This window comes from Hippocampus guttulatus, chromosome 2, assembly GCF_054856545.1.
Source record: "Hippocampus guttulatus isolate MCC_2025c chromosome 2, RoL_Hgut_1.0, whole genome shotgun sequence".
Lineage (NCBI taxonomy): Eukaryota > Metazoa > Chordata > Actinopteri > Syngnathiformes > Syngnathidae > Hippocampus > Hippocampus guttulatus.
The window spans coordinates 2,392,935-2,537,113 of record NC_141262.1 but is presented as its reverse complement, the minus strand read 5'-3'; the positions used below and the strand labels follow the sequence as shown (position 1 = coordinate 2,537,113).

Below are 144,179 nucleotides of genomic sequence, written 5' to 3'. Positions count from 1 at the left end.
ATAGGCTCCAGCACCCCCCGTGACCCTCGTGAGGATAAGCGGATCGGAAAATGAAGGGATGAATGATTTTTATGAGTAGGTTACGGTTTCAAAAGTCAAATTCCAAACCAGAACTCAAATTTCAAACATTGACGTGAAACCCTAACACTGTCTTGAAAGGTTAATGTTGGTTTTAAAGTCTAACTTGAAAACATGACCTTGTTTTAAACCCCTAATTTGAAACCCTTACTGTAATTGTGAACCTTTCATTAAAAGCCCTAAACTCGGTTTAAACTTTTTTAAAAAAGTATCTTAATCCAGATGATTCTATAGTGTGCAACCACTTGACAAAAGAAAATTGAGTACATTCAATACACGTCAGTGTACTTTGTGTTAAAAACTTGATTTGGCCATTGAATCCAGTTTCCATGTAGATCTGGATGAGGCCATCGTGTTGTTTTCTGTCTTGAACATGAGTGTCAGTCTTCATCATGGAAAGGGAGGTCATGCACAGTGCAAGAAAAACACACACGGATACATATTTAGGACTATGAAGAGTGTGTGATGTAGAAATGTGACAAAACAGTGCCGTCAATCATCAGCAGTGGGAGGTGAGCCATCAGAGCGGCGCCAATTGGTCGTGGCTACTGTAATCTGTGGGCCCTGGGGTCCCAATGGGGTGCCATGACCTGCTGAGACGCTTCTATAGGACGAGTCTGGCTCTTAAAGTCCGAGGCCTGTGAATGGCTCCTATAGCATCAAAAACGTGAAGGGTAACAAAAACCATGGAGCCATCACTTGGGAGGGGGGTGCGCCAAACAGGAATGTGTCCGAAATGTGAAATTTAGAAGTATATGAATGTACTATAGCCCAAATTGTGCACACGTGTGTTTTCCCCTTGAACGCACCGATCTGCTTTTGTCCTGATGGCGCATTGTGGTTTGACAGAGTGTCCCACAAACGGCCTTGATGATTTCATAAAACAGGGATACAGCTGAACCACCCCCCACCCCAAGATGGTGAGGGGGTAGTTCAGCTGCCGAACGCGATACGTCGCGGCATCGTCTAAACTACCTGTCGACATCCATCAGTCACGCGCTGGGCCTTTCTCCCAGTTATTAGCGTTAGAGGCAGCTTGATAGAGAAGCCTGTCGTCCACCTCTGACACCTCAGGTAAGCCCCAAACCGCCCCAATCTCCCCTCGCCAAAACCTCCCCACCCCCAACAGTCGCCCTCTCCATCTACCTCCTGGCAACTCCAAGATTATCAGCTTCTGCTATCAGTCCCATTTCAAGTCAGCAGGCCCAGTGATGAATTGTCACTCAACAGAGTCGGCTACATGATCCTCCGCTGCCAAGCTATGTAGTGTGCGGCAACATCAAAGTGATGTGCAGCAGTTTTCATGCTTTACCTCAGTGTTTCCCAACCCTTGTTGAGCTTCGGCACGTATTTAACTTAATGAAATAAGGCTCACCACCAAAATAAAAAGTTAGAGCAAGCCACTCCACGAGTAATAGATGCCACCAAGCACCTATAACTGCCTATAGATATCCACAAGATGGCGTCAAAGCACAAATTTTGTCTAAATGAAGTTCCTCAACTCACTATAAGCACATCTTTAATTTTCATGACAATTGCTTCCAGAAAGTCTGACTGCAACGGAGTCTGATGAAAACTAAATCAATATTTCCCTCAGGAAATAATGTAAATCCAATTAATCTGTAATTAATCCAGACACCTCAAAATATTTACAAAAAATGCATTTTTTATAGAATAATTTAGTTTTACATCCAGAAAAAAAGTGTGAAATACATATGAATGATTACTGAAGTGGATAAATTAATGTAAGGAAGACAGCAAGGAGGGTAACAAAATGTCAGCCCTTCAAAATAAAAGCGCAGCAGACTAATGACTATGATTTTCTATGGCCCTTTTATTTTGAAGAGCTGACATTTGACATGCTATGCTGATGTTGTCCCAGTGAAAGTTTACATTTAGGATTCGATTTGCCGTCGGTTACAGCCCACTCAACGAGAAATAAAGGAACACTTAGTCACACCTACGTCATGTGACTCAAAAATGTTTCCAGTATGAAAACCGAGCTAATACTATATATTGAAAATGGGGTAAAAATGTTTGTGGGGGGGGGGGGGTGAATCATACAAAAACCGCAGCATAAAATTGAGTTTCGATCATAGTTGTTCGGCACCAAGATGCCATTCGATGGCAGCAAAGCACTACTTTTGTCAAAAAGAGGCGGCCAACTCACTTCAACATAGCTTTTTGGTATCAAAATGCCACAAGATGGTGCCAGTGCAGTCCTTTTATTGTCTGGCACAAACACAAAAACGATTTGGCGAGACATTCAGCAAAGAACAAAAATCTGTCTTTCCAACAATTTTTTTTTCAACCTTTCCAACAAGGCGACAGGGGTTTTGGCGCAATGATGCTCCTTCATTTCCATTCCAAATAACAATATTTTTTTTTTACTTTCCGTGGCATTCCTCAAGGCAGTTATTGAGGTCCTATCATTTTCTGTAACTGATCGTCCACATATCCCCAAATTTTGGTCTGTCTAGAGTCCCGAAATACCATGTTGCCATACGGCATATAGGCGGACATTGCGACTGCCGACTTGAGTGCTCATCACACGACGAGGCAGGAGGCCGACCGCTGTTTCCACGGCGACCACCTTCTTATCCTTTCGAGTGCGGTTAAGCAGAACACGAGACAAGTCGCATAAATTGTTTCCTAAACTGGTTATTCCTCATTTCCATGGATATTGGATTACAAGCACTCTGCCAAGACAGGAGTGGGTGGGGGAATTTTCAAAATCTGACATTTTTTCTCAGTGTAGTGTAGAGTACAGGAATGCGGCGATGGTCCATTATCATCCCCTGTTGATTTACTGTGTGCACTTTAATGAAAGCGGCTTATATTGGCGACACATTAATTGTATGGACTAACTCGTTTATGACATCTTCCTTTTCAGTCAGCACTTTTCATACAGGACAATGATTATTATTTTTCTCCTTGAAATTACATTTGCATGCCACTAATGGGTCATTTTTAAACAGCTCACAAGCGGCAGCAGCGCTGCTTAAGTAAAAGAAAAAGAAAGAAAATGTCATTTTTACTGAGCTGCATTATCCCTCTACTTAATGAATATTTACTGAATGCCTTTGTTGCCCTGCGGCATTCACGCCCACGGCAGTAAGAGCACTGTTATTATTATTTCACATGTTCTATGGCATAAGCTCCCCTTACAGTCAAGGTTAAAATGGAATTACTGCACTGGTTAATATTGAATGATTCGAAGCATGTACAACAGTTCAAATTGTTTGTTCAGCAGAATAAACTAAAGAAAATGAACTCCGTGGAATTTCTTCTTGCATATCCAGTGTTGAGCTTCTTTACAAAGGCCAAGCAGCACTGCAAATAAATGCATTGTAAATTGTATTTATTCGAGGCACACAAAGGCAGACAAACCATTTTATACAATCTCATACCACACAACACAAGACATTTGCTAAAGCTCAAACCTTGGTGATTTGAGTCATTTGAGTTTTGTGTTTAATGATGAGTCATCAAACTTCGCCACCATGCTGAGCCAGCACACAATGATGGACAAAATGGGCCTAAATGGCTGCCTCAAACCAAAAAAAGGCAGACTACCTGTTGTGTTTTCTAGCATTTTAGTGGCTCTACCCATGACAAACGTGCGCACCAAATTTCATGTTTTTAAGTGAAACCGGTTTCACGGGCTAAATTTTCAAAACGCCACCTTATGCAGTCATTAAAGTTTCTCTGAAGGAATCCTGGAAATACCCCCATTTTCCATAGAATGGCCAATTCAAAGTTAAATATTTGTGTGGGTTCCTGAGACTTTTTGGTGGATCTAAACATGATAGTCATGCCAACCAAATTTCATGTAATGAGTCGAACCGACTTTGAGGGCTGAATTTTTTAAATCTTTTGTGTTTTGTGGTGAGTCATCAAACCACGCGGACATGCTTCATCCATATGCAAAGTCCACGACTTCTATTAACATCAACCATTTGTCTAGTATATAGTTTTTGATTCAAATATGGTGACACTCCAGCAAGCAGGCTCTGTCAAACATGTTTTCCTTTAAAGCAGGGGGTGTCAAACTCATTCTTGCCGCCGGTTACTTTGGAGTTATGTGTTCCCTTGGAGGGCCGTTATGACAGTGAAACCATAAAAAAAAATGTTTTGACTTGTCATCGTATTATTTACTTGTGCACAACAAATTAAGGGATGGATAGTTTTGAAATCAGTCAAGTCGATTATCACTGTTTGTCAATTATTATTCAAGTGAGTGTGAACAGGGTAACAAAATTAGTGCAAAATCTCAACGTCAATTATTACACATGACAATTTCACATTTTGGGACAGATTTTAGAAAGGATCATGTAATTTGACACATATGATTTGCTTTCGGGTGGGGCCACATAAAATGACGTGACGGTCCGGATTCGGCCCCCGCGCCTTGAGTTTGACCCATTGCTTTTAAGGAATGCCTGAAAAAGGCCAAAAATTACCTCCAAATTGCCACAAGAAACCGAAATGGCAGACCTCCGGTGTGTTTTTGGGTGGAGGGCGTGGAGACCTGTAGGTCTAGCCATGATAGGCGTGCCCACAAATGTTAATGCTGCAAAGTGAAACTGGTTCCTGATGCAGAATTTTAAAAAAATTTTCAGAGGCAATAATCAGTCAAATTTTGATACATTTTTACCAAGATTAATAAAGCTGTAAAATGCGGTGACTTTAAGTGTATTGAGACCCCCTTAAAAGCCAATTAATGTGACTACCGGTAGTTGAATGAATGTGGCAGAGGAATAATAAGAATGAAACAATTCAAAAGGGTATCAAGAGCAAAACTAAACTCCACTGCGACCATGGACTTATTTGAACCGATTTCTCACTGTCATTGTAGCTGGCGCCAGAATAGAGTCGATTGGTAGCCATGAAATAATTTATTTAAGGTTGCTGTTTGTGAAGGTGTGTTTGTTTTCATGTGAAACTTCATATTTATGTTTTTCTTTAAATCTTTTCAAGATGTTAGTTGGAATGTTTTATCGAGGATCGCTTCCGGTTCTGAGTCACGTGTCACGGATGGCGAGGAAATTAGACAGGGAGATCGAAAAAGAGGGATTGCGAGAGGGACGAGGGTGATACCGTCATTTCATATTATCTACTTTCGGTTGAACAAGGTGCAGGCGGTATGTTTTGGGGTTTTTTTGCTTATTAATGTCAATGTCTATAAGAGATTATAGTCATGTTGACTGTTGTTTGAAATGTGTTTTAGTTTTCACGGAGTTCCACGGATAAAACATTTTTGGACATCAGTTCGAGGCGTCGTTCTTGACCGGGGTAGATACAGTCATGTAAATCACAGAGAGGGAGGTTGGGGATGAGCTATGCATTCCTTCCATTTCCACTCTCTTTGACTGTTTTGTACTGCTGTCGATGACACGTATTTTTCTTCGAGGCCTTTCTGAGCTGAAACGCAAGACAGCTGCTTCAATACTGCATGTGTCGCCTGATTGGATTTCAAAAGGAAGAGACAAACGTGATGGGATGACTATGGGAGGCACTTGAAATACTGTATGCATCTTCTAAACACTGCCCAAAAATATGAGGTCCCAAAAGAACATGTTGCCTTTGAAGGATTCCTGCAAATGTTCAAAATCAGCCCTGAATGACCGCTTCAAACTAAAATCGGCTTTTTTTGTGGATCGCCTCATGACAGACATGCTAAATGTCAAATGTCATGTTGCTGAGTGAAACTGGTGTCGAGGGCTAAATTTTTACATTTCCACCATATTACTTTATTAGAGTTTCAGGTTTTATAGCGAGTCATCAAATTATGCCGTCGGCCCAAGTGAAAACGCTTATAGGTCACAATTTGGCCTCACCCAACTGTCAAGTATACTTCACTTTAAATTTTGGTAGCAACCACATAAACTCTCAAGGGGACTGGAAGTTTATCTTTGACTGAAAATTGCTTTAAATCGTGGTTTCAAATGACAGTGGAAGACGAGAAACATTCTTTAAAGTCATCTGTTCAAACCACAGTGGAAAACTTGTTTTTTGTCCATCCATCCATCCATCATCTACCGCTTATCCGGGGCCGGGTCGCGGGGGCAACAGCTTTAGCAGGGAAGCCCAGACTTCCCTCTCCCTAGCTACTTCTTCCAGCTCTCCCCGGGGGATCCCGAGACGTTCCCAGGCCAGCTGGGTGACATAGTCTCTCCAGCGTGTCCTGGGTCTTCCTCGGGGTCTCCTCCCGGTGGGACATGCCCGGAACACCTCACCAGGGAGGCGCTCAGGGGGCATCCGAATCAGATGCCCAAGCCACCTCATCTGGCTCCTCTCGATGTGGAGGAGAAGCGGCTCGACTCTGAGCCCCTCCCGGATGACCGAGCTTCTCACCTTATCTCTAAGGGAGAGCCCGGACACCCTGCGGAGAAAACTCATTTCGGCCGCTTGTAGCCGGGATCTCGTTCTTTCGGTCACGACCCATAGCTCGTGACCATAGGTGAGGGTTGGAACGTAGATCGACCGGTAAATTGAGAGCTTCGCCCTTTGGCTCAGCTCCTTCTTCACCACGACAGACCGATACAACGTCCGCATCACAGCAGACGCTGCACTGATCCGCCTGTCGATCTCCCGCTCCCTCCTGCCCCCACTCGTGAACAAGACCCCAAGATACTTGAACTCCTCCACTTGGGGCAAGATCTCCTCCCCGACCCGGAGGGGACACTCCACCCTTTTCCGACTGAGGACCATGGTTTCAGATTTGGAGGTGCTGATCTTCATCCCAACCGCTTCACACTCGGCTGCGAAACGCTCCAGTGAGAGTTGGAGAGCCCCGTTTGAAGGAGCCAACAGCACCACATCATCTGCAAAAAGCAGGGATGCAATACTGAGGCCCCCAAAACGGATCCCCTCAACGCTTCGGCTGCGCCTAGAAATTCTGTCCATAAAGGTTATGAACAGAATCGGCGACAAAGGGCAGCCTTGGCGGAGTCCTACCCCCACTGGAAACGATTCCGACTTACTGCCGGCAATGCGAACCAAACTCTGACATCGGTGGTATAGTGACCGAACAGCCCGTATCAGGGGGTTCGGTACCCCATACCCACGAAGCACCCCCCACAGAACTCCCCGAGGGACACGGTCAAACGCCTTCTCCAAGTCCACAAAACACATGTAGACTGGTTGGGCGAATTCCCACATACCCTCGAGGACCCTGCTAAGGGTGTAGAGCTGGTCCACTGTTCCACGGCCGGGACGAAAACCACACTGCTCCTCCTCAATCTGAGGCTCGACTTCCTGACGGACCCTCCTCTCCAGCACCCCTGAATAGACCTTACCAGGGAGGCTGAGGAGTGTGATCCCTCTGTAGTTGGAACACACCCTCCGGTCCCCCTTTTTAAAAAGAGGGACTACCACCCCGGTCTGCCAATCCAGAGGCACTCTCCCTGTTGACCACGCGATGTTGCAGAGGCGTGTCAACCAGGACAGCCCCACAGCATCCAGAGCCTTGAGGAACTCCGGGCGGATCTCATCCACCCCCGGGGCCTTGCCACCGAGGAGCTTTTTAACCACATCGGTGACTTCAACCACAGAGATAGGAGAGCCCATCTCAGAGTCCCCAGGCTCTGCTTCCTCCAAGGAAGGCGTGTTGGTGGAGTTGAGGAGGTCTTCGAAGTACTCTGCCCACCGATTCACAACGTCCCAAGTCGAAGTCAGCAGCGCCCCATCCCCACTGTACACAGTGTTAGTGGTGCACTGCTTCCCCCTCCTGAGACGTCGGATGGTGGACCAGAATTTCCTCGAAGCCGTCCGGAAGTCGGCTTCCATGGCCTCACCGAACTCTTCCCACGCTCCGGTTTTTGCCTCGGCGACCACCGAAGCCGCGTTCCGCTTGGCCAGTCGATACCCGTCAGCTGCCTCTGGGGTCCCACAGGCCATAAAGGCTCGATAGGACTCCTTCTTCAGCTTGACGGCATCCCTTACTGCTGGTGTCCACCAGCGAGTACGGGGGTTGCCGCCACGACAGGCACCAACCACCTTACGGCCACAACTCAGATTGGCCGCCTCAACAATAGAGGCACGGAACATGGTCCACTCGGGCTCAATGTCCCCCGCCTCCCCCGGAACATGGGAAAAGCTCTGTCGGAGGTGGGAGTTGAAACTCCTTCTGACAGGGGATTCCGCCAGACGCTCCCAACAAACCCTCACAATACGTTTGGGTCTGCCAGGACGGACCGGCATCTTCCCCCACCAGCGGAGCCTACTCACCACCAGGTGGTGATCAGTTGACAGCTCCGCCCCTCTCTTCACCCGAGTGTCCAGAACATGCGGCCGCAAATCCGATGATACAACTACAAAGTCGATCATCGAACTGCGGCCTAGGGTGTCCTGGTGCCAAGTGCACATATGGACACCCTTATGTTTGAACAAGGTGTTCGTTATGGACAATCCGTGGCGAGCACAGAAGTCCAATAACAAAACACCACTCGAGTTCTGATCGGGGGGGCCGTTCCTCCCAATCACGCCCCTCCAGGTCTCACTGTCATTGCCCACGTGAGCATTGAAGTCCCCCAGCAGAACAAGGGAGTCCCCAGCAGGAGTACTCTCCAGCACACCCTCCAAGGACTCCAAAAAGGGTGGGTATGCTGAGCTGCTGTTTGGTGCATATGCACAAACAACAGTCAGGACCCGTCCACCCACCCGAAGGCGGAGGGAGGCAACCCTCTCGTCTACCGGTGTGAACCCCAATGTACAGGCACTGAGCCGGGGGGCAATGAGTATGCCCACACCTGCTCTGCGCCTCTCACCTTGAGCAACTCCAGAGTGGAAGAGAGTCCAACCCCTCTCAAGAGAACTGGTACCAGAACCCAGGCTGTGTGTGGAGGCAAGTCCGACTATATCCAGTCGGAAATTCTCTGCCTCACACACCAGCTCGGGCTCCTTCCCTGCCAGAGAGGTGACATTCCATGTCCCAAGAGCTAGCTTCTGCAGCCGAGGATCGGACCGCCAGGGTCCCCGCCTTTGGCTGCCGCCCAGCTCACATCGCACCCGACCCCTTTGGCCCCTCTCATGGGTGGTGAGCCCATGGGAAGGGGGACCCACGTTGCCTCTTCGGGCTGTGCCCGGCCGGGCCCCATGGGTGTAGGCCCGGCCACCAGGCGCTTGCCAACGAGCCCCACCTCCAGGCCTGGCTCCAGAGGGGGGCCCCGGTGACCCGCGTCCGGGCAAGGGAAACCTTGGTCCATATATTTTTCTCTTCATAAGGGGTCTTTGAGCCGTGCTTTGTCACTTGTTTTTTGTATCGTGCAAATTGAGACGTTTTTTTGCGGATCAACTTTTGACAGACACGTCCACCAAAATGAATATTGCTCAGTGAAACCTGAGTTTGATTTTTTTTAAAACTCCACCCTGTAGTGTTATTAGGGCTTGCGGTTTTGCAGCATGTCACCATAGTCACTATGTATAAAATATAAAAAGTTAATCTATGAGGTTTTAGCATAATTGTGGACCGCCAACGCCATAAAACACCTGTGTCAAGGTTATCAGCAGTGGCCTTTTGTCAGGGCCAGCAAGGCCTTCTCTGCTGGCCTAAACATTCTCAGAAAAGTAAATTTCATAAATTTACTTTTCTGAGAATAACATAAATTTAATTTATGTTGTTTTATTTTCATAAATATGTTAACAAAATTATTCTCTGTATTCTTTACGTCATATTATTTCCACTTAGTCAAGTGGATTTCAATGTTATTTTAAATAACATTGAAAGCCACTCGATAAATAACTTATTTATTATGGTAGAGTTTTTAACCAATCATATTTCAGATAGCTTGTGTTGCCAGGTAAACTAAACTTGCTCGGGGCCTTCAGATTAAACAGAGCAGGCCCCTGTGCGCTGTAAATGAACGGGCACAGTCAGCTTGCAATAGCCAATCAGATCACGAGTCTGCGTATCAGGGCCAGCTAGAAGGGTTTACGTCGACACTGGACGTGCGCGTTCGGTGATTGGATTAGCGCCTGCTAGAGGGAGCTGTTGCTGCATTTTGACCCAAAATGGCCGAAGGAGAAGACGTTGATCAGGTGCAGGACTACTTTCTACACAATTTTCAAGACGGACCTTCCACTGGATTTACCAATTGAAGTTGTTTTACCGAGGCAGCAAGGAAACATCAGAGCACGGCTGGGCACTTACAAGCTACGGTGCGTTTAAAAACATTTGGGGACACTCGCGTAGATCTGCAGCTCAGTGAACAGGCACTACATTGGTGAGTAAATGAATTTTATTTTACATTTCTTCTTGTTATTTTCTTTTGTCAGTATTAATGGTCACGACAAAAATGTATCAAATAAATCAGCTCACCTGCAATTTATAATGGCGCATTGTAGTCAGCTTCGTGCACTAAAATTCATTTTCAGTTATTTGCTGTTGTATAGCCTATTCTCAAAATGCAAATGATCTGTTAATTGTATTTTCAAAGAATAGTTTGTTTTGTTATTGTGTGGTTGGTGTCTTATATGAAACTGCGACATTGCGCAATTTATTGGACAGACGATCACACAGCGTAATTTGGGTGCCATTTTATTTCATATTTTTAAATCACCTTTTTATTTTTGACAATATCTGTAAATTTAGTTTCCTGCTCTTAATTGTGAATGCATACTTGATGGTTTTAAATGCTCCTGAAATTAAGTGCTGCCTGACGAGCCTATATTGTGTTCATGTATGTGACGTCACTGAAGGCCTAAGGTTGAAATGCACGGCCCGCCACTGGTTATCAGCCATATTGTTTGTCAGACTGGAGGCTTGGCTTGACTTTGCGATCGAAAGTTCACTCTCCAAGATAAAACATGGAGGAGGTGGGTGGATTTGGTCCCCCGTATCCAAATATGGTCACATCCTGTGCAGTCCAGATGGCTCAAATCAATGTGCAGCAAGTCCCAGAATCATTGATCATGCTTAGAGGGGATTCTCCAGCCGGAAAGGATGCATTTATTGTTCACGGAGATCATCAATATGAGGCATAAGACAAGCCATAATATTCACCAGGCTGTGTATTTTTTCCGTCAGTTAGACTTATCAGGCCTAGCATGTCTCAAATGATGGAACAGCATGCAGTGGAATGTCCGACTGAGTCCTCACGTTAACTGGAAACCGGCTAGCTGTTGCTAGCAATGAAGTGGCGGTGATGCCATGTGACTCAAACATACTGACATACAGTATTTAATGTTCAAAACAACCCGAATGTTCCATATTTGATGCTCTATACAACTCTCGTGTGCCCTATACTGAATCATGTTTACACCATATTAAAGCTTCAATACAAATGTGATGCTCAAACAACTCCAAAGTACCCTATTTATATCATATTTACAAACAACATGTCATGTAGCATTGGTGACATGTATATAGTACATTATACCATTTTAACTCTATATTTACATATTTAACCATTTTTACAACTCTAATATACTGCAACTTATTAAAAGTCAATAATCAATAGTCTCTAATGTGCCATGTTAATTTTCAAAACGATTGGTTCTCAAGTCTTGTCACACGGGGACCCGCATTTTCCTTTTATAAAAAAAAGTCTTGACCAAATATAATACACGTAAAGAACGTACAGTTCCAAAATATTTTCAAACATATGTGTGTCATATCTTACGACGCATGCTCGGCTACCTTTCAGAGCATCTCGTTACAAAACCGATAATGATGACAATTGCAAGTACAAAATGTATTCTTAACATTGACCTCTGTATGAAATGTTGGATGTCTGTAACGTTGTAAAGTTAACAAACAAAATTGAACCTTTCATACAATTTGAACAGATAATGACACCATATTGAATGTTCTATACAACTCAAGGGCATCGCACTGCTTTATGACCTGCATGTTTATCATGTAGCCAAAATAGTCTACAGCAAAATCAATCGTTGCTGGCATGCTGAAAGGCCATTAGGAGCATGCCAAGAAAATTCCCTCAACAAACGACTACAAATCCTGTTTTTTAACGGCTGACTTGACGTTGGAAAGCTCATCAAGAAAATTCCCTCAACAAACGACTACAAATCCTGTTTTTTAACGGCTGACTTGACGTTGGAAAGCTCATCAACGTCGCCGATTTACTTTGGCAATCCTTCAAGATTAACTACCTGCGTGATGCCTCATGTTATCACCTTCATGACAACACTCTTTTTATTGTTTCTCTCTTTATTTATTTATTTTCTCATGACCAACGTTATCATCTAATAGAATCTATTCAATCCCAACGTATCATATTATAATCAGATTGTATGTTTTATTTGACTCAAAAACATATTTAATGTTCCCTACAACTCTAATAAACCATATTTACAACATAATGTTCTGTACAACTCCAGTGTACCATATTTAATGTTCAATGTAACACTCGTGTACGTTATGTTGCGAGCATTTCATCCTCTACGCAACTCTAACAAACCATATTTGCACCATATGTTATATACATCTGTAATGTACCATATTTACACCACATTATGTGTAATGTTCTATACAGCTCTCACGTGCCCTATTTGCATCACGATTCCAGACTCTTTCTTTCTTCCTGCTGCTGTGTACCACATGTAATGTTCTACACAACTCTAATGTATCATATTTCATGTTCTATACATCTCCAATTTGCCACGCATTTAATGTTTTATATTCGTGCCATATTTGATGTTCTAGCTTTAGTGAGACATATTGACACAGTCGTGAATGTTCACTGCAACGCTAATGAATCTTTTTTTTTAATTTAATCTTCTATGCAGCCCATAACATAATATAGACACACCATAATTGGTGTTCTATACAAATACAGTGTGTTATATTGAATGCCCTATTCAACATTAATATACCATGTTCAGATTTAGAAAAAAAACCCCAATATATATATAAAAAAATTCCTTGTCTCACCCCCCCTCGGGTGGTGTCCGTCCCTCATTCAGCTCGGGTCCTCTACCAGAGGCCAGGAAGCTTGAGGGTTCTGCGCAGTATCCTTGCTGTTCCCAGTACTGCACATTTCTGGACTGAGATGTCCGATGTTGTTCCCGGGATCTGTTGCAACCACTCATCTAGTTTGGGGGTCACTGCCCCAAGTGCTCCGACCACCACAGGCACGACTGTCACCTTTACCTTCCAGGCTCTCTCCAGCTCCTCTCTGAGCCCTTGGTATTTCTCGAGTTTCTCGTGTTCCTTCTTTCTGATGTTTCAGAATGGATCTGGAAGTCCCACAGGATCTTCGCTCTGTCATTCTCCACCACCTTCGGAGGTGTTTCCCATTTTGACCTTGGGGTTTCCAGTTCATACTCCGCACAGATGTTTCGGTAGACTATGCCAGCCACCTGGTTATGGCGTTCCATGTAGGCTTTCCCTGCCAGCATCTTACACCCTGCAGTTATGTGTTGGATCGTCTCAGGTGCCTCTTTGCACAACCTACACCTTGGGTCTTGTCTGGTGTGGTATATAAGATAATAAGATAAGATAAGATATCCTTTATTAGTCCCACACTGGGGAGATTTACAGCCTCCAGCAGCAAGAATGTAGGCAGAAAGAAGAAGAAAAAACAAACAAACACCGTCCAATTAAGTGCAATATAAATACAAAATGGATAAATCGCAGTGCTATTTACAGTTGTTTTCCCCATCATTCAATTATTAAATATTATTGTTACTATTTTTTATTCAGCAGCCTGACAGCAGTTGGTAGGAACGTCTGTATCTCTCCTTCTTGCAGCGCGGGTGTAACAGTCTCTGGCTGAAGGAGCTACCTAGTGCTGTCAGGGCGGGCTGGAGAGGGTGGGAGGGACTGTCCATCATAGCTTTTAGCTTAGTTAGCATCCTTCTGTTGCCCACCTCCTCCAGAGTGTCAAGGGAGCAACCCAGGACAGAACTGGCCTTCCTGACCAGTCGCTCCAGTCTCTTTCTGTCCCGGGCTGAGATGCTGCCTGACCAGCAGACAATGCTATAATGGATGGCCGAGGCCACCACCGAGTTATAGAAAGTCTTAAGGAGCGACCCCTGAACCCCAAAATACCTCAGTTTCCTGAGTAGGAAGAGTCGGCTCTGTCCTTTCCTAATCAGGTTGTCCGTGTTTGTAGACCAGTCCAGTTTGTTGTTCAGAAGAACACCTAGGTACTTGTAGGAGGTCACCCTCTCTATGTCCATACCCTGGATGTTCATCGGTGCCGGTGAGGACTGTTTCCTGCAGAAATCCACAACCAACTCCTTAGTTTTCCTAGGGTTGATCTGGAGGAGATTCTGCTGGCACCAGTCCACAAAGTCCTTCGTCATTCCCCTGTACTCCCGATCGTCCCCCTCTGTAATGAGGCCAACAATCGCAGAGTCATCAGAGAACTTCTGAAGGTGGCAGGTTGGAGTGGCGTGTCTGAAGTCCGAGGTGTAGAGGATGAACAGGAATGGAGCCAGAACAGTCCCCTGCGGCGCTCCAGTGCTGCAGAGAAGCCTGTCCGACTCACAGCTCTGCAACCTCACGTACTGCGGCCGATTTGTGAGGTAGTCAGTGATCCATGCTGTGAGATGGTGGTCCACTCCGGCGTCCTGCAGTTTGCCTCCCAGCAAGTTGGGCTGGATGGTGTTGAAGGCACTGGAGAAATCAAAGAACATGATTCTCACAGTGCTCCCAGCCTTCTCCAAGTGTGACAGCACTGAGCGGAGGAGGTAGATAATGGCGTCTTCCACGCCGATGCCAGGCTGATAGGCAAACTGCAGCGGGTCCAGTGCCGGGCTCACCAGCGGTCGAAGGTGGGTGAGGACGAGTCTCTCCAGCGTCTTCATCAGGTGAGATGTCAGCGCCACCGGTCTGTAGCTGTTCAGCTCCTTAGGGTGGGGGGTCTTGGGCACTGGGACCAGGCACGAAGTTTTCCACAGCTGTGGAGTTCTGCCCAGCTTCAGGCTCAGGTTGAACATGTGCTGGACAATGTCACACAGCTGGTCAGAGCAGGTCCTGAGGAGCCGGGAACTGATCTTGTCTGGACCTGCTGCCTTCCTCACATTCATCTTCCTCAGTTGGTTCCTCACCTGCTCCGTTGTGACGGACAGGCAGGAACCAGGTGACAGACTGGGTTAATGAGAGCTGGTCGAAAGAGGAGGGGGAGGAGAAGAAGTCCTCAGTGAGAGTGGTTGCAGTTGGTGGTTGGGGGAAGGGACAGACGACTGGTCGAAACGGTTGAAAAAAACGATTCAGTCCATCTGCCCAGTTCTTGTCCTTCTCAGTCAATGTCTTTGGGCTGTCATGGCCTGAGATGGTTTTCAGGCCCCTCCAGACACCAGCGACATTGTTGGCCTGCAACTGGTCCTCCAATTTCATCCTGTATATCTTCTTCCCCTCCCTGATCTTTCTTCTCAGCCGAATCTGCACGGCCTTCAGCTCCTCTCTGTCTCTCGACATAAAAGCTCTCTTCTTCTCCTTCAGGAGGGCCTTTATGTCGGGATTAATCCATGGTTTGCTGTTGGAAAAACACCGCACATTCTGGTGGGTACGGTGTTCTCCTCACAGAAGTTTATGTAGTCTGTGATGTAGTCTATGATATCTGGGCCTCAATGGCTCTGGTGCTCAGGGCCTGCTCTTGAGCAGACAGGATGAGTGCCTCTGTGCTGTCCTTCAGGCCAGCCCTCTCTAGCCACTGATAGGACTTCTTGAGATCGGCCACTTCAGTTATGGTCCGGTGGTACATCCCGTGTAGGGGCTTGTCCTCCCATGATGGTCCCTCTTCCAGCGCCTCATCTTCTGTTCCCCATTGTCTGAGGCATTCTCTGAGTACGTCATCCGTTGGAGCCTTCTCCTTGATGTATTCATGGAGCTTGGATGTTTCATCCTGGACAGTGGCTCTCACACTCACTAGTCCCCGGCCTCCTTCCTTTCGGCTTGCGTACAGTCTCAGGGTGCTGGATTTGGGATGGAACCCTCCGTGCATGGTTAGGAGCTTTCGGGTCTTACTGTCCGTAGTCTGAATCTCTTCCTTTGGCCACCTTATTATTCCTGCAGGGTATCTGATCACTGGCAGGGCATAGCTGTTTATTGCCCGGGTCTTATTCTTGCCATTGAGCTGGCTTCTTAGGACTTGCCTCACTCGCTGGAGGTATTGGCTATAGCCGCTTTCCTTATTGCCAGTTCGAGGTTGCCATTGGCTTGTGGTATACCGAGGTACTTGTAGCTGTGCTCAATGTCTGCTATTGTTCCTTCAGGGAGTGAGACCCCTTCAGTGCGGACTACCTTTCCTCTCTTAGTCACCATCCGACTACATTTCTCAAGCCCGAATGACATCCCGATGTCGCTGCTGTAGATCCTGGTTGTGTGGATCAGGGAGTCTATGTCCCTTTCGCTCTTAGCATACAGCTTTATGTCATCCATGTAGAGGAGGTGACGATTGTAGCTCCATTTCTGAGGCGGTATCCATAGCCTGTCTTGGTGATTACTTGGCTTAGGGGGTTCAGTCCTATGCAGAACAGCAGTGAGTGCATCACCTTGGTATATGCCACATTTGATGGACACTTGGGTAAGTGGCTTGCCATTGGCTTCAAGTGTGGTTTTCCACATCCTCATCGAGTTCGCAACGAAGGCTCTTAGGGTCCTGTTCACCTTATACAACTCCAAGCATTCAGTGATCCATGTATGTGGCATCGAGTCATAGGCTTTCTTGTAATCAATCCAGGCTGTGCACAGGTTGGTACGTCGGGACCTGCAGTCTTGTGCGACTGTTCTGTCAACCAGGAGCTGATGTTTGGCTCCTCTGGTATCTCTACCAATGCCCTTCTGTGCTTCGCTCATGTATTGATTCATGTGTCCACTTATCTTAGCCGCAATGATGCCTGACATGAGCTTCCATGTTGTGGAGAGACAGGTTATTGGCCGATAGTTGGATGGGACTGCACCCTTTGAGGGATCCTTCATGATCAGGATCGTTCGCCCTTCGGTTAGCCATCCTGGGTGAGTCCCATCCCTCAGCAGCTGGTTCATTTGTGCTGCTAGGCGCTCATGGAGTGCTGTGAGTTTCTTTAGCCAGTAGGTGTGGACCATGTCCGGGCCTGGTGCTGTCCAGTTCTTCATATCTGAGACTCTTTCCTGTATGTCTGCCACTGTTATGGTAACTGTGTTCTGTTCAGGGAGGCTGCTGTGCTCCTCTCTCAGGGTCACCAGCCATTGTGCACTGCTGTTATGTGCAACCTCCTTCTCCCATATGCCTTTCCAGTACCTTTCAGTTTCCAGTCTTGGTGGGTCAGCTCTGTTGTTAGGACCCTGCCACTGAGCGTACACCTTCGCAGGTTGTGTTGCGAACAGCCTGTTTATTCGTCTGGCCTCATTCTCTTTCGTGTATCGCTTTAGGCGGCTGGACAAGGCTTGGAGCCTTTGTTTGGCAGTTTCGAGTGCTTCAGGTATGGTCATCTGGATGTACCTCTCGGGTATCGGCCTTTTCATCACACCTCTCTGGGCCTCCGTCAATTGACTCACATCTTTCCGAGCCACCTTGATCTTAGCCTCCAAGCGTCTTTTCCATGGTGGGTAACGTATCTCATGGCTTCCATGGTTGCTCTTATAGCCAAGCATCTCAAGGATCACTGATGCTGAAGCGTATATCAGCTCATTGGTGATCGTTACGGTAGGGATCGCCCTCAGTGCTGCATTCACACTTTCCATGAGACTTTCAGGTGGTACTTCACATAGCCGTTGTAATCGGTTTCTAGGTTGCCCAGCTTTCATTCTCGCCATGATCTTAGCTTTCAGGTCAGTAGCTGCCTCGCTCAGCATTTCATTCATTGGGGCTGGCCTCCCAATCTCATCATCTGCATTCATTGGGGCTTGCCTCCCAATCTCTGGTATGACCTCCTCCTCTGATCTGGCAGCCTGGGGCCCTTCACCATGGCACCTGCGTTGTACCTCATCAATCTCAAGTTGTGACAGCAGTTGCCGTTTGTGGATGTTGGAACACTGAGCTACTAGTTGTTTCGTGGTCAACCGTGACTGTGGGTTTCGAAGTAACCATTTAGCCCACATTCTCTGCATGTAACCCCTCTGACTAGGGTTGCTTGAGTAGTAGCATTCCAACAGAGCCATGTTATCGCATCTCACCCATCTCCGCTTTGTTCCAGTAGCCCATTTTTCATCAAGGTGCTCTGGTTCCCCAGCACCTGATGCAGACCTTGTTTGGCCGGGCGACGTCTGAGCCGGCATGTCATTCTTTTTATTGTCTCTCATCATTGTATGAGCGTGAAGGATCTTGCCCAAGGACCCACACTGGATGGTGTTATGTGCTCATTTTTTGCCCCAAGCGGAATTCGAACCACCGTCTCCCGTATGCCAAACCGATGCCTTACCAACTGAGCTATCCAGCCGCTATATATATGTGTATATATATATATATATATATATATATACCAACTGATATATATATATATATATATATATGATCATAGATAAAGGGCAGAGGAAAGCCGTTGTAGTGGATGTAGCGGTCCCAAGTGATGGAAACATCAGAAAGAAGGAACACGAGAAACTCGAGAAATACCAAGGGCTCAGAGAGGAGCTGGAGAGAGCCTGGAAGGTAAAGGTGACAGTCGTGCCTGTGGTGGTCGGAGCACTTGGGGCAGTGACCCCCAAACTAGATGAGTGGTTGCAACAGATCCCGGGAACAACATCGGACATCTCAGTCCAGAAATGTGCAGTGCTGGGAACAGCAAGGATACTGCGCAGAACCCTCAAGCTTCCTGGCCTCTGGTAGAGGACCCGAGCTGAATGAGGGACGGACACCACCCGAGGGGGTGTGAGACGAGGAATTTATATATATATATATATATATATATACACTGTCATTGTTCTATATAACTAAAAATGTTCAATCAGATTTATTGTTCATGTTAATTAACCATATTTGCATATGTAATGTTCTATCTAACTCTGATATATGGGGGTCGTTTGGGCGGGGGCGCAGGGGAACTTGCTGCCTCATTTGCATGAGCAGGCCCAACCTAAAATGTCAAACTACGGCGGTTAGCTCATTAATAAGAAAAAGGGAACATCTCCAACCCTAAGTGTGTGCGTGCATGTGTGCGTGTGTGTGTAGGTGTGTGTGTGTGTGCATGCATGTGCATGTGCATGTGTGCGTGCATGTGTGCGTGCGTGCGTGTGTCCTTTTTGGCAATTAAATGAGTGAATGTGATAATTCCAAGTGCTCCCCTCAGGCTCCAACATGCATAAGATAAATATTTAAATGAAAGTGTGGACAAAATTCACATACAGTCAGGAGCTGATTTAGACAAACAGCCACTCAGAAAAGTAGTTTCATAATATATCCAATTTTATTGATGGAGGTTTTTTTTTTTTAAAAGCCAAGGTCACCTTGTATTTGTTAGTTCATTGTGTGCAGTCTAATGGCGAAAGGATATTAATGGGTGTGGCTGTGGGGCATTTGCATAATGTTTGTATTTTGCATTTTTCTTTCTAATGCCTGCCAACAGAATGACAATATTATTGTATCGGTTACCTCCGCTGTAGCATGTCAAGCGTTTTTTCAATGTCAGAGATAGTGATCTTTTTTTTTTTTATCAAAAAATGTTGATTTTTTTTTTTTGACAGTGACATTATTTTTGTGCTTTCCGCCCCTATGGGATTTGCTTTGTTTCTTTGTTATACCACCATTCTCCAGGCAATTTGTTTTACCCACCATGAAAACTTGCACATAACAATAGGGAAAATGTGTTTTCCTTTAAAAAAAAAAAATCATTTGATTTAATTCAACTTAATTTTCATTTTCATTTATCAGACTCATTATAATCTCCCAAAGGAATGTTTTATTCATAAATGTAATTAAAATTATATGATCAGAAATTTCCCTTCTTAACAAGCATTTATTTTTTCCTTACTCCAAAATTCTGCCCTGCAACAATCAATACGCCAGCGTAGGGCCAAAATCTCCGATGAGCAAATTTGGAAAATGTTACATTATTCACAAATCTGCTTTATTGGTCAGTCCATAGGAGTGTGTTTGGTACAAATTATTGTCTCAAGTGTTAAAAATAGCTTTCTCTCTTTTACGGGGCACTTTTAATGGTTTAACAAACATGCCTTTCCTGAAGGCATGTCCTGAAGGCTTTTCCTGAATATATTTCACCTGTAAATTATATTTACAGGTGAAATATAAACCAAACCTGCAGCTCTCAGTGTGGCGCCAAACGGATTTATTTCCAGTCACAACTCGGCCCCGCGGGAAGCGCATCACAGCAGCGGTCAACAAAACCAGCAAAATCTCGTCCTCCCGCCTAGTGCCGAGGAACTCGTTATCCCAAAGCGCATGATCACATTTTTTTTCCAGCGATAAGCAGTGTGGGATGTCTCTGCTGGCTGAAACACTATCAGAAGCACTGACCTACATTTACACAAGCTAAATTAATATTTGTTCTGTGAGATCATCTTTATTTATTCCCAACAGTCTATTCCCTTCATTGGACCGTGTATCTTTTGGTTGTACCGCTTTCAGTCGGTGTATGTGGATAGTTTTGTCCATTCTAAGTGTCGCCATGTAGGATTCCAGAACAATCATTTTTGGTTTGGTCAACGTGAGTGTAACAAAAGTTAAGTCAAAGTTGATTACTCAATTATGTTGTTGCTTTTTTGGTGGGGTTTACAACGGTCTCAAACTGTTTTTGCGGCTTCACGTGAATTTTGACAGACTGGCATCGAAACAAGTGCAAACAAATGGTTTTTGGTTTTTTTTGTGTAATGTTCTATCCAGAAATACTGTACACAAAATCCTTAAAGAAATCCTATTACGATAAAACACTAAAACGTACTGATAAAAACTAAACTAAAAGGAACCATTTTCGAAAAAGATACAACTAATCAAAAACCTCTACTTTCTGAGCCGCTTACACGCCCCATGACAAGGGTCATGGGGCGTGCCAGACCCAGCTGACTTCGGCCAGTAGGCGGGAGACACCCTGAACTGGTTGCCAGCCAATCACAGTTTTCAAAAATTATCCAACTTTCAAAAACAAAACTCAAAATGCAACAAAAACCTACTGTAATGAAAATGACCAAGCTATTATGACACTGTCATTGACCCATGCAGTTGAATGAAAATGTCGAGACCAGAAATTTCGCCTCTGATACACAATGTCATAATCAGATGGATTATTTTCTCCGTTTTCCTCTTCATCTTTGTCTTCTTTGTCTTCATCAAAAGTCCTGCGTAATTTGGCCGACTGGAAGATGAGATGCCAAAATCACATGAATAGCAATGAGTCGACTTCACGCTCTCAACGCCAGGTAGTAAAGTCGACTCGTTAACTAAATTATTCAACCCCAAAACTGGACATTTAATCCCTGTGGGAAGTGTATTATGAATGAATGAAATTTTTAAAATTAGATATCTTTTTTTTTTTCAATCAACGGGCCACTCTGAGTGCAGTCATGGGCCGCGTGTGGCTCGGGGGCTACCAGTTGCCCATCCTGGCCTAGAGAAGCAAAGGACATTTTCTTTTGTAAATGACGCTCCTCAACTCACGCCCAAGATGCCACCAGACGATGGCCTGAGAACAAAACCATCCAAAAGGTCAACAGGTTCCAAAGCAATATCCACAAATAGGCAAATTCATCAATTCTGAAGTGCACATTTTGTTCGGTTTTACTGTATTTATGGCTTCTATCATTGTGCCATGATTAAGTGGCGGTGACAGATTTTTTTGGTTTTGCTTTGAAAAGATGGACCAGGAAGTCACCTGCAATACAATTGCATATGCGTTTCAAGAAGCTTGAGAGTGTTTCTCTTGCCCTTCGCTGTGAGACGCCTCTCGCCACTAGAAGATAGAAGCCCGTATCCTCAACGGGCCCCTCGCCTTGTCTCATTCCCGTCTGTCCTCTTTTCAGAGGGTGGGACGGGGGAGCGAGAAGCTGCCCGTCGTCGGCGCCGCCATGACCTTTTCGAATTTCACAGAGGAGAGGCGCTCCCCTCATGAGAGCAGCCTGGGGCTCAAATCTTGACATTCGGCTCAAGTCCAAAAGGAGGTCTTCAGCGTCTCCTTTGGACAAAGAGGTGCTTTTTCTCTTTCAGAGGGGTGTTTGACCTCTCACGGAGAGTCAACATGCGGCCCACTTCATTGAAATCAATCAACTGAAAACGTGTTATATTATTTGTTTATTTAGGTTTTTAAGCTTTGAGAAAATTGTGTGTTGTTTTCTTTTGTATACTGTATGTTTTCCTGTTCTGTCTCTCAGGTTCTTTTGTGGATTTGGTTTTGTTTACATTGTAGTTGTCATGTTTTGCTTGTGGTTGACTGGCGAGCACGTTGGCCTCACAGTGCAGGGGAGCAGGGTTCGATTCCAGGCCTTGGCCTTCCTGTGAGAAGTTTGCATGTTTCAACCCGGACCTGGTGAAGTCTTCTTGCAGTTATTGCAAATAAGAGCTATGCCACCAAATATTGAATGTTATTCAATTTAAGGTCACATAATGTCCGCTCCAATACTTTTAATCATTTGATCAGTGGTTGGCTTCAAACAAAAGGTGCTCTGTCCTTAGTTGGTTGACCCATCTAGATGTAAATTCAACAAAATAAAAGCTGGAATTCCCAATTTTTGTCTCATATTCATCACCCAAATATCTTCAGAATCACAAAACAAAAAAACAAAGGAATTGACTTTGGCGTGCTAATACTTTTGAAGGACACTGAATTTAGTCAACACCCATTCATTCATTCATTCATTTTCCCATCCGCTTTATCCTCACAAGGGTGACGGGGGTTGCTGGAGCCTATCGCAGCTGTCTTCGGGGGACACCCTGAACTGGTTGCCAGCCAATCGCAGGGCACACACAGACGAACAACCATCAGTGCTCACCCTCACACATAGGGACGATTTAGAGTGTCCAATCAGCCTGCCATGCATGTTTTTGGAATGTCGGAGCAAACCGGAGTACCCGGAGAAAACCCACGCAGGACCGTGGAGAACATGCAAACTCCACACAGGAGCTGGGATTGAATCTCTGCACTGTGAGGTTGATGTGTTAACCACTGGCCCACCGGGCCGCCTAGTCAACACCCAAAGTGGTTAATTTCAAATTAATTCATGGTGAAAAACACAAATTTTTAGGTAAAATAAACAGCCTACATTTACCTTCTGCCATATAGTGGGCGACAATTTCTGCTGGTCACTATGTCGCTGGCATAAATAAATGTAAAAAGATACATTCTTTTTTGGCAAATACAAAATCAATTTGCCGATCAGTTCAGTGATTTTGGATAAGTGGGAATCACTGCACTCGAGGTCGATGTGTACATTTGATGTTCCAACAACATCGGAATTGGTAGAAGGGGCAAAAAAAAGAAGAAAAAAAAAGAGGCTGGTGGTCAACATTAGCGTCACCCGGCACACTCCGTGTCACAATGATTCAAACGCAATTTCGAGCTACATAAAATGCAAATGTGTGGTTCATACATGAAAGCGCAGCAATTAACACCAAAATAAATACATAAAAGGAGATTTGCTGTTATGGAATAAAAGATAAGCAGAGTGGCTGCTGATTCAATTAGATGTGGGTGGAGCTCATATCAAGGTCTTTTAATCGGTTTCAGATATGGCTTTTAAAACTATATAGGAGAGAATACATGCAGTATGTCGGATAGGTATGTTTCATGTCATACATACCAATGATTTGAAGTGGCATTGTGTCCTAATTGAGCCTTAAAATAGGAGCTTTACATCACAGCGAGACTGCGTCGGCTTCAAACAAGGAGCACAGCATCTCTCTGGTTGTCAGGGCAACGAGAGGTCATTGCTTGAGAGGTGGTGCCGGCCATCTTTGATTGGGTCAAACAAGAGTCAGTGCTGACCTGAACGTTCTTTTATTTGTACTCAGGTTTGATAATTGGTTGTATTTTTTATCATGATGATCAAATGTGCTCTTTAAGCCAAGCTTAGTTGTACATTTTAGGCGGTTTTTACTTTGTTAGACTTCATGATACTTTGTTTCATTCATTTCGTTCATATCGTATTTTTACCCTCAGATTAAATTTAATGTTCTTAACTTTCATTAATTTGCTTTAGTTTTTTTGGTCTTTTTTTTTGCAATTTATTGTTATTCACTCTATATATTTTAGATTACACTTCATTTTTATTTTTAATTATATTAACTAAAATTTTAAAAAAAGCCCCCATTTGTAAGGGCATAGTAATTTTTACTTTATCTTTCCATACTTTATCTTGAACTTTTATTAGACTTGGACTTTAATCCACAAACAAATAAGAAACAAAACCATTTTTATTGTAATATAATACATTTTTATTTAGCTTTTTTATATATATATATATACTTATACAGTCAAACCTCAGTTTTCGTCCATAATCCGTTCCAGGCTGTTCGAAAACCGAAATTGTTCGAAAACCGAAACCAAGCGTCACTTCCTCGTCGTCACTTCAAATGGTGCATTCAAGTGCGCTCGGTTTGTTCGAAAACCGAAATTTGTTTGTCATCCGAGGCATAAAAAACTCGAAATTTTTGGTCAAAAACCGAATTGGTCGAGAACTGAGACGTTCGAAGGTTTGACTGTACTTATATATATACTTATTAACTGAGTCACTGACAGTGTAGTGGTACGCATGCCGGACTTGTGTGCGGGCAGTGTGGGATCGGTTCCCACTCAGTGACGGTGTGAATGCGGGTGTCAATGGTCATTTGTCTCAGTATGTGTCCTGTGACTGACTGGTGACCAGTTCAGGGTGTCGTCCATTTTCCGCCCGAGGTCAGCTGGGATCGGCTGCAGCGACTCCCCGCGGCCCTGTTCAGGATAGTCGGTATTGAAAATGGATGGATGGATACTTATTAAATATACTCATGAAAAGACCGCAGGTTTTACTAGACTGTCTGTTTTGATATGTGTTTCAGCTCCAGCTGGAGTGAACGGCGTTTCCCTTCAGCAGGCGCACCTGTTCCACGTTTACCAATCGAGACTGCCATGTATTTAAGGACTGCCCACCTGCCTCGTCTCTTGTCGGATTATTGACCTTGCTTGCTTTTGTGCTTCAAGCGTTGTATTCGAGATCTCGCGATAATTTTCATAGTCGCGGTCACGGAACATTGGAAGTATTTTCATTATTCCATTTAATCGATCTTGATCTTTGATTTTGCGTTATTGAACTTGTGATATTTTGTTTGTGTATTCTCTGTGTTCTCTTGTACCTTGCCTTTACAAGCGCTTTTTGTTTTATGCGTTGTTTTTTCCTGGCTCCTTGTGACCAGCGATTTCTGTTTTTCGGTGCGCTTTTCTCGAATAAATATTTTTGCTAACGCACTTTTTCTGAGCCTGCATTTCCGGGGTCCAAAACATTATTCGGTTTGGTTCAGAACCTGGCATTATTTCATTCTACTCTATTGCAATATTTCTTTCATTTCATATTTTATTTTTGATTTGTGGTTATATATTTCTACACATACAATAACCAAGCAAAGAAATGTTTTGTTTTGGGTTTTATGCCAGTTTGTCGCTTCAGTCCAAATTATTCCAGCCCATTCGTCCAGGTGGCAGTAATGCGCATAACAAGCTGATAGGCAACCAAAGCATGGAAAAGTATGTTGCATAACTTTGCACATACGCATGCAAAAATATTTAGAATTTTCCCATCGTGTCACCTTCAAGGAAATCTTTTGCCTGCATGCTATTTTTTTTAAATCTACTGCAACTTTAATCAGCCACACGACTTAATTCAAAAATAACGACAAAGCCCCCCAATGCTGCCAACGCTTTCCAGCTTCCTAATACATTGCACATCTAATTCATTTCATGATTGCGATTGGGGTACTTTTTTTCCCCCCACTGGGCTGTCAGAGGAGACAAAAGGGCTGCCAAACATGGATGCCTTTTGCTTTTCATTGGATTTGTGTGCAGCCCTCCCACAGGGATGCTATAGCGAGGGGAGCTGAAAAAGAAAAATACCTGGGGGAGGGGGTGCGTGCCGGTGGTCATTGTGTCACCTGCTTCAATGATGGAGGTGGCATTCACAAAGAGGCAGGAGGGCATTCGGGTTGTTCACTGAATGTAAATGTGTGTGTGGGAGGGGGGGGGGGGGGGGGAACATTATTTACCACAACTTTTAATTTATTGCCATGCCATGCAGGGTGATAAGCTTCCTTCTAATTATTTTTGCAATCAAAGTCGGAAAGCTGTCATGCTCACTGGTGCCGGGGGCTTTTTTTTTTCTTTTAAGGTAAATTCAAATTGATGATCAAACTTTGGTGCCATGCTCCGCTTACATTCACTGGCAGACAAATAAAAAACAAAAACAAAAGTCTTGACAATTCAGCAGGATCTATAATGCTTCTTCCAATAGGGATTCATTTTAAAATAAACAAATTCAAAGTACACAGAGCGGGGGAAAGGACTTCATTTTCAGATGAACATGATAACAATGTGCCAAACTAACACAAATCTTTTTTTTTTCAAGGAAAATGGAGTTTGCCACATTTTAAGACTTGTACTGTCCTAAGGGGTGGGGGGCAATAAATAAATGAAAAATTATGTGTATGGATAAGTCTGATGCCACCGAACATTTTGAGTGGTTAAAGTCAAAAAGTATTCATAAATGACTCAGTTATCACACTTCAAGTTCACGTCCAAATAGTGTACACTTGACATGAATTGTGTGAGGTTTTTGGGGAAACTGCTATTGTCCAAAAAATTGGCATGGATTGAAAAAAATTTTGTCACCTCTTTTTGACTAATTCGAAGCTCTAATTAGGCCATATGAAATATTCACCTAGAAATTGTATGTGTGTGTGTGTATATATATATATATATATACACAGTATATATATTAATACATATGCACAGTTCAGTTAGTTTTCTTTATAGTCACTTTTAGTCATGTGCAACCGAAAATTTTATTTTGTTTTGAAACATATATTTCTTGGCCTCCGTGACACTGTTTTTAAAGGCTTTTTAAAGTCAAGTCAAGTCAACAGTATTTATAGAGCACTTTCAAACAGCCATCGCTGCATACAAAGTGCTGTACATGGAGCAATTTAACATGCACAATAAACAGTAAGACAAATCGGTAATAAAGGCGGTAGAAAGCACCAAACAGTAAAACCAAGAACAAATCTAAGTCATGCTGAGTCGAATGCCAAAGAATACAAGTGAGTTTTGAGGAGGGTTTTGAAGATGGGCAGCGAGGAGGCTTGCCGAATGTTCAGTGGGAGGTCATTCCAGAGAGAGGGACCAGCAACAGAAAAGGCTCCATCCCCTCTGAGCCTCAGTTTAGTTCTTGCTACTTCTAATAATGTGCCGGGCAGGTGTGTAGGGGCGGATGAGCTCAGAGAGGTAAGGTGGCACGGATTATTCAGAGATTTGAAAACAAATAAGAGGATCTTTAAAACAACTCTAAAATGAATGGGGAGCCAGTGAAGGGATGCCAGAGTAGGAGTTATGTGCTCCCTCTTACGAGTACCAGTCAAGAGGCGAGCAGCGGAATTCTGGACCAGCTGAAGGCGCTTAATGGAGGACTGGCTGACTCCAAAGTAAAGGGCATTGCAGTAATCGAGCCGGGATGTGACAAAGGCAACAATTACTGTCTCAAAGTGTTCATGTGAGAGGAGAGGTTTTATTTTGGTCAGCTGTCTAAGGTGAAAGAAGCTGGATTTAACAACGGCACCAATTTGCCGTTCGAGTTTGAAATCACTGTCCAGTTTAAGGCCCAAGTTTGAGACTGTTGACTTAAAGCATGAAACCCAAGCGACTTTGCGTAGTCTGTCAACTATTTCTGTGTCCTGTTTAAACATTTAAATTCCAACGAACCTTTGCTCCCAGTATTTGTGTTTTGTTTGGGTGTGATAAGAAAAGGAAATTTCCTCGGCAGAAATGAGAAGTCGAAGGGGCCCCGTGAGTCCTGTTATGATGGATGTCCCACCAAATTTGATGCTTATCAGTTAAACCGTTGCCATGGGCTAATTTTATTTTTGTTTTGTTTTTTACTTGCCGATCCTTGAAAAGATCGGCAAACTTTGAGATCACTTGAAACGATTCTTTACTCTGAGTTTAGCAAAGTACAATTTGTCGGAAATGGCTGCTTACATCCATAATGGCTGACTTGCTGTCAAATTTTGGCCATGGGTCCTTGATACTTTTTTGTGCGTCCTGTTGTGATAGACATTATATGTCCACTCAATTTTGGATGGATTGTTGAAACTCTTCAGCGGCTGAAATGTTCAAATGTTCAGTTAATCCTCAGAATTATAATCAACCTTTGGTGGCATGCTTGGCCCATGTTAAATAACTTAGGCAAAAAAGCTTGGTAATGTCATGTCGCCCATCTGTCAAAGATACCTACTTTTGATTGGGTCTAATTTGGCCAAATTCAGTTGTAGGAGCACATTAAATTCAAGCCCCGGAGTTTTAAAACTTTTTCGTGATCAGTGACAATTTCGGGTAGACCGTTCAAGCTGGTGTTTGATTTCTGCCAAGAATTCTAAAAAATGATCATACCAAATTTACCAGGCAAAACCTCGGCTCAGCAAGCATGAAAAGCTCAACTCTGCACTTGGTGACACTGTGCACTTTCCTCGTCCCTGAGCAGCAGCTGCAAACGACCTGACGATGACCCCCATGTCGGGTGTTGGCCTCTTCTGTGTTATTCTATAAATATCAGATCAGGTTCCCATGTGCGAGCGTGTGCTTAATTCAGACAGAGCCCCCGCTGACCCCATGTAGGGCCAAGCCCTCTTCGCCAGCACCTGTCAATCAAGCAAATTAATTGGTTGAGCGGAGCAGTCCCCAATGTCCAACTTGTACAAAAAAAGGGGAAAAAATGACATGACTCAACCGTTTCAGCTGTTCTTTTCAACAAGATGCTGCTTTTTGGGATGTGTAATATGCCTCAATAAATAACACTGCACTAAATAACAATACATTTCAGACAGTATATTGTTATATTATGAAAACCTGATGTGCTAGAGAAATAACCAGAACAGATTTGGAACCAGCGCTTTTGATCAGTTTTTGTGACAATCCAAAGAGGGGAGGATCCCACAAACGTAGACAGGGCCGAAGGTCTTTCCAAAAAGCTTTTATACAGAAAGCACAAGACCGACAAAGTGCAAATTAGGCCGCAGGTACTCAGAGCGTGGATAAAACATAAGGAACGAAAGGCACTTGCAAACGGCAAGGAGAAATAAGGAGCACCCGGAGAAAACCCACGCAGGCCCGGGGAGAACATGCAAACTCCACACAGGGAGGCCGGAGCTGGAATCGAACCCGGTGCCTCTGCACTGTGAAGCCGACGTGCTAACCACTGGACTACCGGGCCGCCCGAAATCTAATTATGAGAAACACAAAAGACCACTATGAATCAAGTAACTTAAACATGACTTACACAATGAACAAAATATGGCATAAACAAGAGAGGAATGAACAACGTCATGAGCATCGAGAGATTTATCACTTGGTACAAGAGTATTGAGTAAGGCTAACAACCCGACAGCAAAAAGTCGCCTCGGAAGTCCTTCAGGCGGCCCGGTAGTCCAGTGGTTAGCACGTCGGCTTCACAGTGCAGAGGTACCGGGTTCGATTCCAGCTCCGGCGTCCCTGTGTGGAGTTTGCATGGCAGGTTGATTGGGCGCTCTAAATTGTCCCTAGGTGTGAGTGTGGGCATGGATGGTTGTTCGTCTCTGTGTGCCCTGCGATTGGCGGGCAACTGTTCAGGGTGTCCCCCGCCTACTGCCCGAAGATGGCTGGGATAGGCTCCAGCACCCCCCGCGACCCTAGTGAGGATCAAGCGGTTCGGAAAATGGATGGATGGATGGAAGTCCTTCAATAGTCCAATGTTTACGATACAAGACGGGTACACCACTGGAGGGAACGCCCTCCACTTCAGCAGGAACTCAAACCAAAACAGTCATAAGATCAAAACCATGACAGTTTTAAACATCCACCCATCCATCCATTTTCTGATCCGCTTTATCCTCACAAGGGTCGCGGGGCATGTTGGAGCCTATCCCAGCCGTCTGGCGGCGGGGGACACCCTGAACCGGTTGCCAGCCAATCGCAGAGCACACAGGGACGAACAACCATCTGCGCTCACACTCACACCTAGGCACAATTTAGAGTGTTCAATCAGCCTGCTATGGATGTTTTTGGAATGTGGGAGGAGTACACGGAGAAAACCCACGTGGGCAATTTGCAACTCACATGCAAACTCCACACAGGGAGGCCGGCGCTGGAATTGAAACCGGTACCTCTGCGCTGTGAGGTCAAGGCGCTAACCACTGGACTACCAGGCCGCCCGTCTTTCCTCATCTTCACCAAATTTATGTTAAAACCAATAAAAAAATATATATAATATATGAAAATCCCACTTCTAATGCCAGAAAAGATGTTCTTAGTGAGGTATTTTCTTCCGTTGTTTTTCTCAGACAACCACCCGTGTTGTTCACCACTCGTGATCAAAGTACAATGGCAACATTTTTCCCACTTCTGATGTCCAAAAAGATATTTGTGGCTAATCTCCAATCTTTAGACAGTTGTTTTTCCTCATAATTCCATCTGTGTTGTAAACCAGTGGTCAAAGTACAACAGAATGATTAAAAGAAAGAAATAAAATGCCTAATTATCATCATGGCGTCTCACTTCTGATAACCAAAAAAGACATTAGGGGAAACTTTCGGATTTCTTCTGAGCTGTTTTTCTCAGAAGACTATCAATGTTTTTAACAAATGGTCAACATACAATGGAGTGATTAAAATGTCTAAGGGCAGTGAGCTAGCTTGTCCAATTTTCACCATAGCATCCCACTTGGACCCTAAAAAAGATGTTAGTAGCTGATCTTAGATCTCTTGAGGGTTGTTTTTCTCAGAATAATATCCATGTTGTTAACCAAAGGTCAAAGTACTCTAGCAGGATGAAAACGTCCAAGGACAGCACGGGTGCTCTTCCAATTTTCACTGCGGTATGACACATGGACGGCATCCTGCTTCTGACGCCGAAAAAAGAAAAGAATATGTTGAAGCGTAGGAGGTCTCATCAACCCCGAGAGAACACTAGGAGAGGTTTCAACCCTCTTAGAATGCTGCGTGGTGGGAGGTCTATTTTCTCTCCATCTTGCCTCTCTCCGCAGGGAGTGCGCGTTTGTGTGAGTGTGTGTGCGTGCGTGTCCATGTGTGTGTGTGCGTGTGTGCGTGTGTGCGTGCGCACAGGTTTAAGCCGGGGATCAGAGTTGGGTGGTAGGGCGGCTTGACGTTGTAAGATCTTTCCGCGAGATTTAAAAAAGAGAACCCAGCGAACGTTTCAGTCAGGAGGTCACAAGGAGAGCTGAGATTTGAGGGTCACTCAGTTCATCCCTCCCCCCATCCCCTACCCCTCACTTGTATGCATACAGGTACATATTTCTATTAATTTATGTATGGAATGTTTTTGAATACCTCCGTCCTCAGGTGTGTGAATAGAATGCATATAAAAAGGAGGTGCAGTTAATCTTCCTGCCTGCATCTAATACTGCATAAGATACAGTCAGCAGTAGAAATATATATACATGTAAATAGCTTGATATACTTCCACTGTAAAGTCACAATGTGACGAGTAATATCCTTGTCCTGTAGGTGGCGATGATGCGTATAGACAAACACATAAAAATGTCAAATAGATTCCATACATTTATTATGTTTTGTATTTGATGTGTATGTAATGTGTATGTCAGTACGTGTGCCCATGTGTGTACATGCGTGTTTGTTATGTGTATGTCTATAGCTACAGTTTGTGTCGACGCATCTCTACGTTTGTACAGTATGTATGCATGTATATTTATGAAATGTGCATGCAAAGTGTATGTGTATGAGTGTACATACATTTGTGAATGCATCGATATATAATGTACAGTATGTATGCATGTAATTTGCGTTTATGTAATGTATATATCAATGTTTGAGCAAATGTCTATTCATGTAACATGTGTATTTCATTCACGTGTAGGTTATGCGTGCGTGTGTGTAGGTGTGTGTGTGTGGGGGGGAGGGGTCTGATGCCAGTGGCATGAAATGACAACATTTATAATTAGAAGACGATATATCACCAATGTGTTTTAGCCATTTGTAAAATAAATAAATACATACAGTACATCAATATAATGTAGAATATTTTTCAATTAGGGCCTGCCACTGAATCAAACGGCACACGTTGTTGTTCTGACAAGGCAAAGGGCGACATCAAGTGGAAATTTGACATTAGTGTACTATATTTCTTTGTGTGGCATTCCACGCCGTGTGGACGTCCGAGACCATCCCGGATGACTGGAGCGAAGCAGTGTTAATACCCCTAGGAACCTCAAGAACCTCAAGAAGGGAGACAAGAAGATGTGCGCCAACTACAGAGGCATTAGCCTTCTCGATGTGGCTGCAAAAGCATTCGTCGTCCTTCTGCTGAAACGCTTCCAGATGGCCCGTGACCACCGGACTCGCCCAACTCAGGGTGGCTTTCGCCCCGGAAGGGGATGTGTAGACCAGATCTTTAGCCTGCGTCGCACCCTGGAGCAACGATGGGCCTACCAACAACCGACAGTCGTGTACTTTATCGACTTTGCCGCGGCATTTGATTCAGTTGACCGGGGTGTTTTGTGGATGATCATGAAGGCTGACGGGATCCCTGTGAAACTGCTTCGGCTCATCCAGGGATACTCCCGGTCAACCCGAGTCCGAGTGCGGGCCTACGGCAGCGAATCAGAAACCTTCGAGGTGCGGTCGGGTGTCCGACAAGGCTGCGCGCTCTCACCAACCTTGTTCAACTATGCCATCGATCACATTCTCAACACTGCTCTCCATGGCTTTGAGGGTCGGCCGAGATGTCGCAGTGTCGGACCTGGCGTACGCAGATGATATCGCTCTACTGGGAAACACGTTCGAGGAAGTTGAAAACGCACTGATGAAAATCCATCGAACGGCCCTGACCGTTGGAATGCGCTTCAATGCCTCTAAGACCAAGATCATGTCCTCCCTCACCAACCCAGCTGACCAACGGTCGCTGTCACTGGAGGGCGTGACCCTGGAAAACGTTGATTCCTTCACGTATCTCTGCTGCTCTGTGGTTCCAAAGAGAAGCAGAAGTCGTTCATCGCATTGGGGCCGCCAGATCCGCCTTCGTGCGCCTACAACGCCATCTGTGGGGTCGGCGCGAGATCTCGGCTGTGACAAAGGGGCGTGTCTACCAGGCGATCGTGCGGACCATCCTGCTTTATGGCTGTGAGACCTGGCCTATGAGAGTGGCTGACCAGCGCAAGCTAGAAGTCTTCGATAACGATTGCCTCCGCCGTATTCTCCGCCGCCGCCGATCGGACCGGGTCCCCACTGCTGACCTTCGTCGCTGTCTGCACCTTTGTCCCTTACCAGCGTTTCTTCTGCAACGCAGACACTGTTGGTTCGGGCATGCGGCATGCCACCAGGATGGCGAGTTGATCAGGGATGTTCTCCTTCCTGCTCCTTTGCCAGCCTGGCGCAAGCGGCGTGGTGGACAAGTCAAGACCTGGGCCACCACGATGAAAGAAGACCTCGCGTACCTTTCCGGCCCCCAGGTAGTGGGTCTGAGACGGTGGAACCAAGACTTGCTGAAGCTGTCGGTTGACCTGGCCGCCGCGCTTGGGCCGCCATGATCAGGGATGTCGTGCGCGCCAAGGTAGAAGCCGGTTTAACCCGCCCAGGGTGAAGGCCGTTGCAAACAAACAAAAAAAAAAAACACACTGTTGCCGGCCTGTCTCACGGAAACCAGGCTGGGGAGTCAAGTGAGTTTCTTTTTGTTGTGCTCTTTGCTGGTTGGTTAGGGATGATTTTAGTGGGGTTTACAATATATGAGGGGACATGATGCTTAAAAATAACTTGCTTTTAGGAGGTCTTGGGGCAGCCTTTGTTCTCTTTGAATTGGACAGGACTCAGAGTAGTCCTGGGCATCTCATTCTAGAGCAGGGGTGTCAAACATACGGCCCGCAGGATAATTTAAAAGTGAAATAACATTAAAAAACACAGAATGAATATTTTTAATAAGCTGCAATTCATGGATCATCCGCTAGGGGAAAAGTGTTTTGACTCGAGCAGAAGACAACAGCAGTCTCAGTCTGTCACTGAGACAGACCTAACACAGCAGTAAAAGCCAGCTACCTAATTCTTAGCGAAATAGCATTAGCATCAAAGCCGTATCCCGATGGTGTCTTTGTTAAACGATGCACGATGAAGGCGGCTGAACTTGTATGTCCCGAGAAGCGACAAGCTTTTGCCAACAAAGGAAATGCATATTTTGTTTTTTTTATAGCTGAGTATGGTATAATTTTAATGGTCCGGCCCACTTGCCATCTACTGAGGCCGTATGTGGCCCACAATGGGAAACGAGTTTGACACCCCTGTTCTAGAGCTATGGGTGTGCAAATGTTTGGTCAGCCTATGAATGTGTCTGTATTTGAGCAGGCAACAATACAAAGTTGCTTGGGCACTTTGTGCTGGTGCTTCAATATTCAAATGCTAGAACATGACATAAAGAAATAACCAGTTTGGAAGGGCCTTTATCAGGATCCATCCATTTTCTGATGTGCTTATTCTCACAAGGGACGTGGGACAGGCTGGAGCCTATCCCAACTCCCTTTGCAGTAGGTGGGGGACACTCTGAACTGGTTACCAGCCCTTTTATCAGGATATTTGCCCCCCCCATCATTTTTTTTATTTTTAAAATAAGCCCCTTTGGTCGGGTATCAATCTGACTAGTCCAGGGCAGTTTGCTCTGGACCTTCACCTTTTTTTGGGGGGGGGGGGGGGGGGGTAATTTTGTGTGCTTTGCAATAACAGTAGACTGGACTATAGTGTTTCCTCAAGCACCTCTGGTTGTGCTTCTCAATAAATGGGGGCTATTGCTGCCCCCAAATGCTACATGATGCCATACACAATCAGAGGATACCTGTTGGTAACACTTACACCTCCAGTATCTCTCTTACAGAAGTGCACCGCGGCCCCATGAGATCCTCAACCTGGTCCAGCTGCCGAAGACATGGGACTGGAGGAATGGGCATTGTCAGCAGTACTAAATCTTTAGGAGTTGTCATTACTTCATTAATGCCTTTGTTTGGCTTCATTTAATTGTATGTATTGTGTGACAAAAATCTACAATTCTTAAAATGTACAGGCATGCACTTAAAATTAGCCCAGACCGACAAACATGAAAAACAAAGGATGTTTTTGCTGTGATAACAACATTCTCAACATTTTATTCAATTTCAGTTTTAAAATAAGATAAGAAAACCTTTATTAGTCTCGCAATGGAGAAATTGCCAATTCACAGCAGCAAAGTTATGAAAGGAAGAAGTAGAACAACAAAAAATAAGAGCTGCTGGAAAGGCAGTCACTCACGTGGCGCCATTTTGAAGTCAAAATAACACAACACAACACAACACATAGGACACAGACAGTCGTGCAATCTTCACCACTTTTCTGCATACACTTTGTTGTCTGAAGCAGTTATAGATGAAAGAGGAGAGGATCAAAGTGTCCTTTCACCAGTGGATCAGAGACGTCATGCTGAAAATGTGCACACGTCTGCTACAAGCTAAGTTTTTAAAGCAAACACGAAGCTGTAGCGTCCATTGACGAAAAGAGATTAGTTCACTTCTCCTGTCCCACGTGATCCGCTTCAAACTCCAAGCCGCGACTCCCAGTTCCAAATCCGCATCGGCGCTCCGCGCTAACGCTCCTTTCTTCTCATCGTCGGCTCCTCAATCCTTACATCCATCCAGCCGCAGACCGTTCAACAGCACCGATCTCTCCGCTGAACAAAGCGGGGCTGTGAAAAATGCTGCCCATTACAGGCGCAAGACACAAGCGCCCCGGGACGGTCCAGCAACGACAGTGAAATGGCGCCGACATTCCTCCCAGTCAAAAACAGTGCTGGTGTACCCATGCCGAGAAGGCGCAACCACTGAGCACAGAGTCTCCTACTTGATGAATGTCGTGGCCAAAAAATGCTGAAAAAAGTCCACCTCGGGTCGACACGACGTAACAACAAACACAAAGTGACAAAACAAACACAAAAACAACAAAAAAGCAAGGCTCATAAGAGCACTCGCCGACGGCTGCCTACTCGGGCGCCATCTTGACTTCAAATATGGCCTTGCAATAGTAGTGGCAAATGTACATTTTGTGTAAAAGTATTGAGTCAACTGAGTAAAGAAGACTCTGTACTAAAGTACAAACTGTGCCTCCACAAGTAGCTTAAGTGCAATATTTTCTTCACAGATCGCATAAACATCAAGTGTAGAGCAGCGTGGCCTTCAGCCTACTTGTCGGTCCAGCACGTGCTTGACTGTGCCGACTCGGGGACTTGTCACGGGGGGCGACCACGGTGGCGTGTGGGAGTATGCTCACAAAAATGTCATCCCAGATGAGACCTGCAACAACTATCAGGTAATTGATCAGAGTGAGCATCACAGCTAATGTGTAGAATGTGAATGGTGGGCCACAAAGGGTTGGTTTTTTTTGCTCAGATTTACTTTTTGGGGGGGGGGGGGGGGGGGGGCGGTCAAATTTATATAATGACCCCAGTTGTTTCCTGGCTGCAGAATGTCATCCTTTCAATGCATGTAGGACATGCGTAACCTTTGGGCACTGCGACAATGTGCAGAACTATACTCTGTGGAGAGTCTGTGACAATGGAGCCATCAGAGGACGGGAAAACATGATGGCGGAAATCTACACAAGAGGCCCAATCAGGTATTCTAAATTTTCTTTTGAAAAGCTTCAGCGGCTGTGTTGAGTAAGAGTGGAATTGGATGAACTCTCAAAACATTCTTGTTGCTATTGTCACTTTTGTCATGAGTACACTTGTAAAAAAATAAAATGCTAAAAGCGATCTAGTCTACAATTAGGTTCAGAGTGGACATTTTGTCCATATCAAGGGTGTTTCAAAGTTTTACTTAACGTTTGCCCAATTACGAACAAACTTGAAAAACATCCACGAAACAAGTGTTGAACTTCTCTCTTTAACAAGCTCAGAAAATTGAGCCCCCGAAGCCGGTTTCACTGGGCACCATTCTCTTTGGTAGACATGCCTGAAAATAGGAAGTCTGCCTTTTTGGTTTGAACCAGCCTTTTTTCCAGAGACCTTCAAATATTTCATGAAATACAAAAATGTGTTCCCGTAATGCATTGGAGTAACCATTTCCTCTATCCATCATACAGCTGTGCCATCATGGCTACAGAGAAACTGGACCTCTACACCGGCGGGTTGTACATGGAATACGTTAAGTATCCCGAGATGAACCACATTGTGTCTGTGGCCGGCTGGGGGGTGGAAAATGGAACGGAATACTGGATTGTACGCAATTCCTGGGGTGAACCTTGGGTAAGTTGTCACGAGTATCCCGTTGACGGCTGCCGACGTCTGGTCCAAACTCAAATCTTCATAAAGGGTGAGAGGCTTCGGCTTGTAACCAATGCCTACAAAGGAGAAAGCGGACCTCTCTACAACCTGGCTGTGGAGGAAGACTGCGTGTATGGGGATATCATTGTGCCAACAACTTATTAGACGGTTTTCTTAGTCTTGTCTTTGCCAATCAATGGAAATAAAATTGTCATAGGGAAGCTTGTGGCCTTTTATGATACAATCATGGGAGCATATTAAGAAAAACATGCCGCTACTAAATACTAGTGTGATAACATCCCTGCATGTTGGCGATTCACATCTTATGGAACGATCCCCAGCTGTTCAAATTTGGCTATTGAGTTTGTTTCTGTCATATCTAAGACGCGGCAAGAATTAAACATCGCTTAAATGACTACCGTAATTGGTGTTAAGGATGTGAAGTGGGCCTCCACTATTGATAGTGTCGACGAGGTGTCTAACTCAGGTCCTGGATAGTCGGTATCCTGCATGATTTCCATCTCTTCCTGTTGCAGCACACCTGGTTCAAATGAATGGGTTCCATTAGGCTTCTGAAGAGTTCATTTATTTCAATCAAGAGATGGAAAATATGCAGGATGGTGGCTCTATTTGGTAGAGGGACCGCGCTTGCCCCCAACAATTTCCATGAGCCATCTCACTGTCCCCAGACTAATTTTGAAGGATAAATTGGGCACAGCGATCCTTTTAAACAGCTTGGTCTTCGATTGTTGAGGGCTACAGTCCTGCCTGCTTTTCATCTCTCCCTGTTGCAACTTGCCTGGTTCTAATGAACATTTATCAGGCTTCTGCAGAGCTTGATCATTTAAAGTGCGCGTGTTACAGCTAGGACAGCATCGGAGACCTCTGGTTTGCACATTGTCACTGCGGCAGTTTTCCAGAGTAAACTATGTGCTGTGGAGATGGATTCCATTGATTTTTGTCACGTTTAGTCCTAGTAAGACGAGTCACGTGTCTTCTACTTGCTGTGGCAGTTTTGTTGGTTGAACACCTACAAACTTCACTACATAACTGCAATTTTTTTCCGTAAACAATTTATTTTTATGGTCATGTAAGAAGTTTGAAGCAAACTACTCTGGGATCAGAGTTTGATATCTTAACAGTTCCAATGGGAATCATTGTCATTGGGAGCTGCTTTTCTGGAAGAAGAGCTCCACCATCCCGCCAACCTGCGACTTAATGCTGTAACAATCTGGTCTTGCTCGGATCAGTTCCTTGAGTTCCTCCAGACATTTGTCTCTCCGGTTCCTGATGATCAAAACGACAGAGCAGCCGGAGGGGCACAGCAGTCCCTGGTTCTCCAGAGCCAGCAGGTCCACAAGGTACTGCTGGGGGTCGTGGTCCATGAGGACCAGGTTGAAGGTGCCGCTGGTCCCTGGAGCCGGTTCCAGAAATGTGCGAAGTGTCGGGATGGTCTCGCCTGAGCTGCCTGTCAACACCTGGAACTACATAATTGGCTTTTTTTTTTTTTTTTTTTTAGTGCAGAGTGCGTTTTTATTTGCTTGATGCAGAACTTCATTCATTAGACTCTAGTCTGTATCTGAACCCGGAGATATTATTGGATTACTGTATTTTTACAAACAGTTGTAATTTAACCAGCAGCATTTTTAATGGATATAATAAGCTAGTGTGAACGTGTACAAACGTTGGGCGAATAATGGTAGTCTTATTTTAATAGGCACGACTTTTGGGGGAATATTATGAAGTCTTTTTTGACCTGTACAACTTTTGGATGACTTATGGTAGTCCTATACAAAATGAGGAATATCAAGTTGTCCCATTCTGACCTGTAAAACTTTTCTGCTCGATTTATTTTAACTTCAGGGATTTACAGGAGATTCTTTTTCATCAGTGCAACTTCTCCAGGAGTTACAATAATCTTGTTTTAACCGAAGCAAAGAAGAGATTTGCCGAAGCCTTGTTTTACCCGCACACCTCGAGAGACTTGTTTTGTCACCTGCGATCTTTCGTGGAGTCGTCACAGTCATTTAACTGTGCAACGATGGCTGGATTTTCAGGAGTCTTTTTTTTTTTATCCTGTGTCATTTTTTTTATTACAGCAATCCTAAAGTAGTCTCATTTTGATCCGCACAGTTAAAATAGGGGTGTTCACACGGCACACGTTTGCTCCGGTGCTGCACCGGTGTATTTTGTTGCGATATATCTTACACCGGAGCAAATTTTGTGAAGCGTTCACACGTACAAAGCCGCCGAGCGTGTTAGCACCGGCGCAGCCCCACTTGGGTTCACACGGCAGTTTCTGCAGCAGAGCAAAACGATAGAAAACAAAGAGCTGTCGTGTTGGTTCTTTTTAAAACATATACAACTCAAGCAACTACGGTACAGGCACGTCTTTCTCCTTCTCGGTCTCCGTGCCTTCTGCTCGAGAGGCGTTCAATGACCGCCCCGAAAACGTAAATCAATGATGAATTCAATGACACTCAGAAAAGCAAACATATATAATGCGCCAAACAGAAAATAAGGAGAGGAAATCACAAAATAAATTCTATGGGGGGGGTTGTGAACACAAAACAGAAGAACAAACAACTCCGAGACAGCCCAGTCTCCTACAAAAGGAAAGATGATGTTTGGGGACTATCCCCCCCCCCCCCCCCCCCTCATGTTCTAGTTGAGATGGTATAACCCAAGAGGCAAGATGCCGCTTGCTACTGTTATTGCCAGCCATCATGTCTTGTGTCGTTATTGGACAAAGAGATGACGGAAGTCCAACAGAGCACGAAAGCACATAATCAACTCTTCTCATGCGTCGCGAGGCTACTCCCCCTGCCGCAAACGAGCATTTGCTCCGGAGCAAATTTTTAACCGTGTAGCGTTCACACGTATCATTTTACATCGGTGCTGCCCCGCAAACGAGCATTTGCTCATTTTTAAACCACCTAGGGAGGTGGTTTAAAAATTTGCTCCGGCGTAAGCCGTTTTCAGGGGCTACACCGGTGTAACTTTGCACGTGTGAACGCTCTACTGGGGCAGCACCGGCGTTGCACCGGAGCAAATGTTGCCGTGTGAACCCCCCAAATGACTTCCCTACCTGAGTGTGTTTGAAGCCGGCCACCAGGATAATCTCCTCCCCTAGGCCGGCCACGGCGGGGTCCTGCTCCACCGTCAGCAGCGTTCCATCAGAGGGCAGCAGACGCAAGAGCAGCACTGAGCTATAGCCGCAGTGCATGCCCAGTTCCAGCACCCTCGAGGGACGGACTCGCCGGACCACCTCGTCCAAGGCCTGGCCTGAGTACACGAATCAACACAAGTGATTCAATTCGGTTGGTTTCCTTATTTCCAGTAGTTTCACTTTATTTAGTCTTATCGCATACAGCCATGCACCATTCTGAACTATTAAAGATTCTCGACAAGATCAATAATAAGTTTGTCAATAAAAAAACAAACAAACATTGACCTCAATTAAAATAGGGGTAGGACAAAATGTTGGTTCAACAAAGGATCTGTGGATGTTGGATCAAGATTATGTCGATTTGATTGTCTTTGTCGAGATGTATCACTGCAATGTATACTTTCTATACAGCAATCACTACTACTTTATTAGTCAGTGTTTGGGAAAGCATCTTAGGCCTTTTGGGGCTTTACACAGCGAGTACAAAAACAGCGATTAAGTGAACTTTAAGGGAAAGCCTGAAGATAAGTGTTGTGAGTCAAACCTTCGACTTCTTTGTCACTTTCAAACTTTGTGCCTCTCGTGAACGCTTGTAAGGGACCAAACAGGTGAGAATCTGAAGGGGCAAGGTCTGGGCTGTAAGGGGGGTGAGGGAGCAGTTCCCAGTCCAGCTCGTTGATGGTCTGCACCATTTAGACTAATGTGTGAGGCCTTGCGTTGTCATGATGCAGGATGACACCTTCCGACTGATGACCCCTGCGTTTGGTCTTTTTGTCTTTCTTGTCCTGCCTCAGCAGTTCACAGTAGGAGGCACAAAGTTTGAAAGTGACGAAGTCAAAAGTGTTGTGAGCGACTGACTGAGACATCAGTCCAAAGATTTTTACATGGATTGAATATGGAAGCTTGTGCACAGATGAGAAAGGTGTGTGAGAGTGCTGGGAGACGACGTTGACAATTGAAAAAAAATTTCCATCTGTATTAGTCCTTATACCGATAAATTCACCATGTATATATATATATATATATATATATATATATGTATATATACACACACATATACAGGGAGTTTTTCAGTAAATAACAGAAAATAGGTTACTAAACAGAAAAAAGAAATCTGCACATAGCTGAGTTAGCGAGAATCACAACTGTGAGGGGTGACACTGTTTACAATTAAACAGGCGAACACTGACCAATCTGCGGGCCAACCGCAGAGGAGCCATGTGTCTCTGCGTAAATGTCAAAGGTCTCCAAGACGCTGCCGGCATTGCCGTGGGTGCACCGGGAGAAGACAAAAGCATGCGTGCTTTTGGCACATGCGCGTCCCCGCACCAGCCGCAGCGTCCAGGCCAGCGCGCTGCGACACAACCGAGCCACTCGGGCGCGACGACGACCCAATGCCAGCATGACAGCTGGAAGCAGCGGTATGGATGCCACCATCAACAAAGAGGCCATTTTGACGGTACTGAGTGATGTTTTTGAGTCACCAAAACCTGCAGAGGAATTGGAAACATTTTCAAAGGACTGTTAAAAGCCGGCAAAAGCAAACGTCCTTTGTAGTTCTTGACAAAACACCAGGCAAAAACCACTTAAGAACATGAGCAAAAAATGATGGGGGATGCAGTTAAAAGTTAAATGAGCATCATTTTTATTCTTTATTCATTTACATTACGCACAACTCTCATTTATTGTGAAATAATCTAATTATAACATGTATTTGTTACATATTTTGATGCATTTTTATGCTTGACAAAACATTTATGTCAGAATTTTGGGGGGCGCTTGGAACGGATTAGGGCCACGTGGAAAACGCGTCTCTACTCACAAAATGTTCTAGTTCAGAAATTTCTTCCGGAACCAATTAAGTAATGGTACCACTGTAGTTGAAAGCCTTTGTCTGTATGACAGCATCATATTGCCACCTGGTGGCTAAGTTGCGCACACCAGAAGGAGCCACAATGATTTAAATCATAATGCACAAACTTTTCAATTCTGTTATTTGTACATTTTATGTAATTATATATATTTCTATTATAGTGATAAAATCTGCAGTTCCTAGTGATCGTTTTTCATGGGATTTCCCATTAACACAGAAAATCCTGACAATGAAAAATTCCAAGTTTAAAAAAAAGTAAACATATATACAGTAAAAAACACTTTAAAATAACATTTAAAATTTCAACTAATTTAAAGTATTAAAGCAGATTCAGTTTTGCGGTCTGGGAGCGGGGGGCAGCTTCTAATTTCATTTATTTAAAACATTACATATTTTTATAGCGCTTTCACAACAGTTTCAGCTGTAACAAAGCGCTTTACAGAACAGTTAACATAATACAATAACAAAATAATACAACACAACACATAAGACCCAGACAGTCGTGCAATCTTAACCACTTTTCCTGCATACGCTTTGTTGTTTGAAGCAGTTTGAGATGAAACAGGAGAGAATCAAAGTGTACTTTCACCAGTGACATCATGCTGAAAATGTGCACACGTCTGCTACACGCTAAGTTTGAAAACAAACAAGAAACTGTAGCATCCATTGATGGAAAAAAAGAGATCGGCTCACATCTTCTGTCCCACGTAAATGGGACTGAAGATCCATATGCAGTGTGGAACCTCCAGTGCATAAATTGACCATATGTGGGGAAAATCCAGTCCTCGAGGGCCACTATCGTGCATGTTTTCAATGTTTCCCTCCTCCAACACTCCTGGTTTGAATGATCAGGTTTGGTATCAGACTTCTGCAGAGCTGGAGGATGATCTGATCATTAGAATCAGGTGTGCTGGAGGAGGGACACATCGAAAACATGCCAGACAGGGGCCCTCTCGGACCGGAGTTGCCCAACTTTGACCAAGTAAATGAACAATAGGGGTTTTGTTTGTTTGTGTTGTTTCTTAAGCAACATTTGATGATTTGGATATGTCTTAAATGGAGCAATGTTCATGAAAATGCAATCAACAAATAACTTAATTTTGGACATTTCATATTGTTCGCAAATGAAAAATGAAACAACGCCACTTGAAAACGGAGTTACAGTCATGCACAGGCTATAGACTTACCGGTAACTCAAGTTCATCTTTGGCTCTCTCTATCCACGACAAATGGTAGTACACTTCATAAATTAACCAAACAGCGAGAAATCTTTACGCAATGTTTTTAAATTACCGGTACTATATTGTAAACAAACTACTGCTGTCGATGTTTATATCAATAACATACAAACATCAATAACAAGGATTAAGTGCAATTTGTCAGTTTGCTGTTTCACACATTTGCACGCGTTATGACCCACGCATGCAAACCATTATAAAACATGTTGAAAAAGATCCAAAGTGAATGAATTTAAAGCTTCAATAGGAGTGATGCATTACACTTACCAAGCTAGCCAAGTGTGTGTGTACGCGCGCGCGTCTCCCGTCAGGCACAGATGCAACAGCTGACTGTCAAATAAACCACGAACACATACACACGCAAACACAAAAACACACTTAAGTCACCCACTCCTGTTCCTGGTATCCAGGATACCATATGGAGCACCTCAGAGACACCGCATTAGGTATCCCAAATAAAATCAAACAATCAACAATTATGCATTTGCACACATTGTAACGTCGACTTTTGTAAAACTGGATTATCATTATTGTTGATTGTTGCGGTTGTCGTTTGAACACTGCGGCGTCCCATCAGTCCGCTTGCATCAAGTTACCGGAAAGAGGCCATCGTAGCCCGGCAAATCCGGTTCTGTTGCAAAATAAGGGCATTGCTTGGGATTTATTTTAAGAGACGCCAAATCATCATGACAGCCCCTATAACATATGATTGCAACACTCCCATGCCGCAAAATCTGGATTGTGAGGCTAACTATGTCCTACTTTCTGCTACACGGGAAAGTTGAAACAAACCTGTGCCTGTGCAGCCATTGCATGTCGACAAGGGACCTACCATAAAATGTTCGATTTCGTCATCGTCTTGACTTTGCAGATAAGTTTATTTGACAACCGTGTTCAATGAACCTACAAAATAATACCATAAATTGTACGGTTACGTCTCGTCTTTGTAGATACAAATGTATCTGACATCATTTAATACACCCACATACAGGTAAAACAAGCTTTCAACGTACTTTCAACTTCCCATTTACCTTGCGGCTGGTACGCTAATGAGAGCTTGTCCTTTTGACATCGGCGATAACGTCAAATCAATAATCTCCAGCGTAGACATTTAAAAATAAAAGCTACTACAACGCTTGCCGCGTACACCTGGCTGCTGGCACACTGGTGAGAGCGTCCCGTTCCGATCACGTTCACGAGCACAGAAACGTGACATGAACGCAAACAGCATTTTTATATTTAAACTCGACACACTGTGCTATTGTGTTCAATATTACAGGAGAACGCTGAAGATACTTACGTCCTTTTGAAGTAAATACAAATAAAAGCAAGTGCTGCTGTTAAAGCAGCCCCGCCTACCTTGCGGTTTACGCACCAAAGAGAGCGTGCCGTTTTAATCACGTGGATTGAGCGGCCATAACACGTTATAATTTTAAACGTGATACTATAATAAAATTTGGTTCAACATGATCATAAAATTGTTTAAACTAACCGGTTTTGCTGAAAAAAAAGGAAAGAAAAAACGCCTGGACCCAGAGTAACCATCGTGACCCAATCAATTTGGGATGAACTGTGTGTGTGTGGGGGGGGGAAGAGTTAGCATGAGAAAGCGAATGATAAAAAAATTCCTTTGCGCTCGACAGTCTTCTCATGTCCTCCCTCTTTATAAGTTTTATTGCAAGAGAACACGATACATGTACACATTACACGTTTTAAAGACGTTAACCTGTCCATGAACACCTATCGCGAATTAATGTCTTTAAAACGTCACCCCACCAAAAGGTAGAGTCATAAATTAGCCACGTGCGTGTTTGCTTTATTTTGTGTTTTAGTTTGTGCGTGTCCCTACCGGAACCAGTGCAGATGACTGTAGCGAGCTTTGTACTAGCCCCCACCCGCTCTCCTCCTTCTCCTCCTTCTCCTCCTTCTCCTCCGCAGCCCGCCCGGCCCGCTGCCACACACTATCCGTGGAGCTCAACCGGAGGGGAGCCACCGTGGCTCGACTGTCTCGCCGGTGCTGCTACTGCGACATAACTGCTGGAGGCCGACCAACTTGGAGTAACGGCGCTAGCGACTAAATTCAAATAATTTTTGGGGTTGTATATATTTTTTGGACTGAACTATCACAACCACGCTTGGGTATGGCAAGTCCGGTGGCACACACCGGACAGTCGCATCAGCATCAGGCGGTGACTGCGTCCGCTTTCCGGGAGGCGCAGAAATGGATCGAGGTGAGCTGCTCGTTTGCCACAGGCAATGTGTCGCATTGTGCATAATGTGTGATCTTTTGTTTGCAATTTGCATGCTCTCGCCTTGCAACATCAGCGCTTCGTCACCTGTTGAAAGGCGACGAACGATGACAGTCGTGTAAAAGAAAAAGTCGTGTATTCGGACCTTTATTGAGGGAAGACCAATTTTTACATGATAAAAAAATAATAATAATAACAATAAAACGTATATAATACACAAGTAATGATGACCTTGTTTACATTTACGAACACATGAATTTAAGTGTTAAACCTGGCCCTGTTTAGGTGAACATCAAGCTGTTCTTTTGCATGAATGACAATAGGTGCATACACAGGTTAACTTCACCTTTGGCGGCAATTCACAGGCCCCGTAAGTGGACTTTTTTACTCCTGGCTGTTTTGTGTAGTTTTTTTCAACGTTGCAGATGCAATGCTGCATTTGGACTGTATGGTTCTAGTGAGACAATTCCAATTGTTTTGCTCGTGTGAGGCACGTTTCAGGTGTGGGTTAGAAAAAGACATACATAAAATAAAAAATTAAAAAAAAACATAAAATCAGATAGCTTAGTATCAGAATTAGTCCTTTTCTAAATGTGGATGAAGACTGATTAATGTCACGAAAAGAGATTCGATTGAAACAATGACACACTTGTCTCAAAGTTGAACACCGAGTGATTTTGTTGTAGGAATGGCAACAGGTGGATAAACAGATTAATTGTACCTTCTGCCATCTAGTGGAAGAGCATGTAGTTGTTCTGTCTGCCAATACACATCAGGAGCATACATAGATAAACAAAGCTGATCACGATATAGACAACATCAACAGCGCCCAAACTCACATGTCGGCCAAAATCGACATGTGTTGTTGGTGTATTAGGAAGGGATCACAATAAGTTACCCTGCAATATTTTAACATCCCTCTCTTGGTTTGTTAAAATACAGTGGCAATTGTGCCTGTTCCAATCTCTGCAGTGTTGCGACTTCTTTTGCTGTTCCCCCAAAGAGAATCAATGGACAGTTTTGATATTGAATGTTTGTGTGAGTGATCAATACATTGTATGGCAATCTTTAGCCAACAGTCATGGAAATAACACGATACAGCAATTATATGGTTATCGAAAGATTGGGGGAGGGGGGGGGGGAACTGCACAGTATGTTGTGATATCTAAAATTAATTAAATGACCTCACTATCCTTGACATCCACAGAGAAATGAATGATAAAGACCACACTGGTTAAATTTGACTCAAAAAGCCTCCGTGACCAAATAAAAATAGACCACAAATTGGGCCAGGAGCCTAAGTTTGTGCACCATTGCTTTTGAATGATTCCAGAGTGGAGCATAAATGAGGGACACAGCTTCAAGATAATGAGAGATGATCCATATTTGAAGTAAGCCAGCAGAAACAATGAGCGCATCATGTGGAATGGATTTTTGCCTCATTGCCAGCCCAATAATCAGCACACAAGCGCCGTTTTGTTTCCTGCCGGGAGAATCTCAGTGACAACAACTCATTGACATGTTGGACCACTCAGTCAGTCCACTGCATGAAAACTCTGAATGGCTTGCTATCTGTTGTTTTTTTGGTTTTGTTTTGTTTTTTTGGGCGGAATGCAGCCGCAACTTTGCGAGGTGACACAAAGGCTGGCAGATCTGATAAATGCATCATTTCAGTGATTATTCAAAGCAGCAGATAAAGCCAAAAAATTGGATGAATTCCACAACTCCTTGATAAAGCAGTTTTTGGAAAAAATACAACAATATTGAACAAAAAAGCTCTTAAAAATCTCATGGTCCACTGGTCTGCTGCTTTTTAAAACATTTTAAGTTAGGTTTAATTGCAAGACCGTTAAGTCAATTGTCTGTTTAGTGAGCAGGTTTATGATGATCACAGCCTGTTCCATTTACATCAATGAGAATAATTTGTTTGACTTTTGGTCACAAAAAATAAAGGAAGAAATAATCTTCCTCCAAAGTTTATAACTGTCACTTCATGAAACTCCTGGGAGCCTTGTTGGCATCTTTCAAAGAGCTTCTGTTGACCTGGAATCAGAATGGGATCAGTGCACGCAGCTGAATAGGTAACTGATAGCGCAATCACGTTGTTGTTCTTCCCCGGCTCTTCCCCCCTTAGGGAAGGAGTGGCTGGTATCGTTGGCCACCTGCTAACACTCACTGGCTCACCCGAGGGAATCAGAGGCAGGTGACTGTAAATGAATGGATGGATGAATATAACGAGGTCTCCTCATTCGGGAGCCGAGCACTCCGCCCGAGACATTTTATTTCCTCTTTGCTGTGTCATGGATCGCTTTGGGTCACCACATGTTGACAGTTTGCCAACTGCTTCACAGTTACGAGCCTCTTTTACACTAATCCAGCCAAAAAATGCCCCGTCAGTGTCATCAATAGAAGAAGTGGCATTTGTCTGCCTCTGTTTCATCCCCAATGCAGCTACAGTATAGGGACCCATCCATCCATCCATTTTCCGAACCGCTTGATCCTCACTAGGGTCGCGGGGGGTGCTGGAGCCTATCCCAGCTGTCTCCGGGCAGTAGGCGGGGGACACCCTGAATCAGTTGCCAGCCAATCGCAGGGCACACAGAGACGAACAACCATCCACGCTCACACTCACACCTTGGGACAATTTAGAGCGTCCAATCAGCCTGCCATGCATGTTTTTGGAATGTGGGAGGAAACCGGAGCACCCGGAGAAAACCCACGCAGGCCCGGGGAGAACATGCAAACTCCACACAGGGAGGCCGGAGCTGGAATCGAACCTCTGCACTGTGAACTGTGAACCTCCGAGTTTGCATGTTCTCCCCGGGCCTGCGTGGGTTTTCTCCGGGTGCTCCGGTTTCCTCCCACATTCCAAAAACATGTATGGCAGGCTGATTGGGCGCTCTAAATTGTCCCTCGGTGTGAGTGTGGGCGTGGATGGTTGTTCGTCTCTGTGTGCCCTGCGATTGGCTGGCAACTGATTCAGGGTGTCTCCTACTGCCTACTGCCCGAAGACGGCTGGGATAGGCTTCAGCACCCCCCGTGACCCTAGTGGGGATCAAGCGGTTCGGAAAATGGATGGATGGAAGTTCATTGTCCTTGTACATGCTAGTCATACAGAAGAGAGATGGATGTGGAAGAATCTGTATCTTTAATTCATTTATTTATTTTCAACCCTTTCATGCACCCATAATGATAACCTGGAACCTGATAACACGATAAGCTGTGCACTGTAGTAACCGCTGTCCCTGAAAGGGTTCACTTTAGGTTATGCTTCAACCACCTGAATGAAAGGATGTCAAACAAATGAATAGAAGGATCTTTTTCCAGCACACCTACTCATCATCAAGCAGCTCTGTCTTCGTCCTGTCAGTAACTGTGTCTGCACTCCTCTGAGTTGCGCACCAGGCGAGGTAGTCGACCTTCAGTTTACATTGCTTGACAAATTGATTGGCCTCTTCGTGGGGGCTTGAATGATGAACACGATTGGATTTGACGTTCCCGCTAGTTATCCTCTTCAGCAGGACTTAGTTTTTGTTGTGTTTTTACTTTTTTTGTTTGGTCAGTGAAATGCTTCATTTCAGTTTGTTATGTTCAGTTTGTATAGTTGTTGTTTTTTTAACATATGGCTGATGTGTTAAGTGCAAGATAAAAAAAAAAGTCACTCAATACTGCCCTTCTTTGCACAAACGATGAGGAAGGACCATTGGATTATTGTTAGCATGGTTTTGAGCATCACCATTCTGGATCCATGTCTAGTTGGTGGACAGTTTAAAACCTGCCTGACTGACAACGTGTGGCATTAGGTGGAGTAACTTAAGTTCTAATGTGAAGACTTCAATCATTGGCTTCGACTTCGCATCGTAGCTGATTTTTGTTTGCAGTGTAAGTTAGAATTGAAACGTGCTTCTGAAATGCTTTCCCAGTTTAAGGCAGACATGATGATTAGTTCACTTTTTCCCAGCGAAAACCTCGCTGTCGTTTCTGCATTCAGAGATGGCCCCAAAATGCTCAGTGTGGCAGGACCCAAAGCATATTTTTCATTAGCCAGTCAGAATGCCTGTGAGGGTCACCTGTAAACTGAATGTCATGACTACAAAATCCCTCGAAAGGCGATTCCAGTCTTCTTCCTCCGGGCTACCTCGGAAGTTGTGTGTACACACAAGTCTTGCTGTCGCTCCAGAATTCTTCCATGACGTCATTCCCACTTCATTGTCATTCTTTCCATGAGATGATGGATGGATGTGTTGAGTGACTAGCACCCCCCCCCCCCTGACCCCCCAGCCCTAAACATGCACATTGATTGCAAGCAAACAAGGAGGGTCATTTTAGAAGCTTTTAGGCCAGATTGAGGATGTCTCCTTCATCAGTTCCAAACGCTCTGTTGACCTCAAAATCCATGCTATACCATAGAATGTCAGGATTGTACAGGCTAACTGTGTTTCTCCAAGATGGGAATTAACAGAATGCAAATCAGCCAAATCGGATGCCTTTGCAAGGTTAAATTAAGGATATCCATTTACGGTACGTTAAGCAATTTAATGCAGTTTAAGCGAAAGAAAAGATTTCGGAGGCCGACACGTTCCCCTTTCATGCCATAAACCTCAAAATAGCCCCTTTCAATCTGCCTGTTAAAGCAACACATTTTTTGCTGATTTCCTTTTTTTTTAAATTCTGTGTAAAAAGCCCCGCCACAGCTTCGTTGACACTGTCAAAGGTGGGATAGTGACTGTGTGAAAGGGAATAGCGAACCATTGATGCTCTTTTTAAAGTTGGTTAATGCCCTGAAACTGAGTCACTGTCTTTCACGAAGAGCAGCAACGTGTGAAGCAACTTTCGTTGACAGGTGGTGAGAAAGTGATGACCGGTACCCCCTTTTCCAATGGTCTTTTTGCTTCCTAATCAATAGTCTCTTGAACACTGGCCAGTGAAGACGATCTTTCCCAACATTTTTACCAGATCACTGTCCTCTGTCTAAGGCAGTTGTCCCCAACCCCCGGGCCGCGGACCGGTACCATTCTGTGGGTCATTTGGTACCGGGCCGCACAAAAAGAAGAAATAACTTACATTACTTCCGTTTTATTCATTTCGTAATCTGAAAGATGTTTTATTTTGAAAAATTACCGGATTCTCTGTTACATCCGTGTGCAGTGTTGACTCAGGTAAAGGCACACTTCTCGGTCACGTGATATGTTCCAGAGAAAATGAAACCCAGGAGCTAACAAAATGAGTAAGAAAAACCAAACATCTTCGGGAAGGGGAAATGGCTGGGCCTTTTCCCCTTCCCAAAGAGATAGAAACGGAGCCTATTACTTTCAAGAAAAAGGCTACATTTAAAATATAAAATAATACACCTATAATATGGATTTATCTCCACGAGAGATTCCCACGCACCAAGCCCACCCTGCATAATATGCGGCAATAGTGAGCCATATTTTTCAAGCACTTTTGTGTTTGTATCATATTTTGAAGGCACGTTTAAACGTTACCATTGCGACCGGAGAGTGTTGCGACCAGATAGGACGTTCCTCGGGTCATGATTCATGTTTATTATTGTGTTTCGAAAATACCACACTTTTCATGCAGGTCATATCAGATTATATTGTTGTATCTATCCGGCCTTAAAGGCCGGTCCTTAAAAATTTTGTTGGACATTAAACTGGTCCATGGGGCAAAAAAGGTTTGGGTCCGCTGGTGTAAGTAACTGATGTGAGAAGTGCTCCTTTCCGGATGGAGGTGTAGCATGAAGGCAGAACTCGATTCAAGACTCGCTATCCCACAGCTGTCACCCCCCCCCCCCCTCTGTTTATCCCAGATGCCGAGAATTTTGCAAGTTGATTTCAACCCCAGATTCAGAGTCGCTCCTGTTCACACAGAACAGCAACCCGCAGAACAGTTGGCTTTGATGGACTGGTACCGTCAGAGAGCCCAGAGACGTACAGTTTAACGCTTTCAATTTGTTGGATGACCTTTTTATCTGTTTCTCACTTCCACTAATCACGCCCCATCCTTTACCATGCCATCTGCCCCCACTTTGTTGATCGCCTTCATTCTCAGGCAAAGTGGGTCACTTTGCGCGATTCCTGAATCAAGCTCCCGATTTTTATTGATGTGGCTTAGCGGGGCTGAACAGGTCACAGGCTTGGATTTGTAAACCCCCGTAGGTTACGCCTCCACAGATGAGCAATGATGAATATGAAACGGACTCAGATATCCGAACTACTACTGCTTTGGTTTGAATCGTAAACTCCTTGACGATGAAATCATGCTTGAGTGACGCGCTTTGAGTGATGCCAGGAGGCAATGCCTGATTGATGAGGCAAAGTTTGTTCTTGCAATTCTTCATGTTTGATAGCTAGGAGAGTGTTCCCCCGAGGGCCAGGGGATGTTTCTAATTGGGTCACACAGGCTGAGTTGGTTTCCTACTTTTGGAGCTGCTACACGGGGGAGCTGGACTCTTTTAGCTGCCAAGGGAGCTCGTGCAACCCCACCGGAGGCGGCACTATCAGTCGTACAGCCACAGTGTGAGATATTGTGCTTTTAGCTCTTTCTCTTCCACCATTTTGGTGTTTTACGATGACATCAGCTTGATGTTGCCATAAGAGAGATCTGTGTGCTTTCTACCGTTGGAAGATACTTGATTTGTATCAGATTTTTACTCAGACTTGATTCCGATCAAAGGATATCCGACAGCAGACTTGCAGCTCGCAGTGGCGAAGATAACGCCACACATCGTGCCATATCATTTTTTCTTGTAGTCATTTTAGAATAGAACCATTTGTGACACGACTGTCAGTGTCTCATGTGTTGTGTTGTGTTATTTTGTTATTTTGACTTCAAGATGGCGCCGCGAGAGTGGCTGCCTTTCGAGCAGCTCCTATATTTTGTTCTTCTACTTCTTCCTTGCGGACCTTGTATCGGTCTGTCGTGGTAAAGAAGGAGCTGAGCAAACGGGCGAAGCTCTCTATTTACCAGTCGATCTACGTTCCAACCCTCATCTATGGTCACGAGCTATGGGTCGTGACCGAAAGAACGAGATCCCGGATACAAGCGGCCGAAATGAGTTTTCTCCGCAGGGTGTCCGGGCTCTCCCTTAGAGATAAGGTGAGAAGCTCGCTCATCCGGGAGGGGCTCAGAGTCGAGCCGCTTCTCCTCCACATCGAGAGGAGCCAGATGAGGTGGCTCGGGCATCTGATTCGGATGCCTCCTGAACGCCTCCCTGGTGAGGTGTTCCGGGCATGTCCCACCGGGAGGAGACCCCGAGGAAGACCCAGGACACGCTGGAGAGACTATGTCACCCAGCTGGCCTGGGAACGCCTCGGGATCCCCCGGGGAGAGCTGGAAGAAGTAGCTAGGGTGAGGGAAGTCTGGGCTTCCCTGCTAAAGCTACGGCCCCCGCGACCCGGCCCCGGATAAGCGGTAGAAGATGGATGATACTTCTTCCTTTCATAACTGTGCTGCTGTGACTTGGGAATTTCTCCATTGCGAGACTAATAAAGGATTTCTTATCTTATTTATGGCCTACCCTCAAACCTAGTTTCTACCAAAGAGTACAGTTCAGTTGGGCTTAGTGCTGGTGGGATCACGAAACACTGAACAGGCTCAGGGGAAGAATAGGATGTGATGGTGAGGTCTAGTAGGTAAATGGTGTTGTCATTGTAAGACAGGTGGTGTTTAATTTATCAGTCGTGGTCTTTGCTCACAGCTTGAGCACTCTTGACACCAGAAGTCCGATTCATTTGATTTGAGTGTTTCAATCATGGCCAAAATACGCTACACTTCATTCATCCCAGCATGCTTGGTTGGGCAAAACTAGAGGTGTTATCTTTAGATTGGTGTGATCACTCCTCCCGTCCAGTTATTAAACCTCACCACCACCTTCTTCACCACCATCTGCTTCAATCCACTTCAACAAGAAGACTCAATGATCCGCAAAGTCAGGAAAGTTGCATTACAACAGTCTGGTTTTTATGAGGTGATGGCAACTGCTAATTCTCTGTTGACCAATCAGCAGACAGGGAGAAAGTCTGATCACTTCACTGACGCGAGGAAAAGCGAAAAAACACTAAAACAAAACAAATCAAGCGAGGAAATTACAAAATGAATTCTATGGGGGCATTTGTGAACACACAACAAAGGAATGAATAACAAACAATTCTGAGACAGTCCAGTCTCCTACATACATACAGCATGTGTTTCCTTCATTGTAAATTTTATAGAAGGCTTTTATTTTTTTGTGGCTCCAGACATATTTGATTTTTGTTTTTTTTTGTCCTATATGGCTCTTTCAACATTTTGGGTTGCCGACCCCTGGCCCACACCAATGATGACATTTAAATAGTTTTTTCTCTCTCTCTCTCTCTCTTTGTATGCTAGTCTGAGCACAATCATGACTAATGAATGACTTTCACTGTCCACGCACCACTTCTCCACTGTTGAGAGTGTCAAATAATTCCTGGAGTGGAATAGCTTACATTAAAGCGTGGGCCTCTTGAGCGCTGTTATCGCCATCCTCTTGCTACTAGCAAGGGGATAAAGTCTAATCCTGACTAATCTAGCCAGCTGCACCTCCCTCTTTTGGGGAGGCAGGGGGTGTGTGTGTGTGGGATTGTGCATTGACAGCTCCCATAAGGTGGCCCGTGTCCCACTTGGACGCCATCGAGCTGCATGAATTGAGCAACAGAGCTATGAGTGAAATTCTAGCCCGATGTGATATTTTACGTTTAAGAGAATTTGACAATTCTCTGTTACCACTCTCTTTGTAGGACAAGTCGATGTAAAAGCCTGTTCAGCCTTTATATTTCCTCAGCTTGACATGACCTGAGTTTGATATTGTTCCAAAAATGTGCCTGTACAAATGAAGGCCTCCCCTCCATCTGAATTTGAGTAAATAAACCCTCCCTCGTTCATTATTTGCTTAAATACAGTGCCATGAAGCTTTGAATGCTCTCAGCCTAAGACTGACATGTCAGACATGAGAACTGTTCAGAAACTATTGAGGGTGATGATTACATACAAACTTCCAGGCCTATAAAAGAACCAATGCTGCTTTTCCCTTTTAGCATGCTTTTCGGAAGTAATTTTTGGGGCCAATACATCTTGAAGTTTGGGTTTTGGTAACGGGAAAGATAGTTTTACCTAACTGTTTGTAACAATCCATTTGATGGGTTTGCAAAAAGTGTGAGCAAGAAGCGCTGACCCTGACTGAACCTTCTAAAGAATGCACTGCTGCTCATCTATCCTCCATGCACTCCTTGGATTTATTTCCCCCAAATATCTTCATCTCCCCTAGGGTGAGCCACAATGGAAGGATTTCTGTACATTTGGGGGATAAAGCCGCGCTTCCTACTCTTAATTAGACCTCACCACTAAAGTGGACTGACAGATGCCCACATTCCCAGGAATGACACATGGACTTAGTGTCAAGGGAAAGTGTAAACAAACTACTGTATTTCCCCATGCAGTATGTGGCGGGCCTTAATTTTTTTTCAACTGCAGATAGGGCAGGTATTTATTTTTCCAAACACATTTAAAAAAAAAAAAAGAGGGTTTTGGAACTATTTTGTAAAATCCCAATTTTAATCCTTGGATTCCCCCAACATTAACTCGATAATAGATAAATAAATAAAATGCAAAAGCAATTTTCCCAACTTGGTTTTGACGCTTCAATTTTAGAGGTCATTTTGCTCATTTCTTTGTGAAAGCGCTATATAAATCAGCATGTATTGTATTTCTGCAACACACTTTGTTCAACAGATATTGTCCACATTTAAACCACTCCCTTGTATGTTCCAAGGATCGGCAATGGCGTTTTGCTGTGGCTGGTCAGCAAGTCCACCGCCCTCGTGAGCAGCCCCAAGGGGGCATACCCGCTAAATACATACATGGGGTGATTCCATCCATCCATCCATTTTCTGAACCGCTTTATCCTCACAAAGGTCAGGGGGGGGGGGGGTGCTGGAGCCTATCCCAGCCGTCTTCGGGCAGTAGGCGGGGGGACACCCTGAACCGGTTGCCAGCCAATCGCAGGGCACACAGAGACGAACAACCATTCGCGCCCACACTCACACCTAGGGACAATTTTTTAGAGTGTTCAATCAACCTGCCATGCATGTTTTTGGAATGTGGGAGGAAACCGGAGTACCCGGAGAAAACCCACGCAGGCCCGGGGAGAACATGCAAACTCCACACAGGAAGGCCGGAGCCATGATCGAACCCACGACCTCTGCACTGTGAGGTTGACACGCTCCTATTGATGCGCTTACCACTGGGTCTCGGGTGATTCCCTACCTTGAATTTAGATCTGAAGAAAATCTTGTTGATTAAAGGCGAAACGGTTACAACAAGCTATGTCCCGTTTTTCATGAATGAGAAGTAGCAACTAATGGGGGGCATGACATCTGTCTGTTTGAGGTCCAGACGTTATTTGAGAAAGTCACAAATTCTGCAGGTCTGCCTTATACTTCTGTGTTCATATGCGTGTGTTTATTTTTAATTGAATGCTTCATGCTGAAGCGCGTAACTGTATTGACATTCATTATTTGTCCAAGGCCTAATGGAAGCCGAACCGTGATGGAATCTGTGTTTCAACACAATCGTGCCACTATAAACAGGCCCCTGAGCCCCCATTCCGCCACAGTGTTGACACAGTACGTCAGTGAAGCTCCTGATTAGTTCAGCCCTGACGAATGCAGCGCATCTTGGCAGTGACGAGAGAGGAGAGCAAGTCTGAACGTGAGGACCAAAGAACAATCCTATCTCTTGGCGCGTTGGTAGAGGTCTTTGTTGCTTTTAGGCGACAGACAGCGCGCACTCGACATGAATCTAGCTGTTGATGTCTGTGACGGGCTTCACTGTTTGTGCTGATGCGTGTTTTGCTGGGATACTCAAGATTAGATTTTCAGAGGTTATATCATTTAGTTGTAGAAGGAAACCAGAAGGAAAATTTGTATTTGGAGTTGCAGGATTTGTAAAAAACAAACAAACAAATTGTCAGGATTTACACTGCAGGTCCAGGTGCCCAATTCCAAATTGATGCTTGTATCTATACTAATAAAGGTTTTCTTATCTTATCTTATCTTATTATTGTAACTGTATTTGTACTTTTGAAGTCCAAATACATTTGCCCAAATTCGAAAAATAAATGACTTACACCAGGCAGTGAAAACGCACAAGTAACTTTGGAACAGTAGTGTACCTCGTTTTGTTAATTGTGTGCCGCAAACACAACTTCGTTACCCAAAGTGGGTGGATTTTGGTTCAATAAAGCAAAGGCATCTTGATTGTCTTTTGTCTTTGTCATCCTGTGAGTCTTTCCTCATCTTTGAAAACAAAATGAGGAACACAGAAAGATATGTCAATCCCCCCCCACCCCCCCTGATAACTAATAAAACTTGCAGGACAACATTGTGAATCTTGTTAATTCATCAATATTTTCCTCAAATGTTTTCTGCAGTTACTGAGACTTTATTGGGACCCTCTCTTCAATCAAAGCCCTTTTCAAAAACATGGCTGGCGCCTTGTCTCAAAGCAAGCAGGTCAAGGTTCGAGCGTCTCGCTGCACATTTGAATGAGACTTCTGGAGTCGTCAGTCGCTCGTTGTTCCCTCGGCCTCGCAAGAAAACAGTGAGCAGGATACTGGAGACTCACGGAGGCCCCTGGAAAAGTCCTTATGCTCAGAAAGCTAAGCTGAAAACACTGCCGCCAACACGGAGGCTCTTTGTTCCTGTTCCCGCAAGGCTTTTTCTGGGGGGGTGGGGAGGTTGTCACTATTCACGTTAGGTGGTGTGTGGTATGGTTTTAACCAGCTAAGCTTTGAGTTAAATAGTTTATAGATGACAACCAGCAGAGTTTTAAGCCCTGGTGTATGTTAGTGTTCAGAAACCTGTGAGAAGGTGGCATAGTCCGCATCCTTAGTCACAGAAGATAATAAGCATTCCATTGTTGGGTCACTCGAGTGCCCACCAATCATATGTAAAAGTAAATATTTAGTTTTGCCATTTCTGGGCCAGCCAATCTTCATTTTTGCAAATCATGATGTCGCAAAGCAGCTAATGTATGTAACAGTGCTCCAATTAGCTTCTTATACCCCTTTCCCACTGAAACTAGTGGGTAGTAGTGATCCGTGGCGACACGCAACCAATTGGCATATTGTCCCTTTCCCATTGACCAACAGAAGGTGATTCTGTGCCCCCTTCCACCACCACTTTGCGTCTGGTTACGTCACCACGCAGTGATTGCGTAGATGATAGTGCGACAGATGTCTTGGTGGTAAACAAAGCAACATGGAAGCGAGTGTTCTTTCTTTTATCATGCTTTTTCCCATGTCGAAAAGCAGCGGAAGATCAACTCTTTGCTACTCCTGAAACAGCTTAAGGGGCGATCTCCTAACTTTGTTGTGGGGGCGTGCTATATACGAGGCCGATGGCGCGCGATGTTATGACGCATCACGTACCGCCCTGTCATCACGTAATTACCGGGAAGTCCCGTGTTAGGCTTTCAAACTGCACGCGGAGGCGATCACAACCCGCCTCCGATGGCGCCTCTGGTGGACACGGATAGACACTGGCCAGTGAGCCTTTCCCACTGCCCAAAAAAGCGCATTTACCCGTGGTTTTGCGGCAGTGGGAAAGGGGTATAATAAACGGCATGTGGATGAGAGCTGGAAAAAGTTGAAAATCTGGCGACAGGGAATATGATGTCACCACTGCATGTTCAGATCTGCTGTATGAAGTATAATTTTGTGGCTTGCCGATGAAGTGCTGCTCCACTCCTCTCAAGTGTGAAAATACAGTTGAATCTGGTCAATGTGGCTAAACTCGGTAATGGTAACATTGCATAAGCATCATTCAGTCGCAGTGTGGATATGGAGGAGTGAACAACTCCAGCTGTGGAGGGAGTGTCGAAAAATTTCCAGAGAGTACACCAAAAGTCATGTGATTTGCTGCTTGTCGCCCGAGGCGTTGGAAGATTAGCACCTGCGAATCAGCTTTGTCGCAACACACGAGCGCCATTGTCGGTTGTCATGGTAGCGATAACCATCCATCCGACAGCACTGTATTGCACTTAGAAATATCAATTTGAACGAGGCGACCCTTCAACAAAATGTTTTATTTGAAAATAAAATAGGATTGTCATGGGCTGTTTTGGTCTTGGAGCCTTAGTTTAAGTGTTTATTTTCAGTATTCTCTTGCATGTCAATCACACGTTGACCACATTTGCATCCATTTACACTTGTGCTTCATTGACTCTCTTGACTGAGCGTATACTTTTGGTGATATGATAATGTGGGTTAGTAGGATGGGGATTTATGCTGGCTAAATTGAGGTTTGTGCTGCAGAGACTGAGAGGACCTTGAAGAGTGCATTGGGCGGATGGTTTTGAAGGGATTTTTTTTCACACACACACACACACACACACACACACACACACACACACACACACACACACACACACACCCCACACTTACTCTGCACCCAACCCCATTCCCCTGGCCTTTTTGGCACGAGTCGCCATCCTCTACTTAATCCAATACAACCGCAAAGGCTTGTAGTTGAGCCAAATACTGTTGTTTCCTTTCCCGTTTTTGGGCTCGGAACCTTAGTTGATGAATCGAGGAGGAAGTGAGTGGAACTCGTCGGGCCAGGAGAGAGGCTAATCCACAGCCCAAACATTGTTCCATCATCTAATCCAGGTGGAAAAGGGAGGCACAGGTCGGAATGCTAACATTTATCTCACTGTGAGGGAACTTTAATGGAAATTTGGCTCAATTTAATCTGAGGGATTTATCAAGATTTGGGGGAAGTGGTGGAGATGGAAAAGAGAGCCATGTTGGAATTGTGAGTTTTAAAGCCCGTCGGGAAAACAAGTTCGTCAAAAAGTAGCCACTGGTTCCTACGGTTTGCTTCCATACCGTGGTCAGAGCCACGTTAAGTTTAATGTGATGTGACATCCTGCCATCACATAATTGTAGCGCTACAACCAGCTGCTAGGGCTTCAAAAGTTTCATTTCAAGTGAGGCAAGACACTAAAGTCGCCACCACATAGAATGAGGTTGTTGTAGACACCTGGAAGCTAGCAGCTACAAGCTAGTTGCAATGTTGTTTTGCCCGAATGAAGTCCATGTGTGTGTTGCCAAGTGGGATGGATGCATGACTAATCGGGTAGTTGCACAAGATTTGACCAGCAGGACGGTCCAACTGATCTGGCGGGTGTTGCCTTTTTTGTCTGAACAGTGTTAGTCTTCCACTACACACAAAAGGTAGCGATGTCTCGCTTTTGGGTGAAATTTCAGGACAAGCCTAAAAAGCATTTTTACAGATGAACTTAATGTGACCTTCTCTAAGCTTTTGAATGCACATGTCCAACTGTTAAATGTTTCAGTACGGTTTGCACGAGTTGCTGTTCTTTAACGGTAAAAGTCACAACAGGTGTTTGAGCACCGTAGCCTGAGTCGTGTATGTTAGAGGGCGCAAGGTACATTGAGTAGCACTTGATCCCATGCAACTTTTATAAGGAAACCTTAAAAAAACTAGAACTATAACTGAAAATCCACTTAGAATGTATCTGCCTGCAGTCTTGTGATGAGTCAAGGTTGAACTAGACATTTAAGTCCCGGTTTTTGCTCCCCCATTTGACAGTGCCACCACTATGTCACCGTTAGGCCCCTGATGCCACCTTGGAAGTCGGAAAATTCACTCCTCGACTTCAAACCCCCTTTCCAACCTCATTCCTTTCACACAGAACTAAGAGGCAGCAAACCAGCTGTGGGATCACGAAACGTTTTGCGGCCCAGTGTTGATTCGGCTGCATAAGATGATGCCAATTATTCTCTTATCTGTCGTTACCGGAGATGATCCATGTTTCATGTAGCTTTCCTTCTTTGGCTCAGGAAAAATTCTGTGATTTAAGTCTTCCTTCGAAAGACCTGCCTAATATACTGCGTGTGGAACAGAATCTACCGGAACCTGTTTTCAGATTAGTTTAACTTGATGGGTGAATTTGCAACTGATTGTGCTGATTTGCGGGACTGCAGGCTTGAGACATATGTATGGTCCCACAATAAACTAAAAGCTACGCTCATGAAAAAAACAAAACAACCTCAAAATGAATTCAAGAATTAGTATTAGATCAGATTTCTTATCTTTTACAAACGATCCTGTTATCCAGGCCTATGGTGGCATTCTGAAATAATAGCCCTCACAATGATGTGCTGTGTTCAGAAAGTTTGCAGCATGAATGAAGCAACCCTTGCGGGATTTTACGTGAACTTAACTTTCATGTGACATTTGAAAAATGCAGTGTTAATTCATGCCTTTAAATTAAATTCATCAATGACTTAACATGTGATTATTTAATTTGGTGAATTGACAGACGCAGCTTCTGACAATTCCCCAAACTCTTTCCAGTGAGGGCCAAATACAGTAACTTTTCCCTTCTCTCAAGATGGTCAGTTTGTAACAAAAAATGTGACGATCGCAGAAGTGTCAAAATGTAACATTTATTAATAATAACCCTTCCTGGGGTCTTGAAAAAAAAATCTGAAAATAAATAACACTATTAATCAAATAAATAACACTATTTATGAAATCAATGAGAACCAAATAACCCTTTTTAAGTTTTTCACAGAAAAAAAGACCATGTAATCATGTAAATATCTTGTAGACACTACTGTTTTGCAGCTCTCTCTCATCAACCTGAGTGTGAAAACCAGAAAGCAAGCAGACGAAGAAATTGAATTAATGCAACATCTACCAATTATCTTTGCATTGAGCAAAAAAGTAATACTAATAATGATAATAATCGTTTGTACACTGCATGCTAAATACCATACACTCTCAATCAATTTTGTCTCTTACCTATTTTTTTTTACCATTATTCTATTTTATTTGACAGGAGTACAGTGATCCCTCGCTATTTCGCGGTTCGTTTATCGCGGCTTCAGTGCATCGCGGATTTTTTCAAACGTATTCATAATTTTTTTTTTTTAAGTCTGCAAAAAGTCTGCAAAAAGTCCGCAAAAGATCCGCGAGAAGCAGCAAAAATCAGCAAAACAACAGCGGGTCACATAGAGCAACATATACAGTACTACATGTATATGTTTACTGTATTTTGTTATTCATAAACTAACCTAACTTATACATGTTTAAATCTATTAGTATACAGCATTAAGTCGTGTTAACTACTTTAAAATTTACTTCTACATGCATGTATACCATTACATTTGGCCTTATAAATATTATGTACATGTACCGATATGGAGGGGGTCACTACTTAGCAGATTTTTGTTTATCACGGGTGGTTTTGGTCCCCATTAACCGCGATAAACGAGGGATTACTGTATGTCCAGGATTTTTTTTGTCTTTTGGAGGGTGGGGTTTCAGATAGCGCACAGACTGCAGAAGGGTGGAATAGAATGTTACGAGTCTCGATCACGTGACCAGACTGAAAAGAAAAATAATGCATCACTGGGAATTGTTCAGGGGGCCGGGCAAAATGTGGAGGCGGGCCGCATCTGGCCCGCGGGTCGTGGTTTGGGGACCGTTGGTCTACAGTGTTTGCAGGTGTCTGAAAAGTCCTAATTGACACACACACACACACACACACACTAAATTAAAACCTTCACAATAGCATGAGCACCAGGCGGTGTAAAAGTGGAGCTCTTCAATTGCTTTTTTAATTATATGTAGAGAGTAAAGAAGGAGCTGCCTTTTTGAGAGCCTCAGTACGTCTTTCCATGGATTTGCCATGAAAAAAAAAAATCCAGTCAAGTTCCCCAAAACGAAGCAATACTCAGCCCCTGACACCAATTTCACCAATCGACATGAAATTCTGTAAACACCACAACAGGTCACGCTATCATAAGAGGAAGTCCTCAATTAAGCAGAAAGTCAGCCATTTTGGTTTGAAACAACAATTTTCAGTGAGTTCCAGAGCTCCCGCTTTGACCAACAAGTGAATTAGCCCAAATGGGGACCGTGAAAAACTGAACAGGAAGTTGGGCTTTTGGTTTGAATGATCCTTTTTGTTGTGGGAGTTCTGAGATCCTTCTCACACCAGTGTACATGTGAACATGGCCTAAAGCTGCACAAAACATTTGTATACTATTTTTTAAACCTGCATCTGGGTGGTATTTTTAAGTTGAATAGGTCCGGCATATTTGGTACCCTCGCCACTCGGTCCGCCATCTCAGCATGGCAGCACTCCAGGCGCAGAAGCAACAATTCCTATCTTCACAATAGGGGATCCCTGTGGTGATGGCTAATGAAAAGATCTGCATTGGCGTATTGTCAGCAGATACCACTGCTGACCTCGGGTTGAACTTGCTGATGAGACCCCCGTCCGGAGATCTCTCATCGTCGTGTGAAGTTTCAGAACCGCGCCGTGCCATACACAATACGGCACAATATTTGTTTTCCGAAAGGGCTTTTTGGCCTATTGTTGTCTTCGTCCCGCTAATCGGAAACCAAAGGCATTTGCGGCTTAAGCGCGCTCGCCAAGTTGTATTAACGAGATTATTGACCCGCGAAGCCGCAAGACGCACTCGCATGTGTTTGTGAACTTGACAATTACATAACCCACTGTAGACAACATCCTGTAAAAGAAGAATGCATCCGATTACAAAAGCCAGCCACGTGTCTTGGCAGCACACATCTTTTGTTTGTGCACTCGGTCATCGACGAAGAGTCAAGATGAGCCTGTCAGGCATCTGTCGCCTCTGGGCTTGAATGAGTAGTGCATTACTTATCGCAGCAACCGGCCTGCATTCATACCTAGACTTATTGCTTGTTAATTTGGGACCTAGGTAGATTTTTCCAGACTCTGGGCCCCTCGGGCCGGAAGGCAGAGCCGAGGAGCAGTTCAAACAGTCCCCTGTTTTGATTTGGATCCTTTTCCAAAACAGGAGGTTATTTAGGCAAGTGGCTTGTGATCCATTGCCAGGCATGATTTGACTTGACAGGAATCCATATTTTAGCCCGTTTTATCTCTTCAAACGCACTGGGAAGGCCTCTTCAAATTTGTCAACGTCATCACTTTTTATGCGTGAAAAGGCTAATTATTCAGTCGGCATTGAAGCATTTCAAAATATAGGGACGCTTGATTTACGATTCCGACAGTCTCGAAGTTCAAAATGCCATTGCATTGCTAGCTGAAAAGAGGCATACGGAATATGCGGTCACACGCAACAAGAGGGCAGGCTCAATTACCAAACTACTTTTCATTGGAATGTTTTGTGTTGATGGCCTAGATCATGTGTGTCAAAGTCAAGGCCCGGGGGCCAGATTCGGCCCGCCACATCATTTTATTTGGCCCGAGAAAGCAAATCATGTGTGTCAACTTCCATGATCCTTGCTCAAATCTGGACTGAAATGTCAAATTGTCATGTGTAATAAATAACGTTGAGATTTTGCAATGTTTTTAAATTACACTGCTTACACTCATCTGCACAATAATTGAACAAACAACAAACCAACAGTTGACTGATTTCAAAACTATTCATCCATCAATTTGATTTGTTGTGTACAAGTAATAATATGATGTGACGATTGAACATTTATTCGGTTTCACTGTCGTAATGGCCCTCCAAGGGAAGACGTAACCCCAAAATGGCCCGTGACAAAAATGAGTTTGATACCCCTGGCCGAGATACTTATTGTTTACTACTCCATTAGCAAGATGGAGTCAAAGTACACAGCTTTTGAAGGCACCTCACAGATGCGAACAGTTCCATTGCTATTGATTTACATGGGCCAGCACTCTTTGGAGCAAATTACATTGACATGGCAACACAAATAGGCTGAAACCCCGATTGGACAAATAATCCATGACGCACATACTGTACACTGGACGCAGAGCAGCTAATAGAAATGCTGCCAAATGAACAATACATGAATCCAAGTCAGCCCTCCGAGAGATTGTGTTGGACAATTTTATCGAACCCCCCCCCCCCCCCCCAAAAAAATTGAGCAACTTTTGAAGTGTGCCCTTTGACTCCCTGTATTTTAATTCTGCGTGTTAGCATTCCTTTTGAAAGAAATTAAAAGGGAAGTCAGGCGGAGAATGTTCCCGAACTATTTGTTTGTGAAACAATGCAAGTGACATTCCAGTGAAAACAAGCGAGTCATGCACATTCCTCTCCGCGGCCTGCGTGCCTCACCTGACAACAGTCACAATGAAGAGATTTCAATGTCTCACAAAAACCACATCAAATCCAAAGATGCCACGCTTTTAATTGACTCGCGGGCTCTAGTGCAAATGCATGCAACCAGGCAGCTCCCCCCTCCATTTATAAATCCCCTGTCACAACACATTAGCTCGCCATGGCCATTTGCTCAGGATGATTGCAGCTTACGCCAAGCTCGTTAGCGTTTAGCACCGTTAACCAGCGATGTACTTGACGTATGGCCCGGGCTGCTTTTTGTACAATGCCGTTCCCGGACTTGAAGACTTCAAAAGACCGGAAATTAAAGTTGTCATATTTGAGTATGTTTATTGCTTGGATTTACAGCCTAATATATTTGCTGAATGAGTGGACTCATGGATGTTTTCCTCCGTAGGCGGTGACAGGAAGATGCTTTGGTGACAAGAATTTCAGGGGAGGATTGGAGAATGGTATACTGCTATGCGAGTAAGTGGTGCTTTATTTGGATTTTTGTCAGGCTCGGGTGATGAAACACTCTCTTGTGGTTGCCTCCCTATGTGTTGTTGTGCTTTAGCTCTGTTTTAATCTTACCTACCGCAATGCAGTGAATTCAAAACACGGTCAATGGTCAATGTAGGAGCACTACTTAAGAGGTAATAATAGCGTGCAGTAGATGTGGACAAATTTTCACATGTCCGCATTCATGCCAGATCTCGCTATCGATTTGACACAGTACCACTGGGTTCAGTGAAAATCCTGCCTTTTTTGACAACAGTATCAAATGCTTTTGTATTGATAAGAACTCACCGACAGTCATAACCAAAGAGCAGGAGTGTGAAACTCGTTTTGTCGCGGGCCACATCGTAAGTAGGCTCTCGCTCAGAGGGCCGTTCTGAGTGTGAGCCCATAAACGTATGTAAGCTTATGTTATATTATTTATTCTCATTTTATGTTTGAGCATCATATTATTTCATTTTAAGATGACCTAAATTGCATTCTGCTTTTGCTTAGACATGTTTTTATGTTGATGGATTCTGATTGGCTGTTGAAATAAGGGAAAGCAGGAAGTGATTTTAGTTGGCGAGTTGTTTTTTTGATCGTCGTCCTTTCAACAAAGCTGCGTTCAAACGGAATCCATCTCTCCTTTTGCCGTTTCGTAAAGTAGAACCATCCATTAAAAACAACGAACCCCTCGATTTACACGTATGATCGATCACCTCCTATTACCGCATCCCGTATACGCAACAAATCGATGGTTAACAAGCTCTGACATTGCAACTATTCCTCGACTTTAAATGGGATATCGTAAAAACAGTAACGTTGTGCTCCTCCTTCAATCCATTCCACAATTTGACACCACGCAGAGATAAAATGAAACGTGTCCTCATCGTGCGTACTCGCTGTGTTTTGAAATAAAATAAACCTCTCAATTTACGAGCCCCCTTCCGCATGAACCAATAAATAAAGAAAAGAATCATTTTATGGCATCTCTATGATCAATAACAAATGTATTGTGCTGTAACTGGTGGGAGGTAACACGTACCTCGCGTTGGCAGAAAATGCCTTACTCACAAATCAAAACAGAGGTAAGCGCGTGTGCATATCAATGTTGTGGCTCAAGGCATTAGCGTTGCAGTGCAACTTCTGCGATTCCTTGCCAGAAACGCGATCTTAATCAATGTCTGACGGGACCTCTCACAACTAATCTTTTGGGTATCTTTTGTTTTGCTCAAAGGACTAAAAATGTTATGTTGGGTTGTTTCACCTGGTGGAACATAACTTTGTTTTGCTGCCTTACGCACTCTATAATTTCCCCGCCGTGTTACGAAGGACGTACGCGTGTCCTTGTTGCTCTCCCGTCCTCGGAAATTTGTCATCAGCTAGCTGTCGATTCACAGCAAGCGTGAAATGCGGTTTGTGGTCGGCGGGCCTCAGGCGTACATTTATGGGAGTCGGAGGACATCATCGCGCACTCCCGACCACATTGTTGCCACAGGACACCTCCGATTTGGACAGCAGACAACAATCCTCTGCTGGGTTTGCTGAAAGCTGTTCTGGGAGAACGAAACGGAGCTGGGCTTTGCTGTGATTGAAGTTGTGCGAGTTATGCGGTGGGAAAGAGGAGTTTCCTAATGGGGAAATTACATCTTTTCATCACTAAATAACTTTGCCAGAATGCCGGCGATATCAAATGGCACAAGGCTATCCATGGGTGGGGGCTTCCTCTGCAGGACACGTTTCATTCCACGACTTCCTCCTGATGAAACGCATACAAGAAACACGAGGCCCATACAGCGCTGGTTCTCAAACTGAACTGAAGACCCTAAAATAATTTGTGCTGTGTTATCTTTTTTTTTTTTTTTTTTAATCTCTGGGTCCCTCATCAAAAAGCCATCAATGCTAGAAGGTACTACAGTACATGGTTCAGAAATTGTGTTTGTGTATTAACTGAGCTTCTCATTGTCAGGTTACTGAGCTCCATTAAACCCGGCTTGGTGAAGAAAATCAACAGGCTTCCAACACCCATTGCTGGCCTGGTAAGTCCTTCACCAGTTCTTTTATGCGCCAACAACATTTAGATTTTTTTATTTTCTTTGGGTAGTGGGAGGGATTGGGGGATGTCATCTAGTTCGCCCCCCCCCCTTTTTTTTGCTATTCATGGCAGGGTTCAACCTCCAATGTGTCTCCACATTTTGTGTGTGTTTGTCCTTTTTTTTTTTAAAGAGGTTTTGTTGAATTTTGGATTATTTCTTTCCAAAATGCAACAAGAATTCACATGTAGACTCTCAACTCTGAGGACAATGTGCCCATCGCCAACTACTGGCCTGGCATGCACATTGGCGAGCTTTTCACTTGTTTTTGCGGTTCAGCGTGAACAAGATTTGTTTAGACAATGTTACAGTCTGAATGTAAAATAACCAGGTAATTAATTTGGAAGACTTCCATTTCTAAAAAAGTGCCAAGGGACACTTTTTTTGGATCAGTGACGATGCAGTAGACAAACAAATCTGGGTTGGGCTGGAGTGTCTTATCTGGCGGCATCACTAATGGTTGCCAATGAACCTTTCCCGCTATTTTTTTTTTTTTTAATTTAACGAGTGTCTGGTAAACACCCAGTCTCATTCCCTGCAGGCGTTTTCTTTACCACAACAATAACAAGTAATTATGCCGATGCACTCAATCTTGGTCCACTAGCCAACCCCTGTTAAGCACGGAGTACGGTCAGAATATTTTCTTTTTTCTTGTGTGTGTGTGACTCCATTTTGATGTTTCTGGAATAGATTACTTCATTTTTGGTCGGTAATCAGATGTGTTGGCAAAGACTATTCAAGCAACAAATTTTCCGCCTTTGTCCCATGTGCCGAGTGTGATATATAAAGTGGCTGTCAGACTCTGACATTTGCTTTCACCACAACATGGAGAGAAATGAGTAAATTGTCAAACTTGACAGCGACACAGGAAAAAAGAGGAAAAATGCCAGCTTCATGTTCTGTTGCATTTATTGTACAGATGTCTGCCTTACCGAGACCAGGAGCAAGAATCCAACATGTTTAACTGTGAATTATCATATAGCCCCCCCACTTTTTAATATGCATCTTAATGCCTAAAGCCCCGCAGCTTTGCATGTTTTTTTGCTCACCAGGGCTGCAATTAGGGAGGTGAAAAACAAACAAACGAGCTCTGCTGTTATCAGGCCCCTTCATAATAAAATATGGGAACTCTCCCCCCCCCCCTTTCCTCTTCCTGTCTAGGGCTAATGGGAAAATGACTCTCTGAGGAGTTTTTGTAATTAGAGCAGCTACCTCAGTGCCCTGGCAGCTCAGCCGCCATCAACCAGTTATTTGTTGCCTGTTTACGTTTTACAAATTTACCAGTCAAATACCATTCTAAGGTCATCTTTTTCCTGCTCTGGGAAAACACAAACAATTCCAATGTAAAGGAAAGCAGTAAAGGTAATGTGTGGCAGAAGTGTTATCTATACAGCTTACAGTCAAACATCGGTTTTCGACCATAATCCGTCCCAGAACACTGTTCGAAAACCGAAACCATGTTTCCCATTATAATCAATGTAAAACATTTTAATCCATTCCAAGTCTAGAAAACAAATTTTTAAAGCATTTTTAAAACTATTTTACACTTTATCCACACAAGTCCAGTCTCGTCCATATTAAAAGTTTGCTGGGGAAGACATTCCTTGGCCTTGATGAGATTTTCAAATTCAACTTTGAACTTTTCAGCAGCTTCCTTTTCTGAATTGGCTGCCTCCCCATGATGAATCACTTCTTTTCAAACCATCCTCTGCTTGCTTTAAAATCAAACTCATCAGGAGCAATGCTAGTGTCACGTTTTGCGAGATGGTAGTTGTAGGACCCCAAAAAGCAGGGAGGAGCAGGGTGGATTGACCAAAATGTATTTAACAAAAAAATACACACAGTAGTACAATGGAAAAAAAAAAACACCAAGTCGAAGTACTCAAAAAAAATGCCTGGAAATCACAAGTATCAAACCAAATTACAGCAGGAAACAAAACATGACAGGAGCACATGTATACTCACAGCTCACAATGACCCAACAAAGACTGGCAGAAACTCAGGGAACTAAATACAAGCTAAGTGACGAGACAACGAGAAACACCTGGACAACACACAAAGGGTTGAGGGAGCTAATTGCTTACACACAAGGAACACTGATAACGAGAACAGGTGGCGAAAAAAGGGCACATGAGGAATCAAAACCAAACGTAACCAGATCGAAACATAACAGCTAGGATCCTTTTTTTTTTTTAATCAAATCTCCATACAACTGTCTTGCCTTGCCACAAATCGTATCTTGGCTAAGACTGTCCTCTGCTAGCTGTTTCTCATTTATGAAAATAAGCAAAAGTTTCTTCACTTCCTCCGATATTTGTGGCCTTTGTTTGCTAAACACACGAGATCCTTTAGCCACATCACTGACTTTAAGATGGTCTTTCTTTTTTAGGATGCTGCTGATTTCGTCATGCCAAACTCCTTTGCCAACACAGACACACACACAACTGATTCATATTTCACGATCAAATCTGTCTTAAATTCAATAGTTTTGCGCACTATTTTCCTCTTTTTTTCAGCAGCTTTACGACTTCCACTTGCTTTCCTGGTGCCATGCAGAAATAACAGTCCAATTTGCATCGATCTCAACAAACACGTCTGCTTTTTTTTAAATCTTTATTGAACTCGTCTGCTTACAGTGGGCGCTCTTTTTTTTAACTTTATTGAACATGTCTGCTCACAATGGACGGTCTTTTTTTTTTATCTTTATTGGACACGTCTGCTCAGAATGGAGGCGTCACTTCTTAGTCTACCCGAGGAAGCGTCGCTTCCTTGTGTAAGGAAGTCGAGAGAAGTTGAGTGGCACATTCAAATGCGCTCAGTTTGGTCGAGAACCGATTTTCGGTCGTAATCCGAGGCATAAAAAACTCGAAATTTTTGGTTAAAAACCGATTTGGTCGAGAACAGCGACGTTCGAAAACTGAGGTATGACTGTATATCCAGCATGAACATCCGACAGATGAAGCACTTGAAAAGACACAATACAGTAAAGGTTAGAGGCCGAACTCTGTCATAAAAAACAAACAAACAAAAATCCTGATCCCATCCCCAAAATGTTTTTAAATTGCCTATATTAATTCTAAAGTTACTGCAGGCACACGTAGCAATAAGATAGCGTGGTGGCAGCAAGTCGGGGAGAAAGCGTGGGTCAATGACTGATTCTCCAAAGTTAGGGATCATCTCACACATCAAACAGTCATCGTTAGCAAATGTTATGTAGCCTCTGATTGCGAGTTAAATCATATTGCAATGGTCAGGAAAAGACAGCCGCTGGCACATGTTCAATGGCTTTATTGAACAAACATTACTATAAATAAAGGCATAATAAATGCATTCATACACAAGCTGCAACACCCACAACTGACGCCCAGGCACTCAACGCATATATTAGCCAACTACTGCTGCTTTACTTTACTCTGCTGCCTGCAGCCAGCTGCATTGTAAATAAGAATCTGTTTCTCATTGCCTTACCTGTATAAGTAGTTTCTTCATTCATTCATTCAGATCGGAAACTGGATGGATGGATGGATGGACTTCCAGATGATTTGTGTTTGAAAAAAAATGCACAAGTGTGTATATGCAGGGCATACTGTACAAATGGTGAAGACTCTCTCTCACTACCACGAACTGAGCTTCAATTACTTCCTGGAACTACCGGTACTTTCTTTTTAGCCAGGGCTATAGCACCATCTTGTGGCACCTTGAGGCCATATAGAAGTACCGGTAGTTTAAAAATATGCTCACTGTTGAGTTTTTCATCATACAGCTGAGGGTCGGTTCCACCAAGAAACGGTGGTAAATCAAGTGTGGTGAAAAATAAGAAGAAGCAAAACAAGTCCACTACTGTCAGTCAGTCACTGACTGTACATATCACAGTCTCACACACTACAACTTGTGTCCAAGTACGTTCCCACTGAGCGAGAATGTGCGCCCGACATTCGGCAATCCTTACTCCAAACACTCTCAGCTGTCAGTCACAGTTTTGCGGTCGACACCCAGTTTCCCGTCGAGCTGCAGTGGCCTGCAAATCTGGAAACGGGCAGAAGTGTATCTTTTCAAGGGGATTGGGTTGGCTCTTGACTGCCTCACCTTGTTTCGTGGCGAGTGTTTCTCAATGAAGTCCCACCTCACTGAATCCCTCATACATAATTTCCCCCAACTATATTTTACCCTTTGTTTGGTCCAAAACGTTGCCACCATTTGCCACCTTTGACTGCAGAGGTGATGCTTTAAAATGCGTTCTAAAACATTTGGGATCATAAATCCTAACACCCAAAAATACGTATGCCAAAATGCCATAGGAACTAGAAATAAATAAATAAAATGTTGGTTTGCATCTCCAGCACTTTTTTCAGTCCACTAATACAAGTATTTCCTTTTGAGTGTCTGATAATACCATTAGGTCTTGCAATTGTTATATAATACAATACAATACAGGAAAAAAGAGATTTATTTATTGAAATCAGTCATATTTTGCAGAGTGATGTTCATAAATCCAATTATCTTTTCATATTATGCCCTTTATTCTAGAAAAGACGCTTTTAACTGTGTTCTCCAAAAGTACAGCTCTTATTTTCTTCACATAAAAACTTCCCTAGGAAAATCTTAACTTCAAGAACGCTGTCAAAAAAATTGTTTTGTGTGGAGTTATGGGTGAGAGACAGTTGTGTCCGGGTAGTGCCGCCTCACTGTCGCCAAAACACAGGAAGCCATGGGTCGGCCGTTTTTCTTTTCTCCCGAGTGCCGTGAGAATGTTCTCCGATGTGTGTGTAAATGTGTTTTATCTCCATGCAGGATAACATGCACACTCGTTTAAATGCTCATTTTGAATTCACTAGACTTGACTTTGGTCTTATGAATGTAAGGTCATTGTATTTGTGTTTCGGTCTGGGAGAAATCAGGGTGGAGAAGGAAACGGTGACACCCTGAGATGTAGAGAGAAATTAAACAAAGCCAGCGACCACACGCTGGCCAGTGCACTCGCGAGAAGGGGAGAGAGAGAACCTGGGAAAAAGGAGGGAGAGCTCAGCTCAGGTTGCAACCCACACAGATTTTGTCAGAGAATGTCGGTGCTCGAGACGGCTGCGTGAAAAGTTGAGAAAAGGTATCAAGAAGGAGTTGGTGACTGTGGAGAGATGCATTCATTTTGATGATGATTTCAATTTGCAGTCGTCTGATAGGAAACGCCGCGGAGTTGCTATCCGGATTTTCCTGTTACTTTACTTCACAGTTTTTATGCCTATGTTTACCATATTGAATGACCTTTCTATCTAGTATTTCTGCAAAGAGTGCCTTGGAAGGTGTTGTGCACTCAACTGCAGGTGAAGGGGGAGGCGTCTTTTGGGAGTCAGGGCTTTTATAATAGAGTTCATACCAAGTGGAACACATGTTTGTTGAATTATTGAACACGTTCCTGCAAGTTGTTCCGTGACCAAGCTCATCTTTACCTAGCAATCATCTTTCCCTAGAGAAATTTGATTGGATTATTTATTTGTTCAGCAGGAGTCAGTGGACATTTAATGAACATTACAAAAGTTATGTGACTGTCACGTTGAGCCCGAAGCGACAGAATAATCGCTTCGTGCGCAACTAACTGGAGATAAGTGGATCCCCGAAATAGCTGACACAGAAAGGAATTTTGTCACAAAAATGAGATTTATTATAACACAAAAGTCCCCGTCGAAACGGACAACTGAAAACGCTGGTCAAAAAGAGGACCAGGAAATAATAACGAGGCAACAGAAAACGCTTGCGAAAAAAACGGCAAGGAGAAAGTTCTTAGGCAAAATACTATAATCACACACGAGAGGAATATCAAGGAACGCAATAATAGCGTAATAAGAGCCTGAAGCTGGGCAGAGCTCCACAGCTGTGGAAAACTTCATGCCTGGTCCCAGTGCCCAAGACCCCCCACCCTAAGGAGCTGAACAGCTACAGACCGGTGGCGCTGACGTCTCACCTGATGAAGACGCTGGAGAGACTCGTCCTCGCCCACCTTCAACCGCTGGTGAGCCCGGCACTGGACCCACTGCAGTTTGCCTATCAGCCTGGCATCGGCGTGGAAGACGCCATTATCTACCTCCTCCACTCAGTGCTGTCACACTTGGAGAAGGCTGGGAGCACTGTGAGAATCATGTTCTTTGATTTCTCCAGTGCCTTCAACACCATCCAGCCCAACTTGGTGGGAGGCAAACTGCAGAACGCCGGAGTGGACCACCATCTCACAGCATGGATCATAGACTACCTCACAAATCGGCCGCAGTACGTGAGGTTGCAGAGCTGTGAGTCGGACAGGCTTCTCTGCAGCACTGGAGCGCCGCAGGGGACTGTTCTGGCTCCATTCCTGTTCATCCTCTAAACCTCGGACTTCAGACACGCCACTCCAAACTGCCACCTTCAGAAGTTCTCCGATAACTCTGCGATTGTTGGCCTCATTACAGAGGGGGACGATCGGGAGTACAGGGGAATGACGAAGGACTTTGTGGACTGGTGCCAGCAGAATCTCCTCCAGATCAACCCTAGGAAAACTCAGGAGTTGGTTGTGGATTTCTGCAGGAAACAGTCCTCACCGGCACCGATGAACATCCAGGGTATGGACATAGAGAGGGTGACCTCCTACAAGTACCTAGGTGTTCTTCTGAACAACAAACTGGACTGGTCTACAAACACGGACACCCTGATTAGGAAAGGACAGAGCCGACTCTTCCTACTCAGGAAACTGAGGTCTTTTGGGGTTCAGGGGTCGCTCCTTAAGACTTTCTATAACTCGGTGGTGGCCTCGGCCATCCATTATGGCATTGTCTGCTGGTCAGGCAGCATCTCAGCCCGGGACAGAAAGAGACTGGAGCGACTGGTCAGGAAGGCGAGTTCTGTCCTGGGCTGCTCCCTTGACACTCTGGAGGAGGTGGGCAACAGAAGGATGCTAACTAAGCTAAAAGCTATGATGGACAGTCCCTCCCACCCTCTCCAGCCCGCCCTGACAGCACTAGGTAGCTCCTTCAGCCAGAGACTGTTACACCCGCGCTGCAAGAAGGAGAGATACCGACGCTCGTTCCTACCAACTAAATGCCCATTGCAATCACCAACAAATGGGTGGCAGGTGTGCAGGCGGCAAGCAAGAACGCCTGCCCCCTCCTGTCAAATACGGAACGTGACAGTGATTGATTTCCACAGTTGATCCTCCTGCCAGAATGGACAGGCTTTATCATAATGGAAGGGAAATGAATGGAAATTCCATCAACCTGTTCCTGCCTCCAAAAAATGCCACATTTTGCCACCTTTTTTTGCTTCATTTCACTGGACATCGTTCGTGCTCCTCCAGGCAGTGGTGGCTATGGCATCAGAAATCTTGCTTCGAGTCTGTAATGTCCCATATCTTTGTTGGAAATACGATCTTTAATGCAATCACATACAAAGAATTTTGATGAAGTGATATTTGATGAACATGGTGGCCAAGGAATTTGTCCATCCCTTCCAATCTGCCGGTCTGGAAATTGAGGAACCGATGAACATGATGAGCAGCGCGGGCACCCGCAGTGGCTCCTCCAGTTGTCTGTTGTCTGTTTAAGAGGGAGGAAATTTCATCTGTGCTGTATGTTAGACACATACAGCACAGATGAAATTTCTGTATGTTAGATACATACACCACATTTGACAATAAAGCTGCTCTTTATACTTGATACTTGAACATTCCCGCCTCAAAACTCACTTGTATTCTTTGGCATTTGACTCAGCATGACCCAAATTATGATCTTAGTTATACTGTTTGGTGCTCTCTACCGTCTTTGTTACTAATTTGTTGCTTTGCTTTACTGTCGTATATGTTAGTTGCTCCATGTGCAGCACTTCGTGTGCAGCGATGGCTGTTTGAAAATGCTCGATAAATACATGCAAGTAGAGTTGAACATGCAGTCCCCAGTGTCGTGGTGTGCCATCTTTCACGTGATGACACACTTTTGATAACCACTGATTACAATAAAACAAATCTGGTTAAGGTACCGACTGCCTTTGTAATAAAATATTAAAATTGGGAAGAGTCTTTGTAGACACTGTATTCACAGAGTTGGTCTCAGCTCCTCAGTAACCTGCAGTAGTGATAGTTGCTCCAAACAGAGGATAAAGAATATAGTGCATGCCTGCGAGTGTGTGTTATATTGTCTGTCTACATGTGTTGCTTCACTGTGTTCAAAGCTCTGTTGCTTAAAAAATGATAGCAACACAAGCCTGTTTATGGCTTCATGCATTTTTGTCTTTGACTTTGTTTTTGACTTTGACTTTCCTAAAGCAAAGGTGTGTGGTTGCTGAAAGACGCATGTGATTCTCTTTAATGTTTAGTTTGACAGTGAATTTCAACTGGCACTGGCGATAAAGAGCTGAAGCCTTTTTTTAAGAAGTGAATGTACAAAAATGCTGCTTGTTGTGAAGTGAGTTGAGCTTACTGACATCATACAGAGTGCAAATCTCCACGTTTTGCTCACAAGGCTAAGCAAATTACTGGCCCAGCGACAGCTCGGATATCTAAAAACTCAAGTTGGATCACTCGATGTCACCAGCACATCACAAATAGATCATCGTGTAGGGAATTCATTTGGATTTACAGCATGTTGTATATACAACATGCTGTAAGTTCCCGATTTCTTCAGTCTGACAGACTGCTTACTGTAAATTCTGTTGTATTGGTGAGTGGCTGAGTTCCAATGGGCTCAGCAGCTAACTCTTCAATGAACATGTGCACAGGACAACCTGAGTGTGTTTCTGCGTGGATGTGAGGAGCTGGGACTGAAGGGAACCCAGCTTTTTGACCCCGGAGACCTTCAGGACACGTCGACACGCCCCGCTTCCAAGTAAGTCTGACAGTTCGCTCACCTTTCGACTCAACTTTGCACAAAAACTGACGTGCACACTGCAAGATCCCGCAAGATGGATGTGAAACATGACAAGCCATTTAATTCTTTATAGTCTGTTTATATTATTGCTGCATTTTTAAAAATAGGATGGTTTATCGGAGGCTGGAATGGGTTGAAGGCATTTCCATTGACTTCAATGGGAAAACATGATTTGAGCTACACATTTTACGTTACGAGCGTTGCTGAAAAGCTCACCTCTGCTCACAGCTTTTGTTCTCTTTCTATAACACTGTAAGATGCCACCAAATCCCTACCTAAGTCGTTGAGGTCAAGGAAATATGTTGAATCGAAAGCCTGTACAGTGGGGAGGAGCTAGCTTTAGCCTGGGTTGTTAACGGAAGAGTCTTCGCCGCATGTGTATGTTTTCTACTCTGCTGAGAGTAATGAAATATTATCAAAAAGCTCAAGCAGTTAGTATTGAAAAGCTAAGCTAAGTAGTATTAAAAGGCTCAGGCACCTGTAAGCCATTTATTTGTAAGGGTAATACTGGAAGTTTTGTAATTGCGGGGGAATACTGTGTTGTTGAATTAATACGTTTCTGTTAGCGTTACAGTCATCCACCCAACTGACCTGTGTTTGCATTCTGAATACCCCAATCTAGGAAATAAAGGCAGCATCTTGAATTTGAGTTTCCATTAGCGATAGCTTCATCATCCATCTGTGTGTCTGTCAGTGATGTTGCGTTTCCTCCTGGCAATCAGTCAGTTGGCTGCCAACACAAATAGTTCAATGCGAGTCAATGAAAGATTGCGCAGAACAATGATGCGCTTTTGCGGTCGGCACGCGCCGCTTACTTAGCCGTGAGCGCTGCTGCGTTGCCTGGTGACAAAAGCTTGTGTTTGTAGTTATACATGTGCTATCTGTGTGCTGTCATCACACTCGCGAACAAGGTGTCATTCTACAAAGATGTCCTGACACAACAGTGCAATGTTGAGTGTTTTTTTTTTTTTTTATATGAGCCCTCCGACTTGTTCTGTCAAGACGAGGAATTCTTTGGTCAGCATGTCACCTGTTTTCTTTCTGATCAAGTGAACAAGCGTGTTTCTTGTGTGTTGACACAACAAACGCTGATAGTGTTGATTTCGGTCTTTGAGCTTTTTTTTTAGGGTTATACTTGGTCTCCGCGGATCCAAAAGGGCGGCATATCCTAGCAAATAGACTAGAGGGGCTGTCTTGCTGAGTGGTGAAGGCTTGCAAGTGTTAGCGAACGTAGTGAATGTCTTTTTGTCAAGGGTTGTCAAAGGTCGCAAATTTTGTTCAAACCATGATGCCATCACCCTTATTTATGCTGGTTATCACAACACACTCGGAAGTCTGCGTTGCTGTTTGGGGGGTTTGGTCAGGTGGCGTTTTGCATGTAGCTGACACAAGGTGCGAGGGACAGAAACCCAACATGGCGGCTCCCCTGAAAGGGATGAAAATTGATGAATTCTTAGTCCTCAAATAAAACATTAATCGGAATATAGCGTTTAGACATTCAGCAAATTCTTGATAAAACCTTTTTTTTTTTGGCTTTCATTGCACTTTAATGTCTGTGTCCATGTGGAAGTCGTTGCTGTTTTATCTTTTCTGGTAAGCATTGTCCTGCCTGTGTGATTGCATAAAGGCAAAATAAATACAATCAGCTGATAAGTAGCGATAAGCTGCAGGGAGTGACGAGAATGCTCACTTGTTGTTGCTTAGTCCCGGTCTGGCAGTCTCCGTTTACAACCTCACCTATTCTTCTTAATTACCCATGAAAAAATGACATCCTCAAATCCATCTTTCCTTTAAAACATGCACAGATGCACAGGAGTGTGCAATTTAACAGCGCTAAATCAAAGCGCATGCTGGTCTATGCACACACAGCTCCGGTGTTGGATTTCTATTCCTATGTGAAGTTGGTAATGTCTCTTCAAGGGCAGAACAAACCTAAAAATGTGTTGCCGCGCAGCTGTTTCCACCGGTTATATAAAAGGTGTCATGACAGGAAGACTTTTCGGAAGCGTGTTTACTGGCCGGGGAATCGGCTTTGGGGAAAATGCCGAATTTGGGCCACTGTGCAAAATAGATTTTTGCGATAAGTGACCGTTTCCTCTTTTTAACCTCCGCCCGTCCAAACACAGTTTTGTTCTAAATAAGTCTACAATGGGCGGGTGCCACTTTCAATTCTTCTTATGCCAAAATATTGAGATATCAATTCACTTTCTCACACAGTTCCTCTGTGTGTTTGTGGTTCTCGACAGGCCGAGCGACTGCAGCCGAAAGCTCAAAAATGTAAGTGACTTTCATTTTAAGATGATTTTTTTTTTTTTTTTTTTACCATTAGAAATTGGAACGCTTGGAAATTGCAACACTGTGATGCAAGTGTTAGAAAAAGACACACGCTGCTGTTAAGATTAAGTCATATACACGCACACGCACACACACACAGAGCAGTTTTTCAGTGTTTGTCAGTGGCTTCGAATGAGTGAGGAATTTAGATTACTTGTAAGGGTCAAAGGAAGGTAAACATGCTTTTTGCGGATGCGCTCCTTTCACTTTTGTCAATACAAAGCAAGGCCGGCCGTCTTCCTCCTTCCAAAGCCGCGCCGCGTTTACCGCAGAGCGCCTGCACAAACACGACAAGGCCAAGACATTGTTCCCACCTTGAAAAGGAAGGCAGGAAGCCTCCCGCTGAAATGGACCTGGAATGACTTATTGGCAGCTGTTGGTGCAATGATTTAGAAGAGAATAGAACACAATTGGAAGGCGTCAAGCAATGTGAGAAGCTATGTATAACTTTTAACGATGACAAAATGAAAAAAAAAACATATGAGCAACCACACAAAGCAGCAGTTTGAGCAAGGCGATATTTTCTCTCCATGTCAACAGCGCACTACACCGGGACGGCTTCGATAAGAAAGCTCGGCGTGGCTTAATGTGCTTATTTTAGTCGCAGGCAACAATCAAGACAGGAGACAGAGCCGACATATGTGGAAAGCAAAACGTAGCTAGGTCATTATCTTTGTTGTATTCGTCATCATTCTTGCATTCCTGTCGTTTTCTTCATCTTTGTACAGTCTTCGTTGTCATCGCCTCCTTGCCGTCTTTTCCAGGTTATTCTTCATTGACACTTCGTCATCATCGTCCTCGGTTGTGCCTTTTTTTCGTGGTTTCCTTCTTTGTCATAATTTTTGTCTTTTTCCTGTTCGATTCTATCGTCTCTGCTGTCGTCATCTTCATCTTTGTCCTCTTCTTCGTCTCTTTCGTCCACTTATTCCTTGTTGTTGTCATTTGTCTTTGGTGTTATCTTCTTTATCGTCAGCTCTCCTTGGTCTTCTTATTTTAAGTAGTCGTCTGATGAATTTCGCTAAATGCTCCTGTTGGAAGTAGTCATCTCAGACACGAAATATGGAAATAACGATCGATTAAAAAATGTAAACATTGATACTAACCGTTAGAAGGAAGTTCAGTCTCTCTCTCTCTCTCTCTCTCTCTGTATGTATACACGTGTGTGTGTGTGTGTGTGTGTACCTGGAATTGTTTCTTGAGACATGAAAATTCCTCCCAGGCATTGAATAAATTTTTGATTTCGAGTCGACTTCAAAGATGCAGACGTTCACAAACATATTTCAAAATGATGTCTTACACTTCATTTGCAAATTGGCTTTCAGTGCATCTATGAACGTGACGAGCTAGTCATGACTAGCAGTGTCGCACACGCACATTCATTCAAAACTATGCTCACGCTGGAATTTGGCCAGGAGCCGTGTACTTTCTGTGGCTGACGGGCCATATTGCCTCAGCGCACATCCGTGCCCTTATGACAGGCAGAAACATAAACAAGCAGTGTGACAGTGAGCTCAATACATTGTTACTGGTTACTGCATTTGGCTCTTCACACTCCTGCTTCTTTGGTCTCGCCCATATGGAGAGTCCCCCCCCCCTCCCCACAGATGACTGTATAAACAATCCAATTAATTCAATCATGTTTGTTTTGATGGCCGCAGGTTCTAATCACCATCTACTGGCTGGGTCGGGCTGCCAACAGCTGCACTTTTTACAGCGGGCCCACCTTGGACCTGAGGGAGTTTGAGGGCCTCCTGTCACAGATGCGAAAGGTTTTGATGACTTTCATCATCTCGAACTGTTTTAAAGGGGGCATGTGATGGAAAATTGTGTGAAAATTGTTCGGATTGTGCACAATGTAGATCTCCATGAAATCCTTGATTTTATTTATGGTACCCGCAGGAGATGACTTGAGGTTTATCCATCCGCCTTTCATTTAGGTTGTCAAATTCAGCTTGAGTTCTACAAAGTAAATCACTGCATAAACTGCATTACATTAGTGATGATGTCAGTTATTATAACACCAAATTGCGGGTGAACAATAACAAGGAAATTGCGGCACTTTTCCTTATTTTGCGAGACAGGAAAGGCCTTCCCCCCAGCTTCCATTAGCAGCTCGACATTTTTCAAATGCAGACAGATGCAGGGAGGAGCCGGCAAGTTTTTAGAACCTCAAGTTGAAGAGAGAATTACAGCTGGCGTGGAGGTTTGAATAACGGCACGGTCACAGTGGGATGTTGACAAATACTCTTCAAAGAAATAATGCTTGACCAGGTAACATTTTATTGTTCAGCAGAATTCTCTCGAACTCCTACCTGACTAAAGGGTACCATTGTAAAATTCTCATTGATCTGCATTTGTGCTTTCGGTATGCCGGTTGCTATATTCATACTACATGTGATATACCATTTTGTTCGTCTGATAATCACTTCTTTTTAGAGTTAGCGCACAACTGCCAGGTCATGATGTAAAATGCCTTCCACCAATCTCCTTGAGGACTTCTGTTCTCAGTTGGCTATCGTGCTGTCTGTTAGCATTGCAACTGTTAGCAATTCATCTTTCAACATGAACAGCAACGGTTCACTCAGGCCTGACATCTTCCCACATGAACAGAAGGGATCCATCTTTGTTGTTATCTTGCAAAATGTGAGCATTTCTGTCCTTTCGTCTTTGTCCTGGCACGTTTTAGGAGGCGGAGGAGGCAGAGAGCCCCCAACGCAGCATCCGGGATAGCGGCTATATCGATTGCTGGGACTCTGAGCGCAGCGACTCGCTTTCCCCACCCAGGCATTTCCGCGAGGACTCCTTCGACAGCCTGGACTCATTCGGCTCGCGTTCACAACAGACCCCGTCGCCGGACGTCCTGGTGGCCCGCGGCAGCAGTGATGGTACGAACCTATACAACCAGCAAACTTTTGTGTGTTTTATCCAAGTCACAGGCCACTATTGTATGTCATTTTTATTTGAGTCGCATGGCTTGACGCAAGTTGACAATTTAAGGACTTACCTGGCGAAAGCTTTCGAAAGACTCAACTTGGCTTACCATTCATGAGTCACAACATGATTTAGAATTGAACATGACCAGACAAGTTTAGCATTTGAATTTTTCATTTTCAAGATGGAGTACTGGAATACAGTGCCGACTTGAGACTTACCGTATTTTCCGCACTAAAAGACGCACTGGATTATGAGGCGCACCTTCAATGAATGGCTATTTTGTAAAAAAAGATTCATACATTGGACGCTTCGCATTATAAGGCGCAATCAACAATGCCTCCACTAGATGGTGCTACGCTCCTTCATTCAACTCGAGAGGTGTCCGTTCAACTTGAGAGGCGTTCATGACCGCCTCTGAAAAATGTAAAATTACTATTATTGTACTTAAATGAAACTATGAAAATGGAAAATAATGCATCAAAACAGAAAATCAGGCGAGAAAATCAATCAGCTGCCCAAATCACAAAATAAATTCTATATCCCCCCCTCCAGATTTTATTTTGTGATTTCCTTGCTTGATTTTCTTCGTGGTTTCATTGAAGTAATAATGAATTTACATTTTTCGGAGGCGGCCATGAACGCCTCTCGAGTGGAACGGAGGAGACGGCACGGAGATGGACAAAGACGTACAGTACCTGTACTTGTTGAGACTGTGAAAACCATTAATAAAGTCTGCGTTTAAAAAAAATAATAAAACCACAACCACAGCTCTCCTTTTTTCAACAAATAAGGTGCGTTTTTGTCTGTCTCCGTGCCTTCTTTTCTTCCGGTCAACTAGAGAGGCGTTCATGACCGCCTCCGAAAAACGCATTGGCATTTCCTTGATCGTAGCTCCTACAGTATGATCAGATTTCAGTTGTAGTTATTTATTCCTTTGTTGTGTATTCACAAAAAATGAAATCACAATATAAATTCTGTAGGGGGGGGGGGGCTATAGAATTTATTTTGTGATATCCTTGCTTGCTTTTCAGTTTTGGTGTATTATTTTCAATTTTTGTAGTTTCATTGAAGTAATCGTTAGTTTACGTTTTTTGGAGGCGGTCTTGAACGCCTCTCGAGTCGAACAGAAAAAGGCACGGACACAGACAAAGACGTACCTGTATTTTTTGAGACTGTTTTAAAAAATTAACACCACAGCTCTCCTTTTTTCGGAGGTGCAACACAAACTTATTTAATAAAGCAGCGACACAGTTCACTGAACCAACAGCAAGTTATAACATTGGAAGCATGTCTCCAGGAAGGAGCCATCTTGGAGTCGACGTATTACCGTAATGACCATATAAAAGACGCACCGGATTTTAAGGCGCTCGGTGAGCTTTTAAGAAAATGGAAGACTTTTTGGTGCGCCCTATAGTGCGGAAAATACGGTAGTTGTCACTTGCTCCCACCTCTGCAATTGAGTAACAGAGCACCAACTCTTTTGAAAGGTGCATACAGGCAGTTCGTCATGCAGATAAATGAAGGCCCATTGTGCTTGTTCAGCTGCGCTACCGTTGAAGCCCATTGTTCTGCATTGTGTGTTGTTGCGGACCAACGCCCGGCGAAATAAAAAGACCTTTTGAATCTTTTTTTTTTTTTTTTTTTTTTTTTTGGTCATAGACACTGATTTAGATCATTGTTTTATCTTTAGCCTCAGCCCACATCATGTCAGTCATTTTTAAAGAATTCAAAATATTTTTTTTTCAATGCAATTGTGCAAACATCAGTACTCAAACAAACACTCATTCGTAATATAGAACAACCAACAAAGTACAACAAAAAATGCAAGGATTTGACTTTGAAGCATGTTTTTATCCCATTGTGTAACAAAGGAGGTATCAATAGCTTTTCACATGCATGTTAGCATACAGTAGAACAGCCAAGAGCAACAAAGCTGCTTCAGCTGCCCATGTTAACATCAATAAAACAACAAAGTCAGTTGAAAGAAATGTTTCACACCCACCCCGAGTTCTTCTCTCATGCATGCTCTGCCTCCATCATTCCGCCAACGCATCACAAGACGACCTGCATGCGCCCAACTTAAATGGACAGCAGCCAACTAGCTACCCCCGGAAAATGAATGAGGAGCCAGGTTGAAGACACGTAGCGATAAAATGCAAATATTTTAAATGTATGTTAACATTTATAAAATTAAATGTTATATAAGATATATTTCAAAAATAATGAATTCTTTGATTAATTTCTTTTAAAACATCCATCCATCCATCCATTTTCCGATCCGCTTATCCTCACAAGGGTCGCGGGGCGTGCTGGAGCCTATCCCAGCTGTGTTCGGGCAGTAAGGCGGGGGACAACACCCTGAACCGGTTGCCAGCCAATCCCAGGGCACACACAGACAAACAACCATCCGCACTCACACTCACACCTAGCGACAATTTCGAGTGTTCCATTAACCTGTCACGCATGTTTTCGAAATGTGGGAGGAAACCAGAGTACCTGGAGAAAACCCACGCAGCAAGGCCGGAATCAAACCCCGTACCTCTGCACTGTGAGGCCGATGCACTAAGCAGTCGACCACCGGGCCGTCTTTAAATCTCTCACAACAGCAACATTTAGAAAGTATTTGAAATGTTGAAAAATACAAAATGTACATCAAAGTCGTGTATCGACCATACTTTCATCAGAATGGGTGCAGGCTGAGAGGCAGGAGACCCATTTTCCCCTCCCTTGTCCCAACATTTGCATCAAAGCTCCTTCACAATTGGCCTATGTTACGTGTCCTCACCCTGACGGCAACGAAGAGGCCAGAGGGTAAAGTTGAATTCAATCTTAGGAAGACATTCGACCTCCTGTCGATACAGTGTTTATGAATGAAAGGCTTTGGAAAGAATAAATCCAGAGATGTCATGTTACTATTAGAAAATACTGTGCTGAACTCATCTGATGCCTGATGATCAGGATTGAGTTGAAACATAGTCCATTTGTCTTCGTAGGAAGTTAGTGTCTGATTTGTGCTGTTTCCCTTTTCTTGCCGTGCTCTTTGATGGCACTGGCTCGAATCTGCTCCGGGGGTCTGGGCTCTTGTAGCAGCAGTACATGTGGTGAACATCTTGTGGAGAAATTTCTGGAGACCTTGAGGAAAGCAGGTATCTCATTACTTGGTGTTTGTGAACATTCAGTCATGTGCTACCGAAGCAGGCATCAAGTGAGCACACACCATAGGACTGGTGCCTCTGCTCCATGTTAACGCTGAGGATTATTATGTAACCTAGAGATGTTTTTTTTAAACCAAGCAGGGAAAGTCCTGTTGCCAATCTAAGTGTCGCCTGGTCTATTTTCATTTTGTAAGATGGGATGTAGGTTGTGACGCCTAGATTCTAATCATTCTTTGGACGAGAGTTTAGGAGATGCAAGTAATAAATGTGATTTATGCCGTCTTGTTGGATTAAATGTCTTCATCCGTCTCAGACACTTGTATTTGGAACGTGTTCACATTTAATTGGTTTAAAAGCGGTATTTGTGATTAATGATTTGTCTTTGAGGTTAGTTGGAGCTATTTATGCGTTCTTTCTCTTTGCTTATGTGGTGGACATTTTTTTAGATAAGCAGCAAACAAGATTGACTTAATTGTGTAATTTCACACTTGATGGGATGGCCAAGTACTCCACGGCCCAACTATTTTGTATACAAACATTAAAAAGTCAATGTTCCCGTTTTATGGGTCACCTTTGGGCTCTTTGGGGAAAGTTGAAGGGGAAACTAGTGCATTGGTGTATTGAAAGTACGTGAGAAAAATCTGATGAGTTTGTGCAAGCAACAACACTTGTTTTGCAGTAACTGCTTGTCTGTGTCCAAAATTCACTTTAACTGCACGATTTTGACCTCCTCATGACCAGAGGTGGAAAAAACACTTCCTCTGCTCGAGTCATATAGATACTTGTGTCAAGACAGACTTTGATGAAAGTAGGAAAATTCATTTGACTCCTTTAAGTATTGATGGGTAATGTGAAAACTTCTCTGCACACAAAATAGTTACATTGTGTTCATACTGAGAAAAAAAAGGGGGCGGGGTTAGGTTTTCATGCCAGATGTTTTTAAGAGCTAGCTATTGCCTTTTTAACTTTTACGCAAGTATTGTGTTCCCGTATCTTTGCTAACATTGTCACCAAAAAATATTACGTTTTGGGACTTTGTTACTTCCCACCGTTGCTCATGACTGTCGTCTCCTTCCCCCTACAAGGCCGCGGCAGCGACTCCGAGTCGGACGGCCCACCGTACCGGAAGATCCCGGACATCCACAAGGACGATATGTTGGCCCGCCGCACCTCCGTGAGCGAGCCGCGTACAGCCATGCCCTTCAACCAGTACCTGCCCAACAAGTGCAACCAGAGCGCCTACGTGCCAACGTCGCTGCGCAAGAAGAACGCCGACAAGGACGATGACGAGCACAAAAGCTGGAGTACGGCCACTTCGCCTGTAGGGGGTGCTGACAGACCTTTGAGGTAGGTGCTGCCTCACAGGCTCTCTTGTGATCGTCCCTCGTGATGTCAAAAAAATAATTCCTCACCCATTGGCTGAAAACTCACATATTGTGGGGTTTGTTTATGCTCTTTCTAAAATTCTATAAGATGCCACAAAATGGCACCAAAGCCGTGGAGAACATGAAATGCAGACATTGGTGTCAAATGTGTGTATTGAAGTGGTACATCTAGACCAAGGGGTCTCAAACTCAACTGGGGGCCTCTGGAGCTAGGGTCAGGTTTTCCAAAAAAAAAAAATTCATTTATTAAAAACAGACACAAACACATAAAACTTCGCTTATAAATAGTATCATTTGTCGATAAAATTGGCAATACACCTTTGCATAACACTGTATCCTTATTAACGTATAAGGGAATAAAAAAAAAAGAAAGATGGACCAACTTACAACAAAGAATAGCTTTAGTAACTGGAACAGAAAAGATTTAAAGTGCATCTGAAATTCAAAAATAACATTGAATCCTTAATTTAATAACAATAAATATTTTTTAACTGACCATGTCAAACCATACGATACTGAAAAATAAAATGACATAAACTCAATAACTAATAATGCATTCAAACTAATCACCAACATTATCTCAGGAGCACAATATTTTTAAAAAAACTTTAACCAGCAAAACAAAAATATATAAAAGAATTTGTGCTATTTTTTTTTAAAAATCAAAGATGATGTCTAGATTAACGGCTACAATGAGCACATTTTGCAATGCACAGCTTTTCGAAGCGAGGTTTGAAGCAGGACACAGCAACTCTCGGCTCCTGCTCAATATGTAGCCGGGACCTGTATTATTATACTGAAGTAGCAGTCACAAAGCAGCAGGATTGTTGGCAATATTCGGCACGTTTTCGCTGAAAAAAACTCAAGCAGCTTACCAGCATGATTGGGGTGCAATGTCTTTAAGTGACGCCTTAATTTATTTGGTTTCATTCTGTCCGCTACCAACATTTTTAGACAAAGTAAGCACATCAATCTTTCCTCGTCTGCCCTCGCAGGCACATTGAGGCCAAGCTCTACACACGCCTTGTCATATTTCCTCCCTGACAATGCTCCCTGCGCAAACTCTGCCAATGAGAGCGCTACTGCCCCCTAACGTAGTGGAGATGCAACTGCAAGTTATTTTAGGACAGTAAAAAAATAAAAAAGCATGTTCCCTGAGGTCAAACGCAACCCCCCCTGGCGGAGCCTCGCGCCCCCCCAGGGGGGCGCGCCCCACTATTTGAGAAACACTGATCTAGACTGAGACTGACATCCTTCTATATCGGGGAGAAGCTAAATTCAGCCCAGATTTTTAGGGTAATGTAAGATGAGTCTGAAAAGGTTTGTGTCATAGTTTGCGGTATATTTGCGGTTTGATCTTGATGCCTGCGGTTGAGTGAATAAACGCCTCTGGAAACTATTTGTAGAACTACATTATATATCACACACACTCTTCCCATTTTTGAAAATCTTTTTCTGCACCGTGACCAGCGGTCATGTTATTGAAATTGCCAGGGGTTCCTTGTGCCGTCCCGCTGCCCCGTTTCTTTCTCTTCTGCTGAACACATGGCCCGGATTGCCTGTCATCATAATTTCAAGGGACTTGGAAACTAATCTGCAGTTGAAATCTGCAATGTATATATCGGGTCTGGGATGTTTCCTTTGAAATGAGCTGCTGCTTGCATTCTTAACAGCAGCAGGCTGCGGCGTGTGCACGTTAGCGCTGCCAAGATGTTAACACTTGTCATGCGGTTGTATCACATCAAGCAAATCCCAGTCATTTCCCAACAGAGCTGTGTGGGGGGGCTGCTTGGCTTATTAGGAGAGACAAAATGATGTATCTTTACAAGCAATATAGTTGAGAAATTCAAGATAGGAGCAGTTCATATACACACCTGAATGAAAGGAGAAATATTTTTCCTTTTTTTCACATTTTAAAACAGTTTCCAGGTGTCTTGGTATCATTTTTAAAATACCCTAACTGGACATCAATCTGGACTACAGCCTTCTTCAACTCTTTAAAAGCTAGTGCAAACAGCATAGCATGCACGTGCGCACACACACACGCACACACAAATTGTACCCAACCCCACAAGGACACCTTCACCACGAAAGCTCTGCGTGTCGGTGATGTTATGTAAATTACCTTAATTGTGATGTCAAATTTTGGCAAAACTAAGAAGGGCTAGCATGCAGACAGATTTTCAGAAATTAGAAACCCGCAACAAATTTATAGGAGGAAGTCTCGAGACTCAACTATTTGTCTTCAAAAAGCGATTAATAAAAATGTGTATTTTTTTTAAAATAATAACTTATCCACCCCTCCATTTTCAACACTGTTAATCCTGAACAGCTTCGCAGGGGGCTCCTGGAATCTCTCCCAGCTGACTTTGGACAAAAGGCAAACTACACCCTAAACTGGTCGCCAACCAGCCACCGGGCACAAATAATTACTTCATAAATTTATCATAAATCCATGTTTTATGTTATGTGCTGTGTTTATTATTTTACTTTATGTTAACTGTTTTGTGAAGCGCTCTGTTACAGCTGCCGCTGTTGTGAAAGCGCTATATAAATCAGCATGTATTGTGTATTGTATAATTTCACTTAGTAAAAACATACTGTACATCAATTACAACATGAAATACAATGTTAAAGAAACCTTTTTACTTCAATTCAATGAACATTGTGCTGCTCCTCCTGGCACGTGTGCCTTGGCCACGCAAGGGCACTGAGATACAAGACATCCAGATGTATAGTATTGTACATGGGGACAGTCGCTGCTCCTCGGTAAGATGCAATAATAGTCATCATCCTTCACAGAGGATAAAGAAAATCTACGCCTTTGAGTGTTACATAATTTATGTGTTGCTTCACAGTTTGTGTTCAACATCCATTGCTTAAAAGATAATGCCCCCACAACACCGATGCTATTCATTGGCCCTTTTGTGGAGTTTCCCATTATGTGTGTTAGCATTCAGCTTGCTGAATATCCATAATCGTCCGACACATGGTCACTCCACAATGTTGTGTGTGTGCATTTTAATTTTCCTGTTCTTTTCTCCAAAATAGCCCTTTTATTTGTTTAGAAACTCCACGTTCTGTTTAAACTCATGATTATCTATTAATCCAAAACTTTATATAGTAATATTTTGGAAATTACATCATATCAGGCATGGACTAAAACTCTGGTACACACAGAAATGGGAATATGGGACTCTCCCTGAGGATGTACGGAAATGAGCTCCGCTTCCTTTACTGAACCTGATCACACCCAATGCCTGAACCGGACAGCTGCACACTTTCTCCACCCGGCTTTCTGACTGCCTGCCTGCAAAGCTTTCTCAAAGATTAACAGTCAAAAATGGTCTTGGGAGAGTGCAGAAGTTAACCACAGCCTGACGGAAACCAACAGTGGCCGCTTCGATTGAGACGTGACTTCTCCAAGATGTATTTGAAAGGGGCAGGAGGGTCTGTTTACAAAATAATACCTGCACTTCGACAAATTAGCCGAACAATCGAGAATGTGCTGCCGCTTATCAGAAGCTAACGCTGGTAGCTAACACTATTCTGAGCTAACATTTCAGCATTTTTAGTTTCACATTTGACGGTTGGGCAGCCTATTGGTATACAAGTCAATTTTCCATATGCGCCCTTCGCGACCTTTGTTTGCTTTGGTTTGTGTTGCTGGTACTTGACAACTGCAGCAGTGGTTTGCTTGCAGAGAAGACCGCCCCCTTGTGACTGTTTGGCACAACATCATTCAGCCTCTAAATCTGACACACAAGTCATTTGGTGTCACCGTCTCTACTCGGCAAACATTCAATAATTCACATTTGTGTTTGTCTGTTGTTTGTCTCTCCATGCTGTCTTGCGTCCTGCCAGCGTGTCACATGACCTACAGTAAGTCATCCAATTTCCACATGGGAAAATCTACCGGCCATTTTACTGTGTCTGGTGTCGGTCATACGCTCGAGAATGATTGTCACAACGTTATGATTATGATGACAGTATTGACAGTATGAGCAATACAATGTTTAAATCTCAATATACAATCAACAATTTTCCTTGCAAAGGCGAACCTAAATTGCATGGTGCCTTAAAAATGTTTTGTGTTTTGGGGAAAATCTTGGAAGGATTATGAAAACGTGACATTACAATCGCCATAGCCTCTGAAGATTTCAAACATAATTTCGAGTGATTTTAACATGTTGACTTCCAAAATACACAAAATTGTCCGACACGTTTCAAGTAGAAAAAAATAATTTGCGGCTCTTCTTGAACATATTTGGAAGCGGTTTCCAAATGTACTGTCGTTGCAGTAAAGAAACCTTTCATGAAAAAAATCCGTGTTCGCAGTGGTTTTTAGTCTACCATGTGATGTCCATTCCCTGATAAAAACACAAAACAAGAGGTGGCATGTATGCAGCAACAGCAAAGACACATCCTTTGCTGCACATTGATTTTTGAATGTCTCTTTCTCTTGTGTCCTCCGCAGGAGTGTGAGCATGATCGACATGCGTGGGGAGGATGACGCCGCCACCATCTTGCCACCGCACAGTCACATGCGTCATGAGCTGATGCACAACCAGTACAACCAGATGAAGGAAGAAGACAGTCACTGGCAAGATGTGAGTGAGCAGTTGTCATTTATTAGTAGTTAGTTTTTTTTATGTTAGTGTCCGATAGCCTTCAGTATAGGGGCACCTGGCCTTTTCACGTAGAGCAGAATAAAGCATAACAGTTGTCATTTGTGCGCGTCAGGATCTGGCCCGGTGGAAAAATCGTCGGCGCAGCGTCTCTCAGGACCTGATCAAGAAGGAGGAAGAGAGGAAGTTGATGGAGCAGCTGATGACCGGAGGGGAGAGCATCTCGCAGAGGAGGAGAAGCATCAAGACCTACCGAGAGATTGTCGAGGACAAGTAGGTCCAACTCAAATGGAGAACATCAGTTTGAGCGTACAGTATGTTACCCATTTAAAAATGAATACGTTCAAAACCCTCTCAACTCTTAAAGCACTATCTCAAATTAAATGAGGAACATGGCGTATAATAGTAAATCAACCACTAATATGCATTATGGCAAATGGCAGCTAGCCAGTAAGAGGCTAGCTGGCCAGCGGTTAACCTAGCAGTCTGAAAGTGTTTTCCTCAATGTTCTGAAAGGAAACACAAATGTCCTTTGTTCACAAAATACCAAAGGAATCCTATCAAACCAAAAGGAATGGTGGCTAGCTACATAAGCTAATGTAGAAATCTAGATTTTTCTTAGTGTGTCTTGTTACACAGCGCAAAGACTCAAATACATGCATGGCAGGAAATCCAAATGAAAGTTCTCTGTTCACAAATCGTTCTTATAAATCAAAGCAAAGAGTTTGAGCGAGCGAGAAGCCAGCGGAACTGTGATTGATCCAGATGTTGGCAGACAGATTCTGGGCTCCGCTATGTGTGGTGGATGTCATCATATTTCATTTGTAAATATGAAATCGGCATGTAGCGAACCCTCTCAATCATTGGATGCGTTATTATGATCATCACCTTTATTTTTTAATAGCTGACTGCAGCACAATTCTTGTGTGTTTGTGTGTTGGAGGAGGGGAGACTGGTTTGGGGAGGCATGAGCGAGCATCATCCCCAAGTGAAGATCATCTTGTAGTTGCTTATAAAGGCACTCCGCATGCGCTGATCTATTACATAGGCTAGAGCGAGTCTGTTATTCTTCCGCCATATTGACCGTGTGCCTCTCGTGCACTGAATGTAAAGGGAGCAATGGGAGCCGCTTCGACTGGCCAGGAATCAAGTTGGCTGTGTTCATCACCACAACAGAGCAAACGCCCATTTGTAACTGCGCCCATCTCCAAAAAATACCAAAATGAAAGAAAACGTCACCCATGCGCAGTTACAGTGCACTTTGCATGAGGCATGAAAATAATTTAGGGCCTATGGACCTGTCTGTAAAATGCATGGCAGACAAGCCAAATAAAAAGTCTTTGTTGTCGATACTAATACTGATCGACAGATTCCTTTCAAACCATCATTAAAGGGAGCAAATAAGAAGCTAGTGTAACAGTCAACATCTTTCCTATGTGCTCCTTCTCGTCAAACAAATCAGACCCAGAAGAGCCAAAGTCATTTGTTTACAAGCAAGCTGCTTACGTTGTTGGTCTCCACAGGGAACGTCGCGAGGAGGAGCTGCGGGCAGCTTACCGGAGAGCCAAAACCCCCGAGGAGGCGGCCTTCATCCTCCAGCGTTACGCCCAACGCTTCTCCATTAGCGAAACGGTTATGGAGCGCCTCCAGCTGCCCAAGGTCCTGGATCGCAGCATCTCGGCCGACCCGTCCTTCTCCGGCTTCCCCGTCCCCCTCTCGCCCTCGCCGACCACCTCCGGGCCGTGGGACGCCGACCCCGACAGTCCACTGAAGTATCTGCGGCAGCAGTCGTCCCCGGCCTCGGCTCCCAGGTTCACATCTACGGTTGAGGCGCAAATCGATGAGTGGCCAAGAGACATGCCGCCCCAAAGGCCACAGATCCGATCGCGCTCATCTGAGCCGCCGCCCAACCGGGTGCCGTCCCCCAAGCCGCTGCCATTGCTGACGCCCAAGCCTTACGTTCAGTCCTGGCCTGCTACACCGGAGCCCTGGCCCAGCAAGGTCAGTTTGACGCTATATTGCATTAGGCCTTCATATTTCAGCACAAATATAAAAAGTGGACTGAGCTTCATGTAAATCACAAGACTGAACAGTTTCTGCTTAAGCAAACACCAAACAAAAAGTATTCACACTTGAAGCTATTCACATTCGACATTCCGGGAATCTTGCTGAACTATAAATGTTTTCTCAGAGGAATGGTCCAAAATTCATCAGCAGTTCAGCAGTCTGCAATTGCAGCTTGTGATCAGAGCTGTTGCCCTTTATCTTTTATTGTTATCATAATTCTCATTCAGAATTTGTTTCGCGTACAATTCACCGAGGGCACGGGCAAAGAATAGGAATCTAGAGGGCCGAGGGAAGCACTTTAAAACGGTACGTGTGAGCTACGACAGCTAACCGGCTGCAAAAGTGCGCCGCATGCCTCCGTGTCAGGCTGTTGCTCATCATGGCATGGTAACGGGTCGATCGCGGGAGGTTGGTTGATCGAAAAGTCGATCTTCTGTCCAAAATGTTTGGGCACCCCTGATCTAAACCATACTTTTAATTTCACACAAATTCCGACTTTGTTTATCTGTCAGGGCTTTCATGCCATCTTAGGGCATTGCAGAAAAATAGGACAAATACACTGTCCAATTGTTTTATCCAAAACATGGTATTTTTCACATAAAAATGTTGGGCAGTGATGGTCGCGACCGAGCTAAATGTAGCCAAGTGCTTCTCTGGAATGTCTTGTCAGGCGTCCCAGTCCCACGTTGAATGGAGCCTTGTGTTCCCTATTGACTTAAGAAGTTGCCGGAGAACGGCCCTCTCAATGTGAAGTGGGCTCCCCCGTGGACAACGACGGCCCACACAAGCTGCTTGGAGACGGATGAGAAGGTGGAGGTCTAGAATGGGGCGAGGATCGGGAGGTGCAGGGTACTCACTGAGAAGTTCACTAGAAGCCCCCTCACACATAGATTACCAGCGCCTCTTTGTGTCTGAGGCTCGCTTTGTTGCTAAACTCTGCATGCATAAGCTCATAGGACACTGGTCCTGCAAGTGAGGTTTTAGCCCCAGAGATTTGTTTCTGTTGTAGTTCTCAATAGGGACCTCTTGGAATCACTGTTCGATTCTATTCTTGAGATGATTAAGTTGTTTTGGGGGGGGGGGGGGGGGGGGGGTGCAATATGCCCGAAAACATGAGGATTTTTGCAGGTGCGTGTATCTTGTGGAGCACATAAAGACATGAAAATGTCTCAAGGAGCCATGTCCCAACTTGATCAGGAAATCAGCCATTTTGGGTTTTGAAGCAGCCATGTCAGACGAATTCCAGGGCTTGTGATTTGACAAATTTATCCCAGGTGATTTGTCTTGAGTCCCAAATTGGAAGCAGCAATCCTAGACAGACGGGCTCATATTTGTTTTACGTATTTTGGGCCAGGTGCTGTCGTTTCAAATCAAGGTAAATCTGGATCTGATTCAGATGAGCATCAAAGCATTCCACACTAGGGAGAAAATTCAAATCGTGTTGAATCTGGATCCGATTCAGATTATCATCACAACATTCCACATTACGGTAAAACAACTTCTAATGTCTTAGGGCACTTCCACTGCTGCCAAATTACATGATATCAAGTAGTAATTGTTTGTGCATCTGGATTTTGTTGGGTTTGATCACGTTTCATTTGAAACTGCTTTGTATACATTGCCGTGTCTCACCAAAGCTCAGCACAGACGTGTCTGCCCTCAACACAGCATCCGTCTCTTCTAGGCTGACGGTTTGCTGCGGGTCAATGGCAACACGGGACCCGGCGCCCCTCCCGCCGTGCCCGAGAGCCAAGCAAGGGAGTCCTCCCCCGTTTTCCTACCGTCCTCATCGCCCAAAACCACAGCCCACCACACAGATGCGGCCGCGGCAGGAGACAGTCCGACGTCCATCAATGTCGAAGCGGCTTCGACTGACATCCAGGACAAGGAAGTCGCTCTGTGTTTAACGCCGCCTACTAGGCCTACTTCACTGCCAGTGGTAAACCGATCGCTTATTCCATTACCTTTATTCAAACATTCACACTGCTAGCTGTTTTCAAATGTATGAAAAACAAATCTAATCATGAACTTCAAATACTATTATTAAGTATCCATTAACATTAGGTGTAAATTTAGATTGTTTTGTGTGCCTAGTGTAATGCCTGTGAGCATAGAGTAAGCTGCTACCGCACTACAAAGCTCAAATGTATGTGATTTATCGATTTCTCTGGAAGCTATGCAAAGTGACATTTTCTATATATTTATAGATAGATACACAACTATCGACTTGTTTGTTTAGGAGTTGCAGAAGCCAGAGGAGAGTTTCGGGTGGAAGACTGGAAGCCAGTCGGCGGCTGCACCACTGGAGAAAAAGTGTGAATCAGCGTCACACTTCCAAACATCTGCAGGTCTGAGTCATACACTACTCGACTGCCCCCATCTGGACACTTGTGGATCTGCCACATTGCAGACATGCAACATTTTTTACAGTTCCTTGGTATTTTCGTAAAACTTCTCGCATTCTTCTCTCAAAACGGTATGATGAGGTATCAATGGATCAAGAATTAGAGCACTATGAAACGTCCTCAGACAGTTGTGGTGGAATGGTTCTGTCTCATGCAAATGCACACTCCCCCTGTCGTTACCATGATGACTGTGGGTGGAGCTAGTGCATTGCAACCAAAGGAGTGCTACTCGGTGCTGTCATTTTGGCAACTTTGTCACTACGTTTTGTGACTTTTAAGACCCTCTTGGAAAAAATAAAAATAAACTCTTGTCTTTTGCAGAAGCCAAACATGAGACTGTACCATCATGTCAAACGGGGCTTGGCACGCACTCTGTAACCTCAGAGGTAAACCATGAAAATAATCCTTCCTAATTCAACATGTCATCCGTCCATCCTGTTAATAGTCCTGTGAAATCTGTAGACAAGCATCGACAGTCACCTGGAGATGAACCAGAAGAAAGGGAAGCTTCCCTGTTTTGGACATCAACCGCCAACTACAATAACAGAAGGTTACAAAACACACACACACACACACACACACACACACACACACGCTCAATCAGCCGCTGTACACCAGTTTTGTCCATTTGACTTATATTTCCACATATTGTGCCACAGGTTTTAAAAACACTACCCGCTCTCCAGTGACAAGTAGCAACCCAAATTTACGTTGGGAGTTCTTTGCAGGTAATTTGGGGATGGGGGACACAATTCAGTTCAATGCGTCACGATATAGAGCTCAGCGCTTCTCAGCAAATGTATTTTTAGTTGCAATTGATGCAAATTGATGTTGATATTCAACACCAGAATCTTCATTCCCGACTCGATTTTTGGCGTTTGTTACATTGCTACTATACATTTCCATTCTGCAGATAAGTGGGAGAAGGATCAGCACAGCAACGTGAGTACAATCAATATCTTGAAGCGTGAAGGTTAAGATTACTTCTGACATGCAACATATGTGACTTCCTGCCACCTCTGGCCACCTCTGTCCTTTTCTGTCTTTCTCCTTCAGTAGGAGTGAATTGGCTAGCATTGGACTAGTGCTTTTGTGGTAGACCAATTACTCTCTTCTCTCCATTTTTTTTCTCTGTATGTGTGATGCCTGGTTGTTTGTGGGTAACCGGCGTGTGCATGACACTTTCTGTGCTTTGGATTTTGTGGATGCATGTGTTGTTGATGGGGTGGTGGTGGTGGTGGTGGTGGTGGTGGTGGAGGGGGAGAGGGCATCCCGTCAGGTTTCGGTGCCGGTATCGCCTCAGACCAGACGGGCCGACCGCTGGTCCTGGGACCTAGACGAGGAGCGAAAGCGTCAGGAAAGGTGGCAGCAAGAGCAGGAGCGCCTGCTGCAGGTACCGGTACATGGCGTGGTGGCGAGGCAAAGCATGGCGCATGAGGCCACTTCCAGGATTCACTCCTCAGTTTTGGTTTTATTTGTGCAAGGGTCACACTGTCAAAAGCTTGCTACTTTCCCCGGCGGTGTGGTCCCCTTATACAGTTTCTCCACCTCTTGGGTGAGATTTGTCGTTTTCAGCATACAGTAGAAGGCCCCACCCATTTATCAAATGCTCACTTAAGACTTTTGTTCACACTTAAACCTATAAAATGATCCTTTTAGTTTGTCAAAGTTTAAATCTAATTACTGGTATTTCATTTTATTTTTCATAGTAATAGTCATAGGAGTATTTGATTTATTTGAAAATTTAGTTGTAATCATTTTAACAGTTTGTTTTTTATTTGTATTCATATACGTACTGTATAAATAAATGTATATGACTTATGTGTGCATTGTTCAAGTTTAGAAATCTTACAAATTATAAGTAGACAATAAAAATAAGTACTGTATTTCATTACTGCACATAAAATATATATACGGGTATGTCATTTTATTGATCATGGTCCACGCAGTATTTAAAATGTTTTTTGTGCACATCATTGAATTCAGCAGTTTCTTGTCATTTTAATCATTAGTTTATGTGCAATACATAATATGCGTAGTTTAATAAAATGACTACCGGTACACCGTTTGTATTTTTCAGGTATTCAAGAGAAAGTATTTTAAATTTAATTCCCCCCAAGAAATGTCATTGATCACTCATTTGTTTGCCTACCGCTGCTTTTAAACCGTGAGATGAGCTTCTGACCTAAATGTGTTACATGTCACAAGGCCGATTAACCACATTCCATTGCACCCTTGAAAGCTTGCAGCCATTTTTATGATCAGAGCGTTTACTTATCGTAACAATCGCTCATCGTAACAACCGCTCATGTCCCGCTGCCACCACCTGAGGGCCGCCTAGGTGCTGTGTCAAAGCTTGTGCTGGTGGGATGCTGCTGCCTAAATGCCACACCCCTCCCCCCGTCATCCTCTGCAGCTCAGTGCGAAAGGTTTCTGAACTCCGATGATGGATGGATGGATGGATGGATGTGCGTGCGGTGCATCACGTGCTGGTTATGTTTCATCCCTATAATTGTTTGTCCTGCTCTGTGATTGTCGTCAGGCTTCCAATGCAAGTCCAAATAGGGGAAAAAAATGTCATTACAAAGATCATAATGCCCAAAGAGCTCTCTGAAGTTCAAATTACAGCCACGTTAAATACATTTTTAAATTGACATCTGGCAGTGTCAATCAAAATGGAGCATTTTTCAGAGTGTATGAGGGACGTGAAGGTGTCATTAATTCGACTTTCCAAACTGAGTGCCTTAAATAGCCTTCAAAATGAGTACGATGACAACCACTGCTCTGTAATTTCTCACACAAGCCGAACGTCACGCTGTTGTCGTGTGTCCAAAAACATCTTCAATTTTAAGCCTGCAGGCACCCAGTTTATTATCTTTGTAAGAGGCAGACATTTTTTTAACAGTGAAACAATTCTCGGAAAACTGCATATCCAGCTCCTGCCTGCTTCTCCTGTCCTTTTTCTGTTTGTTTTTTCCTTTTTTTTTTTTTACATTCACTCTCGACAAGCCAATCTTCGATGATGTCTAAATCCGTTTTTACACGCCTCCGACATAAATCACAATGTCTTGTCTTGTTTTCCGGTTTGTGTCTGTATGTGGTGTGCTGCCGTGGTAACACAGGAAAAGTACCAGCGGGAGCAGGAGAAGCTCAAGGAAGAGTGGGAGAAGGCCCAGAGGGAGGTGGCCCGGGAGGAGAGGCGCTACCATGAGGAGGTGCGAGCATATCTGTACACAATACAATCTCTGTTAGTCTATGGACAGTGGACGTGTATCGGCTGGCCCAGAAGCTCAGCTTTTCTGCATGATGATTGGATGATCTGTCTGAAGCTGAATCTCTTTTTGATTGACAGCGAAATGAGCCAATCACCGATCTTTTGGTGTAGGCATCCGTGGGAGCATCTTTCAATTCTCATTCTTTTCTGAGTTGAACTGGAGACTTTGTCTAATTATCTTTGCGACACTCTCTTTGTTGAAAACAACGAGCGACAAATGAATCTTTTTTTTCTGGTGGGTTTTATTGTAGTTGTAGGAGACTAGTTAAGTCCCTGGAAAAGCCGCGTTGTTGGTATGACAGGGTCACAGATCATTTTCTTGAAAAGGAACAAAGAGTAGAATTCACGTATAAATCAACGGGCACATTTTATGATGTAGGCCAAAATTGATCTTCCCCTGCTTGACAGACCGGCATCCGCCACTGTTGATAAGATACGCATTTGGGGTGGTCGTGACCAACCTTTAGCAACCTTACAACTTCTTGTAATGGCGCTAGCTAGCTGCAAACCTGTTGCAAACATACAACTTCTTGGAATATGCCGCTAGCTAGTTGCCATATTCTTCTCATTTGTCAACAAATGGCAGCGTGTCATATGATTTTCTTCAGGTTTTACATCGCGGGAGTGTTTCTTTTTGTAATTACGTTACAGTGGTTACAGAACGTGTCGCAGTTGTAATTGAGTTGTTTCCCTGTGCGTCCATTTTTGTTGCTTACTGCTCCCACGTTTACCCTCACGTCAGGAACGTCTAATATTGGAAGAGACGGTCACACCCCTGACTCCGCCATCGTCTGCCCCTGCCCCGTTGGCTTCCAAAGGCCAGGACACGATCGTGCGCTCACTTGCTGACTGGGAGCGCAAACAGGAGCACCTGGAAAGACATTCGGTGAACAACTCATTTGTTCATTTGTTAACTCATTCAGTACCAACCAATTCTGGACCAAGTCTGAAAAGACGTTTAAAAACGTCTTTGGGAGTGATTGAGTTAATCATTATTAGTTTGTGTTATTGGGTGTTCTCAAACCTTTTGGGCTCAAGGACCCTTTCAAGTGGAGAAATTAAAAAGGTGTCTCGTTATAATCCTATTGAGTTATCTTGCATCTGGAATGTGCTCTAAAAAAAGCTACTTTCTTGTCTGTTTTCGGGAAAAAAAGGCTAATGTTGCATTGAGTCATTCATATTTTTAGAGAAATTATTTGCGCAAAGTTTTGAGAGTAAAATTGTTGTTTTTGAAAAAGTCATCATCTTTAAAAAAACAGTGATGTATTTTGTCTGGATGAAGAGTCATAATCTTTTGGGAACCAAGATAGTTGTCATCTAGAATATTAAAGTCTAATTTAAATGAGGGCCGAGATTCATTTTAATAAGTCCATCCATCCATTTTCCGAACCGCTTGATCCTCACTAGGGTCGCGGGGGGTGCTGGAGCCTATCCCAGCCATCTCCGGGCAGTAGGCGGGGGACACCCTGAATCAGTTGCCAGCCAATCGCAGGGCACACAGAGACAAACAACCATCCACGCCCACACTCACACCTAGGGACAATTTAGAGCGTCCAATCAGCCTACCATGCATGTTTTTGGAACGTGGGAGGAAACCGGAGCACCCGGAGAAAACCCACGCAGGCCCGGGGAGAACATGCAAACTCCACACAGGGAGGCCGGAGCTGGAATCGAACCCGGTACCTCTGCACTGTGAAGCCGACGTGCTAACCACTGGACTACCGGGCCGCCCTCCATTTTAATAAGTGAACTTCAAAATACAACTTCATCCTCCTGGTATTACACCATTTATCATGGAAAATTATTCTAATGGGGCTAATATTTTTGAAAAATAAAAATGGTGTTCTTCAAGAAATAGGACTTTATTGCCGTTGTAATACACCGTTAGCACAATTTACTTGATCAAAAGCTAAATTAGGATGGATTAATTGTCCCCGAGTGTTAGGTGTACCCCTTTTTTAAATGATATCTCATTATTTATTGGAAATTACTTTGAGGGTCCTCAGCCCAATTTTTGGAAACATTTACATTGAGTGATTGATTGACCAGCTAACAGTCCTTTATCTCTGATTGGCTAACAGAAGGAAAGTGCAGAGAACGAAAAGACGAGCGACATCAGCGCCACCGACGACAGCTTCAGAACAGCCAAGAGGTTTGTTGACGCATGAAAGCACATGTCAAGAAAACAGAATGATTGCTTCAATAAATATGACATAAAAGGCTATGTTCAGACGACAGGTCTTGTTGCTCAATTTGAGCTTTGGGGTTTTTTTTGTTTTTTGTTTATTTTTGGAGGGGGGGGGGGTAAATTGACATTACACCTTCGTCTGGTGTATGAACCAAATGTGTCCCCAAAGTGACCCGCATGCGCAGAAGAACCGATAGCGTCACTTCCAACTAGCTATGGGCTGATAACCAGTTTGACGATTTACCGTGGTTTTAAAAAATGCTAATACTGTCTGTCACCAGTAATGAGCTCTTCTTTTCTTTTTTGGGGGGGAGCAGCGCCCAATATAATTGATATGTTTCTGAGTGAGGGCACACGGTGAGGTCGGCCACCCTCGGCCTACGCCTGCCCGATGCAGCAGCAAATATATAAATATAAATAAATAGAGAGAGAGATTTGTTTTTTGTATCATTAATAGTTTTTCCATTTGTGCAACATACTCCACCTACTTTTTTTCTCAAAAAAGTAACTCAAATGTTTTTTCTTTGTGTTTCAATTATAATTGTACATTTTGAAACATAGTACTAGTACATGGTTTTTGTTGGGCAATACAGGAAGCAAACATCCCTACCTTGGCACAGGTGACATTGGTAAATCCGCCAGCGGCGGCCTTCAGTTTTGTGCATGACCCTCACATTCGCATTGAATAGTTATCAGAGTTAAAAAGCCATCATGCGTATGATGATTCCAAAAATGCCCGTGATGATTGTGGCAGCAGAGCGGTGTAGTGGTTCGTAGTGCATCCACCTCAGACATTCTGGGCTCTCATCTCGGCACAGACTCCATGTTGTCTTTCCACTTTCCACATTTTCTATTATATTCATTGAAAGGTCCAAATTGTCCATAGTGTGAATATGTGACTACCTGTACTTGTGTGTGCCTTATGATTTACTTGTGATCAGTCCAGGATGCAGCGCACTCATGTCGCCCTAAATCATCTGGGTTAGGCTCCAGCTTCATCATCGCCCTAATGAGTTAGAAGTGTTACGTCGTTATATTATCTCCTAAAAATAGAGCAATAACGTTGTCTTTTGTGTGGGCCATTTTCAGCTCGGTGAGTCAGAGTAGCTGCCTGCAGAATGGCCAGAGGATTCACCAAATGGCCGGCAAGCCCTCCGCGCCAGTCAAGAAACGGCAAGACACTGAAATCGGCAAGCCTGCCCGCCCTGCGGGAGAACGCAGGTATGTGATGAACGTATGTGCTTAAATGGACTCTCCTTCAGTCTATCGTTTAAAGACGCTTCCTGCCTGTTGACAGTAATTGTCTGGCATATTGGTGAGAGCGAAGAGTAACCCTGGCAACAGCAGTGCTCTTGTGCTGTGCTATCGTTGCCGCATTTGAGGCTTTCATTGTGATGAGCCGCAGTTTTTCAGTTGCTGTGTTAGGCCAGCAGGTGGCACCAACCACCTGTCTTCCTGTCCGTCTGAGGAAAACAAGTTTATATTAATTGCTGCAGTAACTCGCACAGATTACCATCACCATCACCATCATCATCATCATGCCCCAGCCTGTTTTCCAGAAACCCACATAAGAGCAGACTCTGAATCAAGATATGCACTAATCGGCATAGTCGTTTAAATCCCTCAAAGCCAGGTGTGCCCAACCAGTCAATCACAGTCCACCGGTAGTTCGCAGACTGGTTCCAAGTCTACCGCGAGTGGTATAGAGGGGGAAAAAAATGTGTGTGTCTGTATCCGTGTTAATAATATTACATATTTGTGTCTTAGTGTACACTGCACCCTTCTATAGCCCCCCTACAGATTTTTTTTTGTGATTTCCTCGGTTGTGAATACACAACAAAGGAATAAATAACAAACACTTCTGAGACAGTCCAGTCTCTTACATTTCACTGACATCTGATCGTTCTCTTGAGGCTACGCTCAAGGAAATGCCAAGGGGGGCTATAGAATTTATTTTGTGATTTCCTCGCTTGATGTTCTGTTTTGATGCATTATTTTCAATTTTCGTAGTTTCATTGAAGTAATCATTAATTTACGTTTTTCGGAGGCGGTCATGAACGCCTCTCGAGTCGAACGGAAGGAGAGTAGCTCCGTCTAGTGGATGCTTTGAAGATTGCGTTTTATAATCCAGTGCGTCCAATATATGAAAAAAGTTCAAAAATAGCCCATTCATTGAAGGTTCGCCTCATAATCCAGTGCGGCTTTTAGTGCGGAAAATACGGTACATACAGTATATATATATATATATATATATATATAGTATATATAGTATATATTTTTATATATGGGCGGCCTGGTGGTCCAGCGTGTGAACCTCACAATGCAGAGGTTGTGGGTTCGATCCCGACCCCGGCCTTCCTGTGTGGAGTTTGCATGTTCTCCCGGGCCTGTGTGGATTTTCTCTGGGTACTCCGGTTTCCTCCCACATTCCAAAAACATCCATGGCAGGCTGATTGAACACTCAAAATTGTCCTTAGGTGTGAGTGTGAGCGCAGATGGTTGTTCGGCTCTGTGTGCCCTGTGATTGGCTGGCAACTGGTTCAGGGTGTCCCCCGCCTACTGCCCGAAGACGGCTGGGATAAGCTCCAGCACCCCCCGCCCCCTGACCTTTGTGAGGATAACGCAGAATGGAAAATGGATGGATGGATGGATAGATAGATAGATAGATAGATGTGTTTACTCTCAATCAAAGTTTGTTTGATCTTTAATTCACCGACGGCATTGTCAAAGAATGGGATTCTGGAGCGCCAGGTGAAGCACTTTAAAACGTTATACGCGAGCTGCAATTGTGATGTTTCTCCACTTAACACGTTACTAAAATTGCATCACTGCCCCCTCTGTGTCAGGTCGCCCAAGGCAGGCAGTAATTTCCTCTTCCCAAACTCTTGTATCGACTTTATTTTTCTGTTTTGTGTATGTTCGGGCCCGTTATGGCTATTTTTCATCGTGGCATGCGAGTGTTTGCGTGCACATGCGGTAAGGGGTCGATCGCAGGAGGTTGACTACGGTACTTGAAAAGTAGATCTTCGGTCCAAAAAAGTTGGGCACCCCCGCTCTAAACTAACCCAGATAAACGCGGTCTCTGGGCATGGCTATGCACTTCGTAGCTTGGTCGCTTGAATCCCACAACAATCTGTCCCATTTTCCAGGAGTGCGCCCATCACTAATAATGTGGGCCGCAGCCCACCCAAGCCCCTTCCGCCTTCCGTCGACGCACCGCCCAACAGGTATCCCCCATCGCCGCCATTTCGTGCTTCGCATCAACACTGTGATATGCTCGATTTGCGCTTGCTGTCATGGGAACAGAAATTAGGTTTTTAGAAGAATTGGGACACATACAGTACATTAATGTATGTTTGCCCATTGCTGTCCTAAAGGGTGATCAAATGAGTTTGGGGGGGGGGGGTTCGTCCACCTGATGGAAACTCGAGAGCTCCCTTAGTCCTGAGACGTGATGAAGCGGCGCATGGCTCATTGTTGCTCTTTTTATTGCCATATAGGTCTGTCAGCGGCAAGAAGCTGTGCTCCAGCTGTGGGCAGCCGCTGGGCAAGGGGGCCGCCATGATCATTGAGACCCTCAGCCTCTACTTCCACATCGACTGCTTTAAGGTGAGTGAAGAAGGCATTTTCCTCAGGTTAGCATGAGTAGGAGGGGTAACAATTATGAAGCGAGCAGATTTTCGGGGGTTCGCTCCATTAATATTGCTTTTGATTGTTGTGGTGAGTGCGGCGTGTGCAAGGGCCAATTAGGAGACACATCCACGGGCACCGATGTGCGGATCCGGAGCGGCCTCCTCAACTGCCACCAGTGCTACATTCGCTCCCGCTGTGAGTTGCCTCTACCCACATCACACGTGAGCATTAAAAAGTCATTTGCAAAATAGCCCAAAATTTAAGTAACCCAGATACACGCAGGCCCTTGATAAAGTTATGTGTCCATCCGCATAGTCTGTAGAATTCCTCAAAAATAAACGCTAACCCAGATTTAATACAGGCTAATGATAAAGCTTGTGCAGGCAGTTGGATAACTAAAAATAATCCACAAATATTTCAAGTAATCTCCTGTAGATTAACACATGGACTGGCTCGAGCTATGCATCTGGCCGCATATGGTCATAGCAAACCAACACAAACCATCAGGCTATGTGGTCATCCGCAGAGTTAGTTGAATCGCTCAAAAATGAAATACCACTGTGGTGTTGTTAGCTCACTAGCCAAAATGCAAACGTTATGCTACTAAAGTGAGACCTCGTTACTCGGTTTCTATTGGCCTATTGTTTTTTGTTTTGTTTTTACCAATTGACACCCAAAAACAAACAGCTCTTCCAAATACCACCATAATGATGCAATTAAAATTGACTGCACTTAAAAATTAATACAGATTGGAAACAAACCGTTCTGAAAAAAAATGTGTTGGGGGTTGTCAACATTGAAATATAACTGGACTGTAGTCTAAAAAAATGGTTTTCGACACCGTAACATGATACACAGTTTTCACATTTAATTCCATATTTTTTCTGTCTACCACTAGAGGGAGCTTGCATGCCACTCCGCATTTTGAGAATCACTGACAATCGCAGTCATCTATCTACGCAGCCATGATCAATTTCCTTGCGATTTGTCATCTCGCCTGCGCCCTCTGTCGCCGCTTGCTGAGCGTTTGCTGCTCTCTCGTTTCCCCTCAAGCAGCCGGACAGCCGACCACCTTGTGACGCCTCCGGTCAAGTTGAACCCGATCACCTGCCAAGCCCGGTCCTCCCGTGCAACCCCATTTCATCACATCACATGCCGTATGCAATATATTATTCTTTAACCGCAGAGTGTCAGGCATAAGAACAGTCACTCGATCGTATCCGCATTTTTATGAAGCACAATCTATTTAAACCACCATTCAGTTCCATATAAAGCATGTACGTTAATTGGATTTAACCTGGTTTAAGCATCTCATTCTCCCCCACCCCCCTACTTTTCATCAAACGGCATCCATTTTATGCCACTGCCAAAACCAGACGAAATGAGATATGCAAAGGCACCTTCGCAATGTGCAATACTGGACCTCTACAAGGGCAAATGTCATTTTGGATCAGCAATGAATTGTACACATGAGTGATGATGCCCAAAAATTGTTACTCGAATCCAAATAATCCACAAGGCTTCCACTGACACACACGCTTTGAATGTAATTCACAAGGGCAATAACTGGACTTGCTGCTTTAATGTGCCTTAGGAACAAAAAGGATGACGATGCAGCAAAGAAACATTAAAAAAAAATGTTTTTCCCCCCCCATTGTTTTTATTTCATTTCAAGGAGAAAAAGTGGCCAAATTGTCAGCGTCCTCCAAACTCCTTTATTGCAAGTCGTCCACTGTGCCGCCTCAGTGATTTTGCAGTGATTGAATGCGATTGTCGTCCATTTTGAGGAATATAAGCAGGGCGAGACAATTGACCTTTCGCTTAAACCGCACCCCCCCCCCCCCCTCCAAAAAACGTAGAGCAACCAGTCACAGCACAGCACAGAGGCTGGCGCTTTCCTGGTTTGAATTTTGCTTTTTTTTTTTCTCTATGCACAGCCGAGGGACACGAAGGTTGAATGGAAATGTATTCTTTTTTTAGGCTGTAGAAAAGCTGTTCCGTCGTCCACGTAGTTGATTGAATACGTCCATTTTAGTCGGTTGAATAGCGCAAAAATCCAAAACTAGGCTAGAAAAATCCAGACGCGAAGCCACGAGGCTGTCTGCATCGTCTGATGAATCCCTCAGGAATCGACTAAAATTCAACTTAGCCCAAATAAAAAAAGCAGGCTTAATAAAGCGAAGCGGTTGGCCTCAGTCGGTTGAGTAGTGCAAAATCGAAAAGCAGCCCAGACAAAAGCAAAATGTGGATGAAGCTATGCGGTCATCCACCATTGCGAGACGAAATCTTTTGTGTCTTTTTTTTTTTTTGCTTTAGTCAGTAACTAGTGTTCTGAGCGAAAGGTCAATTGAACGTATGCCAACTTTTTTTTGTTTGTTTTTGCTGTATTTGCTGTTTGAGAGCTAGGCATTGTGCTGCGGATGTTAAAAATAACTGCACGTTTACGCCTAAAACCAAAAGATGATGTTTAAAAAAAAAAGTACACATCTGAGCAATAGTTGCTGCGCTTCCCGGTGTCGTTGAGCATTTTCCTCTCTCAGTATTCCTCCGCTTCTCTTTTTCTATTCGCAGGGAGGCTTTCTTGTGTATTTATTATAATAGTCACCTGAACATTATCAACACCTTTCGATGTATCCTTTCATTCACTGTGTCAATGCAATGACTATGTTTATAAATAAAACCATCCAAAGTCAGTGTCTGCCTGTATTTTGATTTTGAGGAATTTCTCACTTGGTGGAAGGGTCAAACTGAGAAACGGGTCTCCCAATCTCAAAAGTGAGTCTTCACTTTCATTTAATGTCATGAACCACATGTCATTTTCTTATATTTTGTGCAGGTTTTTGCATTAATAAAAAAATGTAGGGTTTTTTTGTATTCTATTTTTTTAATCAGACCTCGTGAGAATGTAGGTAAATGTATTTGCTATTATATATTTTTTGGTTCCTTTCATTTTTTATTTGATTTCAGAATTGTTTGAAAATAGAAATGTAAGTTGTATCCCAAATGCTTAAATTTAGTACTATTTTCATGACTTTTAAAAAACGTTTTGGGTTGTTTTTTTTTCTTTGGGGGGGGGGTTCATGAATCATACATTAACATTTTTGTCTCCGTTAAATCTAATGTTTTTTTTAGTGAATCGGTGTAGAATGTTTAAAATGTTGTTTTCATAAATACATCAAATGTGGCTCGTTTGGCAGAAGTGGTGTTATATAACAAGCTTCGATGTTGCACTGACAGTCTCCTTATTTTTATGATTGAAATCTTTTTTTTAATTTTACATTATTGCAGTATTTGTATTATTTCAGTTACAACTTAACTTTAGTTACCCCTTTCGTGAGGCGGTTTCATATTTATTCATATTTTGCCATCGACCCTCTGTCAAAGCAAAATGAAATAATTGTTTTTCCTCAAATTGAGCTTTGTTACATTTACAGTATTCATTTAAAAAATCTACTTTTCAGCACGTCTGTTAGCTGTGAACTAAAGATGGATTAAGATTAAATGTGTATTTGTGAAATAGAACCTTTGCACATTTTCGTCAATTCTGGTTTCTCCTTATGCAACACTTCCACCAACATTTTTAATTTCCACTCTAAATCGAGGTAACACTCTTTGCATTATTGAAAATCACATGATAAACTGCCCACTGTACTAACCGCTGTCCCTGAAAGGGTTCAAATGAACACTTGCCAGTTGTTTCTTATTAATATCGCTTCATATCACAATGTTTCACATATGAAACAGAAAAGTGACCTTTCCCACTGTCCTCGTGTGTGTTGTTTGTGTGAGTGAAGCTGAGAACAAAAACATGACCGAGCCATTTAGCTTCTTTTTTTTTTTTTGCTATAATTATTGTTGTTTTTTTTGTTTCATCAACAAACATCTCAATGCCTTGGAAAACTATGTTCACACGTAGAAATATTCCCTTCTTAAATATAAGCATCCAATTCCTAACAACATATAAATATCCTTCCAGACAACAACACTCACAACAAAGTGGGAGATTTCAAACAAAAGAGACGACATGCAAATTATATCCAAATAAATACAACATTTGCATGCATTCCCTTTTTACCAAAAATAAATTCTTCGGGAATGCGACTGAAAATGAAGACGATACGTGTCTATGATTCAACTATTAGGAGACAAGAATACATATTAACACTATACAATTGGAGCCACAAACACACCGCAGTAGAAAGACACACGAAACATAGATTCATGTCTGAGGTGGGGGTGGGGGGGGCTGGTTGGGCGGGGAGCCGAAAGAGAGGGGGGCGTTCGCTGTAATTGTGCCTTTTTTCCCCCCATTATAGTGGACAATGGCAAGAAAATATCAAATTTTTAAAAAATGTGAATTTTCTGAAAAGCGGATAAAGCCGTGTGGTCGTCTGCATTGTGGGTTTGAATCCCACAAAAATCCAAACCTTGCACCGGTAAATGCAAACACCGCGCTTTTCCGCAGGGTTCCTTCATCAGCAAAATGACCCCAGAAAAGCGGGCTCTTCATAAATTTGTGGTTGTCAGTCCGATCCCTCCCAAACTTCAAAAATCTGATCACATCAAAACGAGCCAAGATGGATGCAAAGCGTGTACAATGCTATGCGGCTCACCACATACTTGGCTCAATCCAACTTGAATCAAAACTCACCCAGATGAATGCAAAAGGGCAAAAGCTACGCGGCTCTCCCCATAATAGAATCTCAAAGAAAAAATCTAATCAAACTAAAATCGGTCAGACGCATGGTCAGTTCATCCCTCAGAAATCATAACAGATACAATCCGAATTCTTGTCGTTGGCCGCACAGTCCTTTGAATCCTGCTAAAATGTAAACCGGCCCAGATGAATGATTCCGCACCAGTATGTGGCTGTCCGCATAGACAGTTCACTTCCTCAAAAATGGACCCTAGATGAAAAGCAGGTCGCGTAGTTTGTTGAATCCCCTAAAAATGTACTAAAATCAAAAGTAGCACAGATTTAAAAAATTCTAGATTTTGATAAAAAAAATGCGGTCGTCTGCATTGGTGGAATGCTATAAAAAACAGCCCGGATGCATGCAAACTTAAATTAAAGCTATGCAGCTGTCCAAATTAAATAAAAAAAAACACCTGGATAAAATTACGCGATCAGCCACATAATTGGTGGAATGCCCCCAAAATCCAACCTCGCCCCGATAAATGCAAACTGGAGATCAAGTTATTCGGCAGTCCACATCTCTGAAAAATCGACCCCCGATAAAATGCAGGCTCTTGATAAGACTATGTTATTGTTCACAAAATTAGTCGAATTCCATCCAAATCAAAACTCCAGCCGCTGCAATGCAGGCGTTCCTGAAACTATGCAGTCAGCCACATAGTCAGCCGCGCGTTGGTCTGTTCTAAGGTAAACATAGTATCTGTCAAGTAATGCAATGCTGCAGTTGGTGAAAAAAGGGAAATAGCACGTGGACAAAACAATCCAAAATGTGTGTGTGGGGGGGGGGGGGGGGGGTGCAAAACAGTCCAATTTTGAGTTGTTTTGTGAAGTTGGGTTATTTTCCACCCACCTGGTTTTAGAGCGAAACTGCAGTTGGCCGAATGTGCCACGAAAGTGTATTTTAGTTGAGCAAATGCCACACAAGAGGGAGACAAAACGAAAGCAGGTTTGACTGTCAAGTGTCCATCAGTTTGTTTGTGACCACTTAGAACATGCTGCTTTTTACTAAAGCAGCCTTGGCTCCGTTCTGTCTCTGCAAGGACGACAGCACGCTGGCGAACGGCCCGCCCAGCGAGTCCGGGATGGAGGTGATGGTCCCCGGGGCGGCGGCCCAGCCTTGGCTCGGCGACGTCACCCCGACCCCCATGCCGGACGACACGGCGCCCTTGCCGCTCTCCTCCTGTCCGCCGTTGCCGCCGCCGTTCACCTGCACGCCGGTGGGGCTGGGCCCTCCGCAGTTGGAGGTGGGTACCGGGTTGGGGCCCCCCGTGCTGTCCGGGTCGGTGGATTTGCCATCTTTGCTGTCGTCGTCCCGCGGGTCCGATTTCTTGCCGGAATTGGACTTGGCGGCGGCTGCGGCCGCCGCGGCTGCGCGCTCCTGCTTGCGGAACTTGGCCCGTCGGTTCTGGAACCAAACCTTGAAAAGATCCCCAAATCTGTCATCAGTTGGCCGCCACCTATTTTGAGGCTAAAATGACTATTTGATACTATTTGGACTCATTCAAACGACTACTGAGGATCCCAAACATGGTCTTTCTTTTTTTTGCATAAACATGCTAATTGACCGCAAATAACCCATTCCCACTGCATGCAGTTAATTTAATACAATCAATTCGATTCGACAGTTATTTTAAAAATGTCAATACAGCAGGGCTATTTGTGTCATAGGTCTTATACATGAATAATCCATCCATCCATCCATCCATTTTCCGAACCGCTTAATCCTCACTAGGGTCGCGGGGGGTGCTGGAGCCTATCCCAGCCGTCTTCGGGCAGTAGGCGGGGGACACCCTGAATCGGTTGCCAATCGCAGGGCACACAGAGACAAACAACCATCCACGCTCACATTCACACCTAGGGACAATTTTTTAGAGTGTTCAATCAACCTGCCATGCATCTTTTTGGAATGTGGGAGGAAACCGGAGTACCCGGAGAAAACCCACGCAGGCCCGGGGAGAACATGCAAACTCCACACAGGGAGGCCGGAGCTGGAATTGAACCCGGTACCTCTGCACTGTGAAGTCGACGTGCTAAACACTGGACTACCGGGCCGCCCTTACATGAATAATATACTGTAAAATATTTTTTTCTGCAGTTAAGGTAACACGTGCTCATTTTGGGAGGGGGATTGTGAGACATATAATCAATTATATCATTCAATAATTTTCTGAAAATATATTCCTTCTCTCCAGCGCACACCCTATTGCCAATACATGCCCGCTACTCTATATTGAAGTAACTATTTGTTGAACGGAATGACAATGAAAAAGGGTAATTTTGTGACTTCCGTATCCATACCTTTCCCCCACTCCTTTAGACAGTATGTACAATTGACTTGAGTATACTGTACATACTTATGTTTAAACTCTTACTCAAACCTTGTTAAAGAAATGCATTTGCAAAAATAAATTGGGGGCTTTGCTCTTTTCACACCTGACTGCTAATAAACGTCTGGCCCTCTGCAGTCAAGTAACGCAAGGCCATTTTCAATCGGCTTGATAGTGACGTCACTTTAATATTTGCAATAGTGACCCCAAAAGACGCTTCAATCGTGTGGCTTGTCTTCTGAAAAACGAAATACTTTTTCATGCTTTAAGATGGAAAGTATGAAAAATATATACTTTTATTATCGATGATCATTATACACCATATTCTTATTGATTAGGATGCGCCTTTATTTGCTTTGTATTGATCAGCAGTGTTTTCATGTTCGATCATATCGTTTATATCTTAACGTCTTTCAAGTGAGCGTTTTTATTTATCGACTTCAACAAAATAACACGTCGTTTTATAAAAACGCACGTGTAAAAATCACGACCTTTTCTGTATATGCGTCACCTTTGCGGTTAAGTAAAAAATTGCTGAATGCATTCCATTTTGTGACTATATTCAAACAAAAAAAGGGGGGGGGTGGAAACAACCAAACTAATTTCCACTTGGCAACATTATGCCAGTGTGTGCATTTCTTTGAGTCTTGTATCGGAACCAAATTGTGGTTTGGAGCGGAAAGAATTTGGGAGCCCCTTTTGTAACCGGAGCGCATCTTAGCGGGAATCCCCCTCGCTGCTCTTGACTTGGCGATTGTTTACCTGCACTCTAGCTTCAGTCAGGTCTATCTTGAGTGCCAGCTCTTCACGCGTGTAGATGTCCGGGTAGTGGGTCTCGGCGAAGACCCTCTCCAACTCCTTGAGCTGCGCGCTGGTGAAGGTGGTCCGGATGCGCCTCTGCTTGCGCTTCTCGTTCAGACCCCCGTGGTCCGTAAACAGCTTGTAGGGCACTGCATACGGCAGGAGGAGACGATGGCGTCATTTTGTTAGAAATAGAATCATAGTAATAAATCCTTTGGGGGTCATGTTATGAAATCTTGAATCTAAGTGCAGCACAAGTGGCATTGCTTTCTGTTTTGTGTCAAGTGGACGCCCAAGATTGGTTTCCCTCTTCCGTAAAAACGCGCGTGATCATCTCGCGTGAAGTTGTCAGTTGTTGTCAACTGACTCAAAAGTGGAATTCTCAATGTGATCTCGTAATCGTAAATGTAAAACGTGGTTTAATTGTGTCCGGAACGCCGTGCGTATTCGTCGCTTGAAAGTGTTCGTTTCACTTTTACTGCGCGCGATTCCGTTTTAAATGTGTTCAAGTGTGTGTCCGGTGATCATCCATGTGTGCTTTGAGTCGCAAATGCATTTCGATTCTGTCCCGAAAGCGTGGGTAAATTGTCATAAGTCGTCGCCTTGCGCGTACCGTAACTCCCAATTTGGGCGCCAATAACGAGTTTTGCTCTTTGCTTATCTAATTATTCGTCTCATCGCAAAGTAAACACATTACGGCGGCTTATAGGATAATTCTGTTGGAGGCTTTCGGGTGTGACACGCGCGTAACCGAATTACACGCACGCAGCCGCTCCTAACACGATAAATTCCTTCATTTGTGTACGCAAATGCGGCTCCGACCGAGCGAGCGGTGCGTTGCCTCTTGAAAGTGCGCCTCACCTGCCGCGTAGGGGCTGCTCTGGTGGTCCCTCAGCGTGCCCAGGCTGCAGGAGCCGGGCGCCAGCGACGGGCAGCCGCCGGTGGCCCCGAACGTGGTCCGGATGGGGTTGTACTGGAAGCCGCTGGCCTGGCTGCACGAGCTGAAGTCCGCGTAGGCCGACGCCAGGCTCGACGTGTCCATGCCGGCCATGCACGACTCGTAGGCGGACGAGTTGAGGTAAGAATACTCCATTTTATACATTTGGGAATGCACCCAAAAGCTGAAGAATCCCCAAGTCGTCTTATGGTGGCGGGCGAGAGGGATGAGAACGTGTGAGGTTTTTCAGCTTTTTCTTTTTTGGTTTGTTTGGGCTTTTTTTTTTTTTTTTCTCGATGTTGACTGCTCGGCGGCCACTCCAGAAGTGGCCTCCTTTATAGCAGCCCAGGCGCGTTTTGTGAAAAGCCCCCTAAGAGCCGCCTCGCCGGAGGTCTCCAGAGCATATCCAGCTCATCAGAAACGCGCGGACGAACAAAAGCAGCGCCGTGCGCGCGCCGCACTGCCTCCTTCCTTCGTCCTCCACCGCTGCCACTGCCGCCTCCCTGCTTTACATGACAATAAGTCATCAGTCTATTGGGCCCGTCGTCCGGCCGAGCTGCAGCATCATTGATCTCACCCCCCCCCCCCCCCCGCCCCCCATCCCATCCCCCTGCATCTGTAATTAGAATTTAATAGCGCCGCAGTAGAAGCAGAGAAGGAGAGCGGGCCTCCTTTTGCCCTTTAATTCGATCACACCACTTAGAAATAATGAAAGTTGGGTGACGATTCTCCCTGATGCAATTTGCTCGCCCCAAGCTTTTAAAAGGCAGCCTGCGAGCCTTTTGCCACACTGTCTTGATTTTCTTCTCTGTAGACCCCCCCCCCGCCCCCGCCCCACGTGGATTACACGGTGCTCATCCATGCAATAAATATTTGTGCACATAATTCACTCTAGGAATGTACAATGTCACATTTTTTGTACAATTTTGTTGTCACCCAGCCTGTTTTCTGTCATTTTGAATGACTTGTGATACGAACTTCCAATTTCCACAATTGAGTTTTTCTCGTTGTAATGACTGCTGCAGCGGTCATCAACCGGTCATATTAATCCCCCCCCCCCCCCCCCCCATGTGCACCTTTGATTATTTTTTACAATTATTATGATTGTTTATTGCTGTTATTGTATGATGAGTATAGTTGCTCCAATTGTATATTAAAATGCAGCAGAGTATTTTTATTAACATGTCTCTGCCTTTGTTTGGCATTAACTGCAGCTTTATGTTGTTTTTGACAAGGGTGATCAAGTTGATAATGAGCCAGAAATTTCCCGTTTTCGTAACTGATTTATTCCATGAACCAAAATAATCAATTTAATGATTGAATGGATCCCGATACACTGTTCGCCCCTCTTAAGAACGTATTAACATCATGACAGACAATTACTAGTGTGCTTTTAGAATTTTGTTTTCTTTTTTTTTTCTTCTTTTTTTTCCTACATCAAATGTGCACAATGTTTAAGTCAATTTTATTGTGATCTACAAACTCCCTAATAATTTTCACAGTGTAGTTTTTCTTTTCCATCATTTTTCCATCGAGCACCTAGAAGTGAAGTACTGTAAATGCAATTCAAATTTTTAGTCAATACAGTTTTGCCTTTTTCTCTGACATAAAATGTTCTCTGTCATCAAGTAATAATAATTCCAAATATGGCTTTCATATTTCATGTATGCCTGTTATTGGTGCAGTACACTAATTACAATGTTCTAATAAACGAAACATGAATCAGCTCCATAGCTTCATCTGATATATGCTGTTGTAATGGTTTAAAATATTGTTTAAAAACACCCACCCACACACACACACACATTTTCTAGCCTATGCATATATTACAATATTCATAACTGCATTTGAAGGAAATTAAACTCATCTATGAATAATTTTCAATGAAGGCAAGTAAACGACATTTTCGACATGGCAATATAGGTACATATAGAATGTTGGTTTCATGTATGGTTAGTCGAGATCTTTTTACGTCGCAAAAAGGCCTTGCCGTGTTCTTCTATAAAGTGCCACTGCTTTTCTTTGTTCTCGTGACTCGTTTGTTCCTCAAAAATCTCATTACACGTTTTTAGATCATACAATGAAAACCCGGAGAAATTAAAGACAAAAAAATAGAATCAATCATTTGTGATTTCCCCGTTACTCGTTGCCCAACCATTTCGTAATTTTAATGAGTAGTGGTAGTAATAGCCGCAATAAAATGGCCATAAAGTCCATTTTAGACGATGTAAACAACATTCTAATAAGGACCCATCATCTTTTGGTCGTTAAACGAACGAAAATGTCTCCATTGTCATCCGATCGACTTCCAAATTTTCTTTATTGCTTTCATTCTTGCTTTGCTTCGTCCCCGTGCAGTAAACGGACGTCGTCGTTCTAATCGAACCTTTTCACCTTTTTTTCAGATGAGCACATTTTTCTTACTTTTCCAAAAAAGCCACTCGAGCAAATACGTTTCAACCCAAGTGCGTCAAGTGTGTGATTGATTTAAAAGTACGATTTAATTGCCATCGTTCAAAAAAAAAAAATGAAACTGTGCTGCCGCCACTCACCGTCACGGTCACTCATTTGCAAACCTTTTCACTTTTGAAACAGTAAGTCATTTATCACGTAAGATCACCCAGTGCGTTTTTTGTGTCTCCCCCTTTTTTCTTTGCACAGCATATTATGGAAATGCCCTTTTTTGCCCTCTCTTTTTTGCACACAAGCTGGTGCTCGATGGCCAAGAAGAAGTGAGCTAATTCAATTACGGCTAGCCAAAAGGGCCAAATGGCGCACACCGTCTTTCCAAGACTCCATCCCTCCCTCCACGCGTCTGGCGGCCAGCACAAAACTAAAAGAAAAAAATAATCGAATCAGTCTCAAAAGGAAGCACAAGGCCAAACGCAATTAAAAGCGTGCTTTTCTTTCGCTCTCTCGCTTTTTCTCTTTCGCCCTATAGTCCACCAGCTCCCCTTTTCTTTGTCCTTTTAGAAAAAAAGGCGTCTTTTCCCATGTTTACACCTGCTGCTAAGAGCAGGTCAGAACATTAGGGATACCAGCGCAAACCACACAAGGGACAGAAAAAAAAACGCGGCTTTGACGCACGATACATTTGTATGTTCTCTATGACAATAGATTAGTGATTGTTAGGTGTCATCAATTGGAAATCTCTCTCTCTCTCTCTCTCTCTCTCTCTCTCTCTCTCTCTCTCTCTCTCTCTCTCTCTCTCTCTCTATATATATATATATATATATATATATATATATATATATATATAATGGTTGCACTTAACATTTCATTTTAACACAATGTCTAATTGCATTTTTAATCCATCAATAAAAAACAAATTTTACTGTGTAAAAAGATATATTTTACAATATAAATTGAATGAGGCCGCTACCCTCGTGAGGATATGCGGGTAGTAAATGGATGGATGGAGGAAAGTTAATTGAAAATAGATGTACACTGTATAACATAATGTAAATCCATTTTCGAACGTCACATGAATAGAAAAATACTGAACGTTATAAATGTAAATTCTAAAAGGACAAATAAATTACTTATTCAAATTAAACAAATATATATAAAACAAAATGGTTGTAATTTGCATATTTTGTCAAACCTTGGGTGAAAAGCGAGTTCACGTGACGATACCGAAGTGTCGCGTTGGGCAAACGTGCGTACGCTGTTTCGAGTTCGTTTAGCAGTATGCCCAGGACATTTTGCTATTGTCATTTACGTGTCTGTAAGAACATTGGGAAAACTGGGCGTAATCCGCTCCACCAAAACGTTAATTGTTTTGTGCAACGTTTCCGCGTCGTGATTCTTTAATTCTTGTCATGTCGTGAAATTACGCGCCGGAAGTGGCACCAATTCAGCGTCAAAATAAGAGCATGACCGAAAGTGATGCTTAAATTGTGCTAGGTAAACCACTCTATGCTTTTGAATAAAGCTTGTAAAGTGAAAGTGTCTTAACCTATGTGGTAGACACGTTTATTATTTGCCTGTTTTATGTCTTCCTTTAGGAAAGCCACATAAACACATCCAACCCCAATTACCCATTAGCCCACAGTAGTGTATCAACCTTGAAGATAGAAGTGAAGTGAATGAGGAAAAACGTGAGAAAAGACAAGCACTTGTCCTGGTGTGGAGACAGCTCATTTACTCGAATCACTGAGCAGTGTAGCAGAACACTCCTACAATCGTAGTTGGCATTCATTTTTGTGTTAAAAATGCTAGTGTTGAGTTGTTGAGCAGACGTTATAAATGTAAAGAAACAATGGCATTTTGTTTATTTGATAGGAATGCTGCAAACTAGGTTCGAGGCAATGTTATGTGTGTTTGCACTGTTGCATCTCAGCCCCACATGCAAGCACTCATGCAGTTGTTTACAGGATAATAATGATCGCCCTCCCCCCCATGCATTTCATGTTCCCCCTAATGATTGATGTCTAGTGATGGGTCTGCAAATAATAAATGAATAGTATACATTTATTATAAAATAAAAATACACAGATAAATCACATGAAAATTAATAGTACTAATCACAATGAAAATTTTAAAGTAAAACATTTTAGTTGATAAAAAATAAAGCTGTGCCCAAAATACAAAAAACATGAATTTTTAAGTGAATGTAATAAAATATAATTAAAACATTAAAATAAATAACACTTTAAATAAAAATTAAACTAGGAAAATATATTTTAGGAAAGGAAATAATCCACAAATATATTTATTGAACAGTAATAAAATAAGTGTCACACAAATATCAGGAAATTAAACAGAATTATTCATAATGTGTGGTTTTCATATTTTATATTTCAAAATATAAAATATCAAAACTACGGAAACATATTGCATTCACTTAAAAAGAGCTTTGTTTATTTTAATAGTATATATATATATATATGTATATACACAATATACAGTAAATGTATATATACAGTATATATGTATATGTATTTACTTTCTGCTTTTCAGAGTATTTTTTCTCTTTAATGGAATTATTATATACTGGGCATTTTTTTCAAGTGAATGCAATAGGTTATGTACAAAATAGAATAAGTGCATGAAAGTAGAATGATACCTATAGCAAAACATTGACGACATACTGTATGATGCAAGACATCCTTCTGTCATAAATTAGGAGGCTCTCCTGGAAGTGAGTCTATGTAGGGGCCATTGAAGTTGCACATTTAAGTCCTCATCAAAGGGGAAACAGCCCCGCGAATATGTTCCTCACTTCAATAAATCACAGCACAATGCTCGGCGCCTCCCCTCCATTTAACCGGGCACACTGCTGCTGCATGCTTGTTGCCCCGCCCGCTGCTCGAGAATGCCATTGTATGTGTGTGCGTGTGTGTGGGGGGGGGGGCTCAAGGAGTGATGGGAGGGGTCGCTCTGCCACTCTTAATTTTCATCATTAATAATGCCTCCCATTCACTTTCCATATATGTGTGTGTGTGTGTGTGTGTGTGTGTGTGTGTGTTTATATAGCAGCCTTTTAACTTGATGTCTCAATTGGAGAAGTTTAAAAAAGAAAAAGATGGCTTCACATTTAACCAAAAGACAAAAACTTGAAAAATAATCATAATTTTAAAAAAGCACACAGCAAAGATAAAGATGTGTGTGATTTCAAACCTATTTGTCATTAATGATTTTGTCCATTGAAAACTGTCAAATTGTGTAAACTGTACATGCAACTAAACCGAGATTCTTCCAAGATGGTGTTTACATTGGTGCTAAATGTGGACCAAATTTGGATTCAGCATTCCAGCTCTTTATCGTGCACATTAACAGCAATTGCATCTGTTTTCACAGGCATGATACTGAACTTATTGTAATTTCACACAGTATGAAATTTGACATTAGAAGGAGAATTTGCTTTTTTTTTTAATGACATTCATCCCCCCCTCACACACACATGAGTAATATACCATATGTCCTATCTTGAACTCAGTCAGAAATGTGACTTAAATGTGAGACAAGCCGGGTTCGGGAAGCATCGCGTTTCCCAGCACGCAGATGGAACGTGACATCTGGAGAAGACGACAATTCAATTAGGTTGTGTGTGTGTGCGTGTGTGTGTGTGTGTGTGTCTGTGTGTGTGTGTGTGTGTGTGTGTGTGTGTGCGCACTTGCGTGCGCGTGCGCGCGTGTGTGTGTGTTTGTCTGTGTGTGTGTGTGTGTGTGTGTGCGTGTGTGTGCGCACTTGGGTGCGTGCGCGCGTGTGTGTCTGTGTGTGCGTGTGACGTTGGCGGACAGCACACACCAGCACAAAAACATGTCAGCGATGCACTCAGACTTGTTATCGTGAGGTTTGCTGTTCATTAGCGGCAGGTGCTGCAACGAGCCTGTTGAAATCGCCTGTCTCCTGATGAAAACGTTCGGCATCCCCAAGATCAGTCAATCAAAACTCACTCAGTCACACCCTCTGGAAAATTAGTCAAACTGAAGCCTCTGACACCAGTTTCATCCACATATAACATAACAGGATGCATGAAAAAAACGGAACAAAATTGAACAGGTCGTAGGCCATTTTGGTTGGAAACAGCCATTTCAGGCAAAGTCCAGTGCTTCATAAAAAGGAAAAAAGCCTCTGACACCAGTTTCACCCATCAACATAACATTGAGTGGGCATGTTTAGCATCAAAGGGCACACAAAAAAAGTCTTAAAGAGCCCATGTCAAAAATTTAACAGGAAGTCGGCCATTTTGGATTGAAGTCGAGTAAAGGTTTGTCAAATTTGAAATAGTAAGTAGAAGTAACAATTTCAGGCTAATTATTTTTCAGCTCTGTACGCTGAAGAAAAATCGGGTGTTGAATTTACCAAAAATGTTTTCGTCTGGTGGTTGCAGAAAAATAAAATAATAATAATATAATAATAGGATCCAGATACATTTTTGAAGGAGACTAAACATCTACTGTACTTCCAAATAAATGCATGCAATTCAGATGATTCTATCGTGTGCAGCCACTGGACAAAATAAAATTGAGTGAATTGGACACACCTTTTTTTTTTTCAGTGTACGTTGAAAAACAAAAAGCTCCGGGCACCAGTTTTACCAATCAGCATGAAATTGGGTGGACATGCCTATCATAAAAAATCTCAAGGACTCAGAAACAAAATTGAACAGAAACCATTTTGGTTTGGGGGCAAACACTTGCATGGCTTCAACATGTGATGGCCATATGGAGGATTGGTCATGAAACAGGGCGTGAGGGCCAAGAAGCGCAGAAGCCTCCCCAGCGCATTTCTCCCTCCATCAGGCTGCAAGTGACCAGGCGGGAGACTCGGGGCTGTGGCATTAGCATAAAAATCTCATTCCCGGGATGAGATCAAGAAACATACGAGCCTCCAACGTGGCCTTGGCACGGCCGAGGGGATCAATCCCTAAATGACTCCAACCTCCACGTGGACATTAACGCAGGCAAATGCCCATCGACCCAACGTCCAAATCTGATTTGGACGGGGGAAAAAAGATGCGATCATTAAATCTCTTTGCCTGGCGCTCAGGAATTTGATTCATAAAATCATCGGGATTAAATTCTTATTGGGAGCGCTTGTCATCGTTTTGGTCGGGCGGCTGCTTAACGTGGCGACTGGATGGCCTTCATGAGATTTCAGCCTGTAAATAAACTCGTAATTTAATCTCGGTCGCTCCGCCGCCACAGCGCGTTGTTTGGTTCTTCGTTGTACCGTGCATGGTGACTCAGACTGTGGTGCGCGCACACCAGGGGGTGTATAACAGTATAAACATACAGAATTAAGCATTTTCCCCATTATGTGTGGTCTTACTTCTAAAATAAAACGGTTAAATTTGAATTTATTTGCTATACAAGCGGCCGAAATGAGTTTTCTCCGCAGGGTGTCCGGGCTCTCCCTTAGAGATAAGGTGAGAAGCTCGCTCATCCGGGAGGGGCCCCTGCATAAGCGGTAGAAGATGGATGCTATAAAATGTCTTTTTTTTTTCAACCATCCTGATTATGTTTGCGTGGCTGTTTGGGGTGCACAAAATGTTTTACTTGTTAAAGGCTGATGGTTATCTTGAAGATGCATAGTCAGTGAATCCCAAAGTGATGCGAGCACAACAGGCTGCATGAATGCCCTCCAGCGGGTGCACAAGAGTACAAATGTAATTTTTTATTTATTTTTTTACGACTTTTGAGGAGAAGTGTGCATGCACCATCTGTCAGGATATTAAAGAACTGCTTTGGAGCATAGATTCACAATCTGGTTTGTGCACCACCAAGTGTGTACCATATTGGATAAAGACAACAGGAAACTGTCATAATAATAATAATAATAATAATTGTAATAATAATGATAATGATGGCTATAAGAAGAAAAAGCAATTGCATTTGTATATGCCTTTAAAAGTTGGAGAAGCATTGTTGAAGGTGGTGCGCATTTACAAAAGACTGCTTTGGAACATGGAATCACATCAGTAATATTATGATGACATATTTTTGTGTGTGTTATGAATTTCTTATTTTTGTGTTGTTCTGAAGAACTGCATCAGAATGTCAAAGGGGGTGCACGTCTTAAAGCCCCAGCTGGAGTGAAGGGCATTCCCCTCAGGAAGGCGCACCTGTTTACCAATAAAGCACGCCATGTTTTTAAGGACTGCCAAGGCACTCTCAGGTTATTGAACTTGCTGGCTGTTGTGCTTCAAGTCTTGTATTCTGGACCTCTCGATATCTTTCATAGTCGCTCTCGTTTTGTCAAAGAACTTTGGAAGTATTTTCATTACAGTATTCCTTTTTGTCGATCTTAATCTTTGGTTTCGCGTTCTTGGAGTTGTGATATTTGTTTGTGTGCTCTCGGTGTTCTCTTGTCTCTTGCCTTTTCAAGCCCTTTTTGTTTTATACATGTTTTTTTCCCCCTGGCTTCTTGTGACCAGCGATTTCAGTTTGTACTTTGTCGGTGCGCTTTTCTGTTATAAATTTTTTTGTTTTCGCACTTTGTCTGAGCCTGCCTTTCTGGAGTCTAAAACATTATTCGGTTCGTTTCAGAACCTGACAAAACTTTCGCTTTGATTCCCAAACTGGTGCACACTGTTATACCAATGGTAATGCAGTACATCACATAATATGATTGTTTTCATTTGTAGCGCTGTTTTTGAAGCACCAAAATCAATGGTGTTGCAGAGATTAATTTTAGTTATTTTTTTGAAGCAAGGTTACTGGCCAACTACAGTCACACAAGTATAAAACTAGCAACAGTAATACATTTAATGTGTGTATAGTCCTTTTAAAATTACGGTGTTTGGATGTTGAAAGCATTGCATCAGGATACTGGAGGGGGTGCGCATCTTGCATACGGTGATATATGGGGAAGGGTGGTGGGTCTTGTTTGCCTCCTTGTTACCACACATTCCCTCCAAAATGTTTTTGAAAGCGTCTTGAAGCATCATCAGTTTTAAGCTGGGAGGTCAAGGCATATTTTACCGTCTGCAGTGCACCCTCCTCCCGCCCCCACGTGAGCAATCGACAGCGATTAGGTATCGGCGGCCTCATAAATCAGCTGTGTGACCCATTATTATTGTTGAATTCAATAGCTGTTGGGGAAGTGAGGGTCAGTGTCATTAACTAGCTCCCTCCCTTGCCACGCTGCCCCCACCCCACTCCCTTCCACCCTATCCACGGGCCCCCTGAAGGCATGTGGCCCCTCTATACAAGGACCTGCTGGCTAATAATGCCTAAAAGCTTAATCACACATGCATTAAGCGGCAGACAGCGGCCTTTTGTGCGCGCAGGCCGGCTTTACTGGAATGAGGCGATTAATGGTCATCTGAGCGGCAGGCGACAAGGCGACGCAGAGAATGATGGAACGCTTTTTAATGGTGCTGCGCGGGTGGGCAGGCCGGGGGTCTCGCCAAGAGGAAGCGCAGCCGGGCGGCCCACAATTACAGTACTACCCCGTTCCTCACCATCCATCATAAAGCTTCAAGGTCGTCGGGTGTTATTCGGCGCTTTGTAATCTTTATATGAACGCCTTCCCTCCATGCATGGTGCATTATTGGATACAAACACCTGCGCGGCCTCCTGCCACCTCGATTTCATATTTTGGTTGTGACCACTTGATTTGGCCGGCAGGCTTCATCCGCATCAACAGGGAGTCACGCTGCCCATTTGCGTGAGGGTAATTAAGACGTGAAATCGGCACATGAAACAGGGTTTTCAGGAAAAAGTGGAACTGCAAACATTTCCCTGAGGAACGCCACACCGAATAGCAGGTGGCATGTACGTTTTATGACATACACTAACACAGTATATGGACAGAGTATTGTTGCAGAAATATGGAGTGGCTTAGTCTTAGGGTTTGACAAAGGTTATGGGACCTCAAAATATTCCCTGAGGGACTCAAGTTCAAATTAATGGCACCTGACTGAATGATATTTTGGATGGCTGGCTTAGAATGTCGGAACGTAATCAATTAATATATTACAATTATTATAATGACAAAGTCACAAAAATGTGGAGTAAGGAATCAAATTCAATTACATTTTCTCAAAAAAAAAGTAATACAATAAATGAAAAAAAAATAGGGAGAGGTTTATTTTTTTCCGATGTCCAGTACACAAAAGGCCTTTGTCTCTCAAGCATCGATCACAAATCTAAATCTGTTGGTGAGCAGCTCTCCTTTACCAATCAAGAGCCATCTACCTCACAGCCATGACGTATGTGCCTTTGGTTGCCCGCAATAAAAGGCCACTAGAAAATATGCGCTATTACTTTATTACAAAAGGCCGAGGGTGGTCAGAAAATCAGTTGGTATCTGGTATGACCCCCATTTTGCTAACGCAGTGCAGCAACTTTATTGCTCAGGTTTGCCTTTGGCTGCCAACAATAAAAGGTCACCTGCAAATGTGTAATTTTGGACGGGGGCAGAAAACGAGTCAGTGTCTGATATGACATTTTTGAGTGTCTTTTTATTGCGGGCAGCCCAGTGGACAGGTGCAATAATCGTGCTGCGTCATCATCTTGATCGGTTACACCTCGGTGGTTGGTGGACGATTTCGGTCAAGGAGAAATGCTCACCAACACAAATTTTGATCGAGTTGTGAATACTATTTGAGACAAAGCTCTTTCGCGTCATCTCATGTGAAATGGGGGCAAAAACTCGATTGTGTATGCGACACTGGCAAAGGTATTGGAACACGTTTTTGAATCAAAATCATGGATTTTTGTCCCCTTTTGCACATTCGCCTGGTCCCTCCGTCGACATCGTACTTTCCTCCCCACTGTTTCATCTTGACGTGACAAATCGCCGTGTATGCACTTCTGCAAGCGAACGCGCGGCTTCTCATCATCGCCGGCTGCAAATTTGATCAGAAGCCACGAGGGGGGGACCCCAAAGGCCCACGGTCGCCTAATGATGAATCGTTGCATTATAAGACTCATGTTTATGCATGGCTGCTCCACGTGCGGCGCTTCCAAAGTGGATATCGCGGTTCTTCTCAGTCCACGCGTCTCTCATGGTAAAAATCAGGCAGGGGTCAAAGGTTGTCCGTGCCCAGGCCCGAGTGCAGACCAAAGCCTCGGAATGAAAGCCTGGCGGGCCTCTGGGGTGATATGGAGTCGGTGGGAAAGCGTAAGAGGAGCAATAAAGCTTAATGTGATCATCGGAGACGGCTTTCAAAATGGAAGGCGCGCTCCCCAAACCCGCAAGGTGACAGCATGATGAAGTTTCTATTGGATTTGCCGAGAGGGGAGTCGGTCGTGGAAGAACCCCAAAGCGGCCGCGCCGGCGCGCCGGAGATGAAATTGATAGGCAATATGTGTTCATAAGAACAATTACATTGCCAGAGATGCACCAGATTGCAATGCGGGTGCGAAAATAGCTGGAAAAGCCTCAATTGATGGGTCATATGAGAACTATATTGTGCCAACACTGACACTGTGTTCATTTCAAGCAAAAAGCACATCTCATTTGATTTGTAAGATTGTTATTGGATAGAGGGTGAAAAATGTCATCGTAAAAAGTTAAGATGAGTTTTATTGTTAGCAGTATTCTTACACAACCACGAAATGCATCATTTGTAATTAAAACAGTGCTGCACAATTGTCGTTGTAATAATAATAATGTCTCGGTGAAGCAGCATGTGGCTTAGTTCGCGTTATTTTGCACGTGTCGGTGCATGTCACACTTGAGTTGTGATCACAAGGCAGCTACTTGTGATCCGGTTTTCTTCATTCCGCGCATCCACACGTCTCCACTAATTGCAAACTGCAAAGAATGTTTTCCCACTTTTTTACAAACATGTTGGAAATATTGCTTCAATGGGGAAAACTTTGCCCAATCTCACTTTTCTCCAAGAAAGAAAAAATAAGTTGACAGAGGGGGAGAATTATAGTTTCATGTTTTTGCCTTTCGTTTCCTCAACAAGCGAGTACCGGTAATTTGTTTCAGTGTTGTGATTGTTTGGTACACTTTGGAATTTTTAGGTGCAGTCATATACACATAAGAAGTTCATTTAAGAGAGGAAATTGTATTTAATGTAATATATATACATTATATATATATATATATATATATATATATACAGTGTATATATATATTCTGTATATATATATATATATATATATATATATATATATATATATATATATAAAATACTGCAGAACATGCATTCAGAAACCAAGTGCAAATAAAGGGAAACTGTTATTTGTTTTTATATATATATTTTTAAATACTTTACGATGACAAGAAATTACAGCCAAGCAGTGGAAATGCATTATAAGAAATAGAAGAAGAATAAAAACATTTGAAAATGACATTTTAATCATTCATTATTTGTGGGTTCTTTTTACTTTTTTATTAATGGAGTAGTGTATTTTCAGTGCAATATTTAAGAAAATAAATCCAGACAGACAAAATAAAAGAAATACACCAGATTCATTTTCTGTAAAATAGGTCAATAAATATTCAAGAAAAAAACTAAGACATGAAAAGGGAGGAATTGTATTTCTTATTGTATTTGCAATGTATGTGTTATTTACCAATACATTTGAAAAAATAACATTGGTTATTCATAATTTTATGGTCTTATTACATCTGCAGTGCATGATTTACGTTTGTTTGTTTGTTTGTTTTTCCCCTAATGCCACAGGGTATGCACATGGAAAATAAATACGCTGTGCATTATGAGAAACAATGCAGAGTGGAAACACATCATTGTAAAACCAAAAAAAATAAATTACCGGTACATCTAAAGGATGTTTACTCATTTAACTTTGAACTTATTGGTATGTTTTCCATTTGGCCTTCTTTCCCAAAATGCCACATAGTCGCGCATGAGAAATTCAACAGGCCATGGCATCATGGGAAAAAATTATATGAATGTAAATTTAAATGCACAAGTCAATAGAACCTGTGGCATTATGGGGAAAAATGTGATGCGATGTTTGAAGCATTTGGCCTACAAGTATGCTTGAACCTATTTGCGAGTGCATTTCAACGTACTTCCAAGTACGTTTGAATGACGAAGGAAGTTGACGGCAACAAGAAAATCTGTTTGCGAAATGCCTTTTCAACTGTTTTCAACATTGGACAAATCCTGACAAAAAAGATTTCGCGCGATGCGCACAAGCTTGCTAATCTTCGCCGCTCAGTGAGATATGGGTTTGAGGTTACATTTATTACCTTCTCTCTAAGGATAAAATTGAAATGCAATCAAGAAAGAAACCTGAATCAACCATAAATCCGGAAAAAGGGGTTTTCTATTTTTCGAAGAAGAAATATTGTCGTGGGTTTTAGGACAAGTGTTTGCCCTGTTTATGCCAAGCATTGCAATATGGCAGACATCGAATTCTATGAGCCTTAAGATGAGTCAAGGAGCTGCAGTTATGTAAGAGCAAAACAACTCGATATAAGGGGCCAGATGGGCTCTTGTTTGTCTTTTATTTAAAGGCTGTCCCACATGTAGAAAAACAAGCGTTATGTCTGCCCTCTGCTTCCTCCTCCTTTTTGCAGGTTTGCATGACAATCGGAACAGGCGGCTTTCGGCAGGGCCGGGCCCGGCCGTTCCACGTGGACCGGATTGATGTCATTGTCTCGTCACGCTGACCTTTGCTGTAATGGCCGCAGCAGACATCGCAAACTCTCACATCAATTTGGTCCAATTGGATGTGGCATGTCTCGGCTAACTCAATTTGCCCAGAAATGCACCTGTCTCTGCCTCTCCAACCCCCCCGTATAGATTGACTCCCTAGTGGGGAGGGGAGATGGGGTGGAGGGGGATAGTCAGTGGACCAGCAACCGACACCCCCCCCCCCCAGCCCCTCCTTCAAAAACCCTCACTTACATGCACCTCAACACAAAGTTCTCATCTTCCACTCTGATGTTTTCTCTCCTTCTTTCTTTGCAGATGTTGGCTCTCTGCAGCGTGTATGTGTGTGTGTGTGTGTGTGTGTGTGTGTGTGTGTGTGTGTGTGTGTGTGTGTGTGTGTGTGTGTGTGTGTGTGTGTGTGTGAGCGCGTATGTATGTGTGTGGGAAGAGCAGAAGGAGAGCCATTAGCCAACCTCTAATCACATTAGTGAGACGTTAAAGGGGGATGTGAGTTTAAACAGCCAGCAGCGGAGACAAGATAGAAAGGGAGGTGGGTGGTGGGGGGATAAAAGTTGTTATTAAGGTGGTCCGAGACTCATGTGAGTGTGTGTGTTTATGTATGTGTGTCATGTGCAAGGTCACTTTAAAAAATGCACTGCCTCCATATGTGGTTGGCATCGTGTGCCGTTTGCAGCACATCAGCATCCATAACGGCTTGTTTGCTTACTTACTTTGTAGTGTGTGTGTGTCTGTGTGTGAGCCAAGTGCACGTCACTAATGACAAATGGGCGTCGTGCATGCAAGCATTAGGTAAATGAGCACCGTGCTGTGAGGTGGAGAAGTGCACAGGCAGCTATCTCCAGGCAAGCACCATTGAGCAATAAACACCTCCCTCAAGTAAGTCCCCCTACCCAGAGAAAAAATAGGATTAACTCAATTCATAAAAGTTAGTGTCCAAGCGCGGACATGAAACAATTTGAACTCTGTTGCTAACCAAAACAGCAGCGAATTCGAGGAAAGTGAGTTTTGCTTAAAATATAAGAAAAAAAAGGTGGCCCAGTGGTCGACTGGTTATCCTCACAGTGCAGAGGTTCAATTCCAGCTCTGACCTCCCTGTGTGCAGTTTGCATGTTCTTCCCGGGCCGGCATGGGTTTTCTCCCACATTCTCAAAACCTGCATGGCAAGCCTGATTGAACACTATAAATTGTCCCTAGGTGTGAGTGTGAGCGTGGATGGTTGTTCGTCTCTGTGTGCCCTGCGTTTGGCTGGCAACCGGTTCAGGGTGTCCCCCGCCTACTGCCCGAAGACGGCTGGGATAGGCTCCATCACGCCCCGCGACCTTTGTGAGGATAAGCGAATCGGAAAATGGATAGATAATAAAAATTTGTGGCACACAATTCAAAGGTTTTGCCATATAAATAAAAAATGGTAGGATATCCAGCCCAAATTATGAAATTGTAATTCACACACATTATACATCTACTATTTTTATTAAATTATAAATAAATCAAGAATGTATCAGCTCTTTTTTTAATGAATTCATTTTACTAATATAGACTGAAATATAATTCCAAATTAATATGGATTCCGATTTTTGGCATATATTTCAACAGCATTGTTATGACACTTTAAAAATGATATATATTTTAATTCAATTTTTAAACCCCAAAAATGTTTTAAAACAATAAAACAAACAAAACTGTCAAGTTTTGCAAGGTGGGGGTGATGTAGGACCGCAAAAAGCAGGGAGGAGCAGGGTGGATTGACCAAAATGTATTTAACAAAAATACAAACAGGAGTACAATGGAAAAACACTAAGTCGAAGTACTCAAACAAATGCCTGGAAATCGCGAAGGACCAAAGTAACAAACAAAACTATGACAGGAAACAAAACATGACAGGAGCACACGTATACTGTACTCACATACTCACACTCACAATGACCCAACAAAGACAGACAGAACTCAGGGAATACAAAAATACACTAAATACGAGCAAAGTGATGAGACAACGAGAAACACCTGGACAAGACACAAAGGAAGCTGATTGGTTCAACACAAGGGACACTGATAACGAGAACAGGTGGCGACAAAAAAGGGCACATGAGGGAACAAAACCAAATGTAACCAAACAGAAACATAACAAAAACAAAATTTGAGTTAGAATCATTTTTCTTCTAATTCATTTTAAAATATATATAATAATATTAGAAATAAAGCATAATATGAACTCAGATTTACAATGTTCAACGGTGTTGTTATTTTTTTATCATTTTTTTGCAATGCAAAACAGTTGGAAGGTGCACGGTGGCCATACTTTTCATGTGGAAACTGCTGCAATGTATTCTGGGGAATGTAAGCAAGGGTCAACTCACAAGCACAATCGCGTGACCCCCCCCCGCCCCCCATTGCACCCCAATACCAGCGGTGTCCACTGCGGAGATGTTGAGCGCGCAGTCCAGCAGCCCCCCCTGACCGCGCGCTGTCCCCCATTATGAAGCAGTCAGAAAGCTTTTAGGGGACTACGCTAACTCCGAAAGATGGATGGCGCCAAATGAGGTGGGAGGAGGTCGGGGCCGGCGCGGGGGAGCAGGTGGCTAAAAGAGGACGCCTCACTTAATGCCTCTAATTCAATAATTTGGAAAAGTGGCTTCGCGGGGACACACGGGCGCGCCGATGGAACCCATGGATGGATCGATGGACAAAAAAAATTGATAGATGATAGATATAGTTGATAGAATTTGCAAACTTCCCCATTGTGGTATTAACTAGAAAGATACAGTGGATGGATGGATGCATGGATAGATTCATATTCAATCAACAGAGACCTGGTGATATAGATAGATGGATATATGATCGATGGATTGATTTGCAGATGGATGGATGAGATATGGATAAATGCATAGATGATGGATACGTCGATGGATGGATGGATACGCTGGTGCATGTTTCAGTACGTTGGAAAACAGACAGATGAATGATAGATTTTAAGAGCGATCATACATGGATTGATAATGATATATGGATGGGCAGATGGGTAAATGGATAGATAGATAAATTGTTGGGAGGATGGACAGATGTAATTTTAGAAAAATGGATGACTGGATGGATGGATGGTTAGACAGATTGCTGACTGGATGGATAATGGATTGATAGATAGATGACAGATAGAGAGATAAATAGATATACAGTGTACAGATAAATGGATGGGGAGATGGATCGACGGTTGGAAGGGTGATGGTTGACTAGTCAGTAGTTATTGATGGACAGGTGGATGAATGGAGGCATGGATAGATGGATGGATGGATGACAAATTGGAAAAGGGATGGCTGAATAGATATTGGCAGATAGCTGCATGGATGGATGATGGATAAAACGATGGAGGAGTGGATGGATGGATGGATAGATTGTAAGAGATGACTAGATGGATGGATAGTTGGACAGATTGCTGGATGGATGATGGTGTTATGGATGGAGGGATAGAGGGATGATAAGATAAGATAAGATAAGATATCCTTCATTTGTCCAGCAATGGGGAAATTACAATCAGAATTCAGAAAGGAAAAACGCTGGATAGGGAGAGGGGAAAAAAATGGATGGATAAACAAATGAATTGACAGCTAAATAGATTGATGACAGAAGGATGGAAGGATGATGGATAGATGGATGGATGGATAGATAAATTGATGGATGGATGGATGGATGGATGGATTGATGGATGGATGGATGGATGGATGGATGGATGGATGGACAAGTAGATAGATGATAGATGGATGGATGATTGACATAATTTTAACAGATAGCTGGTCAGATGAATGTTGGATAAAAAGATGCATGGCTAAATAGGTGGATAAATAGATGGATGACAGATGAAAAGATAAATCTATAGATGGACGAATAGCCATAGAGACACAAAAAGGCCCCTCCAATGAGACGACTGCAAGCGTCACCTCAGGTGACTTTTCATTTCATGCGCGACCCGATGCAAAGCCAATGTTTGTGTGTGTGCGCGCGTACATGCGTTTGCGCATGTGTGCAACAGAAGTTGTGTTGTGATCTGATTACGGTCTATTGCTTCCTGTAATAACATCACGTGACCTCCTCCTCCTCTTCTGTTTATTGTTCCGTACTCCAGTAAAACATAATCACATCCATCTTCAGCCCGTTCTGCTTTTAGATGCTTTACGTCGCTTTGTTTGTTTTGACAATCAACTCCACAAGCTGGATGCCATCCATACGTGTCACACAAACAAAATCGACGCTGAACCTCAAAACCTATTTCTTGTTCCATGCCTTTTGCAAACGCTTTTGGTTTATCCTCGCCTTTTGCCTTCTCCTTGTTAGCAGGACCCTTCGTTGTACTTTGTCGGTATTGCGTTAGTTTGGAAATAAATATATTTTTGTCCAAAGCCTCTTATCTCTGTTTGCGCTTGTGGAATCGTCGCTTTGTCCGGAATCCTTCCGGACATCTGACAGCAACACTTAAAGGGTGAAATCTGATTGGACAAAAAATATAAGACCCAATTACATGTACTGAAAGCAGTGCAGCCAAGAAAAATGGGATGAAATGAAGAGAATAAAGTCCTGGGAATAAATTAATGCAATTTCAGCTGTGAGACGTTGTTGGTTAAGTAATATCTTCTGCAAGTGAGTTCACACTCTCACTGAGGACTTCTTCTCCTCCCCCTCCTCTTTCGACCAGCTCTCATCTACCCAGTCTGTCACCTGGTTCCTGCCTGTCCATCACAACAGAGCAGGTGAGGAACCAACTGAGGAAGATGAATGTGAGGAAGGCAGCAGGTCCAGACAATATCAGTTCCCGGCTCCTCAGGACCTGCTCTGACCAGCTGTGTGACATTGTCCAGCACATTTTCAACCTGAGCCTGAAGCTGGGCAGAGCTCCACAGCTGTGGAAAACTTCGTGCCTGGTCCCAGTGCCCAAGACCCCCCACCCTAAGGAGCTGAACAGCTACAGACCAGTGGCGCTGACGTCTCATCTGATGAAGACGCTGGAGAGACTCGTCCTCGCCCACCTTCGACCGCTGGTGAGCCCGGCACTGGACCCGCTGCAGTTTGCCTATCAGCCTGGCATCGGCGTGGAAGACGCCATTATCTACCTTCTCCACTCAGTGCTGTCACACTTGGAGAAGGCTGGGAGCACTGTGAGAATCATGTTCTTTGATTTCTCCAGTGCCTTCAACACCATCCAGCCCAACTTGCTGGGAGGCAAACTGCAGAACGCCGGAGTGGACCACCATCTCACAGCATGGATCACAGACTACCTCACAAATCGGCCGCAGTACGTGAGGTTGCAGAGCTGTGAGTCGGACAGGCTTCTCTGCAGCACTGGAGCGCCGCAGGGGACTGTTCTGGCTCCATTCCTGTTCATCCTCTACACCTCGGACTTCAGACACGCCACTCCAAACTGCCACCTTCAGAAGTTCTCTGATGACTCTGCGATTGTTGGCCTCATTACAGAGGGGGACGATCGGGAGTACAGGGGAATGACGAAGGACTTTGTGGACTGGTGCCAGCAGAATCTCCTCCAGATCAACCCTAGGAAAACTAAGGAGTTGGTTGTGGATTTCTGCAGGAAACAGTCCTCACCAGCACCGATGAACATCCAGGGTATGGACATAGAGAGGGTAACCTCCTACAAGTACCTAGGTGTTCTTCTGAACAACAATCTGGACTGGTCTACAAACACGGACACCCTGATTAGGAAAGGACAGAGCCGACTCTTCCTACTCAGGAAACTGAGGTCTTTTGGGGTTCAGGGGTCGCTCCTTAAGACTTTCTATAACTCGGTGGTGGCCTCGGCCATCCATTACGGCATTGTCTGCTGGTCAGGTAGCATCTCAGCCCGGGACAGAAAGAGACTGGAGCGACTGGTCAGGAAGGCCAGTTCTGTCCTGGGCTGCTCCCTTGACACTCTGGAGGAGGTGGGCAACAGAAGGATGCTAACTAAGCTAAAAGCTATGATGGACAGTCCAGCCCGCCCTGACAGCACTAGGTAGCTCCTTCAGCCAGAGACTGTTACACCCGCGCTGCAAGAAGGAGAGATACCGACGCTCGTTCCTACCAACTGCTGTCAGGCTGCTGAATAAAAAATAGCAACAATAATATTAATAATAATTAATGATGTGGAAAACAACTGTAAATAGCACTGCGATTTATCCATTTTGTATTTATATTGCACTTAATTGAACGGTGTTTGTTTGTTTTTTTCTTCTTCTTTCTGCCTACATTCTTGCTGCTGGAGGCTGTAAATTTCCCCAGTGTGGGACAAATAAAGGATATCTTATCTTATCTTATCTTATTTTCTAATTGTGTTTTTGACTCTTTGATCCATTCAATAAGCAAGGCGGTTTTATTTAACACATTTAATACAAAAGGCAATTCAATGTGCTTCATACAAGCAAAAACACAACACCTATAAGCTTTTACAAACACGTTATTCAAAAGCAAAGCAGGGAAAATAAAAGTAGCTTACAAAAATTATAACATATGATGACATTATGATAACATTTAAACACATGAACAGAATTTCCAAAAAAAACATTTAAATGTAAAGAAATGCATGTGTGTTTCTAAAATATCTGAAAAAAAAGATTTCAAATTGATGAGAGGACCTTAATCAAAGATTTGAGGAAAAAAAGCAACGTTTATATCCTAAAGATTTACACTTGAGGCTGACCACTTCCATTGGCATCTTATTCCATTTGTGTGCAGCATAACGGCTAACTGCAGCTTCACCATGTTTACGTTGAACTCTGGGCTCCACGAATTGACCCAATTCTGCAGATCTCAGAGCCTTTCAGGGTTTATATTCAATCAGCATTCCTTTTAATGTATTCAGAACCCAAATCATCCAGTCATTTGTAGACCAGTAGCAGAATTTAAAAATATATTTTACAGCTAATTGAGAGCAAGTGTAAATCCTTTAGGACAAGTAATATGTTCTGATCTCTTTGTTGTGGTCAGAACCTGAGCTGCAGCGTTCTGAATGCGCTGCAGCTGTTTGATGTTCTTTCGAGGGAGTACAGTAAGAGGACCATTACAATAATCAAGTCCACTGGAGATAAAAGCATGGATAAATTTCTCGTTGATCTGCCTCGAGCATGCAACCCTTAAGTCGTCATGTTTTTAGATGGTGAAGGCCATTTTAGTGAATTGATTTTATATGAGGGGCGGCCCGGTAGTCCAGTGGTTAGCACGTCGGCTTCACAGTGTAGAGGTACCGGGTTCGATTCCAGCTCCGGCCTCCCTGTGTGGAGTTTGCATGTTCTCCCCGGGCCTGCGTGGGTTTTCTCCGGGTGCTCCGGTTTCCTCCCACATTCCAAAAACATGCATGTCAGGCTGATTGGACGCTCTAAATTGTCCCTAGGTGTGAGTGTGGGTGTGGATGGTTGTTCGTCTCTGTGTGCCCTGCGATTGGCTGGCAACTGATTCAGGGTGTCCCCCGCCTACTGCCCGGAGATGGCTGGGATAGGCTCCAGCACCCCCCGCGACCCTAGTGAGGATCAAGCGGTTCGGAAAATGGATGGATGGATGGATTTTATATGATTGCTGAATGTCAGATCTGAGTTTATCAGTTTCTAAAGATAATGACTGCATGTGTTTTCACACCTTTTATGCTGAAAACAATTACAAATACAATTTAGGTTCATTTACTTGAGACAGTGACACAGCACTTTGATTCAACTGCTGTCATTTGGGGAGATAAAGCTGTGTCATTTGGATGACTGTGATAGCCAACATCGATGTTCCGGAGCATTTGACCCAAAGGTAACATATACAGACTGAACTGAAGGGGTCCATGGACTGACTCTTGAGGCACCCCACATGTCATGGCCATTCCATCTGATTAAAAACTTCCAATGGTCACAAAGTAACTCCTTTCCTCTAAGTAAGACCTAAACCATTTTACGACTGTTCCATTTAATCCCATCCGAGTTTCCAACCTTTTCAGAAGTATGTTATAATCAATTGTATCAAATTATGCATTGAGATGCAGCGACTGTGGCCGGTGTTGCTCATTTTTTCCCCACTAGCTGGGGTATCTGAAGTTCAACATGGCTGGGCGAGGCCTGCCCACCAGTGAAAGATGGCCGATTTTATGAGGCCAGACACAGCCAAAGAAAAATAACCAAACGGGCCAACTTTGATGGCCGCTGAATATATCGGGCACTCTGCCTCTAGTGTGCGTATGCGTATGTGTGTTTATGTGTGTGACTGGAGCGGTGAGGCGGGGGGCCGTGGGGTTAAGTAGGATAGAAGGCGGCCATACTTCAGATTGGCAGCAAGCTGCTGCAAGGATAATCTAATCACAGGTTGCAATTCAATTAGGGCATAGGGTCTCTGGGGCCAAGCAGCCAGCCAGGCAGCAGCCGGTGCCACTACTGGGGAGGCTGAGGATGGGGTGGCTGATGTATGTGTGTGTGTGTGTGTGTGTGTGTGTGTGTGTGTGTGTGTGTGTGTGTGTGTGTGCGCGTGTGTGTGTGTGTGTGTATGTTGTTCTCGCCTCCTCCAGGACCCCTTGAATGCAGATGAAATTTGAAATATGAAAATCTGCTATAATTTATGGACGTGTCAGGATGCTGCCGGAGGCATGGGTGGTGGGGGGTATGATTGCATGTGTGGGTGGGGCAGTAAGATGAGGAAAAGGAAGAGTTTGTTTTTCTGGCTGCCTCTTGTGTGAATGATGACTTTATCATATGAACATTATGGCTCTGTTGTTATAGTGCCTTGTGCATGGCAAGTTTGCCCCACTGGCCGCTTTTATTGTGTACATCGTGCAGACCTGTTCTATATACTGTATATGTATATATATATATAGGGCGGCCCGGTAGTCCAGTGGTTAGCACGTCGACTTCACAGTGCAGAGGTACCGGGTTCAATTCCAGCTCTGGCCTCCCTGTGTGGAGTTTGCATGTTCTCCCCGGGCCTGCGTGGGTTTTATCTCGGTACTCCGGTTTCCTCCCACATTCCAAAAACATGCATGGCAGGCTGATTGAACGCTCTAAATTGTCCCTAGGTGTGAATGTGAGCGTGGATGGTTGTTCGTCTCTGTGTGCCCTGCGATTGGCTGGCAACCGATTCAGGGTGTCCCGCGCCTACTGCCCGACGACGGCTGGGATAGGCTCCAGCACCCCCCGCGACCCTAGTGAGAATCAAGCGGTTCGGAAAATGGATGGATGGATGGATGGATATATATATATATATATATATATATATATGTATATATATATATATACAGTAAAAAAAAAATCCTCGTCTCACCCCCCTCGGGTGGTGTCCGTCCCTCATTCAGCTCGGGTCCTCTACCAGAGGCCAGGAAGCTTGAGGGTTCTGCACAGTATCCTTGCTGTTCCCAGCACTGCACATTTCTGGACTGAGATGTCCGATGTTGTTCCCGGGATCTGTTGCAACCACTCATCTAGTTTGGGGGTCACTGCCCCGAGTGCTCCGACCACCACAGGCACGACTGTCACCTTTACCTTACAGGCTCTCTCCAGCTCCTCTCTGAGCCCTTGGTATTTCTCGAGTTTCTCGTGTTCCTTCTTTCTGATGTTTCCATCACTTGGGACCGCTACATCCACTACAACGGCTTTCCTCTGCCCTTTATCTATGATCATGATATCTGGTTGGTTCGCCATTACCATCTTGTCAGTCTGGATCTGGAAGTCCCACAGGATCTTCGCTCTGTCATTCTCCACCACCTTCGGAGGTGTTTCCCATTTTGACCTTGGGGTTTCCAGTCCATACTCCGCACAGATGTTTCGGTAGACTATGCCAGCCACCTGGTTATGGCGTTCCATGTAGGCTTTCCCTGCCAGCATCTTACACCCTGCAGTTATGTGTTGGATCGTCTCAGGTGCCTCTTTGCACAACCTACACCTTGGGTCTTGTCTGGTGTGGTATATCTGGGCCTCAATGGCTCTGGTGCTCAGGGCCTGCTCCTGAGCAGCCAGGATGAGTGCCTCTGTGCTGTCCTTCAGGCCAGCCCTCTCTAGCCACTGATAGGACTTCTTGAGATCGGCCACTTCAGTTATGGTCCGGTGGTACGTCCCGTGTAGGGGCTTGTCCTCCCATGATGGTCCCTCTTCCAGCGCCTCATCTTCTGTTCCCCATTGTCTGAGGCATTCTCTGAGTACGTCATCCGTTGGAGCCTTCTCCTTGATGTATTCATGGAGCTTGGATGTTTCATCCTGGACAGTGGCTCTCACACTCACTAGTCCCGGCCTCCTTCCTTTCGGCTTGCGTACAGGCTCAGGGTGCTGGATTTGGGATGGAACCCTCCGTGCATGGTTAGGAGCTTTTGGGTCTTAACGTCCGTGGTCTGAATCTCTTCCTTTGGCCACCTTATTATTCCTGCAGGGTATCTGATCACTGGCAGGGCATAGCTGTTGATTGCCCGGGTCTTATTCTTGCCATTGAGCTGGCTTCTTAGGACTTGCCTCACTCGCTGGAGGTATTTGGCCGTAGCCGCTTTCCTTGTTGCCAGTTTGAGGTTGCCATTGGCTTGTGGTATACCGAGGTACTTGTAGCTGTCCTCAATGTCTGCTATTGTTCCTTCAGGGAGTGAGACCCCTTCAGCGCGGACTACCTTTCCTCTCTTCGTCACCATCCGACTACATTTCTCAAGCCCGAATGACATCCCGATGTCTATGTCCCTTTCGCTCTTAGCATACAGCTTTATGTCATCTATGTAGAGGAGGTGACTGATTGCAGCTCCATTTCTGAGGCGGTATCCATAGCCTGTCTTGGTGATTACTTGGCTTAGGGGGTTCAGTCCTATGCAGAACAGCAGTGGGGAGAGTGCATCACCTTGGTATATGCCACATTTGATGGACACTTGGGTAAGTGGCTTGCCATTGGCTTCAAGTGTGGTTTTCCACATCCTCATGGAGTTCGCAACAAAGGCTCTTAGGGTCCTGTTCACCTTATACAACTCCAAGCATTCAGTGATCCATGTATGTGGCATCGATAGGCTTTCTTGTAATCAATTCAGGCTGTGCGCAGGTTGGTACGTTGGGACCTGCAGTCTTGTGCGACTGTTCTGTCAACCAGGAGCTGATGTTTGGCTCCTCTGGTATCTCTACCAATGCCCTTCTGTGCTTCGCTCATGTATTGATCCATGTGTCCACCTATCTTAGCCGCAATGATGCCTGACATGAGCTTCCATGTTGCGGAGAGACAGGTTATTGGCCGATAGTTGGATGGGACTGCACCCTTTGAGGGATCCTTCATGATCAGGATCGTTCGCCCTTCGGTTAGCCATCCTGGGTGAGTCCCATCCCTCAGCAGCTGGTTCATTTGTGCTGCTAGGTGCTCATGGAGTGCTGTGAGTTTCTTTAGCCAGTAGGTGTGGACCATGTCCGGGCCTGGTGCTGTCCAGTTCTTCATATCTGAGACTCTTTCCTGTATGTCTGCCACTGTTATGGTAACTGGGTTCTGTTCAGGGAGGCTGCTGTGCTCCTCTCTCAGGGTCACCAGCCATTGTGCACTGCTGTTATGTGCAACCTCCTTCTCCCATATACCTTTCCAGTACCTTTCAGTTTCCAGTCTTGGTGGGTCAGCTCTGTTGTTAGGACCCTGCCACTGAGCGTACACTTTCGCAGGTTGTGTTGCGAACAGCCTGTTTATTCGTCTGGCCTCATTCTCTTTCGTGTATCGCTTTAGGCGGCTGGACAAGGCTTGGAGCCTTTGTTTGGCAGTTTCGAGTGCTTCAGGTATGGTCATCTGGATGTACCTCTCGGGTATCGGCCTTTTCATCACACCTCTCTGGGCCTCAGTCAATTGACTCACATCTTTCCGAGCCGCCTTGATCTTAGCCTCCAACCGTCTTTTCCATGGTGGGTAACGTATCTCATGGCTTCCATGGTTGCTCTTATAGCCAAGCATCTCAAGGATCACTGATGCTGAAGCGTATATCAGCTCATTGGTTTCTGTGATCGTTACGGTAGGGATCGCCCTCAGTGCTGCATTCACACTTTCCATGAGACTTTCAGGTGGTACTTCACATAGCCGTTGTAATCGGTTTCTAGGTTGCCCAGCTTTCATTCTCGCCATGATCTTAGCTTTCAGGTCAGTTGCTGCCTCGCTCAGCATTTCATTCATTGGGGCTGGCCTCCCAATCTCATCATCTGCATTCATTGGGGCTTGCCTCCCAATCTCTGGTATGACCTCCTCCTCTGATCTGGCAGCCTGGGGCCCTTCACCATGGAACCTGCGTTGTACCTCATCAATCTCAAGTTGTGACAGCAGTTGCCGTTTGTGGATGTTGGAACACTGAGCTACTAGTTGTTTCGCGGTCAACCGTGACTGTGGGTTTCGAAGTAACCATTTAGCCCACATTCTCTGCATGTAACCCCTCTGACTAGGGTTGCTTGAGTAGTAGCATTCCAACAGAGCCATGTTATCGCATCTTGCCCATCTCCGCTTTGTTCCAGTAGCCCATTTTTCATCAAGGTGCTCTGGTTCCCCAGCACCTGACGCAGACCTTGTTTGGCCGGGCGACGTCTGAGCCGGCATGTCATTCATTTTACTGTCTCTCATCATTGTATGAGGTAGGCATTAGCGTGAAGGATCTTGCCCAAGGACCCACACTGGATGGTGTTATGTGCTCATTTTTTGCCCCAAGCGGGGAAAATATGTATATATATATATATACAGTATATATATATATATATACATACAGTATATATATATATATATATATATATATATATATATATACAGTATATATATATATATGCATACAGTATATATATATATATATATATAGAGAGAGAGAGAGAGAGAGAGAGAGAGAGAGAGAGAGAGAGAGAGAGAGAGAGAGAGAGAGAGAGAGAGAGAGAGAGAGAGAGAGAGAAAGAAATCAGGGTGGCCCAGTGGTCGACAGGTTAGCGTGTCGGCCTCACAGTGCATCGGTGCAGGGTTTGCTGTGTGGAGTTTGCATGTTCTCCCCGTGCCTGTGTGGGTTTTCTCCGGCTACTCCGATTTTCTCCCATATTCCAAAAACATGCGTGGCAGGTTAATGGAACACTCAAAATTGTCCCTACGTGTGAGTTTGGGTGCGGATGGTTGATCATCTATCTGTGCCTTGCGATTGGCTGGCAACCAGTTCAGCATCATAAATAAGCAAACTTTAGCCGACTGTATGCTAACAGTAACCATCTCCGTGAAAATAACCAGAGTTCCTGTCCTCTAACGTTATTTCACAAATTATGTACCAGTATACAAAAGGACATAGCAACCAATGAATGTTCTCCGGTGCAGAACAGAACGTGTACGGCCATGTTGAACAGCAGCGATGACGGTCGGTAGGAAATCTGTAACCTGATCACTTTTCCTTAGCAAAAGCGAATGTCATCATGTGACACCGGTATATGTTTGTAATCCAAAAGTAGTTCATTTTCAGTTCCAGGATCTCTTTTTTTTTTTTTGCAACAAATCTAGTTCTACTTTTAATTTCATGCTTTCGTGAACCACAACAAGTAATGTCACAAAGCTGTTAAATGCCCCTCTGTTTATATGCTAGCACAGGAGGCACCTCCCACCAGTTGAGAGTGACAACTCAGTATTTTGGCTGTGTTCAGACTGCAGGCGCATCTCATTCAAATCAAATTTCTCCTCAAATCCAATCTTTAGGGTTGACTGTTGACATAGTTTTAGCACGTGACCCATCTGACAGCTTGCTGTAGCAAAAATGTCGGAATGGAGGCACCCTCCACCATTTGCAGTGTTCGACAACATATACGTACGACACCTGCAACACACAAAATACTTTCATAAATGGACTTGTTTTGATACATACCCTCGAGGTTTGCTTGTATGGCGTTGTCTCCCCACGGACCAATAAGGCAATGTGTTTCCTGCTCTGTCCAGGGACTGCTGTTTTCAATTTCTTTGATGTGCTCCATTCTTTACCGCGCTGCGCTTCAATTGGCGCATTCTGCTTGGGCACACTAGGTGTTGCATTGCATGAAGTGACATCACAGAAAGTTAAAATGGATTTCTGTATTTGGAACTGTTCAGACTGAGACGTATCCTCTCCAAATCGGATATAAAACTACCTCCCGATGTAGTTTTATCTGTCTCATAAACATCTGATTTCATGGGCTTTGCGACTGTTCAGACCACAAAGGAGCCATGTAGTTTTAATCTGGATGTCTGAACACAGGTCATCAAGTTTTTCCATTGAATTTTTTTATACCTTTTATGTCATAATGTAAAGTAAGAATGTCATGTCAATAACGTACCATAATGTTTTGATCAATCTTTGATGTCATCATTTCATGCAACAGCCCATAATGCATGCAGTGCAAATTTGGAATATTGTGTAAATACAGGACAGTAGTGATGGGGAAATGAATCTTAAAATTTGCTTCATAAAATAGTTGCTGTATTTTATTTTATTCTTTTTTAACAATCTTGATGGCACTGTTGATTTAAGTGAAGCAGTTTAAGAAATGACAAGTTAGTGTACTTTCAGCCCATTGTTGAACAGAGAGTGGCATCTCGAGGAGTCAAAAAGTACAACAAATGGTTCATAAAGCAAATTTGAACCTTCATTTTCCCATCATGACTTGACAGTATGTCTAAAGTGTTGATGTATTACTTATGTATTACGTTGAATGCAAAAATTGTTTTGAACCATCAAGTCATTTTTATTTCCATTATGTGGCCAAATGCATTTGAGATATAATAATATCCATGATGAAATATCAATAAACTTTTTTGTTACAGACTACACCAAAAGGCAAAGAATGTGACAAAAAATTCTTTAATAAAAATGACCATGGCTGTAATTTGACCTCGTTCTAAAGAAAACACAAGTAGCAACAATAAAATAAGCATCTGCAGATGCTGCCTCAGGAAATGAATTGTCATCTTTATGGGATCTTCAAAGTTGTTTTGGGATTGAGGCAAAATCCCAATTTTTATCTGCTGGGAAGTCAAATCCCTAGATTTTAAAGTGATAAAATCTCAGATGAGGGAGATCATCTGAGATTTTATCACTTGCTATCACCTGCTATTGCAATTGACTTTCCGGTCTTCTTTCAACACTGAAAGTTTAGGGTCAATATCTTTTTCCTAAATTATTAGTTGCCAAGGACCTTTGAAAGATGTATGTGCCAAAACTTAAAACGTTTTTTTTCTCAAAACGAGGGATTTCAATCTGCCAACATTTAAATTGCTGTAACATTGACTAATTTTCAGGGACTTACACTGTATGTCATCTCTGTCCTGTTAAAACCACATATGTCCATTTTTGTCATTGAAAAAAATGTTTGTGTGAATGGTGTGTCCGCATTACTGATATCTTATTAATTTTAAAATATTTGAAAAAAGGATGAAAATAGACACACACACACACATATGATACATTCATATCTCTCACACACACACACACACACACACACACACGTATATACGGTATATATATGTAATACACACACCCACACACACACATATGATACATTCATATCATGCTTTATAAGTAATGGGTAAAAATTATGTGTATTAATTTAACACAAAATCCCATTAAATTCCCCCTTTCATTGAGTAGATTGCGCCTTCTTTCTTTTGATCCACTTCTTTGGTCATGAATGTGTGTTTGCATGGACATGTGCTTGTGTGTATAAGAAGTTCTGAGATCGACTACTGCTCATTAGAGGCGTCCATTGTGTCAGGAGAAATCTTTTCTCATTTGTACAAATCTGCCTGGAGATTTTTTGTTTCTTATTCATCCAGGCGTTCATTATCAGAGCTGGGAAATCAGATTAGGCTCCGATGATTCTCATCTTGCCAATAATTTCCCCAAGCGCACTTCTTGGCCTTGTGTTGACCCTCCCGCCGCATACAACAACAGCAGCACCGCACCAGAGTAATTGTGTTAAATCAAGTGTTTGATGTACATTTAAATGTTCATATCCAACAGTCCATCTGAAATTTCAATTTCATGTCAATGATAGGGAGAGTCAAGTATTTATAAACAAAGGCTTTTTTCATGTGTTTTGTAGGACCAGTAAATATGGCTACTTCGTATAGACCTGAATAAAGTATAGAATAAAAAAGCAACACTTTTAGACTTTGGTCAATTCATTTATAGTAACAAGAATCTGTAAGTGTCGAACCACGAGTATGCAGGGGTCCACGATGTAGTGATTATGGACCAGGGAATGAGTGAATAATTCTGAACACAGCCATGGCCCCCGCAGACCCCAACGATGGCCGTCATCATGACTTCCTGTCAGTCTGCAGGACATCATGTAGTCCGGCACTCGGAGCAGATTGCCGCCTAATTGTGCTTTTGAATGCTGCTGTGCACCGACGGAGGGGCGCGAGTTCGAGGGGTTGTAGATGTGGAGGGCTGGGCTGCTGGTGGGGGGGTTACCACAGGAATCCCAGCTTGCGGGCTGTCATTGACGCGTCCTGGCAGAGGTCAGCGTTCTTGTTGTTGGCTGCGCGGCGGCCACCAGTGTTGCTGACGGCAGCGGCTCCATCAATCACTTTTTTCAGTTGGGATCATCAAGTTCCCACTTTGACTCCCAAATCTGGAACCCCAGCATCACCATCAGCTCTCAAGCAGCAGCCACCCCCACCCCTCTCTCTCCCAACGTCACCACCAATACATCCACCATCACCACCGCTCTCATCCTGCCGCAGACGGGATAAACGGATTACCCGCCAACATCCTTCTTGGAGGTGTGTGTGGGGGGGGGGGGCTCTATTGAAGGAGTGGTAGTGGGGGCCCGGCTCTCCACTATCTGGGGCTCTTTATTGAGGCGTCTATGGGGCTTT

General features: G+C 43.8%; 3 protein-coding genes, 1 long non-coding RNA gene and 1 pseudogene across 13 annotated transcripts; 2 read left to right on the top strand and 3 right to left on the bottom strand.

Annotated features, from left to right (window-relative positions):
* Positions 1 to 32,859: 32,859 nt before the first annotated feature.
* On the top strand, positions 32,860 to 37,593 carry LOC147208221 (cathepsin Z-like; annotated as a pseudogene).
* On the bottom strand, positions 37,563 to 45,074 carry LOC147208220 (transmembrane O-methyltransferase-like). Of its 4 annotated transcripts, none has more exons than XM_086106164.1 (5): positions 45,009 to 45,074; positions 43,976 to 44,038; positions 41,788 to 42,087; positions 40,517 to 40,713; positions 37,563 to 38,912 (listed from the first exon to the last, which is right to left on the bottom strand). In XM_086106164.1, exons 3-5 carry the CDS (start codon positions 42,047 to 42,049, stop codon positions 38,589 to 38,591), a joined length of 783 nt encoding a protein of 260 aa, XP_085962290.1. In that variant the 5' UTR covers positions 42,050 to 42,087; positions 43,976 to 44,038; positions 45,009 to 45,074; the 3' UTR covers positions 37,563 to 38,588. The 4 variants fall into 4 exon arrangements, with proteins under 4 accessions (XP_085962290.1, XP_085962291.1, XP_085962292.1 ...); XM_086106165.1 differs by lacking the exon at positions 45,009 to 45,074 and adding an exon at positions 44,740 to 44,998; XM_086106166.1 differs by lacking the exon at positions 45,009 to 45,074 and adding an exon at positions 44,305 to 44,339.
* Positions 45,075 to 45,658: 584 nt separating this feature from the next.
* On the top strand, positions 45,659 to 107,264 carry LOC147208218 (LIM and calponin homology domains-containing protein 1-like). 7 transcript variants are annotated; one of them, XM_086106158.1, is made up of 27 exons: positions 45,659 to 45,939; positions 65,511 to 65,581; positions 67,563 to 67,632; positions 76,420 to 76,526; positions 78,815 to 78,845; positions 80,561 to 80,671; positions 81,589 to 81,787; positions 86,077 to 86,338; positions 90,241 to 90,258; positions 90,854 to 90,986; positions 91,120 to 91,277; positions 92,528 to 93,005; positions 94,756 to 95,010; positions 95,311 to 95,419; positions 95,798 to 95,862; positions 95,939 to 96,026; positions 96,136 to 96,204; positions 96,390 to 96,418; positions 96,756 to 96,869; positions 98,599 to 98,691; positions 99,493 to 99,636; positions 100,832 to 100,902; positions 102,028 to 102,159; positions 104,088 to 104,165; positions 104,439 to 104,547; positions 104,664 to 104,766; positions 105,628 to 107,264. In XM_086106158.1, exons 1-27 carry the CDS (start codon positions 45,850 to 45,852, stop codon positions 105,648 to 105,650), a joined length of 3,210 nt encoding a protein of 1,069 aa, XP_085962284.1. In that variant the 5' UTR covers positions 45,659 to 45,849; the 3' UTR covers positions 105,651 to 107,264. The 7 variants fall into 7 exon arrangements, with proteins under 7 accessions (XP_085962284.1, XP_085962283.1, XP_085962286.1 ...); XM_086106157.1 differs by having other exon boundaries at positions 105,625 to 107,264; XM_086106160.1 differs by having other exon boundaries at positions 105,470 to 107,264.
* On the bottom strand, positions 83,667 to 86,134 carry LOC147208219 (uncharacterized). The gene is made up of 2 exons (XR_015100317.1): positions 86,041 to 86,134; positions 83,667 to 84,968 (listed from the first exon to the last, which is right to left on the bottom strand). It is a non-coding gene; the product is annotated as an uncharacterized LOC147208219 (long non-coding RNA).
* A 969-nt stretch (positions 107,265 to 108,233) lies between the features above and the next one.
* Positions 108,234 to 113,791, bottom strand: phox2bb (paired like homeobox 2Bb). The gene is made up of 3 exons (XM_086105941.1): positions 113,257 to 113,791; positions 112,357 to 112,544; positions 108,234 to 110,684 (listed from the first exon to the last, which is right to left on the bottom strand). The coding sequence occupies exons 1-3, from the start codon at positions 113,495 to 113,497 to the stop codon at positions 110,253 to 110,255; spliced, it is 861 nt and encodes a 286-aa protein (XP_085962067.1). The 5' UTR covers positions 113,498 to 113,791; the 3' UTR covers positions 108,234 to 110,252.
* Positions 113,792 to 144,179: the final 30,388 nt, after the last annotated feature.

Bases quoted from the DNA above. Each gene is read 5' to 3' on its own strand.
- LOC147208220 (XM_086106164.1), bottom strand. From the start codon at position 42,049: ATGGCCTCTTTGTTGATGGTGGCATCCATACCGCTGCTTCCAGCTGTC. The intron at 40,714-41,787 runs GTCAGTGTTCGC...TCGTGTACTCAG, and splicing joins TGCGGTTGGCCCGCAGATTG to GCCAGGCCTTGGACGAGGTG. The intron at 38,913-40,516 runs GTAGGGAAGTCA...CCAATTATGTAG, and splicing joins CCGGCTTCAAACACACTCAG to TTCCAGGTGTTGACAGGCAG.
- LOC147208218 (XM_086106157.1), top strand. From the start codon at position 45,850: ATGGCAAGTCCGGTGGCACACACCGGACAGTCGCATCAGCATCAGGCG. The intron at 90,987-91,119 runs GTGAGTGAGCAG...TGTGCGCGTCAG, and splicing joins AAGACAGTCACTGGCAAGAT to GATCTGGCCCGGTGGAAAAA. The intron at 104,767-105,624 runs GTGAGTTGCCTC...TTTCCCCTCAAG, and splicing joins GTGCTACATTCGCTCCCGCT to CAGCCGGACAGCCGACCACC.
- phox2bb (XM_086105941.1), bottom strand. From the start codon at position 113,497: ATGTATAAAATGGAGTATTCTTACCTCAACTCGTCCGCCTACGAGTCG. The intron at 112,545-113,256 runs GTGAGGCGCACT...TGCCGTATGCAG, and splicing joins GAGCAGCCCCTACGCGGCAG to TGCCCTACAAGCTGTTTACG. The intron at 110,685-112,356 runs GTAAACAATCGC...GATCTTTTCAAG, and splicing joins TGACTGAAGCTAGAGTGCAG to GTTTGGTTCCAGAACCGACG.